This window comes from Myodes glareolus, chromosome 26 (assembly GCF_982192425.1).
Source record: "Myodes glareolus chromosome 26, mMyoGla1.1, whole genome shotgun sequence".
Lineage (NCBI taxonomy): Eukaryota > Metazoa > Chordata > Mammalia > Rodentia > Cricetidae > Myodes > Myodes glareolus.
Genome location: NC_142051.1, coordinates 14,665,467 through 14,806,761, shown reverse-complemented (window position 1 = coordinate 14,806,761; position 141,295 = coordinate 14,665,467). Strand labels below are relative to the sequence as shown.

At 41.2% G+C, this 141,295-nt stretch overlaps 2 protein-coding genes, 1 long non-coding RNA gene and 1 pseudogene across 3 annotated transcripts in view; 2 read left to right on the top strand and 2 right to left on the bottom strand.

The window, feature by feature from the left end:
* The window catches only part of Cct2 (chaperonin containing TCP1 subunit 2), a 15,886-nt gene extending 620 nt beyond the window's left edge, over positions 1-15,266 (bottom strand). The window contains exons 1-15 of the mRNA XM_048418432.3: positions 15,119-15,266; positions 14,407-14,481; positions 14,240-14,305; positions 12,321-12,432; positions 11,810-11,886; positions 11,594-11,706; positions 10,503-10,705; positions 7,637-7,737; positions 7,311-7,438; positions 6,308-6,411; positions 5,070-5,189; positions 4,412-4,540; positions 4,137-4,240; positions 3,785-3,884; positions 1,560-1,701 (exon numbers count right to left, since the gene is read on the bottom strand). Of these exons, the coding sequence (XP_048274389.1) occupies positions 1,560-1,701; positions 3,785-3,884; positions 4,137-4,240; positions 4,412-4,540; positions 5,070-5,189; positions 6,308-6,411; positions 7,311-7,438; positions 7,637-7,737; positions 10,503-10,705; positions 11,594-11,706; positions 11,810-11,886; positions 12,321-12,432; positions 14,240-14,305; positions 14,407-14,481; positions 15,119-15,121 (1,577 nt within the window). The 5' untranslated portion in view covers positions 15,122-15,266. The remainder of the gene's footprint in view (positions 1-1,559; positions 1,702-3,784; positions 3,885-4,136; positions 4,241-4,411; positions 4,541-5,069; positions 5,190-6,307; positions 6,412-7,310; positions 7,439-7,636; positions 7,738-10,502; positions 10,706-11,593; positions 11,707-11,809; positions 11,887-12,320; positions 12,433-14,239; positions 14,306-14,406; positions 14,482-15,118) is intronic.
* A 4,531-nt stretch (positions 15,267-19,797) lies between these two features.
* On the bottom strand, positions 19,798-102,422 carry Frs2 (fibroblast growth factor receptor substrate 2). The gene is made up of 8 exons (XM_048418932.3): positions 102,274-102,422; positions 55,609-55,706; positions 36,411-36,502; positions 32,222-32,313; positions 29,842-30,028; positions 27,672-27,830; positions 27,072-27,235; positions 19,798-25,444 (listed from the first exon to the last, which is right to left on the bottom strand). Exons 4-8 carry the CDS (start codon positions 32,285-32,287, stop codon positions 24,494-24,496), a joined length of 1,527 nt encoding a protein of 508 aa, XP_048274889.1. The 5' UTR covers positions 32,288-32,313; positions 36,411-36,502; positions 55,609-55,706; positions 102,274-102,422; the 3' UTR covers positions 19,798-24,493.
* On the top strand, positions 95,894-96,483 carry LOC125390107 (large ribosomal subunit protein eL18 pseudogene; annotated as a pseudogene).
* A 110-nt stretch (positions 102,423-102,532) lies between the features above and the next one.
* LOC125390108 (uncharacterized) lies at positions 102,533-111,021 on the top strand. The gene is made up of 3 exons (XR_014999810.2): positions 102,533-102,872; positions 103,777-104,028; positions 106,702-111,021. It is a non-coding gene; the product is annotated as an uncharacterized LOC125390108 (long non-coding RNA).
* The last annotated feature ends 30,274 nt before the right edge of the window (positions 111,022-141,295 follow it).

Here is a 141,295-nt window from a genome sequence, read left to right as displayed (position 1 = left end):
GAAGACCAGACCTTGCTGTATATCCTAAGACTAAACTTGAACGTGCAATCCTCCTGCCTCAGTCTCCCCAAGAATATACTACTACTTGGCTTAACTCATGTTTTTGAGTAATCTAAGTACTAAGAAAGTTTACCAAATTAGCCAGACAGCATTAAACAAAGCCAAAGAATGACAACACATGGGGCTTCTAGAGGACAACCTACCCAGGAGCACCACTGCCAACAGAACTTGGTATGCCAATAATCATGGCTCATACCTCTAATTCTCTGGCGACCATACAATGATTGGCACTATAAGAATCTTTTGAAAAGAGATAGCAGGAATATCAGTGAACTCTTTAACGTCATATCTGTTTGTAAAAATTTTTTAACTAAGTATATGCATCTATGTACACACACATACGTATGTGTGTACATGTTGTATACAACACATTTAAAAATTATATAATGGGGAAATACAGTGAGTATTTTAAAATCCCTGGTATGTAAGATTCAGGGACAGTAAACCAGCATCCCCAGGAATTCTCACGAGTTTCAAAATTAAAGAATTTTAAACATAATTCTAAAAATCTTTCCCTTAGCTATTTGGACGTTACAGGCACCCACACTTCCTCTTTGCATTCACACAAATCTATTTCATTTCCCCTCGACTTTTCTGAACTTGATACAGAATGAATTTGATCTCTGCAACTCCACTAATACCGTGTCAAAACTAATGATGCTGAAGTCCATTTTTTTAAGGGATTCACTTATGTGCATGCACACCTTTCTGCCAGAAGAGGGCACCAGATCCCATTAGAGATGGTTGCAAACTGGGAATTAAACTCAGCCAACGCTCTTAACTGCTGAGCAGATCATCTCTCCAACCCTGAAGCCCTATTGTCATTTTGGCAGGCTGTTCTTCCTAAGCACTCCTTTCACCTGGCATCTTGGGTACATGTTTACTTGGCATTCCTCTCCTCCCACTCAAGAGCAACAGAAACAGTTAAGTATGAACTGAAACTTCTAAATTTGTGAACTCAAATTCTTCGTACCTTCCATCAGATTTTTTGACAGAGCAATGCAAAACACAGATGTACTTCATGCAAATGTTTTATTGTGAATGCATTCTAAGAAAATTTAATAAGTTTTTAGAGTATGGCTCTGTAAAGGAGCCCTGCACAGTGGGTGTTTGAGAATGCCTGTGTGAGCTATGTGGGGTCAACCACCTATAATCTCAACACATGAAGCTCAGGGAAGCGCATTCTAAATCCGAATCCAGCCCAGGTTATACAGCAGGACTACCTCTAAAACCAGAACCACCCACATGCATCTACGTGGAAGTGCATCCAGGAAGGCAGGCAGGCCACAGCTCCCTGATACCTTCACAAGCCTGACTGCTCTGTAACTTCCAATCCCCATGTGTCCCTGGCTGTCCATGCCTATTCCTGTGATCCCATATTTTAGATATTTGCACAATACTGAAAATTGACAGTTCCTTTAAATGTGATTATCAAATAAATAAAGCTTCCAGATTTTGTCTCACACAAGCTTTCCTAAGAGTGCCAAGGGCTCTTGTACCTCGGTGCTGCTTTGATGATGTTGTCCACACGGAGAATCACCTCTGCTGCTTCAGCTGCACTCAAAAGAACCTGTCGCTTCACTTGGAAGCTCTCTGTTATACCCAGTATTGCCATGTCTCCGATGGTACCTTCCTTCATATCTGAAAAAAATATTACAGTAACTGTTTAACAAATAAGGTATTAAATCGTCTCTAATAACTTGCAATAAAGCTAAGCCTGTTACTGTACCTAACTACCTGGCATAGTTAGCAGAAATAAAAACATTCAAAGAAAACCTTCAAAAAAAATTTTTTTAGTTGTAGGGGCTGGATCAAATTACTCAGTGGTTAAGAACAATTGCTGTTCTTGAAAACGGCCTGAATTCAGTTCCCATCACCCATGTTGGGCAACTCACAGCCTCTTTTGTTCTCTGAGGGTGCATGTATATACACTCCCGTAACACACACACCACACCTAAAATTTAACTGGGCTGAGGATATGGTACAGTGGGCAAATGTTTGCACACTGAAAAACTAAGGATCTGAGTTTGAATTCCCAACATGCACACAGAACATCTGGGCACAGCTGCCAGGTGCCTCTAAACCAGGCCTGGGAGGAGGGGGAGGAGGGGGTGCGCAGTGCTGTCTTCACTAAGAGCTCCTTGACCATTCAGTCTAGCAAAAATGGGGAACTTCAGTGAGACCCTGACTCAAGGCAGTTAAGGTGGAAAGCAGCAGAGGTAGGTATCCTACATCTCCTTCTAATGTGCCCATAGGTACACATGTATTTAAAACACATACACACAAATACCCAACGCTGGGGGTGCAGAAAGGCAATACTAATGATCTACATTAACAGAGGGCAATGAGATCAAACAAAAACTTTTACAGGGACAGTTAGCAAAATGTAAAAAATAGTAAAGTTTGATCCTCGGGACCGAAAGCCAACTCTGCCAAGTTGTCCTGACCTCTGTATGCTAGTACTGTGGAATGTGGACACACAGTTGTGCACACACACCCTTTAATCCCAGCACTTGGGAGGCAGGGGGAACTGAGCTCAATACTGGCCTGGTCTACACAACAAGCTCCAGTTAGAGAAGGCAACACAGTGAAACCATGACTCAGCAAAAGGGACAGGAGAGATGGCTCTGCTGTTAACAACACTAACTGCTCTTCCAAAGCAGCCTGGTTTGATTCCCAGCACCCAAGTTAAGGTTCACAACAGTCTCCAGCTGCAGGGGATCTCATGCCTTTTGGCTTCCGAGGGCTTCTACAGGCACCAGGCCCACATGTGTTAGCTTGTTAACTCCTTTATTTCTATAGTAGAGGTTTACATTCAAAACTGCGACTGTTTGTTACAAAATTAGAAACTAACATTGTGTTTTAAGAGTTTACACTTAAGAATATAAGCCCTACTTACATGTCCTAATACCAAACTCTTAATCTTTTGAGTAGTTTTATGCCTCTCACAGCAATGTTATGAATAAAAATTAAAACATTAATTACAAAAATAGTTAGCATTGCCACTTTTGATACAGTTAGCATAAGAATTGTAAAAACACAGAGACAAAAACAAACAAACAAGAAAAGAAAAAATCCTATTGAGCGAATGATGAGGGAACTGACTATTGTTGCCTTGCTAAACAGACATTATGTCCAATTGCCGCCTAAACATCTGTTTGTATGTACGGATTAGTGCTGCCCGCAGCCTTACTCAGAAAAGCTTCGGTATACAGTGGATGCCAGTTAGTACAGAGACTCATAGCTGGTCAAAGTACAGAAAACGACGCCCGTTGAGTGCTCAGCCCTGAACAGACCATGCAGGTGTGAGAGCACCGAGAGTCACAGGGTAAGGAGGAGTGTTAAGACACGGCCAGTGTGTCTGTGACGGCACAGCAGCCTCAGCCACCTGCACAACTGCTAACTCTCCATCATGGACAGGAGGCGCTCAGGCCCCATCCCTATAGGCCATTAATGGCTGCTGGAGAAGGATAAGTTATATTCTTCAGGGTATAGTTTCCGATAAGGTGCCTTTATGCAAGTAAATAACCCTCCACCCATGTAAGCGGGGAAAAGGCTTTGGGAACATGGGTTCAGTGGAAGAGTTAAGGTGTTAAAAGAACAAAGGGAAGGGGAATATGACCAAGTGCATTACATATGTGTATGGTTTGTGTGCATAAACATTTTCTTTAATTGAAGAAAATTACTTTTAACAGTGATTACAAAGGTCCACTTGACTTCTTACCCAGTCCAGCAGTTGTGCGGCCTTCACTGTGAGCAGCTCGGAGCTGTGCCACCAGATCTGCACTGTCGTAGCCTGCATTGTCAGCTATGATGGTTGGCAGCTACAATATAAAAATGAAAAATAACCACCAAGGACTAGTCATTGTCTGGATGAATACACCATATCTGGCTATCTCTTTCTTTCTTATTAACTGTTCGTAATCGAGCATAAAATGGACAATCAAAATATACAACGACTTCAGTTTTGCAAAAAGCAAGGAAAATGTCATCTTTTTGTCTAGGACAGAAAAATGTACTCAGTTTAAAATAATCAACTCCATGAAAATTATGTTTAAATCTCTTTTCATAGTTACCATTCTCAAGGCTTTAGCAAAAGACTCCATGGCTACAGCTTCTTTTCCTGGTGTTTTACTGGCAAGTTTTGCCACAGCATGAGCCATCACCATCTCAGAACAACCTATAAATTAAAATCAAAAACTACTATTATGTGGTCTGCTATCTCCAGAACTATGAATTATTGACTTCCCCAAGATCTGTCATTTTAAAATCAAAGGTTAACATGATTAGCTTCTACAAGAGCCAATACATCCTATAAGTCACACTACACATCAAGAAACCGAATGCTCACCTCCTCCATAAACTGTCCTAGGATCTTTCACAGTTTGGGCAAGAACACAAAGGGCGTCATGCAAAGATCTCTCGGCTTCATCCAAAATTTGTTGAGTAGCACCACGAAGTACAATGGTACAAGCCTCACCTAACATTAAATATAATATTTAGAAGTCAGTTACCACCTAGTCATAGACCATTTGCATTCCATTATTTATGTAAGTGATGACTATGGGTTTTGGTAGCTGATGCCTTCCACTATGCAAGGCTTTCTCTGCAAAAATCCATGTTCATAAGTGTTCTAAGTTATCAAGAAAAATCTACAAAATGTACACATTTCAAAAAGGCACAGCAAGTATCAACTTAAGACTTTGAGACACTGCAATAAAACATAAAACGGGCCCTCTCAAAATTTATTTTATATTTGTCCTTATAACATATATGCACCCCAATTATTAATCTTTGTGTGTGTGTATGTGTGGGAGGCGCATGTGTGCATGGAAATTGGCTCTCTCCTACCATGTGGGTTCTAGAGAAGCCATGAGGTCATCACACACCTTCACCACAGCCATCTCACCAGCCATAGAATGTATTTAGTGCCACAGTACCCTTTCTTTTGCTTTAAGATGCCAGCAAGGATTTAGGTACCTAAGCCAAAATTTAGTCAGTCAACTCACCAAGGGCAACCCCAGAAAAGTGGATAAGTTTGTCTTCTCCAATCATGACTTCTTCAATTAGTTTGCAGCTTCCAAGCTTCACCAGCTCTGGGTGATCAAAGGTGGAGGCAATCTCACCACCTATGAAAAGCAACACATTACAGGGTTAAAACTTGTACTCAGCTGGGCATGGTGTTGCACACCTTTAATCCCTGCACCAGGAAGGCAGAAGCAGGCAGATCTCTGAGAGTCTGAGGCTGTTACTGGACAGATTCACCTATTTAAACATTTTTACCATTCAGAAAGTTAAAAACTCAGAAAAGTTATGTTTAAATTAAAGCACAAGGCACATACTTCCCTCACCCTGAAAGCACAAAGTCTTTGCTATCGGTCACTGTAACTTTACCTCACACAGGGCAGAGTTTAAATATTCAGCAAAACCAACAGACTAGTTAAGACTCAAGACACTTCTTTTAAGTACAAATTTGTTTAGAATATTCCTAGAAAGTGAAGTCTTTATATTTGTGTGGAAAGAACTAGTCTTGAAACATAACAAAAAGAACTCTATAGCCATGGCAAACCTTGCATATATATAAATTGGTACATACTTTAAACATTTGTAAACTGAAACATAAATGTGCAACTTTTTAAGAATGAAAATGACATAAGTAGAAAATTCTCTGAGTCAATGCAATGGACCAGTGAAAATGCAAGTTGACCAAAAATATTGTATAAAATATCTTCACTCTGTTTATGAGTCATTCATATCTAATAAAAATGAATTCCATGTTTAGACTTGGGTCTTATTCTAAGTTATCTCACTATGCATGATCAAATATCTCATTCACATCCCCCAAAATCCAGAATCTGAGAAACTTTTGAGTAACAAGCATTTCTAAGAGAAAACTACCTAAAGTTATAATAATGGGACCAGCCAGCAGAGTAGGCAAAGGCAGTTGCCATTAAGATCCACATGGTTAAGAGGGGAGTCAGCTCTATAAAGTTGTCAACTGATCTCCACATGCAAGCAATGGCTCGCACACACCCAATACACACGAAATAAATCAATCAGCACAATTCTTCAAACAAATATAACTAAATTAAAGGTATAATTCAGAGTGTGTGTATGTATGTGTGTATAGATTCCCCCCTTAGTTCTTTAAGAGGTTTCTTATTCTCAACAATGCATTGCACAGCAATGCTCAATAAATACAAGAATGGTAATTATTCTTACTAGAAACTAATGTCTTTTTCCATACCTGTGACAAGAGCTAGGCGTTCCACACCTGCAAAATCTGCATGCTCAATAGCCATGACACCAGCAGCACCAAAAAGTTGTTCGGGATAATTATAAATTAACTGTCTGCAAATAAAATACACAAGAACATTCTGCTCAAATGGGTACTTCTGATGATGAAGTACAATGCAAACCTACAAACATTTTTACTTTAGGAAAACAAACAGCCTGATGGTCTATGTTCAATACTCGGGTCTCAAGTGACAGGAGAGAACGCACTCCCATAAGCTGTCCTCTGACCACACAGCACAAGCAAAGCAGAAATTAAAAACGAAACAACCCCAAATCAGTCATCTACAGCAATGAAATGCTAAAACATCTTCAATAAAATTATTTCTACCTAAGAGGCTTTCCTTAAGAGATTCGTTTCTCAGGTTCCAGCTAATGTCAACTGAAATCAGAAATTCCAAAGAGAAACAATTCATCATATTTTACATATTTACATCATTCACTATCCTGAGTATCCTGAAGAAATATGACATTGTTCTACTCTGTCCCACAAGTGTATGACTCATCAGCCCTCTGTCTCGTGAACCCACACGGTATGTTCTTCTGCCAGCTTGTCATTTAGACACCCTCTACGTTAGAAGATCGATGTTACTGTGAGTATTCAACACTACCATAACCTTATATTAAACGACAATACCCAATCAAATCAGCCTCACTTCATCTACCACATCAAGCACTAAATTCTTTTATCATCACATGAAAATTGAGTACAGTACAATGAAGTACTGAGACCAGCAAGAGGGATTGAGGAATCTTAGAACATGTAAACTTGTCGTTAATCTAGCAGTCCATTAAGTGTATGTATGTTTTAGCTGAGGGCTTGAATTACAACAATCTGTAACTGTATGTAAACCATATACAGCAGTTTCTAACAATAAGTAATTTGATAGAAAATATAATTTTCATGAAAAAATAACTTAAGAGCTTGTTAAAAAACAGCACAAGCAAACACAGACCTGTTAATGAAGCAATTTATTCCATGCTTAAGAATACGTTCAACTTTCTCCTTCATCTTTTCCTTTTCTGCATGTTCTATTTCTGCAACCTTTGCTGTAGAATCAACTCTTACCCGAGAGCCAAATATCTAAGATGAAAGACATAAAGGCAGAGTTAAGTTTCACTCCTTTTTCACGTTCCAGTAACACAATGTATCATTTTTATGAACACACATATCAAAGTATATATGGGTATAATATTTTAAAAGATTCTAAGCCGTTTAATGTAACCGACTCCTGAGTTAACAGCAACCAGCAATACAATTTCAGGAAATAGAGCCACATACTTTTATTTTGTCTGTATCCATTCCAGTATTTGCAATAAGAATTTTAGCATTTTCAATTCTCTTTGGTTGATTTACTCCAATTTTTTTATCCAATAGAAAACCTGTAACAAACATAAAAAATGGTAATAAATACTTTAAGGATATACTAGTAAACCTGCAAAGTTATCTGTGTTACTAAATTAGTAATTCAAATAATGCATTTTAAAGTTCAATGTACATGTTCCCAGAATCTTAAAAAGCATTCCATTATAGCAATGGTCATAAACATCAACTCATTACTTAAAATAAATTTAAAAGGAGAATGCAAGGGTCTGGAGAGATGACTTAAGAGTACCTGCTGGCTTTTGCAGGGGACCTGGGTTCAATTCCCAGCACCCACAAGGTGGCTCACAACCATCCATAACTCCAGTTTCAGGGGCTCCAATGCCCTCTTCTAACCTCCAAAGGCACACACATGGCACTGATATTAATGTAGGCAAAACACTCATACACATTAATAATGAAGTATATAAGTAACTGTTAAAAGAGAATACACACAAGGGAATACTACAGCATTAGCAGAGAAACAAAACACACCACCCGGGCACTTTTGTTTCATATTCATACAACAGATCAGAGTCTACTGACTATAACGTAAAAAAATTAAGTTCATTTTTACTAGCTTAAAACCAACAAGACAAAACAAGCAGTGAAGAGTGGAAATCAAAGGATAGTGCTATGAATTGCTATGCTTTTCAAAAGAACTTCATCTGGCCCAGTATAGTGGCGTGTGCTTTTAATCTTGAACTAGGGAGGCAGAGGCCGGGACAGTCAAGAAAACTCCACGGAGTAGTAAAACAGAAACAACACAGACAATACAACTAGACAAATCTGGACCCAAGCCATGCAAAGCATGTGTAACTAGAGGTAGATGCTAATTACCAGCCTAGCTTTGTTAACTGGATACCATCATATGACCTAATAATATTGACCATCTTCATAGGTTTCTTTCAGACAGGTAAGAAACTTAGCTCATTAATTCCAACTTGTGCTTTCTGCTCTATTCGGACTAATCTTGTCCTCAGGAGATCATCACTGACTTTAGATGAAGAACTAAAGGACTAAAGCTCCAATCACAATTCCTGGCACAGAGCACATATACAAGGATGGGGAGCAGCAAGCACCCCTCTCCGTTATAAGGATTTTCCCCCACCTGCCATGCCATTAGAAACATTACAGAGCCCCTGCAAATCAATGTAACCAAAACATTTTCAGAATTGCATAAACAAATGGCATAAAACACACAGCAAAACCAGGATTCCAAATCATGTGTAGTTTCAAAGCACAGCTTGACTTTTCTTACTCCTTTTAAGACAATGCCTACACAGTCCATGGTCCTTTTGAAAGTAAATATAAAGTCAAGACACTGAAAATCCTATGCCCTACAAACCACACTGTTAAGAAAAAAGCATCTCCTAAGACTTAGTCCTCAAAAACTACAGTCCTACATAAACTATATACAATTATTTGTCAGTTAAAGAAACTTTGAAAACATCTTTTCTTAAAACAACAGAATGAGCTGAGAGAGAGCTCAGACACGAAGAGCGCTCCTTACTGTTACAGAGGACCTGAATGTGGCTCACACCAGTCTGTAACTGCACCCTGAGCAGAGCTACCACCTCTAGCCACTGACATGCACACACCCACACAGTCAGACACAAACAAGCACGTGACTAAAAACAATAATCTCATAAACAAAGCGTTTTCTGGGGCTAACGATGCAATGTAGTTAAAGAGTGCTCACCTAGCACTCACGAAGTCCTATCTAGATGGATCCCCATATTGCACAAATCAGGTGTGGTGGTGCAGTTTGGAAGACAAGGGCAGAAGGAACAGCAAGTTCAAGACAATCAATGGCTACAAAAGACTACCTTTAAAAACAAGTAACAAGTTGGGTGATGGTGGCACATGCCTTTAATCCCAGCATTAGGGAGGCAGGGGCAGGCAGACAGGCGGATCTTTGTCAGTTTGGTCAGACTGGTCTACAGAGCTAGTTCCAGGACAGCTAGGGCTGTACACAGAGAGAGAGACCATCTTGAAAAACCAAAAACAAGCAAGCAACAAAGCTGGGCGGTGGTAGTGCACGCCTTTAATTCCAGCATTCCAGGTACAAGAATCTCTTGGTTTGAGGCCAGCCAGGTCTATACAGGGAGTTCCAGGAGAGTCAAGGCTACACAGAAAAACCCAGTCTTGAAAAACCTAAAAATAACCAAAAAAAAAAAAAAAAAAAAAGTAGCATGGTTTGCAGAGATGGCTCAGCAATTAAAGAGCACTTGCTGCTCTTGCTGCAGACCTGGATTTGGTTCTCAGCACTCAAACGGAGGTGCACAGCCATCTTTACTTCAGTTCCAGGGATTCTGGTGCCTTCTGACCTCATGGGCACCAGTCATACACGTGGCGCACATATATGTAGGTAAAAGGCTTACATGTACGTCTAAAAACTTTTATTAAAAATTTTTAATAAAAAAATGATAAATGCCACACGAAAGTCAGTAAAAATTAATCAAACAAAACCCTTTTATCAACAACCTGCTAATTAAATAATCTGAGTTATCCAGACTGTGCTTGAAAAAATACATGTAATCCTGAAAAAAAAATAGCACTGGGAACAGCTTTTGGTGAAGCTATCACTTCTCTATCAGACAGCAAAGGACCTCACGTGTGAGCTCCAGCAGCTAAGGTGCTGCTGATCAAGTGTGGAAGATGAAGAACACTGTCAACCAATTGATTAAAATGTCAAACAGTTGCAACGTGAATGGTTCTTAAAGACAAGCTTTTAAGCAGGTATGGGAGCCAACCAAATCTTTTCCATATTTTACATACATACCTTCATCTAAATAGGAGTCTGCCAGACTCCCACCTAGTTTCTTGATGACATGAATGGCCTCCAGATTACCAGAACCCTTCAGTCGGAGAACAGCCTCTACAGCCAACTGAGTAAAGTGGTCCTTGTGATGAGTAAGGAGTTTTGAGGATAATGTAGTTCCTGCAATATTCATTAAATCTTGCCGGAATCTGACTTCATCAGAACTAATGGAACCAATCAAAAAAGAAAGCCCACCTGTTATTGAAATTATTCAAGCATATTAAGCATAGTTGAAATTTCAAAATTTACCTAAGTACTCAACTCTAACCAGACCTCTAACGTCACCAAAATCAGGAAACATATCAACAACGGGACACCATGTTTCCCAAACTGCCAATCAGGGTGAAGCATAAACAAGCAAGACTACCGTATGTTGTCAAGAATGTGGGGAAACAACCATTTGCGACATACTCAGCACAAATAGAAATCATTTCTGGCCGGGCAGTGGTGGTAACACATCTTTAATCCCAGCACTCGGGAGGCAGAGACTGGCGAATCTACAGAGACCAGGACAGGCTCCAAAGCCACACAGAGAAACCCAGTCTCGACAAACAAAACAAAAAAGAAATCATTTCTGGAGATTTGGTAATATATCTAAGAGTAAACTAAAATATATACATACATTTGGACTCAGCAATTCCACTTCCAGAAACAATTTTCTCACATTGAAAAGCTAAAACTTTTTTCCCCCATAAAGCTAAAACTTTTCAAAAAGACATTTCTTCCCCAAGGGCAGACAGTATACGAAAATTTTATCAGTCATGTACCTTACACTGCAGAGAATGTAAATGCATCAACACCCTTCAGAAACACATGTGTTATTACCCAATTTAAAAGATGCATGGAAATACATGCCTGTAATCCCAGCACTCGGGAGACAGAGACAGGTGGACTTCTGTGAGTTTTAGGCTCAAGAGAGCTACACAGCAAGACTAGAGCAGAGAAGGCTGAGGTGAAGAATCACTTTCAACCAGTGCTAGCTGAGATTACAAAGGCTATCTAGGCACACTCGTGTATGTTAGACTCTCCCGACAGGATCTTGGCACACCCACCCATGATCAACAGCAGAGGTCAACAGCGCCTCTCTGGCAGCCTTGGTGGCTTCTCTCCAACCTGCGATGATGGTCTGTGGATGGATCTTTTTTGCAATTAAAGATTCTGCTTCCTGTCAAAAAAAAGTATACAAATAAAAGTAATAAAGGATTGGATCACTTCTACTGCTCAAAATCAGTCACACTAGTAAGGTGGAAGTATCGAATGGCTCTTACCCGGAGGAGTTCTGCTGCTAAAACAGTAACTGAGGTAGTGCCATCACCAACTTCGTCATCTTGAACCCTGGACATATCTAGGGAAAAAATAAAATTATTTCTTCACATCCCTAAATTCTTTTAAAACATCCACAACAAATCTAAACCCCACTTAAAGGTTGCTCCATACCCGACTAAGTTTGGGAGACCTTTAAGTTTCACATAAATACTATAGCTTGAGTATGTCCCCCCCTAGTTCATGGAAACTTAATCCCTAATCTTTCTGTCTCACCCATAATATGACACAGCAAGGATCTCACTGACAGGGCCCACTGGTCTTGAACGTCACAATAGACAAACAGACTCGTATCATTTAAAAAACGACCTAGTTTGTGGCTGTGGCAGCCGCAAATGGTTGATATTTCTGAAATTCATTTTAGTAATGGCAAATGATGGCTATCATTTGAACAGTTGACACAGCCTATAAGGAAATGTTATTGCAAAATAGTAACAAATAGATCTGGAGACTCACCAACTAAAACTTTGGCTGCTGGATTGTCAACACCAATGTTTTTTAGAATGGTGGCACCATCATTGGTTACCATTAGCGAGGCATCTCGTCCACTGCTTAGAAGAATTTTATCCTGAAAGGAAATGTATTTGTGTCAAATTAAAGTCTAAGTACTTGAAAATACCTGGAGTCAGTAACTGCACTCAGCTGTCCACTGTTCACACGGTAACACTCTAGATGGTTATTTGGCCACCAAGTGTTTTCAATGCATATATCCTACAACCAAACCTCAATGTTTACTCAGAAACTTAGACGTACAGGTAACACAAACTAGCTTTGTTACAGCACCACGACAGACAACAATGAAAACAAATGTCCATGAACAAAGTTAAATATTATACTGTGGTCAAAAGGAATACAACATATTCTTATGTTAACTAAAAGATCAGTTAAAAAAAATTGGCAACTGGGTTATCAGCCCCCAAAGGAAGTTCGACTAACAAAGGGTGCTGAGGACAGGCTCAAAGCAAGCAGGGGAGGCCCTGAAGGAGGTGACCAGGGAAGCTGAGTTTGCTGAGTGACCCTGATCAGACGGAGGGGGAGGGATAGGGGAGGGAGGAAGAGAGGGGAGAGAGAAAAAGAGGGAGGGAGGCAGATATAGGGGGAAGAGGGGAGGGAGGGGGGAGAGAGAGAGTCAGAAAGAAGAAATGGCTTGGGTTTAGTTATGTCTTGTAATTGACAATGTAGTATTTGTTCAGAGTGTTCGATATCTAAGGACATCTGGACAGTTGATGAATTGAGGAGTCAGTTGGTGGTAAGCATTCAGTAATCATTTGGGCAGAGGAAAAGTAGGAGTGTGAGAAAAGAGATAAGGTTTGTGAGAGAACAGGAATTGGAGGGGAAGGATGAATATTGATAATGGAGGGGGTCAGTGTGATGTGGCCGTCTGACAGAAGGAGCTGCCATCCCTCTAAGTGTAGGCAGAAGCAGCTAGAGAACCCACTTCTGTATGAGGGATGGAGGGAGGAGGTCTTTGAACGTTTTTCTGATGGAGTGTAGAGGATCTGGGACAGAAAGGAGAATGTGAGGGCAAAGCATAAGCAAGTATGGAGGGACAAAGGGAGGGCAGGAGAGGAATGTGAAGGATGAGTTTTCAATGAGAAGCTTGGCGAGATAAAGTCTGAGACAGCGGAAAGGACAGCAGAGTCCTTTTTAAGTTAGGAGTGGAGGGAGAGCATGGTGGGCAGGGATGGTGAGTGGATCCCAGAGTTTGTTAGAAGGCTGTGGCAACAGCGCAGACAAGGTCAGCTGATAACGATACTATACAGAGTTCTGGAGAAGCCTAAGCAACAGGGGCAAAGGTCAGCCTTAGGAAGTGTCTATGTATTTTGGAAGGGTAAGGATGAAGTTTTGTAAGGTCTGAGAGGCAGAGGGCTGGAGCAGAAAAGACAACATTTTAAGGGATTGTTTGTGGGTGGGAGGACAGGTAAGGCTATAAAAATAATTTATGCGTGAAAAAAAAAAGAGCAAACTCTTGAACAGGACACTAAAAAACAAGCACACACCAATAGCACATGCACATAAACAAAACAGCATCTGCTATCTTAAAAATCTGTTTTGAAAATCTAGGACAAACTTGTCCATAAGTGATCAGAAAACAGAAGCAGGTTTTGCATCTAAATGGCAACACTTATTGCCACTGGAGAGTAACGATTGGGGATGGTGATACAGGAAGAGGACTTTTTATAATTTAATGTTTTGGACCTCAAAACATAAAAAAAAAGTGTTACTAACTACATTTACGCTAAAGGCTTTAAACAATTTTTAAAACTTTTATTTTTTTGGCCGGCCACCTCAACACAAACCACATCTCGGGAAAGCAAAGAATACTAGAAACAAACAAAAAAAAACGCCTTCTAAAAATTTCCGATTTTTCTTACCATGCCCTTCGGCCCCAAAGTGCTCTTCACCAAGTCTCCAATGGCAATGGCACCAATAAAGGATGACTTAAAAGAAAAAAACCAGAAAAGGCAGTCAAGACTTACAAATGATGGTAAAACATAAAAAGTACAATCTTGTCATTTACCAAGAGGCGGGACAGGCTTACCAGGCGAGCGGTCTCGGCTCTCTCTTCATCAGCTCCAGCCTTGAAGATATTCACAGGTGCAAGGGAAAGGGAGGCCTGGAAGGGGAAACCGAGACACTCCGTTTGAATGCCAGTACTCTTTAACACGTTTCTGGGGCCTCTCGCTAGATTGCTAAGTATATTACCTAAAGGAGAATTCATTTACAGTAACATTTCTGGAGTCCGTCATGTGGGTGGGAATTTATTTAAATAGCAAGAGGGAGTTAGAGGTGGGCGCCAGGAATAAATCAACTGACTGGTGTGTAGGGCAAAACGAAAGGCGACATTAAGGCGGAGGCCGAGGAACAGGGGTACCAACCACCAAGAAACCCACCATCTTCCACAGGCCTACGCCGTCACCCGCCCTTCAAGCCCCGCCCCGAGGAGGGCGGGGCTGATAAGAGTGCTAGAAACTTCTTCGTTTGGGCTGAGTCCCGGGGATCGTCGGGTACCCCTAACCACTAAGAAGCCCGATTTTAAAAAGAGATGCTGGCTTAGGGCGCATCCTCCCGTCGCGCCCCCCGTGGAGAGCTCGGCCTGCGGATCGCACGCAGGCCTCACCCCGGCCCGGGCCATGTGCGAGCGGCCCAGAGGACGGTCGCCCGCCCCCAGTTAGGCAAGGGGAGCAGCGGGGGCACCGGCCACAGCGGGACCCGGGCAGGAGCACAGGTCGTGGGCCGGAAGCTAGGCTCACCATGGTTCCGACGAACTCAGCACACAGGATAATCCCTCGCGAGCAGCGCCGGGAAGACGGCAGGAGAAAGGAAGGTGGAAGTGACGACACGCGCTACCGTAGGGGGCGGGGCCGAGCGCGTGGGTTTCCGCTCGCACCGCCGCCTGCCTCCCGCGGTACTGGGCTGGGCCGGAAGCGCCGCCTCGCCGTGGAGGGGGAGGGGCCTAGTCCTTCGCTACGCCCACTTGGCGGCACTGGGGATGTAGGCGGGCTATCTAGAAGAACGCCGGGACAAAGAGATTGTGTACCGCGCCGGTTGCCATAGAAACGATGTTCCTGCTTACGAATATTTTTAAGGTCAGATGTACAGTTTCAAGTGTTGCATACTAATCATTTCCATCATTTACTCTCCCTGGAAGCAACCACTCAATTTTTCGTGTTTCCCCCCCTTTTGGGGGGACTATTTACCAATATACTACTAAGTAATACTCTTACATATGTGTGTGTGTGTGTGTGTGTGTGTAAGTAATACTCTTACATATACATATATGTAATACAATATATATATATATTGGCTTTTCGAGACAGGGTTTCCCTGTAGTTTTAGAGCCTGTCCTGGAACTAGCTCTTGTAGACCAGGCTGGCCTCGAACTCAGAAATCCGCCTGCCTCTGCCTCCCGAGTGCTGGGATTAAAGGCGTGCGCCACCACCACCCGGCCTATTACTAATTTTATTTTAGGCATAAACGAATATTCACTTAATTTTTTAGACAGGGTCTTACTGTGTAGCTCTGGCTTGTCTTGGAACTCAACGAGGTAGACCAGACAGGCCTGGAATTCAGATCCACCTGCCACTGCCTCCGGAGTACAGATCTTAATGGAGGGTGCCACTACTCCGGAGTTCTTTTAAATTGAAAACGCTGTAATTGGATGGATATTAACTGCCCAGGACAAGCGCTAGTCAGTCTTTCACTGAGCCTTTTACCTTGGCCCTGGTTATCCACTTGCAGTTTCTCCCTTCATTTTGTTTTCCCTGGGGGAGAGGGGGGAACTAATGTGTCAGTGGAGATCAAGAACAGTCTGAATTATTTCAGTTTGTTAAAAAAAGGTTTCTCCTTCCCCTTGACACCCTAGGGTATCTAAAGCAAAGCTTCAATGCTTTAAAAAAAAAAAAAGTTTTTCCTTTTTGGCACACTTAGCTAGTCCTTTTATTTTGGACAATTGACAATACTAAGGCATTTTCAATGTTTAGTTATCTCTACCCTCAGACATAGTAACTTAATTTATATTGGGTGGACAAGCTATAGAGCCTCAAATCTAGTTACCAACTGCTTTTGAAGTTTTAAGCAACTTTTGAAAAATAATGTGTGCATATGTATGTGTGCCATGGGACATGAGGGCAACTTGAAGAAATGAGTTTTGTGCTGCCACCACGTAGGTCCTGAGGATTGAACTCAGACTGTCAGGATCAACAGCATAAACCTTCAATCACTGAGCATACTTTTCAATTTTTTTTTATTTTTGCACATGTGTGTGTGCATGTGTATCACAGATGTAAGTACTGGCAGAGGCCAAAAGAGGGCATCAAATCCCCTGGAGCTGGAGTAGTGAGCAGTTCAACCCACAAGCACTAAGAGTGGTTTATATTTAAATGTTTGGGGGAAAAAAAGCCACAACACATGAAAATTTTATGAAATTGGTATTTTTATACCAACACAGAACTTTGTTCGAAGAAAGGTATATTCTTCTTTTATCCTGTGACAGTTACAAATAATTAAGAAATTATGATAGTCTATGGGATCCAAGTCTACAACAGTCATTATTTTAAACAGGTCTGTGACCCTGGTGGACACTATTCTAAGGTCCACTATGACCAGGGGTAAATCAGGCCCAGCAAACTGTTACTTGAAACATTGCAGGGAAATTTCTCTAGGACATGTGTTTTAATGGGCAGATCCCAGGTGGTGTTTGGAGGCAAGTCACGCTGAGAAACTAACATGCCCGCACATTTTAAAAGGCTAATTTTATCGTGGATAAATTATATACTGAGTTACTGCTCTCCTGTCCAGTAGGTGGCAAACAAACTTGAGATTGTGGATGATGGGCTATCTGTGTCCCCTTCCTGTTGAGACTGTGGAAGAGCAGGTGGACACAAGGGCATTTGGATCCTGTAGATCATTTCAGATCCTACAGATCTGAAAGGAAGCCAGGAGTCCCCTGTAATGGGGGCTCTGTAGACTTTTGCTCTTTCTTCTTTTTATCTTTGGTTTCTTCCACCTGTCCCCCTTTACTTGGTGCCTCTCCCACACCTGAGAGGTTAAATATTCAATCTCTAGTACCAAGCAACAATGAATTTGAACTTCAACTTGTTTTTATCACTAATCATCTAGGGCTTCCATAAGCACTCTGAATCAGTTCACTCACTGAAAGCCATTTCAAAACATCCCACTCGCTGAATGTATCCTTTTACCCCTAAAACATCTTCTATAAATTGTATAGCAGTTTATACTGGGTATGTTCCAAGACATCTTCTGGTTTATTTCCTTCTTTGTTCCTCAGGGTTGTTTTCTCTTAGCTTTTCCCACTCTGTCTTCCTGACCCTCCCTGTGTGTGTGTGTTTGTGAGCCAGGATTTCTCTGTGCAACAGCCCTGGCTGTCCTAGAACTCTCTCTGTAGACCAGGCTGGCTTCGAACTCAGAGATTCACCTATCTCTTGTCTCCTTTACTTTCCTGTGGTTTGAATTCCTTTTAGTGAATTGTCTGTTAATTCGTCACCCCTAAGCTACATTACCTCTGTGCCTCAATTTCCTGGTATATGAAATAGACTTAGAATATATCTCATAAAAGCAAGACTAAATTGCTTAGAGGATGCCTGAACTACAACAAGCTCTATTTAGGTTAGCTATAACTCCAATATGGTTTGCAAAACATTGTTTCCTCCGTTGTTGTGCTTGGAATAACATGCAAAGCTCTGTAGTATGAGATTATTGGACAGAGACGACCCCTATGAAGGGACCGTTTGACCTCTAAAGGGGTCACGACCCATGGATTAAGAATCACTAGTTTGGAGTGATGTAACTGAAAAGCAAACAACATATGAGACCTCTCCACATTCCTCAAGAACTTTCCTAATAGTAGAGTAGTCAGGACTCCACAGTCAAAGTCTACTTGGACTCTTGCTGTTTGGCACTAAATTGTCCTACCATTCACCACACACACAATGCTGCTGCTTACTAGTTTGCCAATGGAAACAGACAGGACAGTCTTTAAAGTAAATGCATAGAGGCCTGGAGAGATGGCTTAGCAGTTACGACTACTTGCAGAATACAGGAATTTGGTTTTCAGCACCCATCCCTGGGAGCTCACAAATGCCTGTGACTCCAGGTCTGGGGAACCTGAAACTCTCCCAGGCTCCCAAGGATATCTGCACGTGTGTGCATACACATGCAAATGCACACACAAAATTATTCATGTTCTTAAATAAAATAACCTAGCATTTGTGATAGTGCATGGCAGCTGTTAAGTCAGCACTAAAACAGCACACACTGCAGCTGCCCTTTGCTCTCTGTGTTTATAGGTGGCTTCTGGCTCCTGAGGTTCTCAGTGGGGACGGTACTGACCCCTCTGGTAGTAAGCAGGGAAAAGTTTTTCAAAAATCTGTGACGCTTCTATAAAAACCACTATTAGACTTTACAGGAGGTAGGAAATATTTGAGGGAGTCTGAATAGCTACAGTACACAGGAAACACTTCTTCCAAGCTATGTGCATTTCCCAGAATCCATACAGGCTTTTCCCACATAGCTGAATAAAATATTCATAAGGAAGTCTCCAGAACCTGTCTATCACACACACACTTTTTAAAAAAGTAACACTCTCCTCAGTTCTCCTAAGGAAACTGGCTACTGTCTAAAGGTATCATAGACGTTGGTTTTAATATGCTATATGTCTTAGGGTGTACTTCTTTGGGAGAAGAGACATTGCCTTCTGTCATTAGTGATGGTCTAACTATAGACTGTTTCGATGACAAAGGCTGCTGTCTCAGTGACTAGCAGAGGGCCTAACTTAAGCCCACCTGCTAAATACGAACACGTGAACAGTTACTGTCCTCAGAAGCTCTTCAAAAGAAAAATACATAAATAATCAGAGGTTTTAAAATTCTGAGCATTAACACCGTATTGTTGAAAGATGCTTTGTGTCATCACAACCAACTGGAGTGTTCTCTAATGTGTGGCACGTGTACACACCCAGTTATTTGTGGGTTTGTCTACCCCTCCATCGCTTAAATGACTTCCATCTCTGCTGTATTAGACAAGGCTTGGCAATCTCATTCAGTGGTTAAAAGCAGGCTTGGGTTCCCAGAACTAGGGAGGATAAATTGGAATGAGCACATACATTAGATAGTGAGAAGGTCTGCCAAGTGAGCACATATATATATATATATATATATATATATATATATATTCACTTTGAAAACAAATCTGGCAGGAGATATGGCTTAGTAGAGGACCCTAGTTTGTTCTTCACCAACTGCAAGTTGGAGAGCTAACAAGCTATCTGTTGGGAATCAACTCCTCTTCTTACTTACAAGGGCACTGCATCCACATGCAAAACACCACTCCCCAACATAAGAATTATTAAACATAAAATCTTTTTTTAAAAATGCAAGTAATATATGGAATATAAATACAGTAAAACTTTAAATAAGTATCCAACCAAGCTTTTATTTGGGTTTTATTGCAATCTACTTTTGGCAATAAGGGAAAAGTGACCATAAGAACTCATCAGATTTTATTTAACAAAGCAGTTTTTCATGAATGCTTAAGGTCAGTGTATAGTCAGCTCGGCTTCCAGTATCAACTTGAGTACCTCATCACGGATATTTATGCCAGAATGATAACAGTAAGGCATTGCAAGATGCTACATTGTCTAAGATCAAACCATATTTTACACATTATAATTTTAGGATAGTAAGATATACTAATACTCAACAATAAATAAGAACTTTTTAAAAGTGTTGCTTAGCCCTTGTTTAACAAAATTCTATTATTAGCTTATTTTTAAGTACTCCAGTTAATAAAGGTTTGATTGTACTTCAAGAACTCTGACTTTTCCAAAGATTAAAAATTAGTTATTACTTCTTACATTAAAAACAAAGTTTTAAAGCACATCCACACTTGTCCTTAAGAGCATGTTTACATCATATATAACCTCTTATGCCTGACAACATGGCTTATATGGCAAAAAGAGTTACATACCAAGACAACTAGGCGGCAGTCCTCCCACCCCACTGCCTCCAAAAAGCCACACTTGGCCTCAGTGTAAAAGTTATATTTTATTGCCATGCTACAAAATGTATGAATTGGCACTGACAGGAGAGGAAAGAACAAAGGGCAAGAAGGGCAGAGGGCAAATGATGCTGTTACACATACAACAGGGTTTTCATGGACAGTGGTTAAGTTTTGCCAATACTAAAAATGCAAACCCAAAATTAAAATGCTGATAATGAAACAGCATTAAAACACAATTTATGCATAGTACAGTATCATGTCTTTCATTAGAGAAACATGGAATGTTTAGAAATTAACCATAGGGATAAAATTCATATCTCACATACAATTTGGCAATGGTAGTCCCACTGTAGACAACTTTTATAAGAGAAAAATTAAAATCTAATAAGCTACCTTTATACAAAGTTGCTATTATTTATGCCTTTATGTAGGAAAAAACATTTATAATGCAAATTAGGACATACAATAATCTTACAGTATTATACAATGTAATGAAAATAGAAACATAACACGAAGCTTGTCCTTTATAAACATCTACTTTGCACTTACTAATGCAAACGTGGCACCTGGTGACGCTGTACTAGTGATACCAGCCTGTTTCCATGCCGTCTTGTCCAACTGCCAGAGAATTTCAACTACAGGATGCTATAAAAGAATTGTGTTACACCCTGAAAAACGAGGAAGCAGGAATGGGGAACAGGCAGCAAGAAGACAGGGTGCTGGTCTGGGCAGAGTACATTGTGATAGGTCTGAATACTTTCATTTGTTAACTTTTCAAGCCAAAATGTTTCCTATATATTCTGTAATTTCGTACCAATGCCTTGACTCAAATTTGGCAAACATTAAGGAAAAGTAAATAGTACCATGTACTTCACATCAGAAATGAATGAGATGCCAACACATTACTTCTGAGTGTCTCTGATGTTATGTCTATTTCAAGAATATATATATATATATATATATTTATACATACACACTACACATTGCACAGAACACTGGGGCATTTTGGGTAGAAAACAGCACAGGGGAAACTGGGATGTACTTGTTAGCTTGTTAAAACCTTTACCTTGAGGCAAATACATGGTGGCACGTTGTTGGAAAAATTATGAAAACATAAGGCCCCTGTCCCATTTTTAATAGAACATTATTGAGGTACATTTTTATATGCTGTGCCACAGATCTGGGGTGGGAGCAGTGGGGGAGAATAACAAACGCCAATTTTGACTTATGACATTGTGGGGGGGGGGTCAACATTAATAACTGTAATGACAAAAGATTGCTTGGCAAAGTTTAAGTCCCGAATGTGATCTTTTCTGGATATACTGAGAAGTGAAAGCTTTTTGCTGAGTCTTCGAGAGTAAAGTGCATGTCTCATCACTCCACAGCAGCAGGAACAAAAGGAACTATTTGCCAATCTTCTTGGAAGGAGGGAAGGCACCATATTTTCATTTTTTTCAAAGGAAGATGAAACTGAGAAGCAAGCCATTGAGAAAAACACTAGTAATACCTATACCACTTTTCACCCCTGGTCTCGAAAAACTGTATGGATAAAAAAAGGATTTTATTTGGGTGGGGGGGAGGAACAAGGATTATATTTTCAAAACCAAAAAGTAGTGTCACATGGTCTAATCAATAAAACCAATTACCTAAAATTAAGTTTGTCTCAGAAAATTTGAGACATATGGCCACAAATATGTGCCAATAAAATATCTCACTCTGAAATTCACCAAATAGTAATAGGTACATTCTTCCAAGACAGAGCTTAATGCCCATTATGAGACTACTGTAAAGAACAGGTATTCTAAATGACTGATTAAATAGAAACAAAGGCAGTTTCCAGAAGACATCTGGAAGTTAACATCACCTGTTTACCTCTTCCTAATTAATATTCATATAGTCCCCTAAAATCAAATGGTTAGCAGACAGATTGGTCCCGTTTTTATTCTTAAACCATACACTATTTAAAGCATACACTGTAGTGATTATATTAGAGTCACCAAAAATAAAATAAAATAAAATGAATCTAACTCAAATCTGAAGAGAAAGTGGAGAGCACAAAGGAAGCACAGAGCACCCAGCCTCCAGAGCGATCAGCCCCTCACGCCAGTCAGCTAGGCTGTCCTGATGCTCGCCCTCAGGAAATCGTGTACACTGCTGCTATCAGAGTTCTTACCCTATGTTCAAAAAACCACCACTGAAATTTGGCACAATTAGCAGTCTACTCAGAAGAAAGGATAAACAGAAGCGGATATTAAGCATGGAATCTGCACGTCTGGTCGTTGCTCTCTTAGGGAGAACAGTGAACATTTTAGTAAGCACCAAGTTTACAGAGGAAAAAAGCAGGAAAAAAATTCTGCTATAAACCAACGGCACTAAAACCGATAAAGACAACTGAAATAATTTATTTTCAAAATGGTCCCACTCTACTGTTCTGCTAATCTAGTTATGGTTTTATGATGAGTTCCTGAATACACAGAATGTTCTAGGACTGAGACCTGTTCTTGTTAAATCAACTTTAGCCACACCTGGTATAGCCATATCACTATATGAAACTTCTTCAACATTAGAGAAAAACGTAAAATATTTTGTAAGGCTACCTGTCCTTCCACTCTTGTCTTTATTCTACAATGGTTTAGGAATCTGGAGCATTCTTGATTTCTAAGAGTCCAACATCTGGACTCTCACCAGTTTATATAAATATTTATTCATTTCAGATCCTCAAGACTTCCCTGTACTCGCTATGCTGGCAACAATATTAAAAGCTCACCAAAATCAGGGGATAATAAGAGCCTAGCTCCACGGGAAGGACAGCAGAGCCCAGGAGCAGCAGAGTGGGCAGAGTGGGACTGCAGCCATGTAGCTGAGCAATCCCCACTAAAGTGCTGGGGAGTGTGCCCACAGGGAGGACAGGACCATGGGAACTCACATGTTTAGAGTATCTTCCTTCTTTTCTCAGCTAGTAAAGAGATCACCTATGGACACAAATGAAATTTAAAATCGAGACAATGCTTTTTTCATTAACTTGAAAAGTAAACAGCAGATAAAAATAAATACTGGACAAGGGCAACCCTGTTAGAAAATAACAGTCAGTTCCAAATGGACTTTCAAGACCATAAATTGACAAAAAGGCAAACCAAGTAACAATAAACACACAATCCCATTCCAAGATGATATACAAACTCAAACATTGTATTGTAAATTGAGAAAGACATTACAAAACAAAGTAAGACAACCCAAATACCAAAGGGGAAAAGCTGAAGCTGAATGGGAATTTAATGGCACATGTCTCCAGAAAGCAATGTGCTGTCGATCTACAGAAAAGAAACGCCAAGAGATCATGGTGTGGATTTTTAAAATGTTTTTGGATAAAGTGACCTGAGACTGACTCCTAACCCTATAGTAATTCTGAGTAAGATATCTGGACATGCCCTTCAAACGACACCATGAGATGAGTAAACAAAACTTTGTCTCCTGTCTGCCTTCCAAAATGCAACTATATTCATGATACCGCACTCTTTCTAGTAACACTGAAGACAGAGGAGCTGACTGGTACAAAAGGAGGTGTGGTTCTTTTGCTTCTTCTTCGTCGTCGTCTTCTTCTTCTTCTTTTTTTTTTTTTTTTGGCCCAAGTCAAAAAGCCTTTAATTAATGAAATAAGATTCCTCATGTTCCATGCTGTAGACCATACACTGTGAGCAGTGATTCTACAAGTCCTACCTTCAAAGCCTAGAGCTATGTTAGCAATGCACGTTATCAAGAGACTTTATCAAAGGTTTAAATGCCAACACAACTTAGACGTGAAAGATATACATATGTCCTGGATATGGAATAAAAATCAACCAGCATGTCATTCACTTCAAATCTCATTTTAAATAGGCACTGTGAAAATGGGAATGCTGCTGTACAATAATGAGTAGAATATATAATGAAATTAGTGTTCTGTAAGGAGTACCTGCTCTACATTAATTCCCTTTAAAGATGCACATGAAATATTCAGAAAAAAAATTCATCAGTCTATAAAAGGAGTTAGTGTAGAAATGAAAATGAAGCATTGCATCTTCATTTTTAAGAACTTCACGAAGGTGCAAACGACGTAATGCTTTCCAGGCTCACATGGGCAGGTCAGTACTATTATGTCTAGTTTTCCTAGATGTACCATCGTCACGTGGCAGTGCTTTCTGCAAGTTGGACATAGCAGCAGTTCTCTCAATGTCTATGACAGCATACAGCTCTGTGCGCCTGGTAGGGGTTTGTGGAAGGGGAGTGGTAGGGGTTTTTGGAGTCTGAGGGTTGTCGGAGTCACTGCCACCTTCCAAATCCACCTGTATATAATTGAGTTGCCTGTGTTCTAAGCTGGGGCGCCTGATGTCAAAGTTAAAGACTGTCGGTGTACAATCCCGACGCCTCGAATAGTCTATTTTGTGAGCACTTGCCGGCACAGTTACATTCTCTGTATTAACATAGTTATGCATTGGATCTAGATTATTATGGTAGCCATTTAGAGATGGGGTCTTTGGTCCTAAATTGTCATCTTCATCCCTACTCAGCTTGCGGGCTTCCCAAACAGGAGGCAAAGATGGTAAATTCTCATAGTTTAACAATGCAGTTCTCCTCTGAGCAGAATTGTTGATGTTCTGAGTATCCGAGGTACTGGTAGATGTCAGACGACCTCTCCTGACCCCTGAGGCACTAGGGATAGATAGCCCATTTATATTTTCATACACCAGTTTGTTAACAGCGGGTACGTCTCTCCGTTCGTCACTGTCATAGCCAGTGTCCCAGTCCGCGCCATTCGCACCACTTCCACTAACTTGGTCTCTTCTGAGCTGCTCCAGTTTCTCCTTTTCCATTAGCTGCTTCTGAACAGGGGTTGGTCCTAAAACAAATTTGACTCCTTCAGGTTTTAGAAGAACCTGAGGGTCCCTGTCTTCAGTATTACTTGGTTCTTCTTTTGGTGTGTTGCTTTCTGCATTAGAAACTCTCGCCTCCTGGGGGACATGCACACTTGCACGATTTTTTCGCTCTTCTTGCACGCCTGTAGTGTTAACATAAGTATGTACCTAAAAAGACAACAAAGCAAACCAGTCAAGGGTAAAGCACAAAGCAAAAATAACCAGATTAATCGAGGAGCTGGAGAGATGGCTCAGTGGTTAAGAGCACTGGCTGCTCTTCCAGAGGACCTGGTTCACAATTCCTAGCACCCACATGGCAGCTCCCAACTGTCTGTAACTCCAATGTCCCCTTCTGGCCCCTATAGGCACTGCATAATCAGGTGCAGACACACACATGGGCAAAACACCCATACACATAAAAATTTTTAAAAAGATATTGGTCACGCCAATTCATTTTATTTCTTTATTGAAACAGGGTCTCACTGTGTTGCCGAGGTTAACATCAAACTAGATCCAACTGCCTCTACTTCAAAATGTTGGGATTATTGGTTTGTGCCACAATTCCTGATTGACTTAAATTAATTTTATTACTTCTTCTTTAAATATACTGTTACCTTAAAACTTTTACACTTATTTTTTGCCTAATAAAAAGACAGGAGGAGGAAAAGTATGCAGAAAACTTTAAAATAACACACAGCATTATATTTAACAGCATTGTATTGGGAACCAGCTGATCATGGTGACACATACCTATAGTCCTGGTATTCTGGAGACAGAGGCAGGAAGATAGCCAAGTTTGAGGCTATCTTAGGCTACATAACAAGACCCTGTCTCAAAAAAGGGGGGAAGGAAGAAAGAGAATTATCATTTTGCAAATGCTTTAGAAAACCTTGCTAAGCTATTAAAACCTGGTTAATAAATAAGAAATGACAAGAACTCAAATAAGATACCATTATCACTTAGAAAAGCTCAATAGTATTTTACAAAGAGAACCTAAAAATATCTGGAGGTCCAGACCCCAAAATTTTAGGATTAAAAATAAAATGCAAAACTGAGGAAAATGTAATTATAGTAAACAATGTATAATAAATGTTTACTACGTAAAGAACACAAAAATTGATTTTAAAAACACTAAAAATCCCTTAATGATGAATGATCATAACTTACAAAAGACAAGCTTAGCTGATAATATATATAACGTTCAAACAAATACTTGGTTCCACATTTGAACTAGTAAGGAACACTAAATAGCTCCAAGCAACTTCAATGCCAAAATCTACCCTTGCACCTATAGTTCACTGGTAACAAAGACTAAAAACATCAAAAGCAGGATAAACTCTAAATCACTAAGAACTGACTGAGTTTGTCTCTCTTCATCGACAGATGTACCTCTCTACAGACATATAAACTACTCATAAGGTTCTTCAATTCCAGCACTCAGGAGGCAGAGACAGGCAGATCTCTCTGGGAGTCCAAGGCCAGCTTGGTCTATTGAGTTCCAGGCAAGCCAGGGCTCCATAGTGAGACCCTTTCTCAAAGAGAGAGAGAGAGAGAAAGAGAGAGAGAGAGAGAGAGAGAGAGAGAGAGAGAGAGAGAGAGAGAGAGAGATTAAGCTCCCTTACATCTATCTGTACATATTTCAGCACATGTTAGCAAATACATGCCATTTTTCCAATTTCCAATGCAGAAGTAATTCACAGTGGAAGCTAAAATTCACAATAAAAGCTCCAAGTATTAACACAGTAGCACAATACTCCACAAACAGTTTTGCTGGTACACAACGGTAGCTGCTTACCTGTTCCTCAGCCACGAGCAAAGGATGTGTAGACTCTTCACCGACTGAGGGTAAGCGAGCACTTCCCACAGAAGGATGCCGGCTGGAGGGGTGGGATGAGGCATCTCCAAATGAAGGGTAGCGGGGATATCCATTAGGTAAGTTCTGAGCAGCAAACCCTGGAGCTGAGTTTTTGTTTATTGAGTTGAGGAGAAAGACAGGATATGGGAGTAGGGCAGAGAATAAAAATGAGTGAGAATTTAATCCGCATTGAGAGTTAGTGAGACATTCCTGTCAGGACACACAGAAACTAGAGCACAAACAGCAGCCCATCCAATCTTACTTTATCAGCTGACTGTTCTTTCTGGCAGTACTGATGATAAAACATCCGTTCCCTCCAGCACACAGTCAAGCATTTCAACACTGAGCTATACATTTGGCTTTTAACTCACATTTTAGGTAATATGCGATATTTAATGTTTTCATTTTTAAAATGTTTGTCACTAAAGCTAACAGGGGTTTTGTTGTTGATAATCATTTCTAATTGTTATAGATTAAATGTCCATAAACCGTACTTATAAGTGTCTGACATGCAAAATGACAGAGAAAACATCTACTTACTTGTGGGTGTTCGAGGGGTTCTAGGGACTTCCAATTCTGTCTGATGATTATTTCTTTCTACAACAGGCTCTTCCACCACATTTATACTATTATTTTGCATAATCTCTTGCAACATGTTAAATAATTCTTCTGCACGTGCACACTTAAAGGCAAAGATTCCTACAAATACAAATCAAAAGGGAAACATGACAACCAAGTTTGGTCACAAGAGCAGTGGTCAGCAGTGACTGCAGGGATGGATCAAAGGACAGAGAACAAGTGACTGCTGGACACCTGGCTGTAATTGGGACATCTGTATAACCCCTCCAAGGCTCAGGAACTGTACAGAAGAAAGGGCAGACAACTGTCAGACCCAAAGGAAGGGCAAGGAGTTTGGGATGGAATGCTGACTTCCAGGCACAACAAGCTGTTGCACTCTTCAATGCACAGCAGCCGTGATTATATGCATAAGGACTGAACTTACTAGACCCATCAGCATACCCTGCCATGGGGTAGGGGAACTGGCTCAAGGAATCTAGGATTTCTACCGAGTTAATGGTTAATGTGGGGCGGAAAGACATTTTATCAATGGTGAAGGCACAGTAAGGTGCCTGTGCTCCTGTAAACAAACCCTCATCCATGTTCCTGTAAAGGACTCTAATGATAAACTCACTGGAGGTCTCCCAAATCCCCTCCCCATGACATCAAAGTAGATGGGGACTAACTAAGAGAAAGGGACCAGCAACAGTGGGAGCTAAGGAAGGGTGGAAGAGAGGTTACATGATAAATTTTATTATAAACATGCATGAAAATGCCAACAAACCTCATTTTATGTATATAATTAATATATGGTAATAAACTTTTTTGAAAAGTTATAAGAACACAAAGAAAAAGAAGTTGTGAAATAGGTACCTGTGGTGGTCTGAATAAAAATGGGCCTCATAGGTTCAAATATTTGAACATCTAGTTCCTAGCTGGTGGAATGTTTAAGAAGGATTAAGTATGGCCTCGTGAGAGGGACTGTGTCACTGGGAAGGGTTTTTGAGGTATTGAAAGCCCAGGTCAGCACAGTCTCAGCTGTCACCAGTGCATCAGGATGAAAGGCTCTCAGCTACTGCTCCAGCACCATGCATGCAAAACATGCTCCCTGCCCCGAGGACAACTGTAAGCTATCCCCCAGTTAAATATTTCCTTTATAAGGTTTGCCTTGGTCATGGTATTTCTTCACAGCAATAGAACAGCGACTAAGACAGCATCCTAATGTGCCAACAGCAAGAAATAACTTCAGACAAATCAATTATATATGTCTTATTTCAAGGTATAAATCCATAAAGCTAAGATAATTTCAGTTTGTTTACAGAACTTTTCAGAGCAAAGAGGATCTATCTGCACATATACTCTAGAAGCTTTAACAGCAGGGGGAGCCCAGTCACCAGGAACAACGCAACACTCACTACCGAGCAGGCCTGCCTGTGGGCTTTATAATCATCACCTTGTTCACTAAAACAATCCCATAAGACAGGCATTATCATTGCCCTTTTACAAAGTTCCAATAGAAGGCATATAACTGCCCAAGCTACTCCATTAGCAGGGAGTCAAAATTATCATCATCATTATTAGTTAAAAAAAAAAATGTTCTATCTGACTCCAGTGTTTACATTGTTTTCCCAAGAAGTTAGAACCAAAAATAATACTTAGCCATTTTACTTCTACCAAGGGCAAAGTGTTTAAGTGCATGCTTGATAAATGAATGGATAATTAGTCTTCTTTCTTTTCTTTTCTTTTTCTTTTTCTTTTTTTAACTGAGACAGGATTTAACTGTGGAACTCTGCCTGTTCTGGAACTAACTCTGTAGACCAGGCTTGACTCAAACTCCAAGATCTACCTACCTTTGCCTTCTGAGTGCTGGAATTAAAGAGGTGTGCCATCACTGCCCAGCCATAATTTATTTATTTTTTTAAACCATTCTGTTTGGGAGTTTTGTGGGGAATGTATTTATTGGCACAGGGTTTTTCTTTTTAAACCTGGCTGGCTTGGAATTTGCTATGTAGAGTTTGCAAGAATCCTCCTGCTTCTACCTCCCAAGGGCTAGGTGTACAAACAAGCACTTACAGAAATGAAACGCTGTACACAGAATAACTGAAAGCATAATGTTTCAAATATATCTGAAGAAAATAAAGACTTTACCTACCTTGTCCAGTCTGACACCTTCGACCACTTTCAAAAGAAAAGAGATTTGAGTCATAGCCATATCGTCGCAGGCAGAGGTAGTGCCATTTTACTGAATCACGTTTACGGGTGTATAGAATCAGTTCTGTGTCTGTAAGCTCCATTATGCCAGAGCCTAGCTCATTCCCATCATCATCCACATTAATGACCTAAAAAGAAATAGCATCTTAAACATTTCACCAACTTTCAGAAAAACGCACTGCTGATAATTACATCAACTTTCTTTCACTTGCTAGTTCATCCACCTGACAGTGTGTGTAGGGTATGATCTATATAGCAATAAAATAATATCCGTTCACATGTGTAAAGAGTTTACATTCCCACTGGAGAAATAAGATACAAACACCGAGTCACATTATGTTAGACGAGCTGACAAATGAAAGCAGCAGAGACTAGCTATGGCAGCAATGACTGCCTAAGGTAGCTGAAAACAGGAAGGAGGGATTGTAACTAGACTTGAGTATGAATAATTTTATAGAGGAAATCCAGTAAAAGGAAATCTGGTGGCTCACAAGATACAAACTCAGTATGAAGACATACTGAAAAAGAATAAAGAAAGTACCTTTAAAAAGGTCAAATTAAGACAGGCCCAAAGTTCATCTAAAAAAAAGGACTGTAATGCCAGGCTCCAAAAAATGCCCAGAGACGGGCTGGGTTAATGGCTCACTTGACTAGCATCCATGAAGCCCTTCCTCGCACTGCAAACAAAGAAAATGGCCAAAGACTAAGAATAAAGGGTAATATTTATGAAGAAGTTGTCATGCCCCCAGGCACAAACAGGAGATTTGCATGTAGTTTCCCCACTTAATTTTTATAACCCCTGACTACAGGTCAATATTGCAACAATGTAAGTAAGACTTACTAATCATACAAACTGCTCAAGAGTGCAAAGCTATTAAGTAACAGTGCTGGAACTCATGCAAGATCCATGCCGTCCAGAAGCTAAGACACAGCATACCGAGTCAGACAGGAAGTGACACTACACAGCTCTGGGAGAACTTAGCCTATTTTAGCACAGGTTACTGATGGAAGAAAGAAGACCAGTTGTGCAGCAACCACAGGGTAAATCCAAGTGCAGTGAAGAAATCAAGCCAAAGATGGTAGCACAAGCCTACAATCAAGCTAGAGATGAAAAAGAGTATTGGGGGCTACAAGGTAGACTTGGATACACAGCAAGATTGTCTTACCAAGAAAAAATATGGCTGGGCATGGTGATGTAAGCTTTTAATCCCAGCACTCAGGAGGCAGAGGCAGGCAGATCTCTGAGTTTGAGTTCAGCCTGGGCTACAAAGCAAGTCCCAGGACAGTCAGAGGAAACCTGTCTCTAAAAATTACAAACAAAAAAGCTAAAAACAAAAACAAAAGACCCAAAACAAACAAACAAAAACAACAAATTAATCATTTATCTAAGCATGCATGAAGATGTCTAAATGACGGTGCTACAGTTGGGATCTTAAGCATCTTCCTTAGTCTTAAGAGTCAAAGCCATAGACCCTGACTGTGGCAGCATTTATAAAGTGTCTTCCAGTCGCTGTGGGCATGTCTCTGAAGAAGATCCACTGCGTCCGACCTCAACATTGTGCTACAGCACTCTGTCCCACTGTGCTGCCCCATAGCAGCAGGCTAACAGATCATGTACTGAAACCTCCAAGGCTGACCCCAAATAAAACTCTACTTCAATATAAGGCCTTTGTTAGTGACAGAAAGTTGGCAAGTGGTAAGACTACAAAGACTACTCGAAAATGACGTTTTAAAGAAATGATTATCACAATCATGTGATCAACTGGACACAAAGGACCAAATGAAAACTAAAGGAGAATTCCTGTTATGGTTTGTCCCCCTGGCCATTCATCTGCAGGAGGCTTGGCCATCACTGTGGCAATGCTGAGGTGGCGGTACTGACTTTTAAGAGGTTACTGGGAGTGTGCCCTCAAAAGGGTCAACATAGGATCTGTGAGACCCCAGTCAACCCAGTCTCTCAGAGTTCTGGTCGAGCAGGCCACTGAGATACTATACCTCAAGGCAGTCAAGTAAAGGGGTTCTTGGTTAGGGCCAGTGCTATGTTGACTGAACTCTTCTATTCAACACTATAAGCTAGACACACCTCTTTCCTTTGTAAGTATTGAGCCAGAGGCATTTGTTACAGTAATGGGAAATGGACCAATAATCCATATTGTTAGTAAGAAAGTGCCATTTACTCAAATAAGAAAAGGCAGACTGTGGGAAAGGTGGGGAAATAAAGGGTTCTGGGTAATAAAAAGAAAGACGGCAAGATGAATTAGTTTTCAGGTACATCCAAGGAGACAGAAGAAGAACAACATAGTTTTGCTGGCTTTACTGACCTTAAACTTGTTCCGATGGTTATCTGGGACAGTGTCTTTATCTGGACAGCTACAACAGCTACCCATGGCTTCTTCAGAAGACCATGTGAGCACTGCACAGAAAATAATTTGAAGAAAATTATACCAGGATACAAAAGTTGCAAAACAGGAAAAGACTAGAAAGCACCACACACACACAAGCATGATACTTTGATGCAGAAAATAAAGCCCAATGATGTTAATGTTTAGAATTAAATTTCATTCAACTAGTTGGTAAATTCTGGTTGGTGATATATGCCTCAGAAATGTGCATTTCCAGTTTAATTTATAAAGGTCTGCTTATTCTAAAACCATGTACTACTACCTAAACAATTAGCTTACAGTTATTCAATAGTTAATCAAAAAACTAATGGGGGGAGGGCGGTTTCTGAGACAAGGCTTCTCTATGTAGCCCTGACTATACTCAAACTCACAGAAATCCACCTTCCTTTACCTCCCAAGTCCTGGGATTAAAGGTGTGTGCCACCACTATCCAACAAGAAACCAATTTTTAATGGGTTATCAGAAATTTTATGTCCCTTCTTTTAAAAAAATAAAAGCTGGCACATGTCTTTAATCCCAGCAGAGACAGCCAGCTCTTGGGAATCTGAAGCCAGCCTGATTCATACAGAGTTCAGGCCAGCCAGAGCTGCGTGTGTGTGTGTGTGTGTGTGTGTGTGTGTGTGTGTGCGCGCGTGCGCGCAATATTTTTAAAAAGATGCTGCACTTTTGCTGCACTTTTAGCTAGCAGATATTTTGATTCTTATTACTCATTGTAGTCCCTTTTATGTGTCCTATTAGACAAGCGTTCACTGGCAAGCAACACACAACAAACTTTAAACAGTACATTAGTAAGAAAAAAGGCCAACTCAATTCAACCTGTAGAATAAAACAGACAACACTGGCCAACCTTTGTCTATTTACTTGTGATATATTTTGTCTATTTAATCCTTTGCCACAGAAGGTCAGATAAAGCTTACAGAGGTGACAATAAGTGGTTCAAGAGCATTCCAAATAAACAAAGGAGAATTTCAAGGCATTACTTCTAACAAACCAGAGAAGCAGACTACATTTGACATTTGTCACATGGAGTAGGCAAAGATGCACAGGAGTCAGACAATGTTCCAAACACAGATATGATTAAAACTGTTTAAATTCAGTAGGGTTTTTTTTTTTTTTTAACCACTCTCAGGTTTAAAAACCAAACCCCTCTGGTGTGGGAGGTCCTTCTGTCTATGTGTTGCTTTTATTGGTTAGTGAATAAAGAAACTGGCTTGGCCTGATAGGGTAGAACAGAGCTAGGCGGGGAAAACTAAACAGAATGCTGGGAGAAGGAGGTGGAGAGAGAGAGAAGTCATGGAGCCACTGAAGATAGATGCTGGAACTTTAGCCAGTAAGCCAAAGCACGTGGCAATATACAGATTAATAGAAATGGGTTAAATTAATATAAGAGTTAGCCAGTAAGAACTTAGAGCTAATGGGCCAACCAGTGATTTAATTAATACAGTTTCTGTGTTATTGTTTCAGGTCTAATCTGGCGCCCACCGTGGGTAAAATACCAGCCCAACCCCCCTTCGACCCTGCTAACTACCCTACCTCTAGTTAGAATAAACAAACTACCATTCCCTACATCAGCTATTGTATCACATCCTTCTACAATAGCTGTCTGCAGCTTCCCTTTTCAGAGGTGAAACCTTTCCTGATGCCAACCTATTAGGTTAATTAGAATTTTTACACAACACCATCTAAGCACCCTAGGTTGTCCAATTGCACCTACATCACTTTGTCTTTAGCAGAAATTCTGGCTGGCTATCCACTTACATACTGTTCTCCCTCTATTATGAGCTCCTTCCCAGCAGGAGCGGGCCTTACTCATCCTTTCTAATGTACAATAGTAAGTAGGTATTTTAGGCTATTTCTGAACTAAGTGAACTATTACACTAAGGTAAAGAATGTTTGGCAATTAAAATTAAAATGAAAAATTGTACTATCATATAAACCTAAAGAAATGCAACCTGCAGTGTTCTCATAGTAAAACAGCATGGTCTTTTAAGGTGTTTTGTGTATTAGTCAACTAACTTTGCTGTGATCTCTGAAGACAGATATCCTGTCTTCTTCATTCTCTAGGGCACTAGCACACTGTTTAACATAGCACATGCTCTACAGATGTTTTAAGTTTTTGATTGACAAATGTCAAATTATTAAGAGAAAAATATTTTTAAGTTTACAATAGGTATAACTGATAGAAACATTTTGAAAATCTTGAAATCATGTCATTCTTTCCCTACCCTCCTTAAACACATTCATTTTAACTATGGAAGGGAGCCAGTCAGATGTGCACTTAAAATTCACTTGCCTGCAGGATACATTAATCCAAAATTCTTCATTTTAGCCTTGGGAAAACTCTTCAGACAAGGGCAAAAGGCAGCCACTTTTTTTCACCAAAACATCACAAGAATTGTCTCTAGACAACATACTAAAATTCTTCTCTGAAACCTCTTGAGTGAGCCTCAGTCAGTTCAAATAACTCTGAGCATCTCTGTCTTCTATGCCCCATGAAGCAGTGCTAAAGCACTCCATGCCAGAGTCACGGGACACCTGAGGAGAAGAGCTACTAACAGGGAGTGGATCCGGCCCAAAACAAGTGTGCTATAGACAGATCTGAACAGAACTGGAGACCTGAAGAGCATTTTGACAGCAGATGCAAAAATGTAGAGTTTGGAGTTTGCCTATCTGGTCTCCGCTCCTGCTCTGGTCTAGTATTTCTTTAATATGCTCCCTTCTCTATGTTTTGGAATGGTTAACGTATATCCTGTGACATTATATGTTGAAGTATGTGATCTGCTTTTTTATTTTGATTTTTATGGGTGATTACAGTTAAGAGATGGTCATGCATCTCCGAAGAGACTTTGGGCTTTGAAATAAGTTTGAGACTGAATAGACTATGGGGACTTTTGAAGTTGGACTGAAGAGATGAAGCAACCTCAGCAGAGAATGAGGGACAGACAAGATGACGCCCTTTACTGGTGGCATTCAGCAGTCAGAGGGGTCATCTGACCTAGGGTGTGAGAGTAAGGGAGACAAAGACATGACAAGATATTGGTAATGAAGAAACAATGTAGAGGGCTAGCCAACAAATGAGCGGGGTAGGGAGGGAGCAAAACCAGGACAAGGTTTTGACATGATGAGAGCAGAGGCTTAGTCCTCGAGAAAAGCTCAAGCTGGTGGACACAGGCAGGGGTTTACATTCCAGCTTTGGGAAAAAGACTTGTTAGAGACTGAACTGGAGCTCTGACAGTTTCGCTGAAGTGCACAGCGCACTCAGGATGTGCTACTCTTCCTCTCCCTCTGGCCATCCTCCTCCCCACTTGTCCCTTCCGAGACTCAGGATGTCTGATCTTGGTGTGTGACTCCTTTAATTTAACCAGGACCATACCTGAGACTACTGGACTAGGACTAACAATGGAACCTGATGAGGCCACCAGCGGATGCCAACTGACTCCTCCTCTCTCTGACTCTATCAGTAAGAAACAGTTCTGCAGTAAGGGGCAGGGTACCCTGAGTCCCTCCTCTACCATGTCTGCCTGCGTCTGCCTGAGGACAAGCCCACTCTTGTGTGGATCCAGTGCAAACTTTCAGAGTTGGTGAGAGTTCCTGATTGCTATGGCTGTTCATTGCCCTAAAAGATGTGAAATCTCCATTCAAATCTCCGAGACCCTCCTTCTGACCCACAATCTTCTACACAAAGGGAAAGGAGAGGTGCTGGATATTTTTTCATTTTTGAATAGCACATTAGTATCTGGTTGCCACATCTTAGCTGTGACACCTTATAATATTCACTGTCACTTTAAACACTGAATAAAGACGCGTGTGCTCTTATAAGCACAATTCTCCAGAACTCGACACATATGTAGGTGATTTTATGCTCCCCAAGGACAACACTGATATCTAGTATATTCAACAGCAACAAGCAGCTTTCATCTGAGACCAACTTCCATAGGCTGTGTGACTATTCTCCACTAGGAAATACCTTGTGTTTGTTTAATTAAGGTCATTTGCACTTATTTTCTGGGAATGAGGGAATCAGTAATCAAGACTCAACATGGTTACTTTCAACAAAACAGTATTAAGTTGATTGATCTTTTTTTTTAAAAGGTAAATTTCAACTTACCTAGATTTGGCCATTAATATTGTTAGCCTCTGATACTGCATCAGGAGATTAATCATATTTCAAAATATGATGTCTTCATTTAATGACTTAACCTAGAAATAACAGAAAAAAAAGCAATCTCTTTCTGGCAGTTGAACCTGGAACCTCATACTCTTAACCACTGAAGAACATACACAGTCCTTAGACTTTAGTTCTTTTAAGATAAAAGTTTTCACTCTAAGACTTCTGGTAGTACTACTAGTTCAGCTGATCAGTATAAACAAACTCAAAGTTCTAAAATATTGATTTAAAATTATTTAATATCCAAGCTAGAATTTTTAAAAAAAGATAAAGTAACGCATCAACCTAAGTTCTACAATGACTCTGGCTTCTGGACCACAGCCACAACACTGACCAGTCTCCTTCTATGTACATATGTCCTACTGCAGCTACAATACGGCTGATTCATGTCTCTAATATACATATTTACATACATGTAAATATGGCTCCTTTCCAGACTTAAAGTCCTTTAAACCTGCAGTACACTAATTCTGCATTCTTGGTGATTCTTCCTAAAACTCAAGACCCCTTTAGAATCCATGCTTTGTGTCTTCTGTTCCATAAGACCTCCCAGTCAGGGACATTAGTCAATCTGAAAGCTGATGATAAGAAAAACATTCTAGCTGGGTGGTGGTAGTGCAAGCCTTTAATTCCAGCACTCAGAAAGCAGAGGCAGATGGATCTCTCTGTGTTTAAAGGCAGTCCTGTTCTACAGGGTAAGTTCCAGAACAGTCAAGTTACACAGAGAATCCCTGTCTCAAAATAAAACAACAGCTAAAAGAGAAACATTCCCCAAAGAGTCAGGAACTGGCATTCTAACAATAAATTAGTCTACAATCCTATGAGACTTCATTGCAACTTTGTACATTTTCTGATCAATTTGTTTACAGCAGAAGAAAGGGGGTCAAACTCGCTCAAGCAGAGAGGTACTCACTGAACACCTACACTGTATCTACCAGGCAGCTGCAGAGGATCCCATTTTGACCTACATACTAACTGGAATTCACAATCAGATGGTATTCAAAACAAGCACTTCCAAACTCCAATTAAAAACATGCTTTCTATATGAAAATACATTCCAAGTTTCCTACAAACTAAAGAACTCCCAATATGAACATAATTTGGTGGACGATGGGTGTCCATGGGTATTTGACTCAGATCTTCTAGACTTCTTGGATCTCCTTGATTTGTCTATGCTGCTGTATGACTTAGAACTAAAGATAATGTAGACACAGTTAAAAAAAAAAGTGATTGTAAACATTATAATGGAGCTTTGGTTTCACTGTTCCTGGGAATCCAAATGGTAGAAGAAGAGAATCAACTCCTGTAAGTTTACCTCTGACTCTGTCTCTCTCTGTCTCTGTCTGTCTGTCTGTCTCTCTCTCTCTCTCTCTCTCTCTGTCTCTCTCTCTCTCTCTCTCTCTGTCTCTCTCTCTCTCTCTCTCTCTCTCTCTCTCACACACACACACACACACACACACACTATGCTGGATTAAAAAAACATAGAGGTGCCTTCTAGCTATGATATGGAAACTATATCCATGAAATCTCAACACCATGGCTGCCTAAACAAGGCCTGGACAATTTCAACAGCAGTTAGAATTCCAGTTCGACAGGAGAAATCTTATAGGGTCCTACCCCTAAATGAAGAGCTACAGGCAATTAACAATTACCAAGAGAGGGAGAATTAGCCTTCCCCAGGCATCGCTGATTAGTTATCTAAAACCAAGTGGTTAACCCTAGAAATATATGCATGGACAAAACAGGTTGTCTTTATATGTTGATTAGTGTGTGTGTGTGTGTGTGTGTGTGTGTGTGTGTGTAATCAGGCAGAATTATTTTAAATCACTGGGAAGCATCTTTCTAAAACATTTTTTAAACACAGTAGATTTATGTTTACTCTTGCCATGTATTTATGTATTTTTTATTTCCTTTTTAAATATTCAATTTACTTTATAGCTCTCTGAATCTTTTGCATTATGGTTTGCATGCGCATCAGAAGGTACCAGATCCCCTGGAACAGAAGGTTGATTCACCATGAGGAGCAGACAACTGAAAGGTCCTCTGGAAGGGCAATCACCCTTTAACATGGATTTGGGAGTGGGGGGTCTTTCAAAATAGGGTTTCTCTGTGTAGCCAGGTTGTCCGGGAACTAGCCCTATAGACCAGGCTAGCCTCAAACTCAGAGACCTGCTTGCTTCTGACTCCCAAATGATGGAATTAAAGCCACTGGACGCAATCAACCCTCCACTCCCAAAACATGGATGTTTTATAGCTGATGCTATTCTGAGGAAGAACTAAGGGGAGGACCTCACATGCAGTAGAGTTTCCATGCTAACTGCCATGTTAAGGTGTATGTGCTCAAAACCACACAAGTACTAGAGCATTTTTAAAAACATGTTATCACAGGGGCTGGAGAGATGGTTCAGCGGTTAAGAGCATTGCCTGCTCTTCCAAAGGTCCTGAGTTCAATTCCCAGCAACCACATGGTGGCTCACAACCATCTGTAATGAGGCCTGGTGCCCTCTTCTGGCCTGCAGACAGAATACTGTATACATAATAAACAAATAAATAAATATTTAAACAAAAAAACCCCACATGTTATCATAGAGTTGAGTTTGCACATTCCTAAGAAGGTTTCTCTTCCTCTTACTTTTTAAGTCTAGAAGCAATACCGGTAAATCACTTCACAATTCATAACCATCCAACCGCCATTTTTAACACTCCCTGGCCCCCAACCAATACTGCAGCATCATGCATGCCAAGCATGTGTTTTACCAAGGATTCCCTAGCCCTCTGCCCCTTTTGGGTTAGTTGGTAGTGGTGATCTCTGTTTCATTTGTTTGTTGGTTGTTTTCATTTTTAAACAGTGTCTCACTCTGTAGCACTGGCTGACATAGAACTTGCTGCATAAAGACCAACCTAACCTCAAACTTGTGGTAATCCTTCCTCCCCCTACCAGTATTATAGGATGTATAACCAAGCCTGGTTTTACATCCTAGCCCATTTTTGACTTTAGGGGAAAATTTTTTTACACAACTTAAAAATCACTTAAATATTTGGCAATTTAGAAACTCTTATCAAATCCCTTACTTTAAGTTAAATCAGATTCCTGTTAATTATTTTCTCTGTAAGAGACAAATCAAACCAGGATAACTGAAAAGAGGAAGCTGTACATTTCAAGTATTTAAACCATCTTCACTTTCTGAAATAGCATTAGGATTTCTTTACTATAGACACAGTGGCTTCAGGTAAGCTAAGATGATCTGTAAACAGTTAACACAAGGGTAATTAAAATGCAGTCTACTCGCATATTGGAGCATCCAACAAACATTTTTTCTGTAAGACAAATAAATGCAGCAATTTCCATGGTAACAGATTCACAGGGAGGAATACACAGAAGAAGAAAAATACCCAACAAAGTCACTGGCCATGTGCAAGTGCTTTAACTTGTTAATCCCTTTAACTGAGTACAGCGTGTGAAGAAAAGCTTCTGGGGGAAGAGATCTCTAAACTGGGTCCTGAAAGTAGATGGAAATTATCTAGGAAAGTGTGATTCAGATCAAGAAGGATGAACACAAAAGCACACAACCCAGAACAAAGACTACTCTTAGAAATGGTACGCTACAGTTCCTTCAAGCTGGAATGTAGGGAAATATAAGTACCTATGGAGGTCAGAAGATGGCACTGGATCCCTTGGAGCTGGAGTCATAGGTGGTGGTGAACTGCCTGATGTGGGTGCTGGCAACCAAACTCGGGTCCTGGAAAGAGCAGCAAGCACACTAACCAGAAAAGGCCTCTAACCGCTGAGCCACCCCTCCAACCCCAGTCAGAGAAATACTACTAAAAAGGATTAGTGAGGCTGGGGGTGAAGCTCAGTTGGCAGAGTACTTGCCTACCATGCACAAAGGCCTAGGTTCAATCCCAGCACCACAAAAATTCAACACAGTCGTACACACCTGCAATCCCAGCACTCAGGAGACGGAGGTAGGGGATAAGATGCTCAAAATCATCCTCAGCTACACAGAAAGTTTGAACTCAGCTTGGGATATATGATATCCTCTCAATCAACTTTTCCAATCAATCAATGTGTTAAGGACTTGGGTATGTATGTGCACCATAGGAATGCAAGTGCTTGTGGAGCCCAGCAGAGGGGGGGTCAGCCTGCCCTGGACCTACGGTTAAAGGTGGTTGTTCGTCACCTGATATGTCTGCTGGGAACCAAACCCCGGTTCATTACAACATCAGTATGTGCTCTGATTTCCAGATCAGCCAGTGTTACACAGTGAGACCCTATCTTAAAAAGAAAGAAATCATGGCTTTTCAAAGATGTGAACATATGTCAGACATGAATTAAATGTTGATGGAACTGGTCTGGAGAGAAATTCTAAGGACCACACACACAATAAAGAATTCTGAAATGAATTTGTAAACTGATATAAAATAGGCATACTAACTGAGCCAGGATCCAATTGCATTCTACAGGACAAAATATACATGCCTATGAATAACATTTAACTGTATTTTTGATTTAAAATTTTGTTGTGGTAAAAGACTCATTGCTATCTTAACCATATGAAATACACAGTGGCACTAGACACAATGTGCGCTACAGTCATCACCACTACTAGAACTCCTTTTGTCTTGTAAATTAAACAGTTTCCATGAGAGTATCCAGTGGAAACTACGACTCCACTTTCATCTCTGTTTTTGACTAGTGTCTCATTGTAGTAAAACCACAGACCTACACAGGATCTTTGTAGCTGGTTAATTTCACTTAGCATGTCTGCAAGATTCATCTGTGTCTCACTCTATGTTATAAAATCTTGTTTTTTCAACACATATTCACTATGCTGGCCTGGAAGCAGAACAAGCTTCCCACCTCTGCCCACAAGCACTGGGATTATAGACATGCGCCTCCATGAGGAGCTTGAATTTCCTGTAGCTAGAAGTAAGTATCCCACTAGATGGCTTTACTACACATTTGATTTACCAGCTCTTCCCTCAGTGGCCATTTGGGTTGCAGTCTTCAAGTCTTTGGTTGAGTCTTTAAGACTCTGTACAGCTCTTTTGGACATACCCAAGAGACTCAGCACTGCATTATGTGGTTTTTCTAATTTTAATTTTTGGAAGAAGTGCCATACTGTTTTCCATAACATTGGTACATTTATACACACACACACACACACACACACACACACACACACTCACTTATAGTGAATAGGAGTTCCAAAATTTTATACCCTTATTTTATGTTTTTGGGTGTCCCCCGCCCCCCGACAGGGTTTCTCTGTGTGACAGCTCTGTAGACCATGCTGGCCTTGAACTCACAGAAATCTGTCTCCCTTTGCCTCCCAAGTGCTGGGATTAAAAAGGTAAAAAGGTGTGAGCCGCCACTGTCCAACTGTTTCTTTTTAAATTAGTAATCACCCTAATAATTATGAGTTGGTATCATTATGATTCAAATCTGCATTCTCTAATGACACATTTCTTCATTTGTATATCTTCTTTGGAGAAATAGCTATTCAAAGGACTTTACACATAACCTTTTTAAAACAAAGCTGCTTTTTCATTGTTGAGTTCCAGTCTGTACATAACCTAGATTTCAATCTTCTATTATCTACATGGCTTGAAAACAGTTTCTATCCTTACTTTTTTTTTTGGTTTTTTGAGACAGGGTTTCGCTGTAGTATTAGAGCCGGTACTAGCTCTTGTAGACCAGGCTGGCCGAACTCACAGAGATCCGCCTGCCTCTGCCTCCAGAGTGTTGGGATTAAAGGCGTGCGCCACCACCACCTGGCCCTATTTTTACTTTTACTGTAGTGTCTTTGGTGAGGGAAAGAGAAGCTAAGAGAGCACCTCACTACAGCCCCGGACACCTTTAAGCATGTAAGGACCCAACTGGACCTCCCACGTCCTGGAATTACAGGGCACACCACTACACTCAGCTACTGAAACTGTGTTTGGATGCTAAAACTGGAAGTCATCATGAAATTCCACTAGCCTTTAAAAACTTTTGTTGTATCCAAGAAATTGAAATGAATGTGAAACTTATTTCCATTTATTTAGGTGTTCATTAATATATTTCAATAAATTGTACATAACAGGGCTGGGGACTGAACTCTGCCTGATCCACACACATGCTAAACATTGTCACTCTATTCCCCAGCCAAGCCTGTTTTTATCATTTTATTCTTTTCTATATTTACATTATTTTTTAACTTTATTAATTTTTTCCTGGCTGACCACCTCCCTTCTCTCTTCCAAGTCTCCCAATCTCCCCCTCGCCCATCCATTCCTCCTTACAAGCTTTTTTAGCCTCTAGTCACGCTTTATTGTTTAATTTTTGTTGGGTTTTTTTTGTTGTTGTTTGTTTTTCAAGGCAGAGTTCTCTGTGTAGCCCTGGCTGTCCTGGAACTCAGTAGACCAGGGTAGCCTCAAATCTCCAATTTACAGAGATCTGTCTGCCTCTTGTTTCCACAGTGGTGGGATTAAAGTGATGTGCCATCATTCCCAGCTAGTTCCTGATTTTAAAACCTTTTAATCTTCCATCGCTCAGCATGATGTTCACCGTGAATTGTTCAAACATTGCTTTTGTTATGTTGGTGAGGTTTTCGTCTCTTTCTGGTATGCTGTACTAATATTAAATTCTAAATAAACTTTAGTTAAGGGAACTAATACTTTAAGAGTGGACATTATTTAAACAGGCATGCTGCGCTGAGGTGACTCAACAGTTAAGAACACTTGTTCTTCCAGAGGACGACCGTTCAATCCCCAAGGCCATGGCAGCTCACAACCATCTTTATAAATCTGAATTTTGAAGATCCAATGTCCTCTTGTGACCTCTTCAGCACCAGGCATACATGTGGTACACAGACACATATGAAAAACACTCATATAAATAAATTCCTAAAAAAAACTAGTGGTGTTTAGCCAGGTATGGTAGCACATGCCTGCAAATCTTAGCACTCTGGATGCTAAGGCAAGAGGATTAGCGTTAAATTTGAGGCCAGCCTGGGCTACATATAGGAGAACCTGTCTCAAAAAAGGTCATATATTCATAAAATTTATCTATAAATTTCTGCAACATGAAAATGTTAATAAAACTATACTGTGGTGGTTTGAAAGAAAATGGCCTTCAAAGGGAGTGGCACTATTGGGAGGAATGGCTTTGTCTGGGTGGATGTCACTATGGGGGTGGACTTTGTGGTTTCCTATGCTCAGGTTACCTGCAAGATGTAGGACTCTCAGTTCCAGCACCCTGTCTGCCTGCACATCACCATGCTCCCTGCCATGATGATAATGGACTGAACCTCTGAAACTGTAAGTAAGCCACCCCAATTAAATGTTTTCTTTATAAGAGTTGCTGTGGTCACAGCGTCTCTTCACAGTGATAGAAACCCTAACTGAGACAGTACACACACAGTCTTCCATGTTTACTTCTGTTACACTGTCAGCTAGTTCATGGGGGAATCATGTTTTGAAAATTCCAAAATTTCTTTTAGAAGAAATGTTTATCATGCTGTTGTCAAAGTGAAGAGCAACACCCCAATCAAGACTGTGAGTAATAAATGTTACAGGATTCCAGCACAGCCACCTGGCTTCTGTCTACAAGTGACCCAATGTCTAAGAGTCCATGGCTACAGTCGCTGGTGTAAGACGTCAACAGCTCTCAGCCACGCTGTCACCTCTTCCAGCTACGTCACTCAGTTTTAAGACAGACCTAGGAGAGGGTGAATGTGTTCTAAGATTATCAGGACTCTCCATGTTGGATTTCTAGCCCTAAAGCTATAAGATCCTTTAATTTTTGTTGTTGTTATTGCTGTTTTGTTTTTCAAGACAGAGTTTCTCTGAATAACAAACAACTCCTGCTGTCCTGGAACTCGTTTGTGGTCTTGAATTCACAGAGATCACCTTCCAATGCCTTCTGAGTGCTGGGATTTGAAGGTGTGCATCACAACCGCCCAGCTAAGATCTTTTAGTTTTTAATATAAGGTGCTAAATACTGGAGCCAGGGATAGCTCAGTGGTTAAGAACACATACTAGTCTTGTAAAGGACCAAAGTTTGGTTCCCAGCATGCCACACTGGGCAGTTCTCAACTGTTGTAATTCCAGTACCAGGGGATCCAACTCCCTCTTGTAGGGCAACGAACACATATGGTACACAGATACACATGCAGGCAAATATTCATACAAATGAAATAAAAATCTTTACAAATAAACATTTTAAAGATGCTAAATATTTGTTAACATCCATTTTGCATATCACGTTATCTCATATACCCCAGCACTGGCACCTTTGGCGTGCTGAAAGAGTTGCTCTAGCTGACACAGGAGCACTTGACACACAACAGGAAGTGCAACTTCAGAGCATCACAAACGACTGCAATGACAGTTTATGAGTAGCAGTTTCTTCTAATATTAGTTTTCTTTATACCAATTTACTCAAAAATTTGAAAAAATAAATCAGTGAATAAAAGTCCACTTTCCTCTCTAACTTTAAGGGTAAAGCCATCGCAAAGACGCTAAGCGTCTCCTGTTAATAAGGCTGAAACTGTTAGGACTGGAACTGGCAGCATATGTGCTCTTACACTTTAATTAAAATGCCAGAAATGAATGTGTTTACTTTATCAATACTAAGAAAATCTTGTGGTTAAGGAAAATATTCAGAACTCTTCCTTTCCCCAAATCCACGAGTTAGGAAGCAGTGAGCACTGTTTTCCTCCTCCACGGCTCTGCGATATCTGCTTATTAACAAAAGAATAACCACAGCATTTAAGAGCCTAATACAAAATTATTCTGAAAAATAAAGGTTACTTATGTGAAATCAGTATCCCTCTTTAAACTACTAAAGCTGTATTAACATTATTTCTAATAAGGAAAAATTTGTACAAAAAGTTATTATAGATTAAAACCCAAACTGCCCCATCTAAATTACAACACAGTGCAACTTTTGTACTAGAATAGAGTGGACTTAATAACATTAATGTTGCAGCCTTTCTTTACAAGTTAAGCTATAAACAGAAACAGAAACTCAGTATAAAAACAGGCAAAAAAAATTACAGTGTGAGATATAGTCAGTATTTTATGAGAATTTTGATCAATCTGAAGATTCAAAAGCAAAAAACAAACAAAATAACTTGAAATGTCCTAAAGGAGTTAAGATTTAAAAAAACCAACAACATAACTCTAACTTTTATGAGCATGTCTTCAGAGGGCCACAAAAATAGCCAAATACTGGGCTTCTTTGCAAGAATCATTTATCCGATCCCTCAAGCAAAGTACTCCTTTGCTATACTTGCTAAAAACATGAGCTGCTCAAGAGTATGATATTATTTAAAATATGGTTTTCAAAAAGTATGTGGTACATTTTTTTTTAGAATGAAAAAATCCTCGGAAAAAGCGTAGTTTAATACTAGAAAAACACTGAGGGGTGGTGCTGAGGAATCACCCTGCTCCCACCTTTCTCTACTACCAACATCTTATATTACATGGATCATTTGCTGTTGTAATGGAAGAACATAGATAACATTATTAACAACCAAAATATGCATTTATGGCCAGCACAGAAGCGTAAGCCTGTAATCCCAACAGTCAAGAGGCTGAGGCAGGACTTTCATGAGTTTGAAGCCAACATGGGCTGCACAGTAAGTCCCAGGCCAGCCTAGCTACAGTGTGACATCCTGTGTCACAGGGAGGATATGGGGAGGAGAGGCGGAAGTGAAAATTTTTATAAACAAATAAAAAAAAAAAGCTGAATGGCCAAAAGCAAGACAGGAAGAGGTTAGGTGGGACTTCAGGGCAGAAAGAAAAGAAGAGGGGATAAATTTAGGCATGGAAGAGATGCCAGAGGAGATGGACAGGAAGCAGAACATGCAGGAAGAGAGGTAAACATACAAGTCATGTGGCAGAATGTAGATTAATAGAAATAGGTTAATTTAAACTATAAGAGCTAATTAGAAATAAGCCTAAGCTAAGGCCAAGCTTTCACATTCAATAGTAAGTCTCTGTGTCATGATTTGGGGGCTGGTGGGGCAAGAAAGTCTGCTATAGGCTAGCCTGGGCAATTTTAGCAAGATCATATCTCAAAAAGAAAGAGGTGAATGACATGGGCTTTGAAGGTAGTTCCCTAAGTACAGTCTCGAGCATTCATGAGGCTGGGTTCAACTGCAGTACTGGGATGGGTGTAAGGCAGCAACTGAGGTTCTAAGTTAGTGGTAGAGAAAGAGCTTACCTATTTACATATGATCCTGTGTTCAATCCCCGGAAAGCCACGCACAACAAAGGAGATGGTGTGGCCACACTGTGACCGTAACACTGTCCTTTGAAAGTGTCATTTGAAAGGTATGCAAGGCCGGCACTCTCCACTAAGCTCCATCTGCAGCACTGACCAATTATTTGGAATCCTTCTGTACAAGAAGAGAGTGGTCTTTCCCTGTTTTCATTCTATTTAGTCACATACTTATACCAGTATTGAGCCGTGGACATTTCTTTTACACTTAGAGTTATATCTAATATGACTTCACATGACTTTGTTGCTCAAATGATTTCATTTTGGCCACTGGGAGCTCTTCCATTTGGTCCCTATACTCTTCTGACATAGTCCCATCTTTGTAGGGTTTATTCCTTTGCTTCTTTCTTGTTTGCCGCAATCCTAGAATCAGCCATTTTCCTAAAGGACGCTGGTTCCTCTTACAGAAGAATTTGTTTTAGTGGGTATGTTTCAAATATTTAGAGAACAAAATTTAAAAACTATAAAATTAGAACATAGTCTTTTTCTTGGAAAAAAATAAAGTAAAAAATAAATAAAGGCAGAAAATTTTAAATCTCACTACAGGGGGCTGGGGATATAGAAGCTCTAGACTGAGACAGACTTAACTATGTGGCTCAGGCTCACTCTGTAGTCCAGCTGCCTGAAACTCCTGACCCTTTGGCCTCTAGAGTGCTGGGAGTGGAGGCGTAGGCATCACACTCAGCAGTTCTTTTTTTTTTTTCTTTTTAAAGATGGTTTGTTTGTTTACTTAGTTGTTTGTTTGTTTAGAGAAAGGGTCTGTGTAGTTGTCTAGCTGGTCTAGAACTCACCACTAGGTCAGGCTGGCCTTGAGCTCTCAGATCTCTAAGACACACCTCTGTAAGCAAAGGTTCAGGACTAGACAGACCAGTGAAAAGCAGAACATAAAGAAACAAAACTGCTTATTCATGAAAACTTGACTTCTTTCTTAGGATGAGCCATGAAGGGAAAACAACTTCACATCTGACTCCAAGGAAACGAAGGGCTGCTGTGGGGTGCAGGTGCATGTGAACTGACTCACTTTGCTTCTGTGGGGTAGCATCAAACGTTATCAAGGCTTATTGTGAAATGTCAAGCAGCCAAATGAACTTAGAGGTCAAATTATTTTAATTCCTTAATTACCCTTCACATTCTACAATTACAAAACTAATCAAACAAAAACCTGTCAAATCAAGTAGGCTATCTAATTAAGAAAAATCAAAAGCCAGGTGCTGTGGAAACTTCGGAGGCTGAGGAAGGAGGATTTCTAGTTGAAGCTACATAATAAGACCTGACTTAAAAATAAATATGAGGCTGACAGAACTGTAACTCTTAAAATTACTTCACACCCTAATGTTACTTTTGTGCCTCATTTACAATAGATATCTTAATGGAATGGGGTGGGGCTCCACTGCTAGACCACTTGCTGAGCATGTGTGAAGCCATAGATTCAATCTGTGGCACCACATATACAGAACATGGTGGCACTCACCTGTAATCCCAGCACTTGGGAGATAGAGAAGGATCAGAAGTTCAAAACAATCTATAGAACACACCAAGTTGGAGATAAGCCTGGACACGTAAGACACCATCTCATTAAAAATAAAACAACAACAAATACCAGTCATTACTGTAGAGATTTGGAAAGAACTATTTGGAAAATCAAAACAATCCATGTTTCGGTCCGTGTCTACATATATGCAGGAGCAACAGTGCCCGTGGTAGACTGCAAAGGGTCTGAGAATTCCAATTCTCCAGAAGAGAACCAAGCAATAGTCACCCACCCCTCCAGCTCCCACTTGGTCACTGCATTTTTCACTGTCTGCAAATGCTTCAGAGGATGAACAATGTGTGACGATGTCACGGGGCTGGGGAAATGGCTCAGTGGGTAATGTACTTGCTATACAACGAAAAGACCTGAGTTCAGATCCCAGTACCAACTTAAAAGCTGGGAATGGAACATGTGCCTATAGCCACAGCACTGGGAAAACACAAACAGAAATATCCCCAGGACCCACTGGCTGACCAGCCTAGCCAAAATGGCAAGCTCCATGTTCAATGAAAGACTGTCTTAAACACAAACACACATACACAAAGGTGAGATCTCCTTAGCTGAGCAAAGTGGTACACACTTGTAAACTTAGCACTCAGAAAGTTGAGGCTGGGGAGTCATGAGTTTGAGGTCAGCCTACAGACTACAAAGTAAGATCCAGTCCCAAAAAAGAAAAGTAAAACATAAGCAAACAACAATCAAAAAACAAGAAAAGATCTTCCTTGGAAAGAGCAATAAAAGAGCTGGGGAGAGGGAGGGGTGACAACTAAGACAGGCATTGTAGGAAAAGCTGGCTGTCCAGCCCACTTGTGAGGCTGAGTTTGGAGGGCTGTTCTTACACCAGAGAAAGTGGGGAGGAGGCTTTCAAATAATTCTGATTAAAGTGTTAAGTCAAAGAAATACACACAATTGCAAGGAACACATCATTAAACTGGGAACTTATCAACACTGTATTCATTACTAAAAAGGATGAGATGGAATAAGTAAATATTTATGTCAAATACTTTTTATATATTGGATATAATTACAGTTTATGTCATCAAGCAAAAGAAATTTACTCTAATTTCATTCACTATCAAAGTACACACACACACACACACACACACACACACACACACACACACACACACGAGACATGTTCCTTCTGGACTCTAAGTTTCTGGCTCACACAAAAACAAGATGGTTAAACACACACCAACGTGGGCTCTGAGCCCTGTGCTTCTGCATGCCGCCCACACAGCACTTTGTGAGCATGTGATTACGAGGAATGATGCACAATCACACCACATTCTTTCCCTCAGCTCACACATCAAGAACTTGCCCTCTCAGCGGCATTCTTCTCTAAACAGCCATGGTCACCTTAGCAACCCTATGCTCCCAATATGGACAGCTGGTCCATTTAAAGTCAGTCCTCCTTGGCAAGGAAAGTGCTTGTTCTTCAAACTGGGAGAGAGAGGAGGGTTCTTTTCAGTACACATTACAGGGCCCGATTCATCTTGGTCAGCACTTTTGTTCTGTAGTAGCAATTTGTAGAGTTTAAACCTACTCTGAGTTTGGGGTTTTGTTTTGTTTTTTAAATATAAAAGCAAGTAACTAAATAACAAAATCCAGCTAAATCATATGGGACTCTATGAGAGGAATATGAAACAGAAGTTATAAAACAATATGTACTCTTATTACAACTTACAACTATTGAGTTTCAAGAATAAAGTTCAGCTTTAGTTCAATTTAACTGTAACACCTGAAGCCTCGGTACACATCAACAGATCTGGGTCAGAAAGCCCTAAATATCATAGCCTATCTTTGATCCTCAAACACAAACAAAACCTGGAGAAAGCACTTTCCTACAAGTGAGAGACCCTGGGTTGGATCTCCAGCACCAAACTGCTAATTAATTAATGGACTATCAGTCAATCTGTATTTTCTACTCTACTGCCTTCGTGGGCAATTTCTTAACTCCTCTAAATGTTCAAATAAAACCAAGTAATAAGCATATCTGAACTCCTTATTAGACTGATATAAAAAAACATGAACTACTCAAAAACAGTCTTGATCACTGCCTGTACCTGTGATTGAACCAAATTGAGCCTTTCAGAATAAAAGAAGCAGTTTTTTAAGAATATGTAACTTTCACACTATGAACAAAGAGAAAACTGACACTCTAAAATATATTCAATCAAAATTGCTCATTGCATAACCCACAAAGGCATTTTATATCCTACCCAACAAAACTAAAAACCTAACCTCTAATGAAATTAAAGCAGAATATTCTAAACTAAAAGTTTGTGATATTTATAAGTTGGAAAATACATGAAATATTTTTCTATAACAGAGATAGACCAAATCCTATTAATTTAATAAATGTTGTTTTAGTGAAACTCAAAAATAAGTATACTTAAGTAAAAAATAAAAAGAATTGGGGCTGAAAAGATAGCTCAGCAGTTAAGAGCACTGGCTGTTCTTCCAAAGGACTAAGGTTTGATTTTCAGTATCTACATGGTGACCCACAATCATCTATAACTCCATATCCAGAAGATTCATTGCCCACTTCAGGCCTTTGTGGGCACTCAGTAAACAGACATATATTCAGGTAAAGCATTCATACACATAAATTTTTAAAAATTAAAAATATTTTAAAACATTAAATAACTACTATCTAAATTATTCACTGGCTATTTTTTACCTGTATACATGTGTTTTTTAAACTTTCAGGTGATGAAGTTCTTGTTACCAGCACTTCTTTAGGAGGCTGGCGAGATAGTTCAGTGGGTGCAGACGCCTCACCAAGCCTGACCACTTGATGCCGAGGACAACAGAGCCAACTGTCCCAGCTGTCTTCTGACACCACCTGCGCACCAAGGCCTCTGTATGTACGCATGCACACACACACATAAATGTAATAACAACAAAGAAAAACTTCTCTAAAGACTTAACCTAGTTACCTTTATCTTCTTCATGTAGCAGAGCATCAACTGACAGGGCAGTCATACAGGTAGGAAGATCCTGCATCCATTTTTCTAAGTCTGGCTACTGTTTGTTAAATAGAAATACTATTGTTCCACACATGCAGTAAGCCAAGTGGGAATAATGAAATTAGTATGCTATATAAAAACCTCAAAATCCAAATATACTCAAAGAAGAACTATGCTACTTGTTCAGTTCTCTGAGTTGTACTTTTTAAAAAGTGGATCAATATTTGACCATCTATGGAATGTGAAAACCAGTATCAGCTTCAAAAGTTTCTAGTCTTTTTGCCAAATCTATCCTTTTTTCGTTCTTTCTTTTTTCTTTTTTTGGTTTTTCAAGGCAAGGTTTCTGTATGTAGCTTTGGAGCTGAAGCATATCCTGGAACTCACTTTGTAGACCAGGCTAGCCTTGAACCCAGAGATCTGCCTGCTTCTGCCTCCCAAGTGCTGGGATTAAAGGTGTGCACCAACAACAACAACTAGCCTTACCAAATATTTTTATAAATACTTCACTACTGACATAAAAAAAAAAAGTGGGTAGTGGCAGGGGCAAGCAGACCTCTTATGAGTTCAAGGTCATCCTGGTCTACAAGAGCTAGTTCCAGGATAGGCTGCAAAGCTACAGAGAAATCCTGTCAAGGAAAAAAAAAAAAAGAACAAAAACCAAAAGCAAGCAAACAAACAAACGAAATGCCTTACTTTCAAAAAGTTTCAACCTTGGCTTGTTTTCCTTTCCCGCTACAGTCCGAATTCTGCCCAGACAAAATTCAAAATTCAGGCCCTGACACTCTGATAGGGGAGGATGGGTGGGGTGGCTGTAAGAGGTGATCAGGTCATGGAGCTCTTCTTTGTGAGGGAGATTAAGGCTTTCACAAGAGTCTTCATCTTGTCCTTTCTTCTTCTACCATCCATCACACCACAAGGCATTCCTCCTCTCTGCAGGAAGCAGCAATCAGGCAAGGACCCTGCCAGGATACTCATCTTAGAATTCTCAGCTTCCATAATGGTGAGAAATCAATTCATGTTCTTTATAAGTTGCCCAGTCAGTGGTGTGGTAGTATACCAACACAAATAAAGACACTTCCCCTATTCCTTTCCACCATGTATCGGTTCCCTCGTCTATGAACTAAAAGACTCTAAGACCCTCACTTCATATTATGAAACTGACCTGACAAGGACCTTTAGTTTCGTCCAACCAAGTCTGGTTCCAGCACCTACACCAAGAGGCTCACAACCACTTTTAATTCCAGCCCCAGAGATCTGAGGTCACTATATTCATGCGCACAGGCCCATACATATGCATATATACAAAGTATATCAATAAGAATTAGGGAGAGACTATAATATTGAACACCATCTTCTGGCCTCCACACATGCTAACAAGTTCACAAACACAGATACTAATACTTTCACACACACACATATAATAAACACTTTTTAGAAATCTATGTTATAAACAAAATAATATGTACAACAAATATTAAAAATTGATTGGTATGCTGTGTGGTGGTGGCACACACCTTTAATCCCAGTACTCAGGAGGCAGAAACAGGTGGATCTCTGTGAGTTCAAGGCCAGTCTGGTCTACAAGAGCTAGTTCCAAGACAGACTCCAAAGCTACTAAAAAACCTTTCTCGAAAAACAACAACAAAAAACAAAACAAAAACTTGGTCCTTTAAATGAACCAGTCAATGATGATGAGTATGGAACAAACTAAAGATTTTAATACCAATATTCATGAACTTAAGTAAAATGCTGATATGTTCAGACATTCAGTCTCTTATGGCTTCACAAAAATTTAAATAAATACAAAATATACTATGCAAAACTTACCATTTCAACTAGTTTGTAAAATGACTCATTTTTAAGGTTGTCACTGTCCCTTTACTACATTTAACTACACAGCAGAATGATACTGTACATGTGCATGTGTGTATAATGTGCTAATTTTCTACAATAAATACAAAAATATCAGGTGTTGGAGAGGAGCTTCAGTTAGCAAAGTGCTTGCCTGTGATGGGTTCCCAAAACCTAAGTGAGAAAAAACCTGAGTGTAGTGATATACCTTTTAAATCCTAGCACTATGGAGACATGTTAAGTCGAGACTGCTCATTAGTTTTCCAGCTGCCCAGACCCAAATAATCACACAGAAACTGTATTAATTACAACACTGTTTGGCTATTAGCTCAGGTTTCTTATTAACTAACTCTTACATCTTAAATTAACCCATTTCTATTCATTTATATTTTACAATGAGCTTCATGGCTTGTTACCACTTACTTCTTGAGCCGCTCCATGGTGTCTGGCTCCCTGGGCATCTACATCCTTGACTCCGCCTTCTCTCTCTCTCTCTCTCTCTCTCTCTCTCTCTCTCTCTCTCTCTCTCTCTTTGGATTTCCTGCCTGGCTTTACTCTGCTAAACCATTGGCCGAAAAAGCTTCTTTATTAATCAATGGTAATAAAAACACATTCACAGCATAGAGCGGAATCCCACATCATCTCCCCTTTTCTGTCTAAATAAAAAGGAAGGCTTTAACTTTATATCAGAGACAGAGTCAGGCAAGATCCCCAGGGTTCACTGATCAGCTAGCCTCACTTATTTGGCAAGTTCCAAGCAAGTAAGAAACCATGCCTACAAAGAAAACAGTGGTTGGTGCCTAAGACATGAGAGCTAAGGTTGTCCTCTGGCCTCTACATACAGAGACATGCACTCACATGGGCATATATCTGCACACATGCACCAAACATGCATACATACAAACACAAAATAAAAACACTGGAATTTAGGCGTAGCTTAGTAATAGGAGCATGCCTACCACATGAGGCCTTGGTTCAACCCTAGTATCATTAAATAAATACAAATTAAAAAAAATTCTCATAACACACACACTCACACATTTACCACTCTAGACAGGAGCTCTAAAAGTACTAGACACTGAGAGCCATCGTCATTAAGTATCGTGCATTACATTAATGTAGGAGATTTAAATTTCACTTTCCAAAAGAAAATAGCAAAGAAGAACAGATTAAGGTTAATGAGATTACATTTTCTGAAATTTCTATTTTTGATTTAAGCACTGTGGTCTACGAAAAGAAGAGTCTGAATTTCTTCTGAAGCACTTTTTCAATGCTTTTAACAGCACCCTGGAAGATGTGAACACGTTATTTCTCAACATGGTGGTGGCAGGAGGAGGAGGAGGCCATGTGTGAGAGCACACCTAAGCCCCTGCTGTCAAAGTAAGAGTCGTTGGTGCTCAGTTCTTCCCTTCTCCTCCGCAGCTAGCGGGTCCCATTATTTTAATCCTTTTTCCCCCTTTTATTTTTTTAATTTCGTTTTATTGTGTGATACTTTATTCTTTTGCTTGGGGGGGGGGCGCCATCCAGATCCCAAGTAAATCACATGCACATTTCTTCATAATTATGAATACCCGGCCTCAGCTTGGGTTGTTTCTTCCCAGCTTTTCTTATCTTAAATTATCTCAACTACCTTTTGTCTCTGGGCTTTTATCTTTCTCTATTTCTGTCTACCTTACTTCACTTCTTTCTCATGGCTTGCTGTGTAGTTGAGCGGCTGGCCCCTGATGTCCTCATCCCCCTGTTTTCTTGCATTCACTCTCCTCGTTTCTCCTTCTATTTATCCTCTCTGCTTGCCAGCCCCACCCATCCTTGCTCCTGCCTCACTATTGGCCATTCAGCTCTTTTTTTTTTAACTTGTTTTTCCTGGTTATCGATCGATAGAGTATTGATCACTGATCGAGAAATCGCTAGCAGCGCCAAAGGGACTCGAACCCGCGTCCTCTGGCACTAGAACAGAGCATTAGGTGCTCCTAGCCGCCGAGCCACAGCTCAAGCTGCTCATTCAGCTCTTTATTAGGACCATCAAGTGTTTTAGACAGGCAAAGAATCACAATTAATCAAACACAGCATAAACAAAAGTAACACACCTGAAACTAATAGTCCCTAACTTCTTCCTTCATTCCATCTTTTCCTCCTTTCTTCCTTTCTGTTTTTCTTGTTTATTTTTGGGGGGTTTTTGAGACAGGGTTTCTATGTGTAGCTCTGGCTGTCCCAGAACTCACTCTGTAGACCAGACTTCCTTTGAACTCACAGAGACCTGCCTGCCTCTGCCTCCCAAGTGCTGGGTGTACCACCACTGCCTGGCTTCAATACATTTTTCTAAGACTGCAATTCAATAATACTGCCTATATGATTCTTTCAAGAAAACACAGCAGGCACATTTTCTAGAACCATATGCTAGAATCTGAATTACATAGTCAAAACAGGAATGTAAGTGACTCTCAATGGCCATATTCTTATTAATGCTTTCAGGGTAGACAACTGTGGAGATGGAGAGAGAGACTCATGACTTACCACTCTGGAGGAATGCTCGCTCTGCTGCATCTTACTTCATGACATGTGGAGTGTTTCCTCACCAGGACATCCGGGCATCTACTTCTTGGTGGTCATTTCTGAAATAAAGGTACAGTAATTGAGAATGTGACTCATATATTACAAAATCTTAAACTCTTTAAGGACACTTAACTACATTATCATGACCAGTAAGGACTATTAACAAAGTTTTTAAGCAAACACCTAACAGAAAACATTAGCAGGGTTAAGAGTTATGTAAGATTTAAAAGCAAAAAAACTGGATATTGTCCCACAGGACCAGAATGTTTCAGTCCTCAACACCTCTCTCTGTCCCTGCTGAGCCTGACTGTGATTTATAAACTGGAACAAAAAGACACACAGGAAACTGTAAAATTGCAGTTTTGAACGCCAAGAAGTGATTGTCCACTCATTGTTTGTGTACCCATTACACCTAAAATGAAAACCCAAGAAATGGATTTCTGTCCATTTTATTTGCCTACTTTAGGCACCTGAAACAACTGCTATTGTGCCAATGAGTGTTCTACACATTTATTCTAAGATGAATAAACTGATCATTGGCTAACCCCAACTGATGACATAAATGGTGATTTGAATGACAATGGCCCCACAGGCTCAAGGAACCATGCATGAAGAAACCACAGGGCCATGCTGAGTCGGTGCTGCCCTTTGCTGGCAGCCCTGGAAAAGCTGCCCTATCCATCCATCGCTTGAAGCTGAAGAAGAGAGACACACAGCCGCAGAAGAAATGGCCCCACCCAGCACCAAGGGCAGGGAGAGCTGAGCCTGAAGGCACTGGATTAGAGAAGTTAGTTCCACCCCTCACCTGATTGACCAGCTATCCCCCAGGCCCATTGGGGTTGGCCTACCCTAACTATCTAACTAGATCTACCCAATCTAGAACCTGCTGGAGCTCATGCAGGGACTGGTCCTGTGGAAAGATAACTGCAGGATCTCCATGACTCGGGGCAGCCATGGATATCCGAGAGGAGTAAGGGTGGTGTACCAGAAACCAGAGATCTTGAACCAGACCAATGACCCACTGCAATGAACATTTGCAAGTAAAGCTGACTGGACAAAAGCATATGCTGTGTGATACACTACTCCCAACACCACCAGCATGAACGAAGAGGTGGTGGAGAGAAGTTTATTCTTTCTTTACTAGTTTTCATTGGGTGGGGAACACTGCAATGGGAAGGGGAGAATATGGAAGGACTAGGAGGTGGGCAGAGTTGGGGGTGCATGATGTAAAATTCCTAAAAATCCAATAAAGAAATTATGTTTAGGGCTGGAGAGATGGCTCAGCGGTTAAGAGCATTGCCTGCTCTTCCAAAGGTCCTGAGTTCAATTCCCAGCAACCACATGGTGCCTCACAACCATCTATAATGAGATCTGGTACCCTCTTCTGACCTGAAGGCATACACACAGACAGAATATACATAATAAAAAATATTTTAAAAAAGAAATTACGTTTCAAAAAATAAAAAGAAAAGGAAAAGAAAAAAAACAGAAAATGACTCCCACGGACTCATAGGAGTGGCATTATTGGGGGAAATGTGTCACAGGGAGCAGGCTCTAAGGTTTCAGAAGCTCACTGTGGTGTCATTCTACCTTCCTGCTGTCCGCCAACTTAGATGCAGAACTCAAAGCTACATCTCCAGCACTATGTCTACCCGTGTACCCCCATGCTTCCCGTCATGACAATGAACTAAACCTCTGAACATGTAAACCAGCTCCTATTAAATGTTTTCCTTTATAAGAGTTGCCATGAGCCAGAAAATGGTGGCGTAGGCCTTAATTCCAGCATTCAGGAGGCTGAGGCAGATGGATGGATCTCTGTGATTGAGGCTAGTCTGGTCTACAGAGTGAGCTCTGGGACAGGTCCCAAAGCTACACAGAGAAACCCTGTCTCAAAATCAAAACAAACGAACGAAAAAAGAGATGTCACGGACATGGTATCCCTTCACAGCAACAGAAACCCTAACTAAGATAAACTGCTTAAATCTCAAACACCATTTCTTCCACAGAAATGCCACTAGTGTCAACTACATCAGCATCATACACAATACACAAAAGCCATAAAAGACAATGGAGACATATTCCCAACCACCAAACTAGAATAAAAGCCTAAGGTTCCTTGGAATTTGAATAGCTTCACCTTTGGTAAAGAATCCAAGGAGAAGAACAGAATATGTGATTTTTGCCAACTCTCAGGCATGGGGTGGGCAGGTGTTTTTTTTTTTTTAATTAAACATTCATGTTCTTTAAGGTATTGTAAAAACCATTCGGGATACAAGTCTTCTGTAGGGAGGCAAAGTTGCCACTCTACAGACTGCAAGAGTAAACCCATAATTCTAGCAGTTCCCTACTTCCCAAGCTAGAACTGAATGATAAACCACAAATGCTACTTGTGGCTGGGGGTAGTTGTGAGACAGAGGCAGGGGATCTCTTTGAGTTTAAGTTCAGTCTGATCTACAGAGCTAGTTCCAAGACATCCTGAAAAATCTAAAAAGATGATGCTCCCAACTTCAAAAAGTTAATGATGTATCTACCACACTGTTCTTGTTTTTAAATATTCTGTGCCACAAAGGAATGGTTCAGAATTTTAATCAAATGAGTACCATTAGAACAATTCCCAAAAGAAATGACATTCCCTTTCTCCTATTTATTTAAGCACTTCTATTTGTGATTATAAAGTTTCAAGTTTTCTCAGGAAAAGTTCAAGTATTTCAAATTTACTTGTTATCTCTAGGCACCGTGGCCACTGGAAAGAATCAAAACAGCACACTAACTCTTAACAAGACTAAATTAGATGCAACACTGTAGGAATGTTTGAACTTAATTTTTTTCTTAAAATAAACTCCCTCTGGGCTGAGGTCTACTTTGCCTTTTGAATATCATGTGGCTGGCAAACCTCAGGGTTTTAACAGAGATTAGCCAGGGGACAGAGGAACCACCAAGTATGACTCAGTGATCACATTTAATAGTCCCTGAAGACCAAACCAAACACATGCAATCACCAGAACTGTCCCAAAACCACCGCCAACATACCTTTCAACTGAATAATCTATTTTCACTCAAGTTCACAAACCTATTATCATATAATCCAAGATGCGAACATAAACCCAGAACATCAGACACTTGATCAGCAGGAGCCTAAAGGGCTGAACAATGAATCTGACATGCAAAGCTCACCTGGAAAGAGGCAGGGAGAACCCTTGAATATTTTTAAACAGAAAACCTTGGTCACAAGAAATCAGACTAGTAAATTCAACTATCTGAAAGATGAGTGACAGGACCAGCAAAAGGCTAAGCAGGCAAAAGGGCTTGTCATCCTGACGCCTGTGCTCACTCTCCTGGACCTCCCCTGGGTCTGTGTGTACAGTCACACACAAGGTAAGTCAAGGTAACTGAAAACCTTAAAGACATTTAATAACTTGACTTTATCTACAAAGTATACCTTTAAACAGTAATACAACAACCTAGCTCTTTGCACAGAGGAGAAATGCAACAGAATTATCAACGTTAAAGTTCCCAAATGACTAAATATAAATGCTAATTTTCAAACTATTTTGGTCCTGGATTGTCAATAAAAACTACCACTTAAAACTGCCCCTCAGAATCTAAAGTCCTTGTAGGGATGATGGAGGGGAAGGGAAGAAGAGATCAGAGAGAACACATTTTCAAGGTAACAATTAGAAATAATACAACCTGAGTTAAAAGGAAAAACTTGAGATTTTGGTGTCAAAACTATAATTAAAATCAAATGAGGACAATGAAATGGTCTGTGTGGTTTCAATTCAATACTTGAGGCACCACTAGTATGTTTGCTTTTAGACCTTGCTTCGGGCTTTAAAGAAAGGGAATGGTGGCATGTAAAATATACATGGTCTCTTGAAAGTTATATATACAATCTTTATACTCAGTAATTGTCTGGTCTTCCTATGTACGCTCATAAAATGAGTAAATGTCCTATTTTAAAACTTCTGTTTTAAATAGAATTCCTGCCCACATTCTAGGTCACTATACAAAATGTATTTCTTTTCCACAAAATGTTTTCAAGACAGGGTTTTTCTATATAGCTCTGGCTGTCCTGGAACTCGCTCCATGGACCAGGCTGACCTCCAAATCACAGAGATCTGCCTGCCTCTGCCTCCAGAGTGCTGGGATTAAAAGCGAGTGCCACCACACCTGGCTACAAAATATATTTTTAAACAGAAAATGTTATTACAATTCCCACTATGATTTATTTGGAATATCAAGGTAGAAACTTGCTAAGTTTTCTTCTATATCTCCAACATCACAGACAAAAGATGTATACAGATCTAAATAAGCATTACCAGAACTGTAACTTTATTGTTTTTCATAAACTTAAATGCAATGTCTAAAATATTCACTATGCAGAAAGGCTTGACCTCAAACAGGCTTACCTTTTACACTCTCCAAGGAGTTGAGTTACCTGATTACTAAAATATTCAGTTTCTACATGTGTCCTATAGACTGTCACCTTACTCCATCCATTAACTTCTCATTGCATTTAGTTGATTGACTGACTGATTGATTGTGACAGGGTCTCACTATGAAGGCCTCACTGACCTGAAATTTGTCGTGACAAGACAGGCTGTCCTCAAACTCACAGAGATCCACCTGCCTCTGCCGTTCTGGTGCTAGAATTAAAGGTGTGTGCCACCATGCCTGGCAGGGTTTTGTTTGTTTGTTAAGAGTTTTATTTAGCTCACAATTTTGAAGACTGAAAGTCCGAACAGCATGGAGCTGGCTCTGATGAGGATCTCCAGAGAAGCATAACAACAGAGAAAACGGATGGCAGGGCATTGGAAACTGGAAAACAAGGGATGTCTCAGGACAACTACCAAGGGTCCCACGTGCTAGAGACGGCAACTTCCAGGACTCAGTTATCTTGCATTAAGCCTTTCCACTCAAAAGTTCTACCACCTCCCCACACCACCACACTGAGAACCAGTCTCCCAATCTATGGATCACTGGACACACACAAACCAAGAGCACAAGCTACACCTGAAATACTATCTATCCTTAAAGCCGCTGAAGTTAATTATAGCTGTAAGGTATTCCACAGAAATCCCATGGCTCTCCCTAAATATACCTACTTCATTATACATCAATAATCTGCTTAATAGCCTATCTTTATATGACACATAGGAGGGGCTTGAAGAGATGACTCAGCATTTAAGATCACTGGCTACTGGGCTCCTGTCCAAGCACCCACATGGTGGCTCATAGACATCCATAACTCTAGTTCCAGGGAATCTGAAACATTCTTCTGACTTCAGTGGGCACCAGGCACACATGGTACACCAAAATACATGCATGCAGGCAAACCATCTGTACACATAAAATATAATTTAAGTGTCACACAAGGAAAAAATGGAAGAATAAAAAGGAGAAATTCCATAAAATGGTAATTAGAAATACCAGAACAGATTTTAAGAGTGCCAAGAAAAAAGAAAACCAAACAACACCAAACATACTAACTAAAACACCTACAAAAAATTATGAAATCACTTCAGGTCTTACAAGTAAAGTAGCTAAAGCAACTTAGAAGTAAGGAAGTACTAAATTTCAAATGACAAAGATTATTTTTTTTCTCAGACTTACCCAGTCCAATGTAGATTTGGAACACACACACAGTGTCTGATTTATAAATAAGAACAAATTATGCTATTGAAGAATTTAAGTTCATTTGTTAGGGACCAGAGGAACGGCTCAGTATTGAGAGCGCTTACTGTTAAGGACCCAGGCTTGCAGAGGACCAGGCCAGGTTCTCCACTCCTACACCAGATGGCTCACACGCTCACACTACCTGCAACTCCAATTCCATGAGGTCTGACACCCTCTGCTGGTCATCATACACACAAAAATAAATAAATAAATCTTTAAATAAGAAGATTAAATATTTTTAAAACAAATAGAATGAATTCATGAATTCTGAGTATGATAAATGTATACATCAAGGAAATTAGAAATGATTTCTGTATACTTTAGGAAATATAGAATTCTAAATAATTCAGGTGAGCCTTGAACTTACCATTAACTAATGCCTCTAAAGATAAGAAATAGCATTGTCATACAACACTTTGCTTTCAACTTGGTTGTTTAACAAAAGGACTGAAGATTAGTTGAAGACTGTTGGTTTAATAGAGGAGGTATAATCTTAAAACTCAAAGATGTAATCCTAATAACATATATACAAAAATCCATTGTATACAGCTTGCACTAGACCCAAAACAAAAATTTACAGTTCTCAAATTAAAGCTTATAGGCTAAAAAAGAGCAGACAGTAACAGGCCAAAAGGCACAGTATACTCAGTATAAATGTTAATCTTAAAGAAAACAAGTATCTTTAACTTCACGGACATTTTCCTTACACTTCTCTAATACCTAGACACATTTAACGTAGTACACAAGTGTTGTACAGAAAAGGACACTCAAACCATTGAATTTTACAAAGATTACGCCAGCTATTTCATCACAGGGCACACGTTATTTATTACAAAGTGCTGTTTGGAGGCACAGAAAACCCGTCGGACAGACTACAGCAAAAGTTAATGAGTGCTGTGGCTTTTGAAGAAACACTCCACCTTTACTGACACTGTAGAAAAATGTAGTATTTTCTCTTTACAGAAAGCACTGATTCAAACCTAATAAAAATAAACAGATAAAACTAATGACGTTCCTAAACCAGACAAAGAACTTCCTTGTCTTTCAACCTAACAATAGAAGTAACAAAAAGGCATTTTAAACACTACTTGTAGACAGACTGGTCTACAGAGTGAGTTCCAGGACAGTCAAGGTTACATAGAGAAACCCTGCCACAAACAAACAAACAAACAACAAAAGAAGAGGAGAGGAGGGGAGGGGAGGGGAGGGGAGGGGAGGGGAGGGGAGGGGAGGGGAGGGGAGGGGAGGGGAGGGGAGGGGAGGGGAGGGGAGGAGAAGAGAAGAGAAGAGAAGAGAAGAGAAGAGAAGAGAAGAGAAGAGAAGAGAAGAGAAGAGAAGAGAAGAGAAGAGAAGAGAAGAGAAGAAGAGAAGTAGAAATAAGGCTGGAAAAGCTCAATGGCAAAGCACTTACCTACCATGAACCTGGGTTTGATACATGTACCACACAACAGAATAAAACATTAATTATTCAGATACTGATTAAAACATAAAGTACAGTGTTTGCCCGTCTGTATGTGTGACAGAAGAGGGTATCACATTCCCTTGAATGGAACTGGAGTTTTGGAAGGTTGTAAGCTGCCATGTGGGTGCTGGGAATTAAAGTCAGGTCTTCAAAAAGAGGAGAAAGTGTGATCTTAACTGCTGAGCCATCTTTCCAGCCCCTATTCTACTCTTTTTGACATGTGTATATGTGTTTACTTGGGTGTGGGTGTACACGCATGAACAGAGGTGCTCGTAGATGCCAGTTATATACCCCAGGACTGGAGTCACAGGTGGTACGAGTAGACTGACTAGGTGTTGGCAACTGAACTCTGGTCCTCTGGAAATAATGTGCTTTCAAGTGCTGACCCATCCCTTCACTCCTAAAGAGATTTTGATACCGATTTTAAGCATGTTGGTTACAAAAAAGGTGTTCAGCTCAGTCACGCCTGAGGCCGTGGGTGTAAACTTCTCAAAGGAAAGCTAGCTGTCCACACTACAGGATTTTGAGCTAAATAGACCAGGGAAAACAAGGAAGTCACTTAGCACACTGGTTATGAACACGAGCTTTGGAGTCACGACTTTGAATGTATGCCCCAACTTTGCCATGGCTAATTGTATGATCTTGGGCAAATCACTCTCTCCAATCTCTTCTCTAAAATGATTAGTTAATAATCCTGCTGTGTAAGAGTGACATCAGGATAATGCTGAAAAAACTCTTAGCCTGGCACCTAGTGAGGACTCAAAAAACAGCAAAGCACCAGGAACCATTCTTTCCGTCTGCTAAAACTACCCCTATGTTACTATTTTAAAAGATCAAACACTTTCCCACTTTGAGAATTTTACACATCTGATCTCAGAAAGCTAAATGTTTCCCACATTTTATCACAAGTGCATCTAATGCAGACTAGGAGGGACCAAGTGAACAAGAGAAGTAGAAAGAAGGAACTTGTTCTCACACTGATGCTGGCACAACTATAGCAAGGTCAAGTCTGGGGCAGCGGTGGCAGCATTTAGTCGTCCAAAGCCAGCAGTGTCACTGGGACAGGCTGTGGCGTCTGTCTGTCTCTGTAGTTGTCACTGGTGTCCTCACAGGGACCCTTGTGCAGTGTGATTCTGGGCACTGTTTCTGGCTGCTTACCCTGAATCTGATTTGCTAACCCTTGCAACAATATGAACTACTGAATTCTCCCCAAGTAAACTGTAAGATAGATACACTTCAACTGGTTTTTACTACTGCAGAAACTTTGTTGGTACATCGAGTAGAGGCACCATCATTCTCACCTCCCCTAAGCCCACCAGCAAGAAGAGAAGTGAGATGGTGTTTTCAATTCCTTTAAACAAAAATAAACAAATAAACAAACAAACACACAGAAAAAATACTGCCCACTTTCAATTTATGTTTATCCTGGGAATTCTTGCAGCCTTGTTTCAATAAAGTATGAACAACTGTTTTTCTAACTTAGAAAATTATCTACTTCTAAGGAATATTACAAAGAAGTGGTAACACAGGAAAATAACTGCAAAAACAGCTAACAACAATTATTCCAGCGCAGGCAATGGGTAATGGCATTTGCTGCCAGACCTGACAATCTTGAGTTCAATCCCCAGGACTCGCAGGGTAGAAGGAAAAAACAGACTCTCCAAAGTGTCCTCTGATTGCCACAGATGTGCCCTGCTGAGTAAGTAAGCAAATAAATAAATAATAAGGTGAAGCAGACAGACAGACAGACAGCCAGAAAGTAGCTATATTTATTTTATGAGAGGCCTAGAGATAGCATAAAGGACCTAAACTAATTCTGAATTACTACTCCATTATAAGGAGCAGGCTATGAAGGAGAAATCCAAACACTGGAAGTAAAAATGGAGCTAACAATTTCCATCAAAATAAAGTATGTGAGCAAAAAGTCCATGAAACACAAGAGAAAACAGAAGTGTATACACAGAGACCCAAAAGACATCCCAGAAAACAGAGTGACAAACCAGAGACACGTATGCTGTTACTTCTCTTGTGAGTAACAAACAGAGCTGCAGTTGACAGCTGTACAGCCGACCTGACCTTAGAGACTGAGACGGCTGTAACAGTCATGAGCATTGCTCAAACTTCATGAAACTCCCTGTCTCTGAGGAAGTTAGACTGCAACAAGCTTGTGGGAAAAGTCTAAGAGAGAGGGAAGGAGTGTAAAGAAAACAGCAAACACTTACACACTGGTTCACTAACTCCCCAGAACAGATTCCTTAGCTACTAATACTATGCTCATTTCATAGGCCAACAGTACCTTCAATTTACAGTTTAAACATGTCTAAGTCTTATAGTGATATCTTGGTGCATATTTCGTCTCTCAATTTAAGTTACTATCTACATGTTTAGAGAAATCTGCTGCTGCCCAAAAACATCATTTCAGAGCACGAAAGCATAAAGGTGTTAAATACTTTAAATTCTAGTTGGATCTGTCATTTTACTTCTATTTTTACTTAGATTCCAATACTTCTATAGTAGTCAATGTCTTCATGAAGCTGAAAACAGATTAACTAGAAGACAATGCATAAAGCATCAGGGAGCACTTTAGATGTAGTCATTTCAACATCACAACATTACTTAGCAGGTATTATTTCAGAGGGAAATAAACCGAAGCACAAGCAGGCTTTTAAAACAGACAACACAAGCTATTTCTGTGCCACACCCCTGACCCCAACATGGTTCTGATCACCAGTACCAAGCAGAAGCACTAGATATAGGTCTTGGACAGCTTTTGATAATCATTGGTGATCATGGGCACAATGACAAAATGCTTCCAGAATATATGATATTCAATCCGTAAGATTGGATATTTTCATTCATTTAGCAAATGTTTGTTGTCGTCATAAACTAAGAACTCAACAGAATGTGGCAGTGTTATCTATATCTTCAGAACACAGTCCAAGAAAACGAAAACAAAACAATCACACAATGTAGAAACCTCGTAGACCTATGTAGATGCAGCAAACAAACAAACGGGAATTGCTCCCAGGGGTCTAGACACAGAAGGAGGAAAGGAAAACCTTAACAGCAGTTTCCCTTTACTAACATGTGTAATCTGCACGCATGGACTTATATTTGCATGTGTGGGCACACATGTGTAGACGCCTGAGACTGATATTAGTAATCTTTCTCAGTTTTCTCCATTTTAATTCCTTGAAGCAGGATCTCTCTAACCCAGAGCTGATACAGCTTGTCTGACTAGTCAGCTTGATCAGTGAGTCTTGTCACAAGATGACATCACACCCACCCATCACATGGATGCTAGAAATCTGAATTCTGGTCCTTATACTTGAGTGACAAACACTTTAACTACTGAGCCATCTCTCTAGTCCCTCAACAGAATCTGGCAAGTCTCTTCCAAAATCACTCCCATACAAAGGTTAGTTCTCATTATGAAAAATGTTGTGCAGGACAGAATATATGCAGCACAATTACATCACCTTAGGTGTACAAGAGAGTGGAGAAGGGATTAAAGGGTTGAAATGGATATGTGATATTGAACCCTTGCAAACAAAATGTTGTTGTTGTTGTTTTGTTTGTTTGTTTTTCGAGACAGTATTTCTCTGTGAAACAGTCCTGGCTGTCCTGGAACTCTATAGGCCAGACTGGCCTCAAACTCACAGAGATCCACCTGCCTCTGCCTCCCGAGTGTTGGGATTAAAAGTGTGAGCTACCACTTTTAATTAAATCTTAAAAATGCAAGTCGTGACTAAATCAAAACAAAACTGAGCCTAACTGCTCAAAATGAAGAAGCCTGTCCCTAAGAAGAAAATGGAGCTGAAAGATTATCTGACATGTTTAACTTTATCAAAAAGATGTTCAAACTTGGTAGATAATTGCAAATGAATTAACAAGCATAAAGCACAAACACACAAAAATAACATGAGATAATTACATGAAAAATTATAGGCAACTCAGGTCAAATAAACATTTTTTTGACATTTTATACAGTTAAAATTTTATTTAAATGTGAATGTCAAATGATACAACTAAAGGGTCTCCTCGAGGAAATATGTACAAAATACTAAATATGAAAAAGAAAACAGGAAACAATCTTATCTGCAAGAACCGTAGCAACTTGCAACTTTTTAAAAGTCACATTTTTGTGGGCACAAACTTATCAACTAAATATAATCTAATTAACATACTTCTACAGTCTAAACCAAGAACCCGATTCCAGAAAAAGAAAACACTTCAAAGCACAAGATTAAAACCACAAACTACATCAGGATTTATTTTTTTTCAATTAACGAAGCTCTTTTCAGATGGAAGCTGTACACCTTTTACAGCACTGTTGGCAGAAGGTGGGTGATCCACGACAGACTTCACTTACCAACTGTGCAACACTGATTTAAAAACAATTAAGCAATTATTACACAATTTAAGACCATTAATAATATTTTTAAATCATAGATAGATAGATAGATGGATGGATGGATGGATGGATGGATGGACGGACGGACGGACAAGAAACAAGAGTCAGAGAGCAGCAACCAAAGAAAAGCCCAAGTGTCTACTGTATGATGGGAACCTACATCCAAGCATCTGCAGGACAGGAGGAAGCTACAAGAACTACCTTGTGAGGGGCTGAGTGTGTGGCTCAGACATGGAACACTCACCTAACACTGGCAAGGCTGTAGATTCTACTCACAAGACCAGAAAAAAAAGAAGACAAAGAAAGAAAGTTCCAATACATACCAGAAGTGGTACATGTGTGTAATTCCAGCACTATAGAATCCTGAGGACTGGACTATACCGGGAGTTCTAGGCCAGCCAAGGCTATGTAACAAGACCCTGTTTCAGAAGGAATAAACAAGCGCTTGGTCGAGTTGCCAAGGCTAGAACATAAATAACCATGAGCAAGACAAAACAGCAGAACATCTGAGAACTAAACTACAAACATAAATTTAGAGAAGAGGAGAGAAAATAGAGGGCCTGAAAAACACAGAGACCAAATTCCGTTCCAAATGTACTATGAAAGCACCCAAAGAGATGGGAATACAAATCAAGTCTGCACTCCTTCTTGATTTCATTCTATGAATTTTCTCATAATGAAAAATAATGGGGAGAACATGTATGCAAAATCCAAGAGAAGGGAAATAATCTAAAAAGAACTTCCCAGAAAAGAAAAAATATATATAAAGAAAATCATCCATAACTTAAAAAGCACTTTACTAAAGAATAGATCATGTATAATTAACATTCACATTATTTTAGTTAACCTTAACTCCATTATTTGAGAGAGAACAAGAGCACACAGGCACCGTACTCCCGTTCCATTACATGCTCACAGAATGTCAGCCACAGCAACAAAACTGCTCAGTCTGAGATCACCGGTCTGAGCGCTCTTAGGGCCCTTAAGAAGCAGAGCCGAGCTGACACGCTGTATTGCTTTATTACCAATCTCAACCTCTTCTACCAACCAAAACATAAGGGAACTATAGATCCTATGTTTAAAAACAAAACAAAACAAAACAAAACAAAACAAAAAACAGCTACCCTCCGCTACAGTGCAAGCTCAAGGAGAGCCTGGGCTACATGAAACCTTATCCCAAAACAAATCAGATCATTTATTTTCAAATAACTATGCTGTAACACGCCATGGTTTTACTTACAATCAAGAAAACTTTTATGACTAGTACCACAATCAACAGTATTTTAAGTAGGTTGAGATATCCCTGTGTACCCGCTAGATAACAGAACACTTGATGGCTTGAGAAAAGTTAATGCCTCTTAGGTCAGAGCAAAAGGTCACAATTACAAAGAATTTATACACAGGACCTTTCCAAAATTTCTTCTAAACTTTTAATTTAAACTGACAGTTTTACAACTAAATAGGGATTGAAAGTAATATACATTGAAAATAAATAAAACAAAATATTAATATGTCCAAATTCAACAGCATAAAGAAATCAACCATGAATACGCTATACTATATAGTTATTAACTGGAGTTTATATTCTCGGGTATTAGAATACTATCATTTACACCAAAAATGAGATATTACTTTCTCTAACAAATTCTCATTACTGCTCTATATCCATGAATGGAATCCATGTTTCTGGTATGCCCAAAATAACTTGTCATAAAAGAAAGCATTCATTAGTCTAACATCTGTAATCCAGGACCTTCACCCCACTGTCTTCTGACACCTTATAACCATGGTCAGAAGAGGCACGTGTTCTCCCACTACTTTCCCACCTGAAACATCTCTGAGCAATAGCTATGTCCTCCCTCCAATGTACAGAAGGGTGCACTACTGAATTAATTCATCCCATTTATTAAACATACAGACGTTTTATAGTTATAGCGTGTGCTAATGCATGTATGCAAATACATGTTATCCATGCATCATGTACACACATGTGGAGAGCATGTTGTGTGGGGAGTCTTCCTATATCGTTCTCCACCTTATTTAGTAGGTTGCATGTGTGTGCATGTGCACATGTGCACTACAGCACATGTGGCAGTCAGGTGACAACTTTTCACGAGTTCATTTTCTCTTTGCTTCATGGATTCCAGGAATCAAAGTCCTCATCATGCTTTCATAGTGATCGCTTTTATCTGTTAAGCCATACCACCAGCCCTCCATCTTATCTATTTTGAGACATGGTTTCTCAATGATCCTGTAACTCACCAAAGCAGCAGCAGCAGCAAGTGCCAAGAACCCTCTTGTCTGGGTCACCCCAGTGCTAGGGATTACAGGTGCACACAACCACATCCAAGTTTGTAAAGGGCACTGGGGAACTGAGCTCAGCTCTTCATATCTGCTCAGTAAGGATTGAACCATCTGAGTGATTTCTCCACCTGGCTGCTTTTATACGTGATTATTTGTGCCTGAGTGCAGGTGAAGAGTATGAAATGGAGTTCCAACAATTCCCTCCAGCCCTCTGAAGTAGTTGTGGCATGGTACAAAAACAGAGTAACTGTAGCCGAGGACCACAGTCCTAGTACAAACTCTGCCACCTTTCCACTTACTGGAGTGATCTTCCTCCCATATCATTTCAAATTCCTACATTTAGCTTCCAATAGCACACGAAGGAAAGCCATTGTGGTACTGGTGCTGGTGGACAGAGCGTGTTGGGTAGGTAGGTGATAACAGTAACAGAACTACCCCGCCGAAAAGCACGGGGTTGGGGGAGATCTCCAACACAGATCTTCCTGCGACCGCAGTAACGACCAAGGGGAAGAACACAGAAGCTGTAATTTCAAAACATTTATTTAACTAACACTTCGGCAGAGCTTACCATGTGTGCCAGCAACTATCTGATGCACTCTACGATTCATTTAATTCTCTTTATGACGTAGATACAAACTATCTCTGGTAGATAAAAGTATTAAGGTAAGAAAATCTCTTTCCTAAGTCCCATAGTTAACACAGACAGCCTGGACTCAAATACCATGCTCTTCACAACTCTACTAAGTGGTCATGCAGTGCGATGCACAACTGTGATCTTCAGTATACGTCATCCTGACCATGTGTTAGAGCAACAACTAAAATTTTATTATCAGAACTATATGTTGGGAGTAAAAACAAATCAGCACCAATTGGAAGAAAGAGGCCATGAATTTGAAAGAGAGCAGGGGGCTACATAAAAGGGGTTAGAGGGAGGAAAAATAAAAAAATTGTAAAAAATAAAAGAAAAAAATCCAAGTATGCAAAACAGTGTTTACTGCTCATATTCATAAAATCAACCATAAATAGCAACATTCACTAAGATGACTCACAGATCAATCAGGACTTTATTATTTTTAATTCTGTGAAATCCACACATACACAACACTTTATTTAACCAACATACAACATTCAGTTATGCATGAAATTATTGCTATAAGCAACGTAAATTTAAGTTTACAAAAAGAGGCTATAGCAACTTCTATTTATAAATCTCTATGCATTAGGTCATAACTTCTGTTGCTGCCACCACCAAGGTGTACTCTAAGATTACTGATTACAGTGGTGACAGTTATGTAACGGCCTTCTACTTAACAAAAATATGTTATTAATGGTATTAATTTATTATTATTCTCCACTAAAGCATATGTATCAGTTCTTCCCAAATTTATCAGCATAATTTTATTTACAACACTTTTAAAATTCTTAACAGACTGGAGACACTATTAAAAACTGATTATAATTGTATGAAGGATCTGAGATCAAACCAATTCAATGTTACAGGAACCAATTAGAACAACGAAATCAAATATCCTCTGGGGATACAGGACAAAACATCAAGAAGAGAAAGAAGAGCCCTCAAGACTTCTGGAACTCCTATTACAAGTAAGACAATAAGCTAAATTTTGAAATAATTCCCAGACATGTTAATACTAAAAGTAACTTCTCCATGAAGAGAAAATTACACAAAATAAGCATGTCTTACCAGCCAATTCAAACAGCGTTGGGGTGAAAATAAAAGACAACTGAAGACAACTTGATTGTCTTATAATTTCTTAATGTACTAAGGGAAATTTTATGTTAGTATAAAACATTGAATACTAAAAAAAGGAAAACTTAATGAAGCACTTCTCAAACTGGAAGGTAACTGATGGAGAGGAGCTCAAAGTGAAATGGGGCTGTCAAGGACAGAAGTATTCTTGGAATCCTATAGTAAAAAATTAATCACATAGAATAATTATAAAATGAGTCTATCTACTATACTTACAGTATAATGAGTTTATATCATACTTTTTTATACAAACACAATGAACATTTTCCCACTATATATGCATAAAAGGTTTTTTGTTGGTACAATTTATTATGCCCATTCTCAACCCTAGGATATTTTTGTACCCAATCTCAAATCTGATGTTATCTGTACTCAAAATGTTGGGTTACTGGTGGAGGCATAGCTCCGCATCTAATAGAACCTTTATGCTCTACTACAAGTCTTTTTAAAGCAGTATTCTTATTTAGATGTAACTAAAACCACCCGTACACTTTAAAGTATAAATCAAGGCTTATGGAATACACTATTCGCTGATACAATGGGGATCAAAACTTGTCCCTTATACCGAGAATGATCCTGGTATTTACCCAGCACTTTATCTTAAGGTTAAACAGATTAATTCCTACTATTTAACCATTTTATTTAAGGAACTAGCATTCCAAAGCTAGCTATATAATGAATGCTATTTTCCCACCACTGAAAAACAGAGAAATGCTCCACAAAACTATATTCCCAAAACATTAAGCCCCAAACTTTCTACTACTAAATACAGTCACCTTGCTTATCAGAGTGCCACAGTATCATGACGTTATGCCCAAGGAGCTTGTAGGCAGCAGTCTAACACAACACCAAATTGTCCATGACATTCACTTCACTCCATTTCATTATGCAGACATTCAATAATATATCATCACAAGAAGGGCAAGTTCAGTTCAGAGAGATACTTTGGAGATCCAGTGATGGTAGTACATATATGCAAGTTTAGGAGGCTGAGACAGGAATGGAGGTAACAGGAAGGCTGGGAAGATCATGGCCAACCTGGAATACCAGGCAAGATCTTGTTACAAAATAATGCTGAAAAATAACCATCATCAAACCATTTTATTATCGTAGATCATTATACTTTTCTATATTATTGATGTTAATCTCTGATTTATTAACCTAAATTATAAATTATTCTTTATAATAGGCATGCGGATAGAAAAAACAGCATATGCATGTTTCAGTAACCCATCTACTAGGGTGTCAGAATATATCTTTCATAGACAAGGAGGGATTAATATAAATGTTTAATGATGAAATGCAACAATCGGACTTCATTTCAAAGACGACAAAGACACAGGTGAACTATCAGTATATCCGTTTTCTTCATAAAACCATCTAAGTAAAAATAACTTTATTCTGTGCTTGTTTTTGTTCAAATATATGCAAAGAAGTCAGTTTTAAAAACTTCATTAACTACATTTCAAAATTACTTCCTTTTAGAACTTCATTAGTAACTCTTCAAAATTATTCCCTATTTCTAGGATGTAACAAAATTTCTCAAATACAGTTACAAAAAGAAATAATTTTCTTCTCTGCAGAATTATTCATATAAAGGATGACAGTCTAATCCATGTTTACACTGCTATATACAAATCTTATTTGCTGAATTATTACTATGAAATTAACTAATCCTGTAAGTCTTTATCAAAAGGACGTAGCCAAAGCAATGGAGCTGTGATGCAGCAGGACGCGTGCTAGCAGTCCCAACCCCAGGTTTAACCTCCAGCATGAGAAAGCAAAATGAAAGAGAGTTTTATTCTAAGGGTTAATACTGCATTTAAAAATCACGTTTTTCCTCTTCATTGTCAAGTACCTTCTTAAATTCAATAATTTACTAGATAAAGCTTGTTAAAACAGCAAGAAACTCATCAATCTATGTAGGAATTAGCAAAATCCAAATAAATGAGAATCATCAGCACCCAGAAATTTAATGTGCATATTAGTAGGTAGAAACATCTTTTTATTTATTTATTGGAGTCAAGACCTTGCTATGATCCCAGGCTGGTCTGTAATCCCGTCTTGTTTCAGGCTCCCACATCCTAGGATCACATGGACGCACTACCAAGCTCAAACAGGACCACATCCTGACGTTTATCACAGACCTCCTCCTGAATCTTCAGTGCCATCACTCCAACCTCTGCAATGCTTCCACAGCATCACCATGGTCTCCTGGTTCTCGTTTGATCATTCTCTGTCTCTGGTTCCACCACCAATCTCTCTTTCTCTATCACTGTTTCAGTATTTGCCCAAATGTAGGAAAGGTAGCATGATGTAACAATCATGTCATGAAAAAGTCTGAGCTTCTACTTCTCACTCTCTTTCTGCGTGAGTCCGCTTGCACGTATATTTGTGCACATGCACGGGTGTGAGCTTATGCACATGTGTATGAGTGCACTGTTTAACTTGCAAAGCACTTGACATGTCAGAGTACAGTTATACAACATTGGTATATGTGAGTAACTTAGTTTACACATCCACTGTGTAACCTGCAAAGGATCTGCCAAAGGTGGGTCCTTTATCTCTACTAAGATGCTTCAACTAGAGGTGTGACTCAATTGTAGGATGCTTGCCAAGTATACACAAGGCCCTATTCTATCACCATTACTGGGAAATGGTAGGGAGACTCAAAGATCCTGAGGTGCCTTATTAAAGCCAGGCCCTTGCTGAGTCAAATATACTGTTCAATATCCTACAATGCATAGGATATAGTCTGCTTATCTCTCTGTCTGTTTCTGTCTTTCCCTTCCCTCAAGTACATATAGTTCAAAATGTCAATAGTGTTCAAAGTGAGATCTGGTTTCATACAAACAAACAAAACATTAGAAATCTAGTTATAGGGCTGGGGGTTTAGCTCATATAGCAGAGTGTCAGCCTAGCATGTATGAGGCCTTGAGTTTGATCCCCAGAACCACATAAACCGAGGATGGTGATACACACTTGAGACGGAGGCAGGAGGATCAGAAGTTAAGGTCACCCTCAGCTACTATATATCAAGCTCAGATCAGCCTACGCCACCTGTCTCAATAAACAATAATTCCAGCTCTCTAAGTTCTTAGTGAACTTCAGATTCTAACACTTTTCTGAGGGACACACAGGTGTACTGTGTTATATTGAAAGACTGTCAGCAGGGAAAACAGACAGAAGCCCTAAGCACCGGGCTACAATGTCAGTTAGCATACTAGAGGGGAAGTTCTATGACAGAACTCTGTGGGCTTCTCACAGATAATTTCAAACTATAAATCACTCACAGCATCAAAACTGATTTTTTTTTTGGGGGGGGGGGGATTCGAGACAAGGTTTCTCTGTAGCTTTGGTGCCTGTCCTGAAACTAGCTCTTGTGGACCAGGCTGGCCTCGAACTCACAGAGATCTGTCTGCCTCTGCCTCTGCCTCCCAAGTGCTGGGATTAAAGTTGTGCGCCAACACTACCAAGCTAAAACTGATTTTTTTTCCTGGTTTTTCGAGGCAGGGTTTCTGTGTAACAGTCCTAGCTGTCCTGGAACTCACTCTATAGACTAGGCTAGCCTCAGACTCACAAAGATTCTCCTGTCTCAGCCTCCAAATGCTGGGATTAAGTTATGTGCCGCCACCACCACCTGGCTAAAACTGATTTATTTCTGTATATTCTATTGAAGATCAAGGAACTTTAAAGCAGCGTTCCTACTTTTTGGGATTCTGTATATTTAACCTATATATAGCATTCTGAAGTATCTGCTTGCCACAACAGATCACCCATTACAGTGTGAAAATTACCAAAACAAATTTAAAAAATTTACTTTGCGCCCTAAGAAAGTTTTTAAATGTTAAGGGCTATCTAAGAATAAAACAAAATACGTAAATATGTTTAACCCAGGAGGCACTCAAAAGAGCACATGAACTGATGTGCAAAATTCACACCAACTGCTGAGGCGACAAATACACACTAACAGGATCTAGATGAAACAAAATTAGGACGATAAATCTGAGGGAAAATTATTGTTTTAATTAATAGAATCCTAGCTATGCAATTAGTATTTCCTAAAGGCAATAAGCAATATACTTAAAAAACACCATCTATCATTTCAACATTTTAGTATATCAATATACTTAGAGAACAGGTGCTATCATTTCTCATTTTAGCAATACTTGGCTAGATTTCTAATTCAGATGATGACAACACATTTTTAACAGGTTTAAGGACTAAGTGATGTTTTAAATGTGTATCACATTTAATGGACATTTATTGAGTTCTTGACTTCCACAAGCCATCTTAATTACCCTAAATGCTGCAAGACAGAATAAGACCAAAAGAACTGGTGCCCAAATGTCTGAATACTTTGCTGGTTAAGCTCCAGCATGCCCAAGGTGTGCTACAAACAACATTTTTGTTTGTTTGTTTGTTTTTCGAGACAGGGTTTCTCTGTATAGCTTTGGAGCCTGCCCTAAAACTCCTCTGTAGACCAGGATGACTTTGAACTCACATGGATCCACCTGCCTCTACATCCTGAGTGCTGGGATTAAAAGTGTGTGCCGCCACCACCACCCTGACACAAGCAACTTTTAAAATGCACAAATGTAGCAATCATTTTTAAACCAACAATTTTCAGAAAAGAGCAGTTCCCATCTATAGGCAAAACACTAGTTTTGCAAACATCAGCAGGTTTAAGATCCTTTTCTAAAGTAAAAGTATTTCTCTTTTTTGATTAGTACCTTAATTTGCCTTTAGTTTCAAAACTGAAATTGCCAACCTCTTACTTTCAAAACCTCAGGAATTTCATTACTAGTTTTAAGCTACATGAAACGAAAACAAACACATGCATGCAGGGCAGGAGTATACACAAAGTGTTAGTTGATGCTTACAAACAGACTGCATAATCTTGACCATCTGATGGACAATGTTCAACCCATGGAACTAAATAGAAAAGAGAATTATCGCTACTCCTTCAAGTGAGACCAAAACTAGATACCTTTAAACTAACAGGACAGGACAGACAGACAGCACTTCACTTCAGAGATCGCTTGAAAAGCCCACAATGTGGCCAGGCATGGTGGCTTACACCGCTACTCCTAGCACTCTGGAAGCAGAGGAAGGCAGATGTCTGGGAGTTCCAAGCCATCCTGTTCTACATAGCAAGTTACAGAACAGTCAAGGCTACATAGAGAGGACTTGCCTCAATTAAAGGGGTGTGTGTGTCCATATTACACAAAGATGCTACTGTCCCCTTCCTCAGAAGAATCTTTAAAAAGAACTCCTCCAGTAACGTATATATGTTTTTAAAGTAAGCTGGTTTGCTATACACAGTTCTTGCTCCTAGAAATCTTCTCCATCCCATTTCCCTATCTTCAGACTGAGTCTGACAATCACCACCACTTTCCTGTGTGCCCTGGTTCTCCACCACCTCCTTGAAGACTACCACACCTCAACGCCTGGCAATCCAGGGGTTAGGATTCCCTAGGTAGAACTAGTTTTCCCGTTTCTCACTTCCTCCCTAGCTTGTATCATTAATGTAAATCAATCAGAACAGTGAACAAACTTACCTTCATTCTATTATCATCTCTCAACCTTTCACCCCCAACTCACTTCCCTCCACATTTTCTGCTCCACAGACTTTGATGCCCCAACCATTGATAATAAAAATCACAATGGCTCAATAAGTAAGGGTGCTTGCCTGATGACCTGAGTTCAATTTCCAGAATTCATATGATGGAAAGAGAGAACTGACCTGATCCCTCAAACTGTCCTGCAGACTCCACGTGAGCACCACCATACATCTCCATCACTAGATGGCTTACATTTTACAGACTTGGAGGCATTTTTTCCCTGTCTAAAAAATAAATAAAATAAAATCATGGTCTTAGAGGTCTTGAATATATCTTAGAAAACAAAAGATATTAGTTGGTATATAAAAAAGAATTCAGGTCCACCATTTGCAAGATTAATGACACTCCTCCAAAAAGAGACTCATGAAACAAAGGTATACTTAAAGCAAGAAGTGGTGCCACATAATTATTGTGTTTATGTATCATTTACAAAGAAAAGAGAACTTCAGAATGTCATCAACTATTATTTTTTAATTTACTAATTACAGCTCAAGAAACCTCAAGTGCTGAGTACGATCAGAATGCAGTCAATTATATTAATTATAAACACATGTAAGGAATTAATGAGCACACACATACAGAAGCACTGAAGTTCATGTGTAAGGACAATGATGTCCAATCCCACCTTAAAGAACACTTAAATTAAAAAACAAGTTTCCAAGATTTAAAAATGGTTTGCAATATTATTTACTCTTCAAATTACAGATAGCTTTACATGTTAACTAAATAGCTGCAATGGTTTGAATGAGATGTCCCTGTAGGCTTGGGCATTTGCATATTTGGCCTTGTTTGGTCACCTTTTGGGGCAGTTTAGACGGTATGGTCTTCCTGGAAGAAGTGTTTCTTCTTCGAGGTTTCAAATGCCACGTGCTATTCCCAGTTCACACTCTCTGCCTCTTGTTTGTGATTCGAGATGTGAGCTCTTAGCTCTGAGCGTCCAGGTTTGGTCACTATGCCTGTATGCATGCTGTCACACTTCTCTGCCCTGATGGTAACGGTCTCATTCCTCCAGAACGGAAAGCCCAAATACACCTCTCCTTTGACAAGTCACCTTGGTAACAGTGTTTTTATCACAGCAACAGAAAAGGAACTAATAGAGAAGGCGGTACCCAGTGAGGTACTTCTATGACAGACCTGACCATGTGGTTTAGAGAAATGTGAATACTCTGGACTAAAAAAGTGGTGGTTGTACATTGCAAGTGGAACTTAATAAGCCATCCAAGTGTAGGAGCTTTGGAAGACAATCATGCTGAGAACTATAGAGACTGTGAGGGCCCATCTCCAGAAGTTTCAGAGGGCAACAATGTAAGCAACTGGGTTAGAGGCCATTGTGATATTTTGGCAAAGAATATGGTTGCTTTCTGCCCTTGTCCTAAGAACTTGCCTAAGGCTAAAATGTGAAATAATGAACTAATTCTTTGGCAGAGATTTCAAGACAGCCTAATACTGACTCTGTCACATAGTTAATAATCACTCTGACACAGATTTACAATGAAAAGAACAAAAAGAACTAAGTGGAACAGAAAGAAATGCAAAATGAAAAGAAAAAAGACCAGGAAACAATGTTGCAGCCAAGTCTTGTACTGAGTGAGACAAAGATATTAAGGGAAAGCCTGATCTTGCACTGGAATAAAGGGAAAGGTGCCCTAGGCAAGACCCCACTGCTTCCAACTTGCAAAAAGGGCCGAGGAAATTTCTGTTGCAAACAAACAAACAAACAATCAATAAAACAATAAAAAGCTGCTATAGGTGGTGGGGGTGGGAGGCAGAGGCCAGCCTGGTCTATAGAGCAAGTTCCAGGGCAGGCTCCAAAGCTACTCAGAGAAATCTGTCTCAAAAATTGAAAGAGAAAAAGGGGGGAGGGGAAGAGAAGGAAGGAAGGAAGGAAGGAAGGTAGGTGCAGCATGAGGGCCGGCTTGTTGCGGTATCTGTCCCGCCCAGTACCCCACAGCCAGCAAGTTCCAAAGAAAATCAATCACACAGAGATCTCTATAAGTTATAAAGCTGATTGGCCCATTAGGTCAGGCTACTTATTAGTTCTTTTGACTTATCTTAACCCATTATTCTGATCTATGTTAGCCACACGGGCTCAGTACCTTTCTCAGTGTGACAGCTTACATGTTGCCTCTTTGGTGGTCTGCACAGGAGTGGCAGAGGAGCTTCTGCTTTCAGAATACTCCCAGTCTCTTTGCTCCACCCCTACTTCCTGTCTGGCTTTCCCGCCTATACTGCCTGCCTGGCCAATCAGCGTTTTATTAAAATATGATTGACAGAATACAGACAATTCTCCCACACCAGGTAGGTAGGTGTGTGGGTGCTACAAACGTTATTCAAGAGTGCCAGAATCCACCCCAAACTGGCAGCCAAACTTGCGAGTGTCTTCCAGGTGGTGCTGGCTTTAGAATTATAAAGGACAGATGAATAAAGGAGTCATGGAATCGAACTCCACAGTTTCAGAGAGCCATAGAAGCCAGAGATGTAGAGTCCCTGCAAGGCCACTGCATCAAGTTGTGGAAGCAAAGCTTGGGTTGCATTGGGGACCACAAGATACTGGAGACATGAGAGCCATGGGACATATACGGAGGAGAGCTGCATACAGGGAGTGGAGCCAGCACAACCTGGAAGAAGCAAGCAGCAAAGCTGGAGAAACAGAACACCATCTGAGGCCTTTGAAACCAGACATGGAGCAACAGCACTTGGTGTTTGCCCTACTGAGTTTATGTCTTGCTTTGGTCCAGTAGTTATTCACTATGCTTCTACTCATTCCTTTGTGAGTGGTAATGTATATTTTGTGCCACTGTATGCTATAAGTATGCAATTTGCTTTTTGAGTTTACAGAGTTACAGTTAAGAGATTGCCTTGAAGTCTCAGAAGAAACTTTGGATGTTGAACTTTAAACTTAAAAACAGTGTTGAGATTGTGAAATTCTGTGGATTTTTGAAGTTGGACTAAATACATTTAGCAGACTGCTGGTTTGAATGAAATGCTCCCCTCCCAGTCTCAGCACTAGTACTCTTGTTCCTAGCTGATGGCCCTTTTGTACAGTGTAGGAGGTTTGACCTTGCTGAAGAATTGGGGGCAGGCTTTGAGGTTTCAAAAGCCACATGCCATTCCTAGTTTGTACTCTCTGCTTTCTTCAGTCCTCAGCTTCCAGCCCCAGTTGCCATATCTGTCTACTGCGATGCCTCCCCACCTTGATGGCAATGGACTCATCCCTCTGGAACTGGAACATACTTATAAGTAACAGACAAGGTCATGTGGCCAGTTGCAGAAACAAGATGTTATTGACATGAGTATTTCTTCTCTATTTTAAAAAATTTATTTATTTTTATTTCATGTGCACTCGTGTTTTGCCTGTATGAATGTCTGTGTGTGTAGTATAGAGGTCATAGGCCTGCTTTTTGTCCAGGCTGCCCGGCTTCTGGCTACCAAAATAGCCACAGAAATTGTATTAATTAAATTACTGCCTGATCCATTATCTCTAGCCTCTTATTGGCTAACTCTCACACATTGATTTAACCCATTTCCATTAATGTGTATCGCCACTTGACTGTGACTTACCTGGTAGCATGAGTCTAACCAGCGTCCCATCTTGGGCAGGAGAATCATGGTGTCTGCCTGTCTCTGCCTTCTTCTTCCCATAATTCAGTTCTGTTCTCCCCTATCTAAGTTCTGCCCTATTAAAAGGCCAAGGTAGTTTCTTTATTCAACCAATGAAAGCAATACAAATAAAGAAGGAGCTCCTACACCATGTGTGAAGGTGTCAGATCCCCTGAAACAGCGGTTACAGGCAGTTATGAGTTGTCATGTGGGTGCTGGGAATTGAACCTGTGTCCTCTGGAAGAGTACTAGTGTTACTGGGCCATCTCTCCAACCCATTTCTTCTCTATTTTGTTGAAAACATAGTTGTGCATATAAACATATACATATATTAAGCAGATATCTGTGTTTTCTCTCCTCTATTTATCATGTAATGTAACATCGATTATAGTGTTTATTATATTTCTTTTTTTATTTTTGTTTTTTTAAATATTTATTTATTTATTATGTATGCAATATTCTGTATGTATTCTGTCTACATGAGGTCTACAGTCCTCATTACAGATGGTTGTGAGCCACCATGTGGTTGCTGGGAATTGAACTCAGGACCTTTGGAAGAGCAGGCAATGCTCTTAACCACTGAGCCATCTCTCCAGCCCCCTTATATTTCTTATGAAACACTAAAAGACTAAGCATTGCTTAAGGTACATTGCTACCTATTCTAAAATATATGATTTTGTGATTGTACATAAGATAGTTATTTCATGTTAGACAGAATTATGACCTGATTATTGCTTTCATTTGGAAATTAAATATGACACAAAGAAAAGTGATTATGTCAACTTGACAAGGGACGAACCTGCGATAGTTAATCACAGTTGTCAACTAGAATCAACTAGAACCCAAGCTTCTGGGCATGCTTGTAAAGGACTTTCTGGATCTGATTATTTGAGGTAAGAAGGCCCACCCTATGTCAGTGGCAGCCCAAATAAAATGGCATTAGCCTGCTTGTCGTACTCTTTCTGGTGAGTTCATTTATCCTGTTACTGGGGCATTTCTGTATTACTATGACAATTTACTTCTTCAGGATTCTAACACAGACTGAAGATCAGTTCTCCAGGAATTCTTTAGGACTCCAGCGCCAGATTGGGACTGCTCAGACATCCAACATCATGAACCGAACAACTACCAGTTTCAGCCTTTCCAAGAATTCCATCAGTTCCTTTAGAGAACCCTGACTTAATGTAATTGCTAAATTTGTTTTTACTGAAATTAAAACTCAAAGTAGTATCACTAATTATCTCATAACCAGAAACCTCTGGTTGTAGTTACAGTCCTCAGTAAGAACAATTAAAAGCCTGGGCAGAAGAGATGGTTCAGCAGGGAAAGGCACTAGCTGCACAAGCCTGAGGACCTAAATTTGATGCCTAGACCCTATATACCTACATACCAACTACACAAAACTGTCCTCTGACCTTCACACATGCGAATGGCACCCATGCACCCCCCACTGATCACATAAATAATAAATTTTTCCAAATAGAAAATCTAGAAGCTGCAGATATAGCTTGGTGATTTAGAGAGCTCTTGTTGCTCTTGCAGAGGACCTGGAAGTGACTCCCAGCACTACATGGTGGTTTATTGATGCGGGAGAATTGTCTGTATTCTGTCAATCATATTTTAATAAAACGCTGATTGGCCAGGCAGGCAGTATAGGTGGGAAAACCTGACAGGAAGTAGAGGTGATGCAATGAGAACAGGAGAATTCTGGGAAGCAAGGAGGTTCCTCTGTCATTCCTGTCCAGACCACCGAAGAGGCAACATGTAAGCTGTCACACTGAGAAAGGTACTGAGCCCATGTGGCTAACATAGATAAGAATAATGGGGTAACATAAGTTATAAGAGTTAACAAGAAGCCTGACCTAATGGGCCAATCAGTTTATAACCTTATGGAGTCCTGTGTGTAATTTCTCTTTGGGATTTGCCAGCTGTTGGGGTACCGGGCGGGACAGAAGCCCCAACAAGCCGGCCCCCATCATGTTACATATGGCGCCAACGTGGATAACTAAATCCACATAAAGCGTGAGAAAGCTTGGAAAAGAATAGAGTAAAACATGTTTTCTTGGTAGCAACAATTTCTCAGGTCTGCTCTGTTTGCTAGAGCAAGCAAGCACTCTCATCTAAGGGAGGCTTCCTGACTCAGCCTTAACTGCAAAACCTTGCAGCTCATTAAGAGGTCCTGCCACGAAACACTTAAATGCTGTTGGTGAAAAGCTAAACACATGCTTTTCGGTTTTCAGTCGTAGCAGAAAAAAAGCTGTGCTGTTTTAAAATGCCGGCTTTCTGGGCTGTCCTGCCAGAGCAAACTCTGACTCTTTCAGGCAGGCAGTCCGACTGAGTGTGGTCTGTGAGCAGAATGCTGCAGCTTGCTTGCTGACAAGGACTTTAAAACGCCATAGAGTTGTGGCAGTGAACACAGCTCTGGCTGGTACCTCAGCCTTGAGGCTGAAATGCTAAGAAATGAGCTAGATCTAGCTGTCAAAGCCACGGCTCTCCATATTGCTTAGTAAATTAATGGCTCATGTGGTCAAAAAAAAATATACAGTAAAAAAAGATTCAAAGAGGAAAAAAACCTCTAAATGGTTTACAGTGTGTATATACAGGCTAAAAGTTAAAGTTCTTAAAGTTAAAAAAAAAAAAAAGAGAGTAGTTGGGTGTGGTGGTACACACCTTTAATCCCAATGCCTGGGAGGCAGAGGCATATTGACCTCTGTGACTTCAAGGGGTAGAGGTAGATTGACCTCTGTGACCTCAAGGTGTGGTAGTACACGCCTTTAATCCCAATGCCTGGGAGGCAGAGACAGACAGATCTCTGTGAGTTCAAGGTGTGGTAGCATACACCTTTAATCCCAGCACTGGGGAGGCAGAGACAGGAGGATCTCTGAGTTCAAGGACAGCCTGGTCTACAGAGTTATTCCAGGACAAAGATATACAAAGATCCTGTCTCAAAAAGTAAAAGTAAAAATAAAAGAAATAGAGGTTAAAATAAAGCCACATAAAGATGGAAAATGCATAGAGAATCTTCATACTGTATGCTATTATGCTCTCTTTAAATTGTTTGATTGCTGAGGAAGGAGCAATAACTGCTAAAAGACTTTTGTTTATAAATGCTGCTGAACTAACCCAAGATAGGAATTTTGAAAATACCTTGGCTTCAAAACTGAAGTCAAAAGGTATGTTACTTTGGAGAAGAGATTTTGCTTTTGTTTCCACAGAAAACGAGAGACTCTGGATTTATTCAGAGTTAAGAATAATCACCTTTGACCAAGGGAGGCCACCTGAAAAATCTCCGATAGGAACAGATGGCCCAGATGTCTGAGTTCTACATCCAGAACAGATTCAAGACTACTGCCTGAGATGATCGAGACTCACAGGATACTCCAGTCATGACTTGATTATAACTCTAAATTTTCTTTAGGTCCCCTTAAGACTATCAGCGCCCCCAACCAGCAGGAAGTAGCCTGAAATACTACGCCCACATTCCCAACAAATGGACTGTGGGTATTTTCCTTTGTTAAAAAAAAAAAAAGAGGGAAATGATGCGGGAGAATTGTCTGTATTCTGTCAATCATATTTTAATAAAACGCTGATTGGCCAGGCAGGCAGTATAGGTGGGAAAACCTGACAGGAAGTAGAGGTGATGCAATGAGAACAGGAGAATTCTGGGAAGCAAGGAGGTTCCTCTGTCATTCCTGTCCAGACCACCGAAGAGGCAACATGTAAGCTGTCACACTGAGAAAGGTACTGAGCCCATGTGGCTAACATAGATAAGAATAATGGGGTAACATAAGTTATAAGAGTTAACAAGAAGCCTGACCTAATGGGCCAATCAGTTTATAACCTTATGGAGTCCTGTGTGTAATTTCTCTTTGGGATTTGCCAGCTGTTGGGGTACCGGGCGGGACAGAAGCCCCAACAAGCCGGCCCCCATCATGTTACAGTTTATAATCATCCTTAATTCTAATTCCAAGAGATCTGATGATGTCTTCTAACCTCCACAGGCACCAGGTACAAGCCTGATGTGCACACAAACAGGCAGACACATAAAATTAGTATATCAGTCCATCTTTAAATAAACGTTTTTGAGGGCTGGAGAGATGGCTGAGAGGTTAAAAATACTTGTCGCTCCTGCAGAGGAGCAGAGTTTGATTCCTAGCATGCACATAGTAGATCACAGCTATCTGTAACTCCCGTTCCAGGGGGTCTAATGCCCTCTTCTGGCTTCTCTAGGTATCAGGCATGCTTATGGTACATATACACCCATGCAGGCAAAATACTCATACACATGAAATAATAAAATAAAAGTTTTAAATAGAAAACCCATTTTGTAAAAAATTTCAGAATCTCGAAGATTAACAAAAAATAGAATGATTTACTTTTTTAAATGTTCTAGAAAAGTAAAATGTAAACTAAAGCTACATATTGGGCATTAGATACTGAAAAAAATATTTCCGCTTAATCAGGAAAAAAAAAGGGGGGGGGTGTACCAGATGAGGATAGACACATACTTAGGAGCAGAGATATACATATCTATATCTCTATCTACAATCCTCTTGAGTCCTAAATTAACTGATGTGGATGAAATAAGGAGAAAAAGATGAACACAGATAAAGAAAACTGATCAGATCCCAAACCACTAAAGAATTTCAACAGGAATAATAATGTTCCCCCTTTTATTTCAATCAGCTCCACACCCAGCTAACCTATCATACGCACATCTTCAACAACTTATTTTTAAAGTAATTATGCCTAATTTTCATCCTTACTTTTTCAAGGAAAAAAAAATCAGAGTTCAAGACAAGAACTAAGGAATATAATAAAGAGGCCCAAGGATATGGGACAAGTGTAAGGAAGCCACCCAAGCCAGACTAAAGACACTCAAGTTTACTTAATGACTGAACAAATCAGGAGACCTAATGGCATTCAGTACCTCCATAATACAGAAAAACTTACACAGATATTTGAATCTTTTTGGACCTAGGTACAAATCCTATTGTTTGGTCTTTTCTTATTTACTTGACTTTGGGATTAATGAGTTCCTGATATTTCAGTTTGCTCAACTAAAAGATGGAAATCAGAAGAATAATTCAGTAGAAATCCTTTTATAAAAGTCTACTTTTCAGAAACAATTCAGAGTTCCTCCCTGATTCCCTACATGGTGAAGTCGTCTAAGGAAATTACTTTCCTGGAGTCTCTACCTTTCCGCTCTCACCAAATGAACAGATGCTTAACACGGGCCAGCTATTTGTTACCAAACCTGTCCGTGCCAATCTGTCACTGTAATTAGATAAATGAACTACAACAAGAGATGGTTTCTGTGAAAAGATCAAAAAGACTCAAAGTGTGTGGTGTGTGTGTGTGCACGCGTGCGTGAGCGAGTGCGCGCGCATGCGCGTGCACACACACACACACACACACACACACTACAACATACAGACAGAGGTCAGAGGATAAGAAATAGAAGTAGGTCTCTCCTAGCATATAGGTAAACTTAGGTCACCAAGCTTGGCAGCAGCCCCGACCACCATACAAATAAATAAAGAAATGCATTTTTTTTAAAAAAAAAGTAATTCACAGCTATATAATGAGTTCAAAGCCAGTCTGAGCTATCACTCCCAGTTATATACTGAGTTCAAGGCCAGTCTGGGCTACATAAGACTTTTTCAGATGAGCAAAAACCAAAAAAGTATTGCTGTCTCCTGAAACATGCATAAATAAAAAGATATATTATTTCTTTGTTTTCTAGTATGTCTGTACAGAAATATACAAACATACTTCATACATCATTAGTCATATAACTTCTGGGGTGACCATCAAAAAAGTACAGTGTATAACTGAGAGTTCTGGGGGACAGTTCTACTTCATTGCAAGGACAAGATTACAATGATCCATTGACATGTCAGCAGGCCCAGGCATTTGAAGATGACAAGAACAGGAGTAATGGATGATATGCTGCTGTAGTATCAGTGAAGGAAGTAGAGTTCCTAAGCAAGAAATTGTGGGGTGGTCAAGGATTCGGACTGAGAAAACAACAGCAAAGACAAAGAAAGCCAATGCATAAACTAGTGATAATTTTTAAAGTAATCATTTTAAACTAAATATAAGTATCTAACAATTCGACCTCTAGATCAGAACTGCTGAGCACTGGCACTAATATTAGAAAGCTTTTCCAGCTACTTAAAATGATAGATGACATTGTAAAAGTTCATGTCACTGTGACATGAACTTTTACACATATTACAACCAACTTTTCTTCATGGAAAAACTTACATAAAGAAATGTACTCCACAATTAGAACAGTAAAATAAGGCCTCTTTCACCTACCGAGTTAGGAGAGAACAGCAACACTAGTAATCTAACACGAACAGTGAATCATTCAGACCACCACTCTTTTGAAAAACAATGTAATCAAATATTCTAAATATCGATATTCTTTGATCTAAAAACTAAAATCATACCTTGGAATCTGCCCTAAATTAACAACTAAGAACAGGAAGAAACCTTTATAGGAAGGATATTTTCTGCAAAATTTCTTATAACAGCAAAAATTAAAAATGGTACATTGCTTTACAAAAATATGTATTATAGGCACAAGAGCACAGCTTAGTGACATAGTATTTTTCTAGCAGGTACAAGATCTCAAAGTTCAAGCCCCATAATGCAAAAAACAAATTACTACTTTTTTTTTAAAGCAGCAAACAAAACTGGACAGATACTATAAGGCAGGGCTTCTGAAACTGACTCCACTGATGACCCTTTTTGCCCAAGAAACTCTGATGTATGAAGTGGACATAAAAAGCAAACAGTAGTTGATAATACATCATCCCAAAACAATTCTTTGACATATTTTAACATTTACTTAAAAAACAAATTTGCATACTAATGAGATGAAAGTGCCCACTTATTTTTACATAATTAAATTTTGGCTGAATTCACAATGTCAAAGAAGAGCCTCTTTAATGTCTTCCAGAGTTGGCTGATACTGATACTTTGATTTTATAATCATCAAAATAGAGAGCAAATGAAGTCCTGAGTCAATGTGTATTGCTGACAGGACCATTGACATGTCAAGAACCCTGGAATACCTTAGACCAATGGGAGCAGCAAGACCTTCCCAAAGGCAGAGTACTACAGAAGCTGATGATGTGTGCAGAACTATCAACCACAGCCTCCTCCTCCCAGATGGCTGCAGCCCGAGACTGTTCCCCCAGAGAGAACCTCTACCAAGATTGGCTAACCTGCTTCTCATACAGTGCACACTCCTCATCCCAATGTAAACACTAAGTGCACTGAGTCCCAGGCTTCTGGGGCCACCTCTATCTGTACATGTGTCTGTCATTTCTACTCATTCCCTACGGCCCCAGTCAAGTCAATCCCAAAGCTCTGCAGGATGAGGCACATCAATGCTGAGAATACCACTTCACATTGCAAACAGTAGGGGTGTGCTCATTTCATTGTTGCTGTTGTGTATTTGTAGGTCATTGTTTCATTTTCCAGGGTTTTTTTTTTGGAATAAATAATAGTTAGGCCATTTCAGAATTTGCTGGAAATTCTGCCATAATCCCAAACCAAAATTCATTTCTTTCTGTTTTTTGGGGTTTTTTCTTGAGACAGTATTTCTCTGTGTAACAGCCCTTGCTGTCTTGGAACTTGCTCTGTAGATCAGACTAGCCTCAAACTCACAGAGATCCTCCTGCCTCTGCTTCTTGAATGCTGGGATTAAAGGTGTGCACCACCATCCAGCTCATTTAACTGTTTTTAAAGGATTTGTTTATTTTCATTTATGTGTATACATGTTTTGTCTGTATATATGTGTACTATGTATGTGCCTGCCACTCTTGGGCGCCAGAAGAGAGCATCAGATCCCCTGGGATTAGAGTTATAAATGGTTGTTAACTGCCATGTGTGTGCTATAAACTAAACCCAGGTCTTTCCAAGAGCACCAAGTATTCTTAACCACCCAGCCATCTCTTCAGCCCCATTTAACTTTTTTTTAAAGTGATGCTTAAGTCAGCAACTCCAGCAAAGGCTTTTTAAATACAGGCATTCTAACACAATACAACCCAAAGCTTTTCTAATTTAACACATCCTGAGGAATGAAGGTAGGGAAAAGTTAAAAGTCTCTGTCTTCTGAGGTAGGGAAATGTTAAACGTCCCTGTTTTCTGTAATGAACCCACTGTGTTTCTCTAAAAGCAGAAACTCTGTAGAGGTGGTAAAGTCCCGAAATCTGAGCCAAGGTGGTTTCGGGACCATTCACAGGCATTTCCGGGCACAATGGCTACACAATTTAAAGTGAGCGTGTTGTGTGTGCAGAGTGAGCGCTGCACTGTGGACAAGCACTAACACCTCAGATTCATTATATAATTGATTCTGAATTAATTTCAGGTCCTGCACATTCAGAAACCCTTCACAGTTACCAATCTTTTTTTCAAAATCTGCATACAGCTATGTGATCGAAGTTTTGCTCAAAATGATAATTTATGAAATTGGAGTTATGGGCTGGAGAGATGTCTCAGTGTTGAAGAGCATTGTGAGTTCTTCCAGAACTCCTGAGATCAATTCCCAGCAATCACATGCTGGCTCACAACTGTCTACAACTGTAGCCCCTGTGACCCAGTAGCCTCTTCTGGTATGCAAATGTGTACGTAGACAAAAATGCCCAAACACATACATAAATCAATCTTTTTTAAAAAAAGTTATAAATCACATGAAATCATTGTTTCAAAAGATAAAAAGCAAACCATCTCCAAGCCTGGGACGTCTGGCTCAGCGGCACAGCTTTCACCTGCCGTGGGGGTGGCCGAGGCTTTAACCCCCAGAAACAAAGAAGAAAACCTCCAAATTAATTCTTTTATTCAGAATAGTGGTATTTCCTCTATTGTCTAAACTTCCAGAATCTTCTTTATCTATTTTCATCTATTACCCTACATCCTCATTCACTTTACCTGAACTGGAATAACATTCTCTCTGCCTCCAGAGTTCTACAGTACACTCCTGAAGGCATGGCTGTGTTTTGGTTTTTGGCTTCTTTTGTTTTTTTCTAGTTTTTTTGTTTGTTTTTGTTTTTGAGACAGAGATTTTGTGTGTAACAGCCCTCGCTCTGTAGACCAGGTTAGCCTTGAACTCACAGATTCTGTCTCAGCCCTCTGAGTGCTGGGATTAAAGGCATATGCTACCACTACCTAGCTTTTTTTCTAGTTTTTACAGGATATTCCATTCTCAGTTATTTCTGTTGCAGTGATAAAATACTCTGGCCAAAATAACTTAAAGGAGAAAGAGTTGACTTTGTATCAGAGCTCAAGATTATGGTCCCAGGAGGTGGGGAAGTGACAGCCAAGCTTGAGACAACTGGTAACCACTGTCAAGGGCTATTGCTCTCAGCTCACGTTCTCCTCACACAGTCCAGGATCCTAGGTTGGGTTACCATGTCACACACCGTGGGCAGGTTTTCCAAATTTAATTGACTTAATCAAAACAATTCCCAATAGATAAACCTAATTCTAGATAGCTGACAATAGAGATCAACCATCACACTCCACAAAACATTCAGGATTTCATGTCAACAAGTTTGGTATATATGTACACCTCAACAGAAGAACTGTCATGGTTTGAGGCCAGCTTGGGCCACATAGTGAATTCCAGGCCAACATGTCTTACCGAGTTATACCCTATCTTAAAAATTAAAAAGCCAGGCATGGCGGCACACACATTTGATCTAGCATTTGGGAAAAGCAGGAGGATTTTTGTGAGTTTTAACCAGCATGGTCTACAGGGTGAATTCTAGGTCAGCCAGGGTGAACAAAAGAAATCCTGCCTCAAATAAATAAATAAATAATGATAAATAAATATAGATAGATAAATAAATAAATGAATGAATAAATTAATGAGTGAGTGAATGAATAAATGAATGAATGGGTAAGTAATGGGGAGGGAGAGGGATGAGTGAAAAGAGGGAGGACAAGGAAAAGAAAAAAGGGAAAAAGCAAAGAAAAAATTCTATTTCTATTCGTTATTTTACATCTGATGACTAGCATGACTCTTGATACCTAGTATCCTCCCAAGAGCTACTTACTACATCAGTCAGTAGATTGATTCATGGTCTAACTTCTCATTGCCAAGCCCTTCCAGAACTGACTCAGAATATGAGGTAGAGGTGGCACAGGCCCATGCTCCTAGACTCCAAAAGGCTGCGGTGGGAGAGAGAAATCCTGAAATAGAAAAAGGATGAGTCTGGAGAACAGCCAGCTTCTACTGGTTCATGGCCCAAAGGAAAATACTAACCAGCATCACACCCAACAGTAACATGACATCAGTGTAATTCAGTCAACTCCTCTGATTAGCCGAATCTTTATTTTTTTTTTATGTATATGAGTGTCTGCTTGCATGCCTAAAGTACCTAGTACCCATGGAATTCAGAAGAGGGCACTGGGTCCCCTGGACTGAAATTACAGACAGTTCTGAGTCACCATGTAGGTGCTAGGGATCAAACTCGGTCCTCTGCAAGAGCAACAAGTGCTCTTAATAGCCGAGCTAACTCTCCACTCCTAACTCTCCAAATCCTAAGGGCTTGTTGAACAACTAGAAAAAGAACTGAACAGATAACCAGAAAATCTGCCTGCTGACCTCCGTCACTTGATGCTTTTAGATTTTCTTTGCTACATAAAATCTCTACGAAGAGTTGAAGTTACACAAAATAGCAGAAACTCCCTCCATATGAGCCTTAAGCTCTCAACAATTATATACAATTATGTCTATTAAAGATATATGCATTATATCTACATTCACATATAAATAGATATTATAATATATAATTACACTGGAATTACTACCTTTTCAGTAATCTATTTTCAGCCAGCAATCATGAATATGTAATGTGTACATTAACAGTACAATATAAACATTAACAGCAATTTCAAAAGCAACTGTAGCCAATAAAAAGTCTGACATGTACTGGGGTTTGAATTCTACTGCTACCTCTCTTTCTAAGTCTTAATTTCCAAGACTATAAAATAGGCACAACTGCCACAAGATTAAATAAAATGATGAAAGTCAGACATGGTGGCTCCCATGCCCATAATCACAGCACTGAGAGGCTGAGGCAGAACTGCTGTAAGTTTCTGGCCAGCAGGGCTAGGATACAGAGTAGTAGGAGAGAGTCAACTTCCACTCTATAACCTAAACACACACACACACACACACACACACACACACACACAGAGTAAGAACTCAAGAGGGAGAGCAAGGCGATCATGAATTCAAAGCAAGTATGAACTACCTAGCAAGAATCAATTTGAAAGCAAAAACAAAAACAAAAAAATATCAACAGACCCTCAACTTAGGAAATGTTTTGAGTAGGGGCTGGAGAGATGGCTCAGTGGTTAAGGAAACTGGATGCTCTTCCAGGGGACCCGAGTTCAATTCCCGGCAATCTCATGGCGGCTCACAACTGTCTATAACTCCAGTTAGAGAATCTGATGCTCTCACACACACAAACATACAGGCAAAACCAATGTTCATAAAATAAACAGACAAATAAATCTTTAAAAAGTATTTAAGTTGGGTGGTGGTGGCACACACCTTTAACCTCAGCACTCGGGAGGCAGAGGCAGGTGGATCTCTGTGAGTTCGAGGTCAGCCTGGTCTACAGACCAAGTTCCAGGACAGGCTCCAAAGCTTCACAAAGAAACCCTGTCTGGGATGGATGGATGGATGGATGGATGGATGGATGGATGGATGGATGGATGGGGAAGGGGGAAAGGAAGGAAGGAAGGAAGGAAGGAAGGAAGGAAGGAAGGAAGGAAGGAAGGAAGGAAGATGGATGTTCTGAGGCACAGTGGGTAAAAGCACTTCAGAGGTAAAACCTGAAAACCTCAATTTAGTCCTTGTGACCCACAGTGGAAGGAGGTGTGTGTGTGTGTGTGTGTGTGTGTGTATTTAGTCATTGTGATCCACTGTGGAAGGAGCTGTCCTCTGGTGTGTGTATGTGTGTTCAGTTCTTGTGACCCACTGTGGAAGGAGCCTTCCTCTGGTGTGTTTGTGTGTTTAGTCCCTGGAACTCACTGTGGAAGGAACTGCCCTCTGATGTGTGTGTATTTTCAGTCCCTGTGACCCACTATGGAAGGAACTGTCCTCTGGTGTGTGTGTGTGTTACTTACATATTCACAAATAATAGTAATTATTTAATTTTTAAAAATCATTGAGATCTTGCATTGCTTGCACTGTACAAAAACCTGGGTTCAATCCCTAGCTCGTGCTCTCTCGTTCTCTCTCTCTCTCTCTCTTGGTTTTTTGAGACAGAATTTCTCTGTGTAACAGAGTCCTGGCTGTGCTGGAACGAACTCTGTAGAGCAGGCTGGCCTCAAATTCAGAGATCTGCCAGCCTCTGCATCTGGAGTGCTAGGATTAAAGGTGTGGGCCACCATGCCCAACATGTTCTCTACCTTTTTCTGAAATAGAAACTGATCCCAGGCTAAGTAATGAAAGATACCTATAACCCAACATATGGGAGGCTGAGGCAAATGGCTACTAAGGACAGAGGTCAGGCAGTAAAACACTTTCCAGACATACGCATGGCCCAAGGTTCAATTCCCAGTACTACACACACACACACACACACACACACACACACACACACACACACACACAGTAGGGGGGACTGGGGAGGGGGTGAGGACACGGGACACAGAGTAAAAGAAGAAAAAAGGCAGTTCTCACTAAACTCTAATGTAAAGCAAGTCATCTACAAGATGAACTGTCACTCCTAGGAACATCAATTTTAGCTCAAAGTACTTTAAACAGTTTACATATATAAAAGACACAAAATGTAAAATCCCTGAAAATTTAAAAAATAAAGCTTCATAGACATCAAAGACTTTTCAACTTACAAAAGGGATATTTTGGGTTGTTTCCCTAGATTTTTTGAGGGTACTCATCCAACTCATTTGCCACTGGGAATGCTTGGTAGAAAAAAAACCTCAGCATTATTAAAATAAATGAATCACATATGATTTTTTTTAGTTTGCCAGAAACAATTATATAAAGGAAAATTCTACGCCAACACCATCTTTAATATCTAAGGCAGTAAACCTCCAAGGCACTTGAACTGCTCCAACTTAACCTCAACATTTTGTTTTAGGTATCCCAACACAAATCCAATTTCTACAAATCACCCAAGTTTTTAAGATTACCCAAGCTAAAATGCTCAAAGAAAACTAATGTTATATCTTGTTTTCTTTTTTCTTTTTCTTTTCTTTTTTTCTTTTTTTTTTTTTTTTTTTTTTTTTTTGCAGGGGAAAGTTGAGAAATGGTTTCTCTGTGTAGCACTGGCTGGCCTGGAACTCACTCTGTAGATCAGACTGGCTTCAAACTCACAGAGATCCACCTGCCTGTCTCTGGAGTGCTGGGATTAAGGGGTGCGCCACCACTGGCTGGCTCTAATATTACACCTTGATTCAGTAGCCTAGAATAGTCCCTTAAAAGTCCTGCTCCTCTCCCCCACCCTAAGTGAACAAGGACTCAGTAAGCATCTAGTCAAGTGATGCCATTTCCATAAACACTCTTGCTAATAACTGGTCTGCACCCCAGGAGGGCTTCTGTGGCTCGTCCTGCATCACCCGTTACGTACAGCACTTCACTCTTCCCTTCCTCTAGAAGCCATTTTGAATACTAGTATCTTATTTGTACAAGGTTTACTTGCTATAGCAAATAAGTCTTTCCTTGCTCTAGTTTCTGACTTTCCTGCGTACAGGGAAAGGAAAGTCAGTTTCTGTTATTTCATTTCGTATGTCAAACTGTGCTGCAAGGACCAATTTGGAGGGAAGAGTGAAGCTCGTGAGCTCCTACAGGGAGAGGTCAGGGCAGAATAAACCCTGAACCTAACTGGAACATGCATAAATACATAAGATGAACACTCCTTTCCAACACCTCAAATACTACCAAGATTTCCAGATTTCACAGAATCACAATCTTCTAAGAGGGGTAGAGAGACCAGTGTAGCGCGCGCGCGCACACACACACACACACACACACACACACAAACACCTGCCAGGATGCGTGGCACACTCCTGTAATGTAAGCAATTGAGAAATGAAGCAGAAGGGTCACATGTTTCAGGGCAATCTTGGCAGTAAAGGGTTCAAGACCAGCCTGTACTATATACATGTGAAGCTACCTGAAGAGAAAACAAACTATATAATCACTACTATTTCATCAAAGAATTGTGTTCCCTTTAAAATTCGTAAATAATAGTTTTAGGAAAAAAAGGATTATCTTTTAAATTCAATAGATTTAGTCTTATAAAAAGCAGACCACATTCTCATTCCACACAGAAAGTGATAACAGTGTCATAGGAGAATGACACTATAACACACTGCAGCGTTTGAGAACCATAGGTCTAACCTGCAAGGTCCCCAGAAGAAAGCAGCTGTAGTACATGTTGAAAACAAGTATTAACCTCTCCAATAACAAGAAATGGAAGCCTGGAGGAAGTTTGGGGACTCTCCCAAAGTCACAGGTCAAGAATTTTAACTCAGATTTGTATATCTCAGAGTCAATTCCCAACCATCAAGCTAAACTTTCCCAGTGGCATAAAGTCCCACTTTTATCCAGCCACTTTTGGGACCAAAGACAACCAAAGCATTTCCTAGACAGCTGGTGGGAGTGAAAGGCGCATCATTGGCCATTACTCAGACTAAAGCTAAATGGAACTCCTGACCTTTGCCCCATTAATACCAAGCTCCCTGAAACTAAGCCAAGCAGCCCAGACAAAGCACACGTACAAGACTCCTGCCTCCAACCACACCACTGCAGACCCTATGGACATCCCCTATTGCCTGGGATGCAGCGAGAAAAGTACTCTTGAAAAGCAAAAGGAAGGTATTTTTTCTTAAGAAAAAAAGAAATACTCCTACAGCAACTCTGACTAAAAACAAGCTTGCCTTTAAAATGTTACAGCCCTGAGCCTCATTCTACAAACTATTACAGTGTTTTACAGGTTAAAATACAATTTCTTCCTATTTAACTATCTAAAAAGCAAAGGACATGAAACCCCACAGATTTTGAGCTCTTAAAAGTTTTCAAAGTGCCGGGTTGTGGTGGCGCATGCCTTCAATCCCAGCACTTGGGAGGCAGTGGTAGGTGGATCTCTGTGAGTTTGAGGCCAGCCTGGTCTACAAGAGCTAGTTTCAAGGGCTGGAGAGATGGCTCAGGGGTTAAGAGCACTGACAGCTCTTCCAGAGATCCTGAGTTCAATTCCCAGCAACCACATGGTGGCTCATAACCATCTGTAATGAGATCTGCTGCCCTCTTCTGGCATGCGGCCATACCTGGAGGCAAAATGTTGTATACAAAATAAATAAATCTAAATTTAAAGAGGAGGGGGGCTGCTTTTCCAGACCTGGCCGAGCAGGAGGCGCCATCATGGGTGTTGACATCCGCCACAAGGACCGAAAGGCGCAAGGAGTCCAAGGGCCAGGACATCCACCTGCGGCTGCTGGTCAAGCTGTACAGGTTTCTGGCCAGGCGAACCAACTCCACCTTCAATCAGGACGTGCTGAAAAGGTTATTTATGAGTCGCACCAACCGGCCACCTCTGTCCCTGTCCCGGATGATCCAAAAGATGAAGCTTCCTGGCCGAGAAAACAAGACGGCTGTGGTTGTGGGGACGGTCACAGATGATGTGAGGATTCTCGACGTGCCCAAACTGAAGGCGTGTGCACTGTGGGTGAGCAGCCGGGCCCAAGGTCCCATCCTCAAGACTGGGGGTAAGATCCTCACCTTCAACCAGCTGGCCTTGGAGTCTCCCAAGCGCCGTGGCACTGTGTTCCTGTCTGGTCCTCACAAGAGCCGAGAGGTGTACCGCCATTTTGGCAAGGCCCCAGGAACCCCACAGGAACCCTATATCCGCTCCAAGGGCCGGAAGTTTGAACGTGCCAGAGGCAGAAGGGCCAGCCGCGGCTACAAAAACTAACCCTGGATCTTACTGTTATTAAAAAATAAAAAAATAAAAAAAAGAGCCAGTTCCAGGATAGGCTCCAAAGCTACACTGAGAAAACCTTCTCGGAAAACAAAACAAACAAAACAAGAAAAAAACAAAACAAAATTCAAAGTAAAACATAATCTTCACATGTATTATATGATAGATATATGTTATTCTTTCATCCCTCTATGGAAATCAGAGCATTTGAATAAAACTATTCATATTAATCAAGAGTACTTTTATTGGGCTGGGAATGGAGTTTGGTGGTACATCACCTATTTGTTATAAATGCCTGTGATAGAAGGTTTGATCGGACACCACAAAAAAAAAAAGTATTATAAAAGAGCCAGAGAGATGGGGCTGGAGAGATGGCTCAGAGGTTAAGAGCACTGACTGCTTTTCCAGAGGTCCTGAGTTCAAATCCCAGCAACCACATGGTGGGTCACAACCATCTGTAATGAGATCTGATGCCCTCTTCTGGTGTACAGGTAAACATGCTGCATATATAACAAATAAATAAATATTTTTAAAAAAAAAAGAGCCAGAGAGAAAAAAAATATTAATACCATTTTTCCAAAAGGTAATGTTAACAGTCACTGTCATGAGAATCCAAGTAATGTCTCTGAATATCAGAGGCTCTTAATATCGAATTAAAAATAAGTCATACACATTAAAAAAAAAGAAGAAGAAGAAGGGAGGGAGAGAAAGAATACATCAATAGCCTCCAAATCTTCACAAGTTACTTAGCAGACAAGCCTAAAGCAAAGAGCCACTCCGGCGCTAAGGTGACCAGTGAGTCTGAGAGCCTGAGCTTCCTGGAAACAGAACAATCCTAACACAATATTCTGCTAGCAAAGTCACGAAAAGTTCTATTTCTTGATTTTGTTGTTATTTGTTTCAGAGACCAGGTCTTAGGTAGCCTGGGCTGACTTCAACTCCTGGTGTAGTAGAAGATGACCTTGACCTTCTGGCCCCACAACTCCTTCAAGTGCTAGAGTTAGAGGCAGGCATAGCGCTAGTCTAACCCACAGTCTAGGGCCTCAAGTGCTAAACTATACTCGCAGCCTGCCTCAAGTGGATGTTTTTATTTTTGTTTTTTGGGTTTCTGTTACTGTTGTTTTTGAGACAAGGACTTTACAAAGTCCCTGGAATTTACAAAGATCTGCCTGCCTCTGCCTTTTGAGTGCTGAGATTAAAGGGCACCACCACAGGTCACAGGATTTTTGAACTTTCTAAAATTAGATTTAGTGTGTATGTGGGGGGGGGGGGGGGTCTGTGATGTGGGTACCATGGCCTGCAAGTGGAAATCAAAGAACAACTTCAAAGTTGTTCTTTCCTTCTACCATGTAGGTGCCAGGAACAGAACTCGGGGCATCAGACTTGTCAGCAAGCACCTTTACCTGCTGAATCATCTAGACACCCCTCAACTGAATTTTAATGAACAGATTTTTTTTCCTACTCCATCTGAATTTATAGCTCAAGGAAACTACACAGATTATCTAATTCGTTACCCACTGCATAAAATATACTCAGTGTTTTTCTGTTTTTTTTTTAATTTATTCATTATGTACACAGTATTCTGCAGGCCAGAAGAGGGCACCAGACATCATTACAGATGGTTGTGAGCCACCATGTGGTTGCTGGGAATTGAACTCAGGACCTTTGGAAGAGCAGGCAATGCTCTTAACCTCTGAGCCATCTCTCCAGCCCCCTGTTTTTCTGTTTTAAACAGATGCCATTTAAATACAGGGCTGGTTTTGCTGCTGCTGCCCTGGTTTTATTCTCTCTACACACTCCCTTGGCACTTTAACCTCCTTGTACAGATTCAACAAGTAGATCCATCTGAATAATCTACTTGTGTTTTCCCTCTATTTATGTTTTATATATGTCTAGCTCTGACCTCTCTCTTGTAACATAAACCTCCATTTCCAAAAGCCTTCATGTAGTTCTAGCAGGTAAGTATGTTCAAACCTGGCATGCCAGGCTTGGAAGCACACGCTGGCAACCACAGCTTCTCTGGAGAGCTAGGCAGGAGTATGAATGTGAGTCTTTACCCCATCTTAGAACAATGGAACCTAATGATGCAACTCATTGCTCACATCCCTAGTAACCACCATCAACAAGATCCAGTTAGAAAGTGTAGCTTTCTATTTCTGCCTCCACTAAACCCTTTCCATCAGGTCCCTCCTCCCTACTGATGGGTGTTAGCTAGGCCCTGCTGGTCCTTGGTCTTTATCCTATTATCATCACTCTCAGAATGCACAGCACTGCATTAATAGTTTGCAATAATAAATCAATCTGCACACTAAACTATCACAAGTACTCCTTGTTTTTTTCCAAATGCTGAACTTCTCAATACAGCATCTAAACATGCGCCTCAACTTAAATCCAAACTTCACTTCTAATTCCAAAATAAATCATCCAGGTCATCTGGTACACTAACTTTTCCCTACATCATGAGCCTTCTCATCTCCAAAACTGTCATTCTCTTTATCAGTCACCAACTAATTTAAAATAGTTAGTTTAAGAGCAGGGTACAATGGAACATGCCTATAATCCCAAGCACAGAAGTGGAGACTACAGATCAGAAGATCAAGGTCATACTTAACTGCAAAGGAACCTTAGGCCTACTTAAGACGCAGGAGACCCTGTCTCAAAAATTACATGAAATAAATAAAAAGAATACAAGTTTATTGGAATTACCAACTTCCCCACAAGGTCAATCTGGCTTCAAAGAGGGACTGATACACTAGCCACATAACTCCAGGGGAGGTTACTGAACATTTGAGACTCAGTATCCAGACTATTCCAAGAGATGCCTACACAGTAAGTCCCTGTCTCAACAGAAAGAAGCTTCTATGTTGTTGTGACAATAATAATAAAATTTAATGCCCAATAAATAATAGCACTGACCCACCCTTGAGTGTTACCACGTCTCTAGTTTTTCATGACGACTTAAGCTAAAACATTTTCCTTTTGTGCAACCCCAAACTTTAGATAAACCCACTCATGTGGTTAAGTATTTACATACATTTCTTTGTTTTCAGAGGCTCTTCCTTTGCTGTGAACAGGGTCCTCTTGCTAGCAGTTCACCATCCTCTTGCCCCTGCTTCCTTTGCCTCTGCATGCACGTCATCACATCCAGCCAATTATGTATTTATACTATGAACCTTGTACAATAAATATCGTCCATCCCTACCAGACTCCAATGTCTAAAGACTAGCCTCAATCTCTGTGACTTAGAGGGCCTGACACAGCATTTTTCATGAAGCACTCAACACCTCCCTCCAAATTAAGTCCCAATTCAAAAGAGGTTTAGTATTCCTAGACAGTGCAATTCAATTCTTCATGATTTCAACACACCTTGGAAAACTATCAAAACATGAATCTTAAGTTATAATGGCTTCGCCTTTATTTGTCCCTACATGGTTCCCTAAAAGAAACTGACACAGAGAAAATGCTCAATATCATTTGACTTGACTTGAGCAATAAAATTTACAATGCCTGAAAGTATATGATTTTTACCAATTTCTTTTTTACTTTTATAACTCCCATAATTTTTCCCTTCAAAATAATTATATCCAGAGTACAAATCCATAACCAAATCTAACTTGACTCATTTTTCAGACTCTAATTTCAACATCCCAATCTTAGGCTCTGAACAATTGAGTATTTCAAGGTAGGTATATAAGAGGCCACATTTTCCATCCAAATCTAAACGTTGTACTCACATTTTTCCCACAAACTTAAAACACACACACACCCCTTTAGTGCTAAATATCAGTAACATAGATTTGGGTGGCTGGGGAGATGGCTCACAGGTAAAGTGCTTGCTGAGCAAGCATGAAAGCTGAATTGGAATTCACAGCACCCACATAAAAGCAGGTCCTATATAGCATGTCTGTAGCCCTTGGAAGAAGACTGGGGGACATGAGCAAACACAGGAGGATCCCTGGGACTTGCTAGCCACACAGCCCAGCCCAAAACTCCAAGCTCCAGGCTCAGAGACACCCTGTCTCAAATAATTAATAATAATAATAATGAGGAAGAGGAGGAAGAGAAGGAAAAAAAGGAGAAGGAGTAGGAGACGGAAGAAAAGGAGAAGGAGGAGGAGGAGGAAGAAGAGGAGGAAGAGGAAGAAAAGGAAGAAGACACCCAATGTGAACCTCTGGCATTACACAGAGACATTTTTTTATTTTGTTTTTTCAAGACAGGGTTTCTCTGTATATAACAGTCCTGGTTGTCCTGGAATTCAATCTGTAGACCAGGCTGGCCTCAAACTCACTGAGATTCACCTGCTTCTGCCTCCCAAGTGCTGGAATTAAAGGTGTACACCACCACCGCCTGGTGAGAAAATTTTTAAATGAAATAATTCTTCCTTTGCATAAGTCAGTTCATGGAATTTGTCACTTCAAACTATCCCCCTTATTCATGATATCACCTTCCTTTCCGGTGGAAGAGAGAATGACAAAAAAGAAAGACAGACAGACAGACAAGACAAAAAAAAGTATAGATCCTAACATAAGCATAATATGAGAAGAGAACATCACTGGTTTGATGAAAATGACTTACGTATACTTGACACTGTGACAACACAGGTCGTTTGTAACAAATGAACTTTCTGGTTATAATTTAAAACTCAATGAAAGTGGAAAATATACCCATTATTTGCTACAAACCTTTCACCGGTAGTTTATACCCTAACTCCGTTTACTAACAGTAGTTACAAGATTTTCTTCTCTAGGAAATTCTAAGTTTATTCGAGCTAAACACTTCATACATTTAAATCAACAAACACACCTCTGCCCAGCTGTAGGAACCTCCGACGCGTTGCAACAACAGCTGGACTACACAAAGAACCTCTGATGAGAAACTGAGGAATATTTTTCTAAGCTCAAGAAATGACAGTTCCAAGTATGAAAGTAAACAAATTTGGGGTAGAAAAGAATACCATTCTCCAGCCCTTTGCAGTCAACTCGAGCAACGTCCCGACTGAACTCTTACAACTGTGACTTCGGTTGAGCACAGAAATTCGAAAGGTTGATTCGGGAATTAGCATCATTTTTTTTTTAACGTCAGCAAGAACACGGGAAAACTCATCTGAAACTACGATTCTCCTCCAATCTTCGTTTTGTTTTTTAAGAATTGACTTTAACAGTTTCAGCTTTCAAGCAGAGTCAAGACCCTTCGAGTAAAGCTACTGCCTCAGTGACCCTCCGCAGGCATCCAGACCCAGTTAGTTTCAAGCCGAGTCCAAACGAACCCAGACGACCCCGACGCAGAACTGGATGAAAAGCCCCGCACAAGATCTTCAGCATCCACACAGGGAGCGCCCCACCCTGGGACCGAGACTACACCCCTGGGACACAGGATAATTGCTGAGCCGGGAAGGGGGGGACAGACCCAATAGGCGACGAAAGTAGGGTACCGCTGTCCAGTGGCGGTACGGCTGTGCAGGTTCCCGGCGCCCGGGTGCACAGACCCCCACTGCGGAGGCGCCGAGCCCACTATAGCCGGAGGGGGGGGGGCAGAGAGAGATGAGGGGGGGTCGCAGCGCGGGCGGCCCGGCCCCGCTCCCGAGTCCCCTCCGCGTCCCCAGCTCCGGGAACCCGCTCCTGCCGCGCCCCGCCCACTCCGCGGCCCCGTAGCGCGCCTCTCCCCGGGCCCTGCGGGCCGCGCGCGCTCCCCGGCGCTCGACGACCCCCTTCCCGGACCCCGACAGCTGAACCTGCAGCGGACAGCCGGGTCCGACGGCGCCCGCCCGCCCCGCGCAGGCCCGCTCAGCTTCCCCGGCTACTCACCGACGGAGCGAGGGCGCTGCGAGGGCGCGGGTCGGCGGCGGCCGCGGAGCTCCGCAACTCTCTCCGCGACCCGATCCCCCGACTCAGAGCCGACGGAGCCTCGGCGCCTGTGTCTACCAGGCCTCTCTCCTGCCCGAAGCCTAGACAAGCACTTCCGGGGGAACGGGGGAGGGCAGGGTTTTGGCACCGGAACTGCTCCCGGGCTGGAGTTGCCAGGCCTCCCGGGAGGGGCGGAGCCTCTGAACCCGGCGCCCGCCCCCGGACTCCTTGCTAACCCTTGTGGCCCCGCGGCCCCTGGGCGACGGCTGGTACCCCTTATTTTAACTGATATTAGGATTGTTCCCCTCTAGCCACCTAATTCTATGGAGGCTCGGAGAATCCAGCCGAGCCCAGTGCGTTCACCCGGCTGGCCGACTGTCCCGTAGTGTTTTCCCCACTTGCTTCTGTCTCGCTTAAAAACGCAGTTGACATTAATCGAAGGCTTACTGAGTGGTAGATAGTGCATTACGCGCTTCGGCTGCGTTAACTATTTTAATCACCTTCAAACTCCTGGAAATCGGTGCTATTCTCTACGTCTTACAGACAAGGAAACCGGCCAGGTACCAAACTTTACTGCAAATGCTGGCTCTTGGTTTTATTTTAATTTGTGGTATGTGTAGAAATCTCGTCTGCTCCATACAAGACTTTTCAAACTATTCAAAGAGAGGAGCCAAACCCTATTCCCCTATATCGTTCATCCTTTTCACATTCAATAAAAGCCGGGATGAGAGGCTCTGGAACCTCAGTGTCTGGAGCCTGCTGTTATTTTACTTTTCATCTTGACGATTTAGTTAACCTTTTTAATTTGTGTGCGTGTGTTCATCTCTGTATTGTAAAAGTTAACAATACTTTAATGCAAGGTAACCCTTTCACGAACTGACCAGTAACAGGCACTAGAGAAGACCTGGAATTTTGAAGCTCTGACCAAAGGCAGGAGGAGAACCCACAGAATCAGAAGCCAGGCAAGAAAAAAAAAAGGGGGGGGAGGTCTTTAAAAACTTCCTCTGCCACAAAATCAGTAAAACGTCAGGTTTTGGAGGCAGGTTTTCTCTCTGGAGCTAGATCCCACGGAAGGAGAAACAGCAAAAGGGCTCCAGCCTGGCAAGATACCTTGTGTCTGTACTCCCAGCAGTTTAAAGACTGAGGCAGGGAGACTCCTGAGAGTTCCGGCCAGCCTGGGCATTTTACAGTGAGTTCCAAAGCCAGCAAGGACTGTGTAGCAAGACCTTTGGAGAGAGAGACAGAGACAGATAGAGAAAAGAAAAAGCCTCTTAGAATTCAGAGAGAAAGAGAAAAAAAGAAAAGGCCTCTTAGAATTTATAGTGTCAAACAAATACTTCTGGGAAGAGTCTTGAAACAGAAAGACAGAGTAAAAGAAAACTCCTTATTACAAATTTAAGATGCAAACAATCCCATCACTAGTGCTGTATTTAAAGTACCGCCTTGTGTTTTATGTAATTGCAGAACCGTTTGTAAACACTTCCATAATTCCCAAGTTCAAGACGCCCTTCCATGCCTCCTAGTAGAGTGAAGCAAATACCAGACTCCGCACAGTCAAAACTTCGGTTGTCTCCAGCCATACCAACATGCGCACACGTGCGCGTGCACACACACACACACACACACACACACACACACACACACACACCACACACACACGCCGAGGCCTGGAGACCTAATGAAAGGAATACTCAATCACAGACTCTCATCTAACTGGTAAGAGATGTAGCCTGGATTTAAAAGTGAATTTGTATTCTTACGAGCTTCTCACCACCTTGCCAAGCAGTTCTTAAGCTTGGAAGTGCAGCGCAATCACCCGGAGGGCTTGTCGAGCCACTTGCTGGTCCCCATCCCCAACCTTTCACTCACCCGGGATAGTGCTTCTCAAGGTGTGTCCACGGTCTAGCAGCTCAGCCTCACCTGAGAACTTGTTAAAGATGCAAATAACCAGGCCCCGCCCCAGACCTTGTAAAGCTGTAACTCTAGGTTAAGCCCTGACAATCCTTGTTTAGAGTCCTCCCCAGCCAGGGCCTTCCGATAAACTCTTGAGTTAAAGAACTACAGTGTTCTAGAAGCCTAGTGTTCACATATATTCTTTCCTAATTCTAGTCAATCTACAGCGTGGGATTGTTTTTGTTTTGGAGGGCTGAGGGCTGAAGTCTGTCTCTCAGGCCATTGGAAGCAAACGCCACTGAGCCACATTCTCAATAAGAAAAAAAAAAAGTCTGCCTGTTAATTAAATGACATTTTGGAACATTTTAATGAGTTTTAATGGGAGTTCTTTTTGATTTGTACTTAAATTGAACCAGATAATTCTGGGTTGGGGTGGGGGGGAGGGCGTTGGAACAAATCTTACTTGAGGACTGTTCGGTGTTGAGGCTTTTACCTGCATTTTCTAAATTAATCTTCACTGTGCTGTGAGGTTTTATGGCCTTACTTTCACAAATGAGAATAGCTGAGACAGAGGTGAAGTAATTGACTTAAGGCCACATTCTTGTTCTGGGGTCGAAACGGGATTACTCAAAGTTCCCTCTAATTCCAAAGCTCATGCGCTTTCCATTTTGTGGCTGGAGGCTGGCGAGCCGAATTCCAGTGGCTCCACCACCCCAGCTATGCGGCATTGAGTAAGCGATTTCATCTCTATTTTCAATTTCTCCGTCTATAAATAATGTTATCGTAAATCTGCCCTTCCCACACGAGAATGTCAAAATAAATGAGGAAATAAAAGTGCTCTCAGTTCTTTGAAGGAAAACAGTAAAAGGGTTGTAACAAGTTACGGTCTTGTGCGTTTAGACACGGCATCCCGTTTGGGAACTTTTTGCTGGTTCTCCCCTTGATTCACACAGAAGAGTGCCCCACCCCCAAAAGTTGTTTAAATTCATTTGCCAGGGTCTCCTTCCCTAAAGAAGATGACAGAAGATCTTTTTTCTTTGCAGGGTGGGGGAGTGGTTTGGTTTGGCTTTTCTAGACAGGGTTTCTCTCTGTAGCCCTGGCTGTCCTGGAATGCTCTATAGAGCAGGCTGGCCTCGAACTCACAGAGATCCTCCTGCCTCTGTCTCCCCCCTCCCACCCCACCCCCCCCCGTGCTGGGATTAAATGCACCACCACAACCCAGGGACAGAGGATCTTCTCTGTGTGATTTTAAAACTTTACAGAGAGCAGGGCCCAGAAGTTCACATGAGTGCTTGTAATCCCAGTGTTTAGCACGTGGAGGCAGTTACAAGCTGGAAGACAGTCTGAAATATACATTGAGCCCCTGACTAAAACTCAAGGTGCTGGGGTTTAGCTCAATGATAGAACGCTTAACACGCCCAAGGCCCTGGGTTTTATCCCCTGCCACCCTGCCAAATGCGTAATTTAAGGGACAGGAATTTCTTACAAGGTTCACAGATCCCGCTTTGTTACCAAATGCTAGCCCACCCCTCACCCTAAAAGCACTTTTAATCCAAACTATTTTTTTTCTTTCCATTCCAAGCACCCCTCCACCCTCCTGCTTCCCCCACCCACCTCCCCCCCACCCCCGCGAAGGAAGACTTAAAATTCCTGTTATTTTATTATGTAGAAGGATTTAGTTCTTAATCTTTATCTCAGACCAGACTCCAGGCCATCTTTACTGACTTAATAGCCAGGTTGCACAACCGCAGGGGATGCTGTTCACAGAGAATACAGCCTGAATGTTGCTCAAGGGGGTGCCAGTCACACCGACCCCATGCCTCGTGGAGCTGCGCAAGGCGAGGGCCCGGCGCTGCTGAGCAGCTATCCCCAGATCCATTAAGGCAGTTTGTTAAACAAAAGAGCTGCACTTCAGCGGTCACCCTTTGCCAGGCCTGGAGATAATGGGGTTCTTTGTTTATGCTTTGTTTGTTTTAACATAGGCCTGATCCCTTACCACCCAGCCTCAGTCGAAGGCTCCACACTTCTCTGTGGCATTTTTCACTGCCTTCCCGATACCGTCCGTCAAATCTTCCCAAACCTAGGGGCGTTTTAAACGTTTTGGTTTTATTTTTCGATAGGCGTTTATGAAGCAGTTTGGGCTCACTTCTAGTTCTCGTTCCTCTTGCCTCCACCTTCCAAGTGTTGGGGTTACAGACGAGTGTCACTCTGCCTGAGTGGAGTCTTTTAAAGGTGAAGATGATCACACTTTGTCTACCTCAACTTTTCTGCCGTCTCTGGCACAGTGCTTGAAAAAACACTGCTTTGGGTGGGGGCACTATGGACACTGTGCGTGTTGAAGTGTACGTAGAAGGGTTTGAAAATCCGCTCTAGAATGCGTTTGTCCCAAATTTGTGTACCGAATTGTACCGAATTTTGTACCGAAAACAAATAAATAACCTCAAAGTTTGCTCTTTTTTTTTAAGATTTTCTTTTTCTTTTTTAATTTGTTTTCAGACTTACTTTATGTGTATGAATGACTTGCCTGTGCCCAGAGACGTCAGAAGAGGCCAACTGGATCTCCTGAAACTGGATTTATAAATGTGTGTGAGCCTCCATGTATGTAAAGGGAATGAAACCTAAACCCTCTAAGAGCATCCTTTGCTCCTATCCATTGAGCCGTTTCTCCAGCCCCAAGATTTATTTTATTTTTAATTATGTGTGTAGGCGTGTGTCTGCATGTGAGTATATATATACTTGTGAGAGCAACTTCCCGTGGAGGTCAGAGACTTTAGATGCCCTGGAAAGTGGTTTTGTTTTTTTTTTTTTTTTTTAAATTGTAAGCCACCCACCGCTGGCACTAGGACCCCTTGGGGGCCCTGGGAAAGCAGTGCAGTGCATGGTCTTGTTTGTTGTCAGTAACTGGTGGGAGTAGTAGTGGGTTTTATTATTTGTGAGTTTGTTTGTTTTGTTTGTTTTCCTGTGTATGAGTGTTTTGCCTCCATGTATGTCCGTGCACCATGTGCAGGCATACAGAAACCAGAAGAAGTCACAGATGATTGGGAGCTGGCCTGTGAGTGCTGGGAATCAAACCCAGTCCTCTGGAAGAGCAACCAGTGCCCTTAATCACAGGGCTCTCTCCTGCCTTTTGTTTGGTTTTTGAGACAGCATCTCAGTGTGTCTTCCCAGCTGGCCTGGGTGGACTGTAACTGTGTAGACCAGGCTAGTCCCAAACTCACAAAGCTTTGCTATCTCTGCCTCTCAAGTGCTGGAATTACAGACATCCACCACGATGCTCAGCAAAGAACCATACAGGCTCTTAGCCGCTGAACCGTCTCTCCAACTTATCAACTCAAAGCTTTAAAATTGAGGCCAGGGATGTAGCTCAGTTTGTAGAGTGCTTGCCTATACAATTCCTTACCTGTGGGTGTAGAGAGATGGCTCAGGGCTTAGGAGCACTGCCTGTTCTTCCAGAGGAGCTGGGTTCAATTCCCAGCACCCACATAGCAGCTCACATTTGTCTGTAACTCCATCCAGTTCAGGGAGATCTGACACCTTCACCCCAATGTACATAAAATAAATTTAAAGAAATTATTATTAGAGAAAAATCCCTGGGCTTGACTCTTCAGAACCACACTGAAGTTTCTTAAAGAGCATAGGAGTGCTGATGCATGCCTATAATCCCAGAATTTGGGAAGGAGAGACAGAAAGGTCAAGGGTTCAAGACCCTGTCCCCAATTTCTTTTTTCCTGGCAACTCTTGAAGCTTAACATACTCAGGAAAGCATCTGGGACAAGGCACCATTGTCTTTGGTTCAGATGCCTCCTGCCTTCTTCATCAAGGTTAGTGAATTGTTCTCCCTCACAAGTAAAATCTCTGCTCTAGACATTAAGTCTGGGCCACTAGGGTAGAAGAGAACATGGACATTTTAAAGAAACAATGTAGAATCTTATTGTAACTATTTATTTGAATGTATTTTGAAAGAGTTTAAAGGTATTTTCTTGGAGAGCGGTTCCCCAAATGGCAAGTGTAGACAACAAATTATATAGTCTACACTAATGGGTTTTGTTTTGTTGTTTTTAACAAAGTGAGCAGCCCAGGCTGGCCTTGAACTCACTAGGTAGCCAAGGATGACGTGAGCTTATGAGGTGCTGGGGATGGAAGGATGGAAGCCGGGGCTTTACGCATGTTAAATACCGGAACAACTGAGTTACATGACCAGATCACCTACCACCACCAGCTTAAAGGTGTTGTAGGTACTAGCTGTCAACTGTTTGGAAAGAGAAAAGACAATATCAGATACTTAGAAGCAACTCTGAGATTGAGATCGGATCTTTCTGTCCCCTTTGTTCTGAATGGAGAAAGAGCCCAGAAGCAGCTGTTTAAGGTAGACAGCAAGGGACAGAGCTGGGCTTAGAAACAGACAGTCTGTCTCCTGAGACACGGTCCTAACCACTAAACTAGTATTTATGGAGCCTTTCCCATGTGACAGAGCCATGCCCGCCTCCCACCTGGAAGACCTGATTTATGGAAGAATGTGCCTATCTCCTCCAGGCCTTTTAGAGGAATCTGTAACAAAGCCACAAGAACCTTCTCATCTCCCTCCCTCAGCTTCCCACGATGTACTGACGTGGTGATCATCTTCCTTCTGAAGTGTACAAACTGCCAGACATCTGAAGTTTTCTGAAGTCTCATATGATACTTGTGTGAAGTTGGTTTTTCCCGAAAGTTACTGCCGAGTCTTCTGCCCATAGTGAAAGATTTTGTTTTGGTTTTTTTCTCGCGGACGATGGATGCAAGCTAACAAGGTCAGCACTGGAAACCAGTATCTGTAGTCACATTGTGCTGGGGTAGAAAGATGGGAGCTAGTAAGAGTGGATTTGAGCAAAAATGTCACCTTGACACAAATGTAGCAAAGCCTCAAAAATAACCTCAAGGGAATAGGCACCAATTTTTTTTTTATTATATTTTGCATTTTATTTTCAATTAGCTATTAAGAAAAAGTATTAGAACTTACACTGGCCTATAAAAGGGTTAAATTAATTGGCGTCTTGTCCCCAGGACTAAGTTATTTAAATGAGTATAAAGAATGAAGGGTTACATTTCCACCTCTACTCTCTTTTTTTTTATTATTATTATTGTGTTTTTTTTTTAAACCAAAGTGGTGGCCCAGGAGCCAGCAAGATGGCTCAGTGGGAAAGGGTGTTTGCCCGAAAACCTGTGGTTGATAACTGGAACGCACATGGCATGTGATTGTCCTCTGCCAACCTCCCTCCTGCCAAACACACACACACAAAACACACACACTATAAATATTTTTCATTTCATTTTAAAAATTGTTGCCCATCTGACTTGGCCTCAGATTTTCCTCCTGAAAAATGCACATGATAAACGCATCTTTCTGTCATGGAGATGTTTTGAGACATAGCTAATAAAGGATTATAAAGCCCAGGTCTTTGAAGTATAAAGCACTGCATAATTACTAAATGCTATAATAATCATCCTTATAATAATAGTAATTTTCAGTCAACACATCAGCCAGCCCCAGATGCCTTTAGTCACCTCCCAATTAGACAAAAGTGTATATGCCAACTATGAAATACAATCAAAATCTTAAACCACAGACCAGTTCCATTCCCTCCTTCTTCCCCTGCAGAATATGAAGGTTGCATGCCAGAGAGAGAGAGCTTAGCCTCAGTGCCTCAGACCAGCTTGTGCAAAACAAACTTCTCTGGCCTGATCCTTTTATTTTTTAAACCACGGTTATTTATTGGTTTGCTGGAGATATGCATTCGTGCCACGGTGCACGTGGGAGGTCAAAGGGCAACTTGAAAGAGTAAGTGCTCCTCCATACACCACGGGGACCTCAGAGACAGAACTCAGCTTCCTCAGCCTTGGCCGCAAGCACCTTCACCGCTGAGCCGGCTCACTAGCCCGTGGTCTGTTTCTTCACCTACGAAATGTTGACTGATGGTGCCCAACTGTGTTTCTGTGAGAGAGCAACAAAATAACACGGAGAGAATCCATCCAGAAGTATACTAGAAGAGCTTAATGAATGTCAGTAAGGACGGCAACCAGGCCCGATGTGTGACAAAGCTTAAAATGGACAGTAATCTAGCCCATGCTTTTGAATAGAAGAGAAAGTAAAGTCAATCCACGCAACTTGAAGAATGATTGAAGCATTTACCAGTTATAGTCCAAGTACTTGAGTGTTAAATTCAGATTGCACAGGGAACGGTGGGCCACTTTATTTCCATTTATAACGGCTGTTTTTGTAATAAATGACTATGTTTTGGTTGTATATGATAGGGGTGGGTTAAAATGTGAAAGTGCCTCTTTCCCACTAGTGACCCCAACCCCTGGCTCCCTTCTCTCCACAGATGTGACCAAAGCCAATGGATCATTATACTGTTTTCCGGGCCCTTACCTGATCTCTTACGTTCCTACAAACAAAATCCAACATTCAGGCAATGTGTGTACTTACAACATTCGTGCTTAAAACTCTAGAAGAACAGAATCTTCCAAAGATTATTTTAAGAATTTAACATTTTTATGGGTTAGTGCTTTGTTTTAAGCCCAACCTGACCTCAAACTTGTGATCCACCTGCCTCAACTTCCAGCATGCTGGGATTACAAACATGTACCACCAAGCCTATCATGTAATATATAGATATATGTAGTATATAAATATATAGTATACATATATATTGTAATTTAATATAATATAAATAATATAATGTCTATCTAATATATTAAAGTTTTCATTGACTTATTTATATATCTTTATGGAATATAGTGTGATATTACAATGCATGTATACAATATCTAACAATAGGATTGAGGTAATTGATCTATTCCTTATTTTAAACACTTATCGCTTCTTTGTATTAAAAATTTTATAATTCTGTAAATTTTGCATTTGTATTTTGAATTTGTATTTGAACTTTGTATTGAATTTCATAACAGTGTAAATTTTTTTTTTTGAGACAGAGTTTCTCTGTAGCTTTGGAGCCTGTCCTGGAACTAGCTCTTGTAGACCAGGCTGTCCTCAAACTGAACTGACAGAGATCCACCTGCCTCTGCCTCCCGAGTGCTAGGATTAAAGGTGTGTACCACCACCGCCCGGCAACACTGTGAATCTTGAAGTACTGAGTCAATTGTTATGTGAGGAGTGTAGCTCAGAGGTAGAGTACTTACCTACTGTACTCAGAGCCCTAGGTTTGAGTACACACACACACAAGTCAGCCATGGTCAGTCAGTATTATGAACGCTGCCCCTCTGCACCCATTAATGCGTGAGTGGTGTTAAACTCTGTGATATTTACCAAGCGGTGATCTAAATCAGGAACTTGCCCATTTGCCATCTTACCTCCCTGAAAACCATGCCTGTTTAAGACTCCTGTTGGAACGAGTTGCAGTGCAAATGCTTCCTTTCTTGGTAAAGCAAATTTCATTTTCCATCACATTTTCAATGCCGTGTAATAGAATCCTTTTCTAATCTCCACAGAGTATATGAGGGCGAGGAACCCAGAAGCCTAGGAGCTTTCTAAACGGTGACTGTGGAGAGCAGCCAAGGATGTAGAATGGTGCCAAGTTCAGAATCCTCGAGTTGCTCCCTGCAACTGCAGAAACGCGTGTACAAAGTGTACTTCACAGGGGCAGAGCATCTCACCTACAAAGAGAGAGCACAGGCGGATAATAGTGGGGATCAGGGAATAGAGTGTTTCAGGAGATAGCAAGAGAATGTTCTCTGAAGAAAAAGCCAACGACTTTTGGAGAAGGAAGAAAGGAGAATTAAGTCAGAAGTCCTCGCTACACATATTTAAAATGTTTCTCTTATAGTAAATTAATGGCCGAACTTTTATTACTCCTACAGCAAGCTCAATGCACTTAAAAAGATACATACAAATGTGGAAATCCAAAGTTATTCCTAATTTGAAAGATGTTTAATTTGAAATATCCCTGGACCCAAACCACTGCAAATGTTTATTGCATGCTTGTTGTGCACGAGGCACAGGATGTTACAGAGAATACCAAGAACGCCGAGCACCAGAAGAGAATAAAAATGCCAGTTGGGGAGATGAGTTGTGGTCTCATAGAAATGAGCCATAAGGCTGGAGTGCATCTCCTGATGAATGCAGAAGGAGTAGCAGAGTCGTTAATTCGGGGAGACCCTTTTCATCATTCATGCTCTTAAGACCAACTCTGAGATGGAACTTAATATTTTAAAGGATTTGTAAAGGACCCCGGCGTTTTTTAAGTATGGCTGTAAGGAAGTTCAAAGCACAACTAGGAACTCTCCTGCCTCAGACTCCCAAGATCTGGAATTACAGGCACACTTCACCACACCTGGTCTTCGGCGTGATTGCAGTTTTAAAGCGTGATGTTAGTCCTTATGGACTCCTGTAGCAAGACCTCCAAGTCAGGTCGCTCTCGTGTTTCCCCTCAACTTCTTACATCTGAAACACCCAGAACTCCATCCTTTGTTTTCCTCATCTATGTTTCCCTCCGTTAGTGATCTCATCCACTTTCAAAGATGTGCATGTTATCTATAAGGTAATCATGGACAGAGGATTTCGGGGTGGGGGGGATCAAGAATTTAAAATGTTACGTTGAAAATGTCTCCTCTACTCCGATAGTATCCAAAAGGAGAAATTCCCACAGGCTGCTGTAGTGCCCTGAAAACAGGCTAGCAAGAGAAGACTCTTCAAGTTCAGTGTGGGCTACAGCCAAAACAAAAACCTGGAGACAGAGCAGAACGGTGTGGTGCGCTGGAGTCAGAAAGGGAACACCATTCTAGGTGAGGGGATGGGATGGGTGTGGGAGGGTCCCTGATCAAACTCCTTTTGACCTCTCCTTCATGCCATTGTTCCTATGATTAAGACCCCAATGTCATCATTTGATTTAGGTTTCTAATAAACTGACGTAGATATTGGGAGAGGTGACAGAGGAGGACTGTGTAGAAGGATGAACACAATGGTACCCTGAAGCTGAAAGCAACTGTAAGCAATCCTATGTTTCCAATATGCTCTCCATATAAATGCTTCTCCCATTGTTTCTGTGACACCCTCTGCTTTTCACTTAAGTACCCTCTTCACAAGTAAAATTTGCAAAGAGTCCTCTTTCTATATTGGAAGGCCTGGCTACTTTTCTATGATTGCAGTTTACCCTGCATTCTGTGTGAGCATAAACACGTAAAATATTTATACATCCCTCCAATCTATAGAAAAGTCACTTTTGGGACTTGAAAACAGACTAGTCACAGATGGAGAGGATGTGAGAGAAATGCCCTCAGTGTGCTGGCTCAGAACTGCAGTGTCTGCCCAGCACTGTGCCTCCTCTCATAACGGGATGCTCTGCTGAATGAGCCCTTGTATGTCAAGATTCAAAACGTTCTTGTTTGCTCCAGTCGAACAAAGCTCTCACAGACAGTGGGATCTGCAGGGCAACCACCGAGTGTATTAAACCAATGTTCCCTCAACCACACTGTGAATGGTTTATCGTAATGGCAGTTCACACCTTCATGTATAGAGGCTGGTGTGCTGTTTGTGCAGCCGTCCTGCACAGAGCCCCACTGACTTCAAAGGAAGTGACATAGAACAGAACCCCAAGGTGTAAGGAGAAGCAAGCAGTATCTCCTCAGAACTTGGCTAGTTTTTGTTATTTGTTTGTTTTTCAGGCTCTCAGTAGAACTGGCTAGATTTATATACCAAATATCTAAAGACAGGCTCCCGCTTTAACAGTTTATGAGTTGTCAAATATGTGGCTATGTATTGAGAAACTAGACACTGAACTGTTTTTGTTGTTGTTTTGGCTTTTTTTTAATGAAGGCGGGAAAGGGGGTTGTAGTGTAAAGAAACCCACCCCAATTCCGATCCCATGGTTTTCCTGGGGTACAAGCCCCCAAGAGGCTGAAGCAATGTTGGACAAGCTTAGTAGTTCTGTATACCGGAAGCCACCTTGATGCAAACCCTAAGAAAAGGCAAAGAGGAGAGAGAGGAGGAAGAGGAAGAAAAATTGAAAATATAAGTGTATATTAAATCTCTAAACAGTGAGGCCTTTCTAAGCTGAAAGGCCAGGAGAAATCACTGATGATTAATAGACTAACCTACCCAGATCTTAATATTTCTACATAAGCAAAATCAAAATAAGAAAGACTCAAAAGGGAAATAAAAACTTGTGGCAATTTTGGAAGGCATAATAATGATATTTCTAATGTATTAGAAATTTCTGCACATTGGCTAAAAGTAAAGCAAATTAAGTTCCAGATGGATGGAGTTAAAAGTATAACTTTTTTAAACTGTTCAGCAAAAATAAATTAAAAGAGACTGTGCAGCCCATGGATAAGGAAGTGGGATATGCAGGGTAACCACCTTCAGAAAGCCTAAAGTCATATAAAACTATAAAGAAACATATCAACATATTTAACCATATAAAATTTAATTTCAAAAATTAAAAAAAAATACAATTAGAGCTTTAGGTATAGCCCAGTCATACAACATGTGCTTAACATTTTAAATTTTAAGTTCTGGTATGTCAAGAAAGAAAAAAAGAAGAAAATATTTTCAATTAACTTAGAAAATATTTACAACAAACAATTCTTTTAAATTTGCAAAGACTCAGTAAAATTGACTTTTTATTAAAGGAATATTGGTATTTTTTTTTCTTATTTTACATGCATAGGTGTTTTGCCTGCATATATACCTGTGGACTGTGTGCATGCCTGATGCCCACATAGGCCAGAAGAGATCATTGGATTCCCTGGAACAGGAGTTAAAGAGGAGGGTGAGCTGCCATATGGGTTCTGGGAATTGAACCTTGGACATCAGGGAGAACAGGCAATGCCCCTAACTGCTGAGACATATTTCCAGCCCCTTGGTTTACTTACTTATTTTTGTTAATGTACTGGAACCATTCATGGTGGTATACATCTGAGCACTCAGAAGGCAGAGGCCAGAAGATTGCAAGTGAAGGCCAGTTTTAACTAGATGGTGAGAAGATACACAAGGAAGAAAAGGAAAAGGAGAAAAATTAAAAGCACTAAAAGTTCCTTAGGAAAACAAACAATTCAATTATTTTACAAATACATACATTTCAATGGCTGACTAACAAGCATTTGAAAAATGTCCAGTTACTTATAACCAACAGACTCAATGGAATACTCTTTTTTTTTTCTAGCTTCACATTAGTTGATAGCAAAAGATGAACCTGTATGCTGTAGTCCTCTCCAATGCAAGCAAATAGAAAATATCTTGAAAAACGACTTCAAAAAATCAACAAAGTGTTGAGGAGATGGCTTGGCCAGGTAAGAGCTTGCAATGAATGTAGAAGATCTGAGAGTGCCTCACCAGTACCCACATGCACACAAACAAACAAACAAAAAAATGAGTGTGTGACCCTGAAATCCCAGTGCTGGGGAGACAGAGACAAGAGGATGCCCGAGGCTCACTGACCAGTCTCTTTAGCCGACCGATGAGCTCCAGTTCAGTGAGAGAACCTATCTCAGAAAATAAGGTGGCTAAGGATGGGCTTAGTTGGTAGAATTCCTGGGGTTTCATCCGTAGGACCACATAAACTGATGGCGCACATCTGCAACATCAGCAGTCGGGGAGGGTGTAGTAGATGTGGTCAGGAGTTCAAGGTAATCTTTAATCCCAGCATGCAGGAGGCAGAGGCAGGCGGATCTCTGTGAGTTCGAGCCCAGTCTGGTCTACAGAGCGAGTTCCAGGACAGCTGGGGCTATTACACAGAGAAACCTTGTCTCAAAAATAAAAAAAAAAAAACTAACTAAATGAATAAGTTCAAGGTCATCCTGAGTTAGAACATGATACGATACATAAGACCCTGTCTTTATATGTGTGTGTGTGTGTGTGTGTGTATGTATATATATGTATATATATACGCACATAAAATATGGTAGAGAAGAGATTAAGGAAGGAAGATTACCATTGTTAACCTCTGACCTACACACACACACACACAAACACACACACACACACACATAAAGACACACATACACAGACACACACAGATACACAGATACACAGACACACACATATACACAGACACACACACATACACAGATACACACACACACAAACACACACACACACATAAAGACACACACACATACACAGATACACAGACACACACATATACACAGACACACACACATACACAGATACACACACACACACACACACACACACACACACACACGGCATGCTCAGAAAATGAGCTTTCCGTCCCTTCCCAGTGAAAAGGCAAACCCGGGGACCAGACAAGCACAGACTTGTCTGATCTGGTAATGTGACAGCCTCAGATGTCCAAAGATTGGCCAGATGCGTGGACTTAAATCCAACTGCTAGAATATTGAGGATAATGGTACGTGTTGTGTCAAAGAAGAAACTGAGAGTGGCTGGGAACGCTGAGGTAAGCAAGCCCTGTGGCCGTAGATTACAGTTGAACCCATCAGTGTGAATGCAGAATTTTCTTTTTGTTTTTACTTGTGTATCACTTCTGTTGTTGTGTGTGCTGTGCCTGCGAGGCCTGGCCTGAGTCCATCACAGCACACAAGCAGAATCACAAGGCAGTCTTTTAGAGTTGGATTCCGGATTGAGCTCAGGTCATCACAATCAACGCAATTCTCCCGCACACAAGCCACAGCTGTTTTTATACCACTGTTGTGTTCACTGCCTGTCACTGTCACAGAAGTCTAAGTGGTCTTGCCAGTCTATGTCCTTCCTGCCTTGCATGGTGTCTGCTGTATTCCTTGTAGTTAATGTTTTTTGTGAATTCAAAACATAGCCACAGAATATATGCCAATGGAAAAGAATATGAAAATATTTACATAAATTTACTATGTGTGGATGAGGAAAGAGCATTTGCCTAGCACTTGAGAGACCAACCCTGGTTGCTTTCCAACACTGGAGAATAAATAAACCAACAAACAAACTTACTCTGTGTTAGGTCCTAGGGATGAAAGAGTAGAACGTAAAATTCTGTTTTACAGGGTTCTCATTGTTGTCGATTTTATAACATTTCTATTTTGTGGCGGTGTGGTTGTGGTGAGGTGCCCGGTTATGTGAGTGCCGTGGTATGCAACTTGCCAAAGTCAGTTCCCTCCTCCATCATGTGGGTCCTAGGGCCCAAACTCAATACACTAGGCTTGAGCCTGCCTTTAAAACAACCCTCCCCCCACAAATTATTTATTTTTAAGAGAATGGCTCTTATAGTCCAGGGTAGGCTCTGACTCTCAGAAAAAAAAAAAAGTGGCTTTAACTATTGATCTCTCTCTGTCTCTATCTCCCAAGTTCTAGGATTACAGATGTGGACCACTGTTCTAGGTGCTATGATAAAAAAAAAAAAAAAAACTCTCACCAAAAGTCATGTAGAGGAGGAAAAGAATTTATTTCGCTTATACTTACTTCTAGGTCACAATCTACCGCTGCAGGAAGTTGGATGGGAAACTCAAGCAGGAATCTGAAGGCAGGCCTGCTTGCTATCCCATGATAGCAACTCTAACCAGGCAGGCGACTCACTCATACCAGGAAATACAGCAGACAGTGGGGAGGAATGCTACTTGGTGACTCATGCACGCTCATGCTCCGCTAGCTTCATTACACAACCCAGAACTCCTTGCCTAGAGACCACACACAGTTGGCTTTGCTCTCCCACGTCAGCTAACAATCAAGACAGTCCCCTATAGGCATGCCCGCGGGTCAGTCTAATGGAGGCAACTCATCAAATAAGGCTCCACTCCTGGGTGTTGCCTGGTTGGGTCACCTACAGATAAAACTAACCCCACAGCCACCAGCCACCGTGCTTGGTTCTCATGTGGTTTACAATCTAGAAGAGGGAGAAGCAAGATATCGCAACTCTGCATGATTAGGGCTGTGGTGGGGAAGTATGGGCAGTATAGTCTGCATGGGAGAAGCTCCTACTCTGTGGGCTCAAGGAAGATGATCACAAAATACTCTCTAAAGGACATGCTCTCCTAGTGAAACCTGATAGACGGATGACTTGGTCATCCAAAATACGAGGAGGTAGGTCAGAGGCGAAGTAGAGCAAATGTCAGAGTGAGGCATACTGTGGAATGTTCAGCATGCTAAAAAAAAAAGTCCTTAGGATAGGCTATGGGGGATAGTTTTGCATGTGCGCATGCGCGCACACCCATACCCATACCCACACCCACACACTTGCAAGTCAGCTAGTCTAGATAAATAAGCTAGCGTCATTCAGCCAATCAAATTTAGGAAATTGGATGAGTACTGAAAGGTTGCATGCAGAAGCTACATGATCAGTTTTATGTTACACAAACTGTATGGGGACAAGTAGTTAAATATTTGGAGAGAAAAAGATCCTTATCTCAGATTACATCAAAATTGATCCCAGGTCAGTGAAAGACTTGAATGCTTAAAAATGAAAATATAAAACTTCCAGGAGAGTTCTGGCCAAGATGGTCCTCCAAAGCTCCCCGTCAATTCCACTTGCGCCAACAGTCAAAGAAAACTGGTCTCCTCCAGAGACCATGACGCATGAGGCTGTAGTCTTGAGGAGGTGGAAAGACACGGACACAGCAGAAAATGACTGAACAAAGTTGGCCTTTGGAATGGCGATTGGTCTGCAGCATCTGCAATCTTCTTCTAGAGTAGGAATTTCGAAATGTTAGCCTAGGAATTGCTTTGGGATTAGTAGCTGGAGTCAGAATGTGGGTAGCCATAAAACAGCCAGATAAGGCAGGCAGGCAGAACACAGGAAATAAGAGGAGAAACTAAGCCAAAACAAACAACACACACACACACACACACACACACACACACACACACGAGTCTAAAGGCTGTTTGAACATCGTGTTGATGGGTAAACCGTGGGTTGGAAAATTCAGACTACACACAGCATGCACAGCAGACATTCACGTGGGTGCTTTAGCTTGTGTTCTCTGCGTTTTGTTTCGTGTTGTTTTTGAGACAAAGTCTCCTGTAGCCTAAGCAGGCCCCAGAGTCACTGTGCAGCCAGGAATGGCCTTACATTTCTGGTCATCCATCCTCCATCTCCTCTTACGCGCCGAGATCACAGGCATGCACCAGCACATCCAGTTTTATGCGGAGCTGGGATGGACTTCCTGAGTGCTAGGCATGCTTTCTACCAACTGAGCTACATACATACCCAGGAAGTACGTAGCTAAGACTTTTTAGCACAAGGAGTCTGATGGGGGAACTGGCCGGAAAATGAAGAGATAGCTCAGCAAGTTAAGGCACTTACTAGCTGCCGAGTCTGCTAACCTGAGTTTCACCCCTAGGATCAACATGGTGGAAGAATAGAATCAACTCCTATAAATTGTCCTCAGATCTCCATACATGTGCTTGGCATGCACATATACAATACATAGGTTAAATATGTAAATATGTAGATGTTTTAAAAGTTTTACCTTTTGAACACTTACCACTCTCTTAAGCCCAGTTCTCCACTTGGCTCTACACCTGCACCTCTTCATCTGAATGTTGTTGGAAGAAACTACACATATGCGCACATGCAATGGTGCCTTGCCACAAGTGCCTCTCTGTGCTACCGCCAGTCACGGCCGTTTCCTGGCCCAATCACATTCTCACTCTGCTCGGCCGGTCAGACTTTCCCTCAACTCTTCGAATTTATCACTGGTCTGCCAACCAAAACCACTTATTTTTATTTCTAATGAATGATATTAATAAGAGCCACCAGACAAGACTTGGCACATATGTCCAATATCATCTCTCCTTACCTATCTACACTTGTTTTTTTTTTTTTGCAATTTTTTAAAAAAACATTTATTTTATTGGTGTTTTGCTTGCATGTATGTGTGAGAGTGTTGGGTCCCCTGGAACCAGAGTTACAGACAGTTGTAAACTGTCATGTGGGTGCTGGGAATTGAACATAAGTCCTCTGGAAGAGCAGCCGGTGCTCTTACCCACTGAGCCATCTTTCCAGCCCGTTGTTCTGCATTTCTTTCTTTCTTTATTTTTTTGTTTGTTTGTTTTTTGGGACAGGGTTTCTTTGTGTTACTCTAGCTATCCTGGAACTAGCTCTGTAGATTAGGCTGGAGATCGACCTACCTCTGCCTCCAGAGCTCTGGAATTAAAGGTATGCACTACCACTGTCCAGTTTGTTCTGCATTCTTACCTGTTACTGTGAGTTTTTTCTTTTCTTTTCTCTTCTTTTCTTTTCTTTTCTTTTTTCTTTCTTTCTTTTTTTCTTTTTTTTTTCTTTTTTTGGTTCCACTTTGTTTTGTTTCGTTTTGTTTTGAGACAGCATTTCATGTCAGCCTGGCTGACTTCGAACTCGCTATGTAACTGAAGATGACTTTAAACCAGTGATCCTCTTGCCTCCACCTCTGAGGTGCTGATACTGCAGACATGACTCATAATACCTTTCTTTGGATTATATTCTTAATGAAAATCAGTCATCTGCTATGTACAGGATCTCATAACTTCTAACCTATTCAGGGACCTAACAATTCTCTCCTTGGGTACAGATGCGGATAGCTCAGTAGCCGAGCACTTGCTTAGTGTGTGACAGGGTCCTAGGTTCCATCCTAGATACTGGAACAAAGAAAGAACGTTTCCCTTCATCAGTTTTCCGTTCTCTGTTGGGCTTTAAAAAAATGTATTTATTATGTATATAGTGTCCTGGGCACCAGATCTCGTTACAGATGGGTGTGAGTCATCATGTGGTTGCTGGGAATTGAACTCAGGACCTCTGGAACAGCAGTCAGTTCTCCTAACCTGAGTCATCTCTCCAGCCCCTCTGTTGGGCTTTTTATATTGTCCTAAAACCCTACTTCCATATCCCTTGTCTTAGTAAAATTCCTGCTATTGCCCTCACTTTCCCCTCCAACCATCCATTTATTTTCTACTTTCTCCTTTTAGAAAAACGTCTTGGAGAAACAGCCTACCAGTAGCCACCCTGCCTCACTTTTCTCTGCCTACACTGTTTTCAGTCCATATCTGTCAGGTTCTTGTCCCCTCAGTCCCCTCAGTTGGACTATTGTAATAGAATACCACAGACTCTACTTATATCGTGTAGACACATATCAGCTCATAATTGAGGGACAGCATCCAACAAGCACCTTCATGATGGTCATCCCATGGCAAAGGAGCAGAGAGAAGGAGAAGAATAGAAAAAAGGGAATCAGCCTTGTCCTTTTGTAAAGAGCCCATTTAGTCCACTGATGAGGGGCCCAATTACCTCTTAAAGGAAATATCATTAATCTTAATATCTTTAATATTTAATATTGTTAAAATGAAGATTGTATTTCAACATGAGTTTGGGAAAAGGCATTTAAAACCCAGTCCCTTCTAATCCCCATAGCACCTCATCAATTTTCAGGTCCAAATCTCCCAAGACTCTAACATTGCTGAGTCTGGTGAGTGATGTTAGCCCTCATCTTGCTTGATCCATTCACAGCACACAAGACGTTTGATTCTGTCTTATTGAGAGAGATATTTTCTCTCTTGGCTTCCACTGTTGTCTATTGTGTCTTCTGCTCCTTCTCTATTTTGTTGGTTTTTTTCCTTATCTCCACAGTCCCTGAATGCTGGAAGAGCTCAGTCTTTGAATTTCTCCTTCTTAGTGTTACCATATTCACTGTGGTAGCTTAAATTATGATTTATAAGCATTTGCCCTCCCTCTTGTATAAAGATTATACATCTACATTCTGGATTTCCTCAAAATTTCTCCTCTAAGAAGAATATGCAGCATGGCTCCATTGCAGGGCTGGGTTACTTTTGCGGCTGTTAACTTCCAAATAAGGCCAAAGCTAGAAGGCACTAGAATCAGGCCTACAGCTGGCCCTTAGGCTAGAGAAAATCTGGGATCCACGTGGGTGTAACACTAGCAAGAAATAAATGCAAACAGGCTAAATCCATTGAGATTTGGGTTGTTTGTTTCCTTAACAACAGACTCTTAACAAAAACTCCTTAACAAAACTCTTATTTATTTAGAGATAGGATCTCATGTACCCAAGGCTAGCCTCAAACTCACAATTATAGCCAAGTCAACTTCTGATCTTCCTGCTTATTCTTCCCAAGGGCTGGGATTACAGATGTGCACTACCATTCAGGAAACTGCCTTTAAATCATCCTCAGTTCCAAGCTCATGTATACAATTGCCAAGTTTATTTTGCATTTGCCATCCAAAGGCTTACCATATAAATCCAGTAATCTAAACAGAAGCACATGCTTTTTCCTATCAGCCACGGTCTTCTTTGGGTCTTTCCACTATCAATTGACGGAAACATCAACATTCTAAGACCAGAAACACCAACAAAAACATACAGTCAATCTGACTTCTTAATTTTGCTAATATCCCACGTTGACTCATCAATGAATCTTGTCACTTCTATTTTGAAAACCAACCCAGGCTCTGCAAACTCCACTGCTTTCATGACCTAAGGCATGATCACCTTTGCCTGTACACTGAATGACAGATCAGTCATTTCCAATGGGATGTAAACTTTGCTTTGTCCATCTTAGTCTGAGTTCTTTAGTATTCCTTGAGACAGCTTCTCTGGAGAAGAAAAACAAGTTAATCAACAACTGCCCAGTGAACTCTGCTCAGCTTCAGGTGGGCCAGAGATAACAGGTTATCTTTTAACTCCCTTTAATCAGGAGCCACCACCCCATCACTATCACCTAGTTCAAGCCACCATTATCTTCACTTGGGTTATTTTGAAAGCCACCACACTTACTCCTGTTTGTCCCTCCTAGTGGGCTTTTTAAAAAGTGATGGTATCGTACCTCTCATTTGCTCAAACTTTCCTTCAAATAGCTTCTTCCCACTTCTCCACACCAGGAAGAGAAAGGCAAGTCATTGGAACGGCTTACTTCACAGGGCTCTTCTACGGCACACACTGCACACACTTCTACTGCTCACCTGAGTGCTGGGATCTCATTTGTTGTGAGCCACAGCATTCCTGATCAGCTTAGGCCACAATGGCATCTTCATTGTTCCTTACAGGATCCATTTCTGCTGTCACTTCAAGGCCTTTGCATTTGCATTCACATTTGTTAGTGTTTGTTAGTGTTCCCTCTAGTTAAGATCTTCTTTATCGTTGTTTTGCCAGGGTTTTGTTTATTGATTTGCTTGCTGCCTTCCTTTCTTTTTTCCTTCTCTCTCTCTCTCTCTTTCCTTTCCTTTTTCCTCCCTTCCTCCCTCTCTTTCCCCCTTTCTTCCCTCCCTCCTTTCTTCCTCCCCTTCTCTCTTTCCTTTCCTCCCTTCTTCCTTCCCCTCTTTCTTTCCTTCCTTCCTTCCTTTCTTCCTTCCTTCCTTTCTTTCTTTCCTTTCTTTCTTCCTCCCTTCTTTCCTCCCTCCCCCTCCCTTCTTTCCCCCTTCCTTCCTTTCCTCCCTTCTTTCTTTTCTTTTTCTTGAGCCCAGGTTGGCCTTAAACTTGCTACACATCCAACAACGCCCAACCTTGGACTCCTGATCCACCTGCCACCACACCTGGCTCCTAGGGTGCTCTTCCATCACACATCTCTTTGGCCTGCTTTCTAATCTTAAGGGTTTGACTTACATTCTTCTTAAGAGTGAGGCCTTCTTGGCCACTATTTTAAATCGCCTCACCCACTATCCTTCATCCCTACTTTCCTCTCTATAGTGTTTATCACAGAGTATATAACATTTTATATATAATAAATTCTGCTTATTGTTACCATGCCTACACAAAATATAAAATGCTTCATAAATTTCAAACTTTTTTAAAAATCTTTTTACTTCATTAGTGTATCTTCTGAGAATGGTAAAGCTCAAAAATTATTTGCCAAGACAATCAATATAATTAACCAAATATAATTTCCAGGATATACAAGGTACTCTTTCATGTCAAAAAGAAATAAAAAGGTTGGGATATAGCTCAGAGGTAGAATGCTTGCCTAGGATGCACCAAGTCCTGGATTTGCCCTCCAGTTCAGGGAAGTGGGGAAACAAAAATAACCAATTGAGGAATTAGCCAATGCTATGAGTTTATAGGTAAAATGTGTAATCAATAGCCGTAAGGAAAGAGATTCACATCACTAGTGATGAGGTATACAAAATGAGATCGTTTTGTAACCATCTGATTTATAAAAATCTATAAATTCTTAATTACTGAAGAGATTCTGAGGACCAATAAGTCCCATAATGCTGGCACAGTTGGGAGGCTGGGGACATGAAACCTGGCAGTGCACAGAGTCATCCATGGGGCAGTTACAGTTTTACGTCCAAAGCAGTCAGTACCAGCTGAAACTGGTCACAGCATCCTTCTGACAGTAGATGTGTACAAAAATGTTCATAACGTTGTTAACAATAATCCCCAGCTGGAAATGCAAATGCCCTTCAGTAACATAAGAAATACATGAATTCTGGGAATGTACATAATGGGATATTTAATAACAATGAAAATGAACCTACTCTTGCCCAACATACCAGGAAACCCTCTGAAATGTCATAAACGCAGGGCAAGGTCACCTGAATGATGCAATTCTTAAGGCAGTCCAGAGCAGGGCACGAGTCAGACTCATTTCTCAGAATTAAGCAAGAAAAGAGCACGGCAGAGGGTTGGTTGGGTTTGAATGCAGCTCCTCTTGCTTGACAATATGGAAGGAACCCTCACCCGGTGGGTTCAGTTCTAAACCATGTCAAATGAGTACATGGTATCATCTGGGATGGTTTGACTGTGCATGCTACAGTGTGTTTTCCTGTGTGTCATTTAGCCCTCTTTCGGCAGCATTGCCAACCGTTTCATTGACCAGGTAAGGTGTTCAGTGCCATGGAAGCAAGGACACATAAAGGTGGCTCTTGTCCCCTGAGGGTTTGGAAACTAGATGCAAAGGTGGTACTAGCATGTGATGAGGTACTCGTTTAGAATATTTAAAATATATCGCTGGGTGGTGGCGCACACCTTCAATCCCAGCACTCGGGAGGCAGAGGCAGGCAGATCTCTGTGAGTTCGAGGCTAGCTGGGTCTACAAAGTGAGTTCCAGGACAGCCAGGGTTACACAGAGAAACCCTGTCTTGAAGAGGGGAAAAAAAAAATCTATTCACTGGCACATGGCAATAGTCCCAATCTGGGAGGCATATGGATCGTTTGAACCCAGGAATTTGAGGCCACATGAGACTCCATCTTATAAAATAAGGGGTCATCAGTTACTACACTAACCTTTCTGGAAATTCATGTCAGGAAGGGACTGTCTCTGATTGTAGTAGACAAGGAGATTTCTAAAAGAAAGTAGAATTTTAACCTTAAGTCTGGTTAAGGTTTCAGTGGGCTCATTAGGGGGAAAGCCAGTGGCTAAGACTGACTGATGTGAGAGACTCTAAGTGGGGTTCGCAGAAGGGCTTTCTTGGTGGAGCCGTAAGATGAGTCACGGAATAAATATAGAGACGGCTCAGAGTAGAGACAGGTACATGAGGAGGCAATGATAATTCATGGGACAATCTTGAAAGGGATGCTCAAGGGTTTCTGTTTAATAGGCTTTTGGCTTTTGTTTTTAATGAAGCAGAGTTGGACTTTTATAAAGGCATTGTAATACTGGCTTGCTCATGGGGTGACGGGCAAAGGAAGCCCATGTGGATGGTTGTGATGGCAAAGGAGGCCCGTGTGGATGGTTGTGATGGCGAAGGAGGCCCATGGTTGTGGGCTTCTCAAAGATGAGTCATAGAAACGAAGTGTGGGCATGGGCTCTTGAAGAGAGACTCACCTTAACTCACTGCATTTTGATGTAGGAATAATTTGGTTTAAAATATTACAGAAATCTGGGTGAATTGGGTGGTGGTGGCCATGAATTTAATCGAGCACTTGAGAGGCAGAGACAGGTGGATCTCTGTGAGTTTTCAGCCAGCCTGGTCTACAGAGTGAGTTCCGGAACAGGCTCCAAAGCTATAGAGAAACTAAAACTCGATCTCAAAAAACAAAACAAAGCAAAAAAGAAAAGAAAGGAAAAGAAATCTGGGCATTGACTCAGACCTGTCATCCCAGCACTCCAGAGGACAGGAGGACTTTTTAGTTAAAGGCTAGCCTGGACTGTGTGGCAAGACCCCTGGGAGGCAGGGAGAATACAACTATTTTTTTTAAGTATGCGAAGAATGAACTGGTAATAATATGCTAATTAGTTTAAAGGGACATATGTATTTATTATGAAGTGGTATTACATTAACCACTCTTCTTTTAAAAATATGTTATTTTGTGTTTGGATTACCTGTATGTCATGTGCATGTGTGGTCCTGTCAGAGGCCGGAAGAGCCTGTCAGATTTCCCGGATCTTGAGTTACAGACTGTTGTGAGCTAAGTCACTATGTGGGTGCTGGGAAGCAAGCGTAGGTTCTCTATTACTCTGCACTGAGGACCTATCTCCCCAGTCCCAGTGTTAGCTGCTCTATGCATTCAGTCAAGTTCATCCTTACAGGAACTCCGTGTGGTAGGCTTCACTCTCTTTACTTCTTAGAAATGAAATTTGAGTCCAGAAGGGGCACATATTTTAATAAATTCACACATCAAGAAGGGTCTGACTCACACACAGATTCCGACCCCTTTCCCTTATTCCAAAGTCAGTCCTTTTATTCTCTGGTGTATTAACTCTACTGCAGTTCTACAGCAGGATCGGTTCCGCTCCAAGGAGGTATGAAAGGAAAGGAGTGTCACGTCAGAAGACTAAAACACACACACACACACACACACACACACACACACACACCAAACAAACCCAAAGATGCTGAAAGCAATGGTTTTAATCTGGAGGAAAGCTCTGACATTTATGGATTTGGTAAGCACTTCTAGATGATCCCCCACAATTCACCAACTGGACTGAGAGACCCATTTCTAATGAACAGAGATACTTTGTAACCTAAAGAGGCATTCTGATTCTTGCCATGAAATTCTAGAAGTCTCCATTAAATGAAGGAATGGTTAGAACCCCAGGTCATCTCACTGGTCTTGCCCTATGGTAGAGAATTTGGAGATTACCATGATAGATGCTCATCCTAACATCCCAGTGGTCTGCAGCTACAAAATTAAAACAAATAAACAAACAGAATCAGCACGTGTATCTGGCAACTTTGCTTCTAAGGCATTGGAATAGAAATTTGGAGTCCACAGTTCGATGCACTTGTATTAGTTTTGGGCCGGAGAAGTTAGGCGGGGCTATCATCCTCTCCTTTCACTATTGCTTCTCACCAGCACAGATACAGCGGTGGGAATTTCTGCTATGGTTCCAGGTCCTAGATTTGAGGATACAGGAGCACAGCGGCAGTGTGGAGAAGGCAGCTTCCTGAGCATCAGGACACAGGACACAGATAGTCCAGCTTGAACCTTGACTCAGTCTCCTCAAGACAGCCTCGTCTTCCTTTTAAGCCCTCCCGGTGAATTTGGCAACTCATAATTACTTGGATCTAATTTCTTTCCATTGCCAATAGTACCTGCATCGTTTTCTATTTTCTTTAGTGAACCTGGCTGATATACCTATCCAGGTGGTGGGGGTGGGGCACTCTAGCTGTCTGCAGAGGGTGAACCAGAAAAGCCCTGGACCCCGAGACAGTTGAAGAATCAATGAAAGGCTGCATATTGATCGCCGAGATCTCTAGTCTTTTAATACTAGTGGCAGACAGAATTACTTCAGGGGGGAGATTAGTCTCTGTCGCCGGATCCACTGGTTTCCTCAGAGAACCTTTGAGGAGAGTGGGTAAACACCCTGCCAAACAGAGCAGCACTCTCGAGGCACTAGCGACCGTTTTTGTCTCCGTTGATGGATGGACTGTGGTCCTGGGAATCAAACCCTGGCTGGATGGCTGTGCTACTGTGTCACCAATTTGCCTCGTTGTTTAGATAAGACACACCAACAATAAACAGCTGTTAGAAGAAAGATTCTAATGAAAAATGGAGATGGGGTGGTGCTTCTGCAGAGCTGGCTCAGTGGTAAAGAGTATGTACCACTTTCTCCTTCCTTCCTTCCTTCCTTCCTTCCTTCCTTCCTTCCTTCCTTCCTTCCTTCCTTCCTTCCTTTCTCTTTCTTTCTAAATGAGAAACTGTGTAGCCCTGGCTAGCCTGGACCTTGCTATGTAGACCAGGCTCACCTTAAACTCACAGAGATCCACCTTTCTCTGTCTACTTTTTGAGCCCTTCCAGTGAATTTGGTAACTCCTAATTACTTGAATCTATTTTGCTTCCATTGCCAAAAATATCTGGATTCTGAATGCTAGGACTAAACGCGTGTGCCACCATAGCTGACTGAGCACAGAGTACTCCGTTAGAGGACCTGACTTTGTCAGCACCCAAGTCTGGTGGCTTACAAACCCCTGTGACCCCAACTCTAGGGGATCTGATTCCCTCCTCTGGGTTCCACAAAAAACTGCACTCATGTGCGCATATCCTCTCCACACACACACAATTAAAAAAAATTTCTTTAAAGTAGAAATAGTGCTAGAGAAGTAGCTCAGCCAATACCGTGCTTGCCCTGTAACACAATTAATAAAAGCCCAGAGACAGAAGTTAGGGTTCAACCTGAAGGTCAGAAAAGCAAAACAGCCAGCCACTGACTCTTACCTCTACCTCAGTCTGAAATGGCGATCCTGCCTTTAGGAATCTCAGAATGAGACTCTGGGAGAGCTGTCTCCTTCCGTTTTATATTCCTCTCTAATGTGGGATTAAAGGCGGGCACCACTACCACCCAGTTTCTATGGCAAACTAGCGTGGCTACTGGGATTAAAGGTGTGTGTCACCACTGTCTGGACTGTAAAGCTGACCAGTATGGCTGCTTTATTTTCTAAACTTCAGGCAAACTTTATTTACTAAAATACAAATGAGACAGCACGACCCGCCCTGAAGCATGAACACCTAAATTGGGTGGGTCTGTCGAAGCTACTTTGTAATATCAGGTGTGGTGGTGCGGGTGCCCAACACCGGTGGCGGTGGCAGGAGGCGGAGGTCAGAGAATCGCTGGGATTCAGTTACCAACCATTGTAGCCTAATTGTTGAGCACCAGGACTACGGCAGGCCCTGTCTCACATGGCAATGGACGCACAAAATAATAAATAATTTGAAAAACAAAGATTTCTTTTTTCAAAGACGTATTTCTGATCTTGAATTCTACAGAAGCTACCAATTGTGAATGAGAGTGGAATAAAGACATCTCAGATACACAGTCAAGCTCTCCAGAGCCCACTGCAAGAAAACACTTGTTAGGGAGCTATTAGAGACAGCATTTTACAAAACAATGGAGAAACCAAGAAAGAATCTACACAGAAGTTGGACGGTGGTGGTGCACGCCTTTAATCCCAGCACTCACTTGGGAGGCAGAGGCAGGTGGATCTCTGTGAGTTCGAGGCCAGCCTGGTCTACAAGAGCTAACACCAAAGCCACAGAGAAACCCTGTCTTGAAAAGTCAACCCCCCCCCCCCCAAAAAGAATCTACATAGAATCAAAGAAAATGAGACTCATACAAAGTAAATAAGAAGACATTAAGAATCATGACTGGCCTCCTGTACAGAACAGCCAGGCTGGTACAGGACAAATGGAGACCACCTACTTTCCCCCTGCTACTAAGAGGAGGGACGGGGACATGAAACAGAGTCTGTGATGTGTGTAACTACAGAGGAGATTGTACAGTTCTGGGGAGGGAAAAAATTAAGTTGTGACAAGTACACAGAAATCAGAGCAAATAGAAAAAATAATTTATTCAACCTGACAGTGATGGTGCGTGCCTTTAAACCTAGCCCTCTGGAGGCAGAGACAGGCAGATCTCTGTGAGTTCGAGGTCAACCTGGTGTACAGAGTGAGTTCCAGGATAGGCTCCAAAGCTACACAGAGAAATGCAGTCTCAAAAAATCAAAAAGAAAAGGCAATTTATTGAAGTAGTTTTATAAAAAAAAAAAATAAAATGTCATTCTAACGTGTTAAGTGTCTCAACAGTTGACAATATTTGATTGGTTCTTGAATGGAGAACTACTTGCTAGCGCTACTGGGCAGGCTAGAACAGTAGAAGATTGACATGTAGCTAACCAAAGTAGAAGAGTCATATATGTATGTGTAGCCGGAAAGAGCAAAATCTAATGGTCAGTCAGTGGGCAGCAAGTAAAAACAAAATTTTAAACACAGAGGCAGGACCAGAGAAGTGGCTCAGTGGTTAAGAGCACTGGCTGATCTTCCAGAGGACCCTGGTTCAATTCCCAGCAACCACACGGTGATTTAACCATTTCTAACTCCAGTTCCAGGGGATCTGAGGCCGCCTTCTGACCTCTGCGGGCACCAGGTACCAATATACACATATACATATACACATGCAGGCATGATACACACACAAAAAATAAATTTTGAAAAATCTAAGGTAAAGGCTAGAAAATATTGTAGGCTTTAAGAAGAAAAACGTTTAAGTAAATAGAAGAAACCACTGAAGGAGATAAACATATGATTGTTAATTTTTCATCATTTATTTTAAGATAGACTTGGGGAAATAATTGTTATTTATCCCTAAAAAGATAAAAATCAGTTCACTAAAATGAAATGGAAAGTGTATATTTGGAAATGATCTCATAGAGGGAATAAGAAAGAAATTGTAGGCAAAGAGGATACCACGATTTTTAATTTAAACAACTAGGAAAATATTATTACCACTATGACATAAGGGGGAATCAAGAAAAGCAGTTTTGGGTTCTGCCAAATGGCCTATTAGGGTTAAACCACTGCCAAGCTTGATGACCTAAATTTGATCTTCAAAACCCACATGGTGGAAAGATGTGAGAGAACACATTTCCACAAGTTTTACACACACACACACACACACACACACACACACACACACACACACCTAATTAATTAAAAATGAATTTAAAAAGAAATGTTAGAAAAGTAGTTTTGAGGAAAGATGACAATGTTTGTGCTAGCTCTACGTAAGCTATGGCTAGCCACACTCCTGGTAGGCCTGCCACAGCAGGGGTCACACTAGATTCCATGCTTGTCTGATCTACCTGAGTTGTACTAGATTACTAGTGTGGGCAGTGTAGAGTCCAAATTGAAACCAAGGAGAGAACTTTGTACTTTTCTGGAGTCTGTTAAAGAAAAACTTCATGAAGGATGTAAATGAATAGCTAAGTGAAGTTGGAGACCTTGAAATTAAAACATATATCCCCATATATATGACGGGGATAAAGAAAACCTTAAAAGATACAGGTTATAAAACACTTCCAGAAGTTCAGAAGGATAGACAGAAACTTGATTTTGATGACAAAGAAGTCAGTGGTACACTTCCTTAGGTGAGTTTTGGTCTAGTGGCAGAGGAAGCCATGAATTGGGTATATAGCAGCAATATGATTGTCTTTTAAGAATTTCCAGCTGGGCAGTGGTGACCTTTGATCCCAGCACTCGGGCGGAGGCAGGCGGATCTCTGTGAGCTCAAGGGCAACCTGGTCTACAAGAGCTAGTTCCAGAACAGGCTCCAAAGCTATAGTGAAACCCTGTCTCCAAAAATCAAACAACAACAACAACAAAAAGTTCACAACAGTTCTCAAAACGCAGGTGAGAGATGGACATGGTCGATGGCACCACACAAGAAACAATTCCATGCAAAGGAGAGGGGAGTGGGAGTTCAAGACAGGTTTATTTATTTGTTTTATTTCTTTTTCTTTTTCGTGTGTGTGTGTGTGTGTGTGTGTCTGTAGTCTTGGCTGTCCTGGAGCTTGCTTTGTAGACCAGGCTGGACCCAACTGACAGAGATCTGCCTGCCTCTGCCTCCAGAGTGCCGGGAGTAAAGGTGTGCACTACTCCGCCCGGCCCATGACTTCTAACAAATACAACCCCACAGAAAGGCTGGCTGCCACCTCCAATGCTAGGCTGTAAAAGACTCTGGTTTCTAGGTTACCTGCTTTCTCTTTCTTCTTTCTTACTTGTTTATTGAAGCCAGCTGCCAAGCTGTGAACTGAGAGACCCACCAGGCAAAGACTGAGGAAGGCCTGGGGCCAACAATACCGGGAACAAGGGAGGCCCTCCAAGAGCCACAGAACCTGATTTCACCAACACCCACAGCAGTGAGCAGTCTCTGCAGAGCCTCCTCTGACTTTGGGAGAGACCCTGAGGGCTCAGATAAGCCTCACCCAGATTCCTGACCCACAAAAGCTGTAAGACCAGTAAAAGTTTGCTTTGAGCAACGAAGTTGCAGTTAATTATTTGTAAGATTTATTTATTTTTACCTTAGAAGGTGCTTTGCCTGTACGTCCAAAAGTATGCCTGAGGGCATCTAATTCCCTATGACTGGAAGAACAGACAATTGTTAGCCACCATGTGGGTGCTGGGAATTGAAATGGGTTCTACAGAAAGAACCTGTGCTCTTAACTGCTGAGCCATCTCTCCAGGCCTGTAAGTTATGGTGACTTTAGACACAGTCACGGATGACTAATACAGTGAAGGCCGATGTCTTAAGAATGATCGGTGACTAGGGAATGGGGCAGCCATGAGCTAGGACAGTGGCCATTGCTAGAGATTTAAGGCAGAGCTTCCCCAACTGGAATGTGATACAGATCACTCCGGCTTCTCATTAGAAGGCAGATTTGAGTTGGATAATCATGGGGGAGTCTGAGATTCTGTTTATAACAAATTCCAGGTAGGGTCATGTTCCCAGATTTAAATGCATGGAGCCATAAGGATTTAAAGCATTCAGGTGTGCAGGGGAGAGCCAAGAAGACCACTGAACAGTGGTGTAGGCACATCCAAATCAGTATGCTTGAAAAGAAGGGCAAACTATTTGCTAAAACAAAGAGGCAGTGTAAGAGATACACAAGGAGACTCTGCCCAAGGTGATGTCAGCAAACACAGATAATCAGGTAAATCTGGGTGAAATTTTACAGTATTAGCTGGAGAGTAGGTTCCATGGTTAAGAGCACTCTGCTGCTCTGGCAGAGGACCAGAGTTGTTTACAACAGCTACCTTGGGTGGCTCACAATTACCAACTGCTCCAGCTCTAAGGAATCCAATACCCATTTCTGGCTTCCACACTTATGAGCACATAACACACACACGCGCGCGCACACACACACACACACACACACACATGCACAAATACAATTGAAAATAAAATAAAGATAAAAAAGAAAATTTCAAGTGGGAAGGGAAGTCTCTCATTACAGGCTCAATTATTCTCATTATCTCCCTACATCTATTTAAGAAAACTCAATTTTATTTTACTATTTTGCCTTTGTTTTGAGGCAGGGTCTCACTACGTAGCTCTTGCTGGACCTGAATTCACAAAGATCTTCTACCCTTTTGCCTCCTGAGCATTAGGATTAAAGTCATATGTTACCACACTTGACAAAACTCAATTTTAAAATGGGTGGAGAAGCCATCTACTGAGAGCTTTGTATGCTAGGTCTTGAGGAAACAAAAACAGATAAGAGCTGGTGCCTCCTGAGCAGCTCTCAAAATACAAGATTATGGTAACCTGGCAGACACCAAGAATACTTTTCCCCGAAGATTCACAGTTAGGAGAAAATTCACAGAATAGGTGAGATGTGAGTCAGATCTTTATAGGAGTAGACTTTGAGGGAGAATCCAGGAGTTCTGGAGAGATGAATTTATAAATGAAAATCAAAACCTCTTTCCTATACCAGGAATTTCTAATTTATGCTTGGTCTCCTTGGTGGACAGAGAACGCACACATGGGCCAACATAAATAACATCCCACTGGCTGCTGGTTCTCGCTGCAAGTGAGCAAAGAGACTTTCTGATTATGCATGAGTTGGGATACATGAACCAGTTTTTCTTAAGAGCCTAGTCAACCCAGGATAAGCTGGGATTGAGACTGTAGACTTTGATTTAAAAAGGTAGAAAACCTACAGAAGCCCTCAGGAGTCAGTTGATAATATGACTGTGCCCAGACAGAAACAAAAGGCAAATAGTCTTAGACTTAGGTATGTTGTGGGGGAGGAGTAGAAGACCCTTAAGAAAAAAAAAAAGACTATAAGAGCCCTGTGATGGTGGTGCATGCCTTTAATCCTAGTACTGTGCAGGCAGAGGCAGACGAATCTCTATGAGTGAGGCCAGCCTGGTCCGCAAAGCAAGTTCCAGGACAGCCAGGGCTATACGGAGAAGCCCAGTCTCAGAAAACCAAACCAAGATCAATCAATCAACCAACCAACCAACCATAAAAGAATAAATAATCACTAAAGTGTGGATACTTCCGTAACTTGTGTGCATTTAATAGCTGTCATCCTGGCCACTCAGGAGGCAGAGGCAGGAGGAACTCAAGTTCAAGACTTGCTGGGACTACAGTGAATTGTGCCAACACAGACAATTCATTGAGATCCTTCTCAAAAGCAGAAAGCAAAAAAGCAGGCTGGGGAGACAACTCAGTGGTAAGAGGCTTGCTTAGCATGTATGAAACCCTAAATTCACTCCCTCGCACAACACAGGAACAAAGCAAGATCTGAAGCCTTTGACCGCAAGCGGTACCAATAGAGAAGAGAATTGCGTATGGGTCACTGGGGCCCCTTCAATCACACCTTGGTATTTTGCGTAAGCAAGTCAGGCCAGTTTTCGCTCTCACTTCAGAGCTCTGTTCTCTTCCTGCCTGCTTTCCTACTTGTTTGAGCTGTTGTGATCAAGGGTGGCTGTGAGACTGGGAGCACACAAAGCCACAGTGGGCTCTCGCGCCCCTTCCCTGCTCTCTTTCAAAATGACCTGATCACCAACATCCCCACCTTAAAGTGGTACCCTGTCCTCTGACCATCCTGCTGCTCTGAAATCTTGTGCCTCTATCCGTATTTACTACTTAAAAAAATCACTCTCAAATACCAGGTGAGTGCCCCCAGAAGAAACAACATAACTTTCTGTCTTTAAATTCTTTCACACAGTATCAAACACTTGCCTACGTTTTGCTACTTTGCCACTGTGTCCATCCACGATTTGTCCCAACTGAAATTAAGTTGTTTGCTGAGTTCCCTTTACTAAGTCTTCAAACACACACATTCAAACACACACTTGGGCCTCAGAATAGACTAGATTCTTATCAGTTCACGTGGGTATAGAGTATTCCAGCATGCAGATAAAGCAGGATTTGCTCGGCTATGTTTACACCAAGGATTTGATTTGTTTCCAAATTAAAAAAAAAAATTATTGGTTTGGATATACGGGTGTTTGGCTTGCAAGTGTGTCTGTGCAACACACGTGTGCAGAACTCCCAGAGGCCAGAAGAATATGTCAGATCCTCTGGGACTAGAGTTACAGAGAGTTGTGAGCCCTCATGTGTGTGCTGGGAATCGAATCTGGGTCCTCTGGAAGGGCAGCCAGTGTTCTTAACTGCTGAGCCATCTCTCCTTCCCTGTTGCTGAAGTTTTACTATTGTGAATTAAACTGCCACAGACATCCCTGTGGCTGTTTCCCCTCTTCATCTGCTAACCTGGAGCATGCTCTGTAAGGAAGGATTAATTAATTCATGGGAGGATGGTGAAGAGGGTCATGAGCAAGAAAGGTCACGATCAGATATTTGTCTTCAAAATATCTGCCCAGGGATGGTCGTCCCTGTGCTGAGATTGCTGCAAACTGGAGGTCAAGGTGAGCCAAGTGAAGAACTATGCAGTTGATGCTGCAATAATCCGTGTTGCCGGGCAGTCTAACTCTGAAGAATCCTGCTTAACCGAGTTGCACTGATGAATTTCATCACACCTGCCCAATGGTTCTTTGGGGTTTGCCTTTGCCTGCCACACTGCTGTGCCGTAAGAAAAAGTGCCCTCCGCAAATGGCCATTCAGAAGAGACCTTTCCTTTGCCCTATGAGCAAATCCCTGCTTCAGGACCTCAGGCTTGCCTCAGAAGTGTGGAAGGAAGGCTACAACTGAAGCATGGCAGCGTCTGTGACCTGCGAGGGAGAGCGAGACATTATCTAGTCTAGACACTGGCTTAGGGGACAGCATCTCACATTTCTCTTCTGTTTTCATTTGATCCATTGTAATCCTCTTATTATATTTAAGTCCCGGTTTTGCCTCTCTGTCTTTTTAAGTGCTCAAAATGCCCTGGCTCCTCTGTTTATGGACTCCATTTGGCCTAGAAAACAAGGAGGTGACCTTAGTTGTTTCTGTGGATGTTTGCAGCTTTGACCTCATGGTTCTATGACTCTGTCCACTCTCTGTGGATGGCAGGGCCCAGTCTTGCTCTGACTCAATGTCTTTCCCCTCCATGTTACAATATTACTCATAGCCTCTCTGAGATGTGTGCTCACGACCTATCCAGTGGCAGTCATTCAGCATTCCTTATACCCCCTAGATGCTCTAAGTCATCGGGACAACTGTGTGAAGTTGTACTATTCTCATCAAGGATATCCCTAAGTCACCTTCATACACCCTATGTAACTCAACTGGGGGGGGGAGTCAGCTTCGAGCTCTCATCTTCCACATGACTGAAAATCAGGTGAAGCCAGTTAACCACACCGCTAGTGTTAGACTCAAAGTTTCCATACATACAGACATTATACAAGGGAAGAGTTTCTTACGCAGTTCCTACACCAAAGATACAAAAATCTATGGGCAAGAAAAGTCTTCAAATAATTATTTTTAGTTTTATTTTTGTTTTGTTTGTTTTTGTTTTGGGGGGGGAGGATCTCTCTCTCCATAGCCCTGACTGTCCTAGAATTCACTATGTAGCCCAGGCTGGCCTCAAACTCAGAGTTCCACATGCCTCTGCCTCCCAAGAGCTGGGATGAAAGGCCTACACTACCACACCCAGCCATAATTTGTCCCTCCTTTGACAGTGCGTTTACTCATTTCCAAAGTGAATGGAAGATCTGTGTACTGCACCTACACCTTGATCTCAGCCCTCGTTCCCAGAACCGTGTGACTGTCCCGCACTCGGCCTCGCCAGCAAGAACGACGCGGGACACTTAGGATTCTTCTGCAGTAAAGCTTTATGCGTCTTGAGAGGGAGAGCATAAGCTTACATGGCGGAGACCCAGAATGAGGGGAACCCAGCCCTTATAAAGGAAACAGTCCTCGCTTCTGACGTGTCACTCTTGGATTGGTCCGCTGCCCATTATCCCAGATGATGCCTCGGGAGTAGGCAGGGACGCAGTGGTAGAGAGTTACCAAGCACGTGCGCTGGGATTAAAGGCGTGTGCTACATCACCTTGAACTCACAGAGATCTGCCTGTCTCTGCTTCCCAGGCATAGGGGCCAAAGGCGTGTACTACCACGCCTTGAGGTCACAGAGGTCAATCTGCCTCTGCCGCCCAGGCATCAGGACTAAAGGCGTGTACCGCCACACCTTGGGGTCACAGAGGTCAATCTCTACCTTTGTTCCTTGAAGCAATGGAGAATGTGGTCCGGCCCTCCACATGTGACAGTAGGTTTCTGGGATGTTAACCATTTTATTAGCCTGATCCAAGCTAACAAATCTAAAAACCTTGGGCACAATCCTGGCATGGTCACGGGAAATGTAAATGATCACTTCAGCTGCTCAGAACGGTCTTAGAAGAAAAACAGAAAGGTACTGCCTTCATCAGGAGCACTTGAGAACCCTTGTAAAGAATGAATGAAGCTGAACATCCACAAGAGGAAAATAGGAAACTGCTCTGGGATCACCAGGGAATCCTGGTCACCAAGAATTACTCTTTACACATGAAGGGAAGCACCCTTTAGGCTGGCAGTATAAAGCACTGGTTCTCAACCTGTGGGTCTCGACACCTTTGAGGTTTCCCGCATCAGCTCTGTGATACATTATGGTTCATCACAGTAGAAAAACTATAGTTAGTTATGAAGTGGCAACAAAATAATTTTATGGTCATGGGTCACCACAGCACAAGAAACCGTAAAAGGGTCGCAGCATTGGGGAGGTTGAGAACCCCTGGCTTCACAGACCTTTCTATGCCCCTGTCAAAGCTGAACCACTGCTGTGCTACAGAACGCATCCGTCCGCCCTACTCAGGGGCATCACTCCAGCCGCTTCGTCTTTCCTCCCTAAATCTTCAGCTCTTTATCCACCAATGTTTCAATTAAAATATTTGTGTGTGTGTGTGTGTGTGTGTGTGTGTGTGTGTGTGTGCTTCTATGTGCGCGTCTGTGTGTGTTGGCTGGAGGACAGCTTCAGACAGATGTCATACTCAGGAACATTAGCAACTCCCTTTGAGACAGGGTTTCCTTGACCTGAACTCCCCATTTCGGCTTAGCTGGCAGGGCAGCAAATCCCAGCGTTCTTCTTGTCTCTGTCTCCCCAGTGCTGGGATAACAAGTGGAAGCTGTCACATCAAGATATTTGTGCATGACTTCTGGGGAATCAAATTCAAGTCCTCATGCTTGCGAGGTAAGCATTTTAGCGATTGCATCGTCTTTCCTCCATCAATACATTAACACATCCTACTAATTTTCCCAGCATTTTATCAGTATGTACCGAATTCTCTTTTTTAAATTAACTATTTGAAAATTTCATACAGTGTATTCTGATTATGACCAGTTCCTCTCCCAACTCCTTACAGATATACCCTCACTTCCCTACCCACCCAATTTTGTCTCTTTTTTTTTTTTTTTTGCCAGGGTTTCTCTGTGTAGTCCTGGCTATCCTGGAACTCACTCTGTAAACCACGCTGGCCTCAAACTCACAGAGATCCACCTGCCTCTGCCTCCTAAGTGCTGGGATTAAAGACATGCTCCACCCCCACCCAGCTTGTGTCAATTTTTTTAAACTCATAGAGTCTAACTTGCTTTATCCATTTACTGTTGGGTGAACATCCATTGGAGCATGGTCAACCTTTCAGAGGTCATCATTCCTAAAAATAGACTCTCTCTCTCTCTCTCTCTCTCTCTCTCTCTCTCTCTCTCGCTCTCTCTCTCTCTCGCTCTCCCTCCCTCCCTTCCTCTTTTTCTCTCTCTCTCTGTCCCAGCAACTATCAGTTGTCAATAGCTCCTCAGACAGAGATAAGTCTTCTTTCCCCCTTCCCAATCCATGCTGGGATTTTTCCCAGACTTGAGCCTGCACTCGTCTTGTGTACGCTGTCATGACTGCTGTGAGTTCATATGTGCCAGTGCCCCATTGCGTGTGGAAAGCCCCCACGCCTGGCTCTGGCACTCTTGCTGTCCCCCCTTCTGTAGTGACTCCTGAGCCTTGGGAGGATGAGGTGTGATACAGATGTCTATTTAGGGCAATGATTTTCAACCTTCCTTGTGCTGCAACCTTTTAATACAGCTCCTCATGCTATGCTGACTCCCGATCATAAAATTATTTTCGTCGCTATTTCATAAACTGTAATTTTGCTACTGCTATGAATTGTCATGTAAGCATCTGTGGCTTCCAATGGTCTTAGGCAACCCATATGAAAGGGTGGTTGACCACCTCCCACTCCCCCAGCAAAGGGTCAAGACCCACAGGTTGAAAACCACTTAATTAGGGCCTAAATGTTCTCACTCTTTCATTTCATGCACCTTGACCAGTTGTGGAGCTCTGTGTAAACTGCCATCTACTGCAGAAGGACATGTCTCTGACGAGGGTTTGAGTAATGCAATCTATGCAGTCCAAGTCATTAAGAATTGCTTTAATATTATACCCACTTAACAGAATAATAGTAGTAGGCTCTCCTCTAGAACCCCTCTAGCCACAGGTTCTTGGCCCTGATAACGTTGCCAGGTGTAGGTTTCATTCTGAGCAGCAGGTCTTATGCACAGTCAGAAAGTGGTTGATCACTCCCATGAGATTCCTGTCACTCTGGCTCCAGTGGGCGTGTCTTGTCAGGCTATTCATAACTGTCAGCTCTCAGGGTGTACAGCTTAGTAAGACTGAGGGGACCAAGGGGACAGAAATATGGTGGAGGACGGGAGGGGAGGCTCTTAGGGGAAGGAAGGGAAGCAGGGAGCGAGAACCAACACTGAAGCCCTTCAGAAAGAACACCGTGGAAACCTGTCCCTGTGGAAGCTTCCTAAAGTATGTATGTCGCCTGCTAGGCAGCACCGGCTAACTGATAAAAATCCCAGTGTTAAGAATGGTCTGTGTCTTTTAGCCGTGTTGACCAGTGAGGTCTCATTGACCCCCAAGGTCAGAGGATAGTGCCAGTACCCTCCAGAGCTTGACACGAAGACCCCGTTGCTGGCAGTTCATGCTGTGTCCCGGAACATGAAGAAACCACGCTGACGTTGACCCCGAAGTTTCATCTCTATTGGTTAGCTTCCATGGTGCTGGAAGGAGCTGTGCATGCTAAAAGAGGGGAAAAGTAATTTTCCCAGCTTAAAAAAAATAACACTAGGGGCTGGAGAGATGGCTCAGTGGTTTAAGAGCATTGCCTGCTCTTCCAAAGGTCCTGAGTTCAATTCCCGGCAACCACATGGTGGCTCACAACCATCTGTAATGAGGTCTGGTGCCCTCTTCTGGCCTGCAGACATACACACAGACAGAATACTGTATACATAATAAATAAATAAATATTTAAAAAAAATAACACTAAGCAACAGAAACCAAACCCTTATTTTTTCCCCCCTATGGTGTGCTGTCTTTCTTAGTTTTCTTCCCCTGCAGCAAAACTTCATGAAAGAAATGTACTCTGTTTTCCCCTTGACACATTTAATTTTTAGTAAATCTTATTTAGATATTTGGAGACGTGTCCACAGTCCTAAATGCTCAGTTAATTTCCACGGAATGAACTTTCCTGGTAACCTACCCCTAGCTCAAGGAACGGACAATCATGGCGACCGAGAGGGACACCTGCCGAGGCTGCTCTGCCGTTGGTTTCAGGGAAACCATTTCCAGCACTGTCAGAACATCTTTGGTTTTGAGACTTCGCCAACTGGGCATCCAGGGATGACTCCGCTCTGTACTGCTCTGTGCTCTCAACGTTATACTTGGAGACATCGATCCATTTTGTTATAAACAGCAATGGTTGATTCATTCTGATTGCCCTAGACCAGGGGTTGACAAACTATATATAAAAGTCAGATAGTAAATACTTTAAGCTTTGTGAGCCATAAAGTCTATCACAACTCTGCTTACAAAATCAACTAAAGATAATAGGTAAGCAAATGACCCATTGGCCTGGTGCCCCATGTGACGCTGGGACTATAAGCGCTGATTCTTGCTTAGTGTACAGAATCACACAAAATAACCACATCATAATTTTAAACTCATTTTTATTGCTGGATTTATATGTTATTAGA

Excerpts from the sequence above, each read along its gene's own strand:
- Frs2 (XM_048418932.3), bottom strand. The coding sequence starts at position 32,287 with ATGGGTAGCTGTTGTAGCTGTCCAGATAAAGACACTGTCCCAGATAAC. Across the intron at positions 30,029-32,221 it reads ACCATCGGAACAAGTTTAAG|GTCATTAATGTGGATGATGA; the intron begins GTCAGTAAAGCC and ends ATTTCTTTTTAG. Across the intron at positions 27,831-29,841 it reads AAGGTGTCAGACTGGACAAG|GAATCTTTGCCTTTAAGTGT; the intron begins GTAGGTAAAGTC and ends TTGTATTTGTAG.